Source organism: Stegodyphus dumicola, chromosome X2 (genome assembly GCF_044657685.1).
Source record: "Stegodyphus dumicola isolate Sdum_Otavi_A_Nest chromosome X2, ASM4465768v1".
Classification (NCBI taxonomy): Eukaryota; Metazoa; Arthropoda; class Arachnida; order Araneae; family Eresidae; genus Stegodyphus; species Stegodyphus dumicola.
This window is the reverse complement of record NC_140781.1, coordinates 182,693,495-182,837,673: the sequence shown is the minus strand read 5'-3', so window position 1 is coordinate 182,837,673 and position 144,179 is coordinate 182,693,495. Positions and strand designations below refer to the sequence as shown.

The following is a 144,179-nucleotide window of genomic DNA, read 5'->3' as shown; positions in this document are numbered from 1 at the left end:
TCCTCTTCAGAGCAAGAGCACCTATCATATTTGACAGACAGACAAAGTAGAGAGATGTCTTGTTTTGCACCCGCTAAGTCTCTCTGCACCGATGGGCGAAAAATCAAGCTTAGGTGCGAAGGAAAGGTATATAGAAAGGGGGGCAATTTCGTATTTGAGGAGAGTAAAAAGGAACTTCGTACATTTTGTACGAGTTCGAAAGGCCAGGAAGAAAAGATGGGACAAAATAAAATTTAAAATAAATGGCTCAAAAATAATAGAGGAGAAAAAAGGGCCTATATAAAGAAAAGGAAAAGAAGTAGAAAATATCCTAAAATACGATTGTGTCCATGAGTGCAGTTAAAAGGAGAAGAAGCTGTCTTCATTTACAATAAATAGTGCCTCACAGGTGTGTGTGTGTGTGTAGGGAGTGTGTTTGGTAATGTTGAATAGGTGTGATACTGGGGGGAAGAATATTGACAGTGTTAAAATGCTTCGTATCAAGGTATTTAGCATGGAATACAAAGTAATATGCATGCTTGCATTCTGAGACACAACAGCAAAAGACCCATAACATCAGACAAAAGTATATATTAATTTAACTAATTTAAATTAATATATACTTTTGTATATATTAATTTAAATTTATTCTTATTAATTTAACTAAAGTAACTTATGCTATTTTCGTTCCCAACATTTACATACATTTTTCAAAAAACAGCAGCAGACAAAGAACATAGAACCATATACAATACAAGACCACAACCTCACACACCAAAAAAAAAAATTATATATGTTTTATATCTATATGTGTGTGTGTGTGTAAATTACAGAGTATATGTATTAAAACATAAATTAAACATAGTATTTATTAATTTAACTATCAAAATTTATTACAAGATTAATTATTTTACTATCATAATTTATTACTAGTTAATTAATGCTAGTATAATACAATGAGGCACACTGTTATTTATATATGCTTAAAGTTCTAATAATTTATTTAAGGCAGTGAAGAATAATCCATCCCTTACATATGGACATTTAACAAATAGCAAAGAACAGTATGAGAAAAAAAAATCGGTGAGGTATAATATTATTTAAAGGGGAAAATATATTTAAGCGATGTAAAAAAAAGGTAAACCAAAAGAACCGAGAGGGAAGTAGCGCGATGCCCCGAACCCCCAATTTTCCCTCTCACGAGATTCCTCAAAACAAGATAAGGGGGGCTTTGTAGGTGGTGACAGACGTGAACTGATAACGTAGGCGTCTGTTTGGAATTGTAACCACAAAGGGAGCCAAAAGCAATGAGTAATTTCAAAATAAGCCAAAAGCAATGTTTAATGCTAAAAACTGAGGAAAAATTAAACTTTATTGATTTAAAGGCACTTATTTATGGAAATTTGATTTAGTTTAGATGAAAGAAAGGTACTTATCTTAAAATTCCAGGCTTTCGTAGTATATCCTCACACTGTCCGCTGTTTCATTCTCATCATCATCGCAGCTGAAAATCTTTTGAAAACGTGTAGGTTTTGTAGAAAAAACACTATTTCAAAGTAATTCAATTTACAATCACTAAGGGGAAAGAAATGTTTTACACTTTTTTACAGAGCGCTGCGAACGTGCACGCTTGCTCGGTGATCGCCTCTAATTCCTATCATATTTGAGAACAGTTTTTGAACGTTTTCAAAGGTACGGTGTCAGTGCATCAATTTGGAGGTTACTAAATAGTTCAACTTCCCGATATCCGAAGTGAAATCTTTTTCCGATTCTGACATAAGCCATGTAAGGAAGATCAAGCCATGTCCGTCCGCTGATTAGATCAACTGGCTGTGCATTATCAGGAACAAGGTATATATTTATGCCTTCACCGTTTACATTATCAACTTCAATATCGGCTTTAATCATTTCTATAGAGGTCACTGCAGGCACTCTTTGATTTCCAAAACCGTACAATTCATTCACAGCAGATTCGGGTTTCACTTTAAATTTCTGAGAAACTGAAGTCCTCAAAAGACAAGAAGAACACCCCTTATCAATTAAAGCCCGTACTTCTTCAGAATTATTCAGTTTTGCTTTCTTCAAATATGAATTTCTCTCTTCTGAATTTTTGCCAACTTGCTCAACAGAATAATTTTTATCATTTGATTATTTTCAGCTTTAGTAACACAATTTTTAGTTTTATGACCTGTTTTATTACATTTTCGGCATATTACTATATTATTATGGGGTACACTTTTAGCTTTTAGAAACTATTTATTTACAATCTTAGAATGTATATTCACAGAGAACTGCAATACCAGCATAGTTCTATTTTTTATATCCTTATCCAAAGTGTTGCCAATTACAAGTTACTAAATATTAAATGTTACCATTTACAAATTATTAATTATTACATCTTCCGTTTTTTTAAAGAGTTCAAAAGTTTTAACAGTCTAAAATCAGTCCAAATACCTGGCCGGCTTTCTAATCACTCTCCCACTTTTAGTTCTTAGCTCACCGTTCCTTGTTTCTGAGTTAGCAGAGTTTGGTAGTTGATCTTCTAAACTTTGCCCTTGAGAATATCTGGAATCATATCCTTTTACATCTGTTTTCTGTGTATTAACTCCTTGTTCTCTTCCTCTGATATTCTCTTCAACAGCTGAAATGTTTTCTCTAATATCTTTTCTATTTCTTCTCAATACTGATCCACCTGATCTAAGTATATATGATCTAGGCGTCTTATGCACTTCTTCTACAACTGCTGGTTTCCAGCGATTTTCTTGATATACCCGAACACAATCTCCTTTATTTAGCGATGGTAATGTTTTTGTATGACGATCATAATATGACTTCTGTTTAGTTCTTTCTTGGTTGATTTTTTCTTTTGCATTTTTCACAACTTGAGGTTTAAGTAATTCTTCAGATGTAGGAAGAATTGTGTTTGTTCTCCTACTCATAAGTCGTTGAGCTGGTGATCCTAGCATCACATTAGTTGGAGTGTTCCTATGAGCTAGAGCTAACAATGCTAAATAAGGAACAGCATGATCTGCTTGAGCTTTCTTTAACAATTTCTTCGCCGTTTGTACTTAACGCTCTGCTAATCCGTTCGACTGTGGATGGTATGGACTGCTTGTTATATGTTTAAATTGGTATTTCTTTGCAAATTCTGCAAATTCTTTACTTGCAAACTGAGGTCCATTATCAGATATCACTATTAATGGTATACCGTATCTTGCAAAATGAGATTTCATGTAACTGATCACTGTCTGACTTCGAGTATCCGGTAGTTTGGAGATTTCAAAAAAGTTGGAATAGTAATTTCAATTAATAAATATACATCTTTGTTAATCTCAAATAAATCTGTCGCAACTTTTTACCAAAGTAAATTGGGAATTTCATGTGGTATCATAGGCTCTCTTATGTTTTTGTTCTGGTATTCATTACATATAGAACATTTTGAAATTTTATCTTCTATCTGCTTGTTCATAAGTGGCCAAAACGAAACATCTCTAGCTCTTTTCTTACGTTTTTCTATACCAAAATGACCCTCATGAATTAAATTTAACATTTTCTTTTGCATAGATAAAGGAAAAATTACCCTTCCTCCTTTGAAAAATAAGTCATTTTCCATTGTCAACTCATCTCTGTAGTCCCAAAATACTTTGACTTGAGGTTCTACCTGATGTTTCCTTTCTGGCCAGCCTCTCAGAATATATTTCTTTAAGTACTGTAGTGTAGCATCACATTCACTTTCTTTCTTCAATTCATAAATTTTGTCATCAGATGCTGGAATCAGTGTACCAGTTTCTGTATCTTCATCATTATCTTCTTCTGTTGTATTCAAATATGCTCTACTCAAAGTGTCTGCTATTAATAAGTCTTTCCCCTTTTTGTATCGTACATCTAGATCATATTTTTGTAAATTTAACAGCATTCTTTGCAATCGCTGTGATGCTTTAAAAAGAGGTTTCTTAGTTATGCTTTCTAATGGTCGATGATCAGTTTCAACTGTAATACGTTTGCCATATACATATTGATGAAATTTAGAACATCCAAAAGTAATAGCTAAAAGCTCTTTTTCTATCTGAGCATAATTTTTCTGACTTTTTGTTAGAGCCCTGGTAGCATAAGCAATTGGTTAGTTTTCTTGTAGTAAAACAGCACCTAATCCTTCAGAACTTGCATCTACTAATCCTTATTAACATCACAGAATTTTAATACGGGTGCTTTTGCAATCAATTAAGTGTTTCGAAAGCTTTTTGATGCTTTTTCAGTCCAGTGCCAGAGAACATTTTTCTCAAGTAACTGTCTTAATGGTGCAGTAATAGTAGTTAAGTTAGGAATAAATTTGGTTAAATAATTAATTATTCCCAAAATTCTTTGTAGCGAAGGCACATCTGTAGGTTCTGGCATTTTAACAATTGCTTCCACTTTAGAACTCGTGCCCTATATAATTTACACGATTAACTTTTATTTTACATTTAGCCTTATTAAACTTCAAATTATTTTCTCGTGCTCTCTGGAGTACTTTTTTAAGTCGTAGCTCATGTTCCTTTCCATTAGATCCCCATATTAAGATATTATCTATAATACATTCAACGCCTTCTAGACCTTCTATTATTTGGCTTAATTTTCTTTGGCAAATTTCTGGAGCTGAACATATGCCAAAAGGTAATCTTTTAAATTTGTATCCGCCGAAAGGTGTATTGAATGTACACAAATTACTACTTTCTTCGTTAAGCTGGATTTGCCAAAAATCACTATTAGCATCTAAAAGAGAAAATATTTTTGCGTTACGCATTCTAGTGACAACTTCGTCAATAGTTAACATCGGATAATATTCTTGTTTTATAGCTTTATTTAAATCTCTAGAATCTAAACATATTCTTATTTTGTTCGGTTTGACAACTGTGACCATTGAATTTACCCATTCAGTTGGTTCTCTTACTTTCTCAATAACATTTAAATTTTCCATTCTTTGTAATTCTTTCTTAACTTTATCACGTATAGCTATGGGTATTTTTCTTGGAGGATGAATGACTGGTGTTACATCTTGTTTTAACTGGATTTTATATTCTCCATTCAAACAACCTAAGCCTTCAAATACATCTTTGTATTCCTCCAGTAAGTCTTCAGTGTAAACAGACATTACTTTCTGAATCAAACCTAGTTGCAAAGATGATTTTAATCCTAATATAGAAGGTACTTCTTTGTCAATAACTTGGAATTTCACAACATAATTATTTTTTCCATATTGGCAGTTAAGTACTACTTTTCCTAAAGTATCCATTTTATTCCCAGATAATGTAACTAATCTTTTAATTTCAGACTTCTATATCGGAACATTTAGCAATTTCACTTTGCTTATAGAAATAACATTGCACATTGCTCCAGTATCTAACTGCAAATTTAGTTTACATTTTTATTTACATTAACGTCAACAGTCCATTTCTCTTCCCTGTTATCTGAATTAAGGTTTAATGTGCCAACGTAAAATTCTAACGCTTCCTCAGAGTCATGATTTATTAATTTAATTTGTCTATCTTTTTTGTTTACCTTGTAGGGTTTATATTTATTTTAACTAACATTTATTTTAAGCTATCTTTCCTGTCAAGCCTTTACTTTCCCCTGAAATTGCCAATGCCAGAGTATGTAAATTTTAGTAGAACGCGCAAAGTATTCACATTTTCAGCGGAAGTATTTTTGAGTTAAATAGAAGGGAAACGAGTTCGTAGGTGTGCTTTCTTGATTCACGAGCGTGAAGGTTGCTAGGTAGAAATTCAAACCGCGCGTTTCGGCCTGTGAGCCTACTTCGGCAGTTAGTTGAATCTTTCAACTTCTTATTCAGAAAGTTTGCTGAAATCTCAGCTGTATCTTAGAACGCGGTTAAGTTAGTCACGTTTATAGAGCCTCGTAGGTAGTGACCTTGTTATTTATTCATCCTGATTATTTATTTTTAGTTGTACTTTTCGATTTTTAGTTAACCGCCGGGTCGGCGTAGTTTGTGAGCGTCAATTGAACGCATCTGCAACTTCTAAAGTGGAATAAAAAGGGAGTTAAACCCTTCTTAAGAGTTTGTGTACTTTCCAGTTCATAGCAGGCACTACTATTGTTGCGGGCAAGTTGGGGCCACGCAACACCAAATGGCGCCCGAACACTTTTCGAACTGAAATGGCCGAAAACTGAATGGAAGCTCCTGGACAAGTCCAACAACAAGAAATGGAGAACCAATTGGAAGGATTTGGATACCTGGTCCAGACGATGAGAGCATCAATCAAGCCAAACGTCATTTCGACGGAAAACATTCGATGGCGATATTTCTAGAAGGCCTTGAAAATCACTTCCAGCTCTACCCTGTGCCTGAAAAACAAAAAGTTGCCATCGCCACATCTGCACTAAGAGGACAGGCGTCGCTATGGTGGAGAATATAGGCAGATTTTTATTAGGGGAATTCGGAGGCCAAACATATACCTTTGAAAATTTCAAAAAATCATTATTAAAGGCCTTCCCCATAGTGAAAGACCGAGCAAAGCTAGAAGCCGAACTGTATAGTTTTTATCAACGTAATATAGAAGAGTTGACGGACTTTATTCTGCGAAAAATTAAGCTGACGGATATGCTGTATGGGAAGAAACCCGACGCGGAGATTATTGAAATAATCTTACCAAGATTGCTACCTGCTGTTCAAGATTACTTCGAAATTCAGAACCCAAGCACATTGCAGGAACTCTTCGAGTTGGCGGTCAAGTTCCAAAATCGCAGAATAGCGGAAAAAGCTAGAGGGGCATCGTATTCTCAAGGTCTCCGAAGGCAATCCTCAAATGAACAGACCAGAAACACAAATCGCTCTTATGGGGGAAAGAGCTATCAAGCTAACTCATCGAAGCTCGAAGGTAAAGTCCCAAAAAGGAAATTTGAAAACAACCGTCCGCGTACCCAGAAGGCTGAAGTTGAAAGGAAAGCTTTAAGCGAGTAGAGGTTCCTGTAAAAGCGAGGATCCAGACCCCGGAAGTTTTGAAAAAACCCTCAAGAAGATACCTAAATACGGTTGTGGTAAAGAATTCACAATTACCGATTATACAAGTCCTGGTGGGCGATGTACCAGTAGAAGCCCTCATCGATACAGGGGCAGAAGGTAACTTTATGAGTGATACATTTTTAAGAAGAATTTTAATAGGTTACGATTATTTAAAAATAAAAACCCAGAAATCATAGCAGCGCAAGGACAAACTTGTCAATGTATTGGCAAAATATCATTACAAATACAGGTAAAAAATTAAAGTCTTAAAGTATTAATTTTTGTGGTAAAAAATTAAAGTCTTAAAGTATTAATTTTTGTGGTAAAAAATTTGCAATGTCCACTTATTTTAGGTATGGAGTTTTTAAAAGCCGCGAAGGCCAAATTGAATTTTCAGGAAAATGCTATTATGCTGGAAATGGATTTGAGGGTGGTGGAGCCAGTGGAACAACCGCAAGTCGACCTTAGCCATTTGAATGACCATGAAAGCCAAGCCATCCAGCAAATGGTGAGTACTTTTTCGAACTTGTTTTCAGAATGGCCTGGTAATTGTGAAATTGTTACGCATGATATACAGTTAACTGCCGACAAACCCTGTAGGACTAAACCTTACTGCTATGATAAACAGAAAGAGCAAATCATAGAAGAACACATTCAGGAAATGTTGAAGAACCAGATAATAACGCCCATAAATAGTGAGTACGCGAGACCAGTCGTGCTATGTAGGAAAAAGAATGAGTTCCCTCCTTCGGATAAAAGGGCTTGGAGGTTTGCTATCGATTACAGAAAGCTTAACAGTGTTACTAAGTTCCCAGTTTACCTTTTGCCGGTTATAGAGGAAATTATTAGAAAGATTAAGTCTACGAGATACATGACTACGTTGGACTTAACGTCTGGCTGTTATCAAATAGCTATGAGACCCGAAGACATACATAAAACCGCGTTTATCACAAAATCGGGCACATATGCATTTTACGCATGCCCTTTGGGTTGTGTGGGAATGTGTCAACATTCCAGAGAGCTATGGAAATTGTTCTAAAGCCTGTCCTAGGAAAATCGACTTTAATCTATCTAGATGATATAATTATAACGACTAGTACGTTGGAACAACATATTAAAGACTTGGAAGAGGTTTTTAAATTATTAAAAGAGGCCGGTCTTACAATTAACGCATCAAAATGCAAGTTCGCAAGTAAAGAACTTAAATATCTGGGTTATAAAATTTCCCAAAAGGGTATAGAAACTCAGGATTAAAAAATGAAAGCCATCAAGAATTTCCCACCTCCCAACACCGCCAAGAAACTTTCTTCTTTCATTGGGTTATGTTCTTATTATCGGTCGTTCATAAAAGATTTTGCGAATATTGTTGAAGCCTTGTTAGTAATTAAAAGAAAGAAAAGTAAGTTTACGTGGACAGCAGAAGCAAATACTGGGTTTGAAAGGTTAAAGAAGCACTCATCAATGCCCCTGTTTTGAAATTCCCGGAAGGGGACGAAAACCTGGAAATTTCAGCAGATGCGTCGGACTATGCCGTAGGTGCGGTTCTCATGCAAAATGGCCATCCTTTGGCATTTTTTAGTAAAACTTTAAACCCTACGCAAAGGAATTATACAGCTACAGAGAGAGAAACATTAGCCGTATTAATGGCTGTACACAAATTTGGAGTTTATTTCGGCAAAGCGCCAGTAACAATCTTTTCGGATAGTGCGGATGTTGGTAGACTTTACTCGGAGAAAAACCTAACGCCCAGGTTATAAAGATGGGCTTTAAAACTTCAAGAGTATAACCTAATAATTAAATATAAACCGGGTAACGAAAACAATGTTGCTGAGGCACTATCTCGTATAAAACTGGACGATGAAGGCAATGAACTCAAATGCGCTGTGTTGACTTCAAAAATTTTAGATTCTAGAGAAACAATTATTGCTGAATTGAAAGCTGATCCTGAATTTGGAAGTATCTATGCGCATTTGAAAGACCCCGAAAGCTTTGAACACATAGATATCGATTCACAAAATAAGATTCAATAAGAAGTAGAGCAGAAAACTATGAAATAATAGATAATTTATTATTTTATACAAAAACAACAAACGAAAATTTCGAATATAAACCAGTCATCCCAGCCTCGCTTCGCTTAAGCATTTTGAAGGAGTTACACGACGCGAAAACAGCGGGTCATTTAGGGGTCAGAAAGACTTTAAAAGCGGTACGCGAGGCGGTATATTTCCCGCAATTATACAAAATAGTAACTGCGTATGTCAGGTCCTGCAATCAATGTCAGTTAATAAATGATATTAATTACAGCCCGGCCGGGTACTTAAATAGCATTCGCGCTACATTTCCGAATGAAATTTTAGGCATAGATCTTCTTTGTCCTTTCCCCCAGAGTGAGTTAAATAAAAATCGTTTTCTTTTAGTAATTGTAGATCATTTTTCAAAATGGACAGAAATTGTTCCACTTAAACGCGCGTCAGCCAAAACAGTCGCAGATGCATTCTTACAGAGATACATTTTAAAATACGGTGCACCGATAAAAGTCATTAGCGACAACGGTAAACAATTCGTTAGCCAAATACACTCATGTCCATAAATTAAGGATAATTCGCAGTCACGCGGAAATCGAACTCTAAAATAAATATATCACCTGTAAAATCACTACACACAACTTCAAGAATTATATGAAAATTTCAGGAAGTAAACAAATGACACCGATGGTACGCCACAATGACGAGAGTGTAAGAGAGTGATATATAAGGAATACAGGCAAAGAAGTCAAATTGTTCGCAGGCGCTTTATAAGCATTTCAGTGCAATAACCGAATAGTTATGACACAAAGGATGCATTTGGATGATTTTTGACGTGGTAGAATTATCGGCCGTCTGGAACGTGGGCGTACCCAACTGGAAGTATCAGACGAACTTGTAATTGCCCAGAGTGTCCTCTCCAGGCTTTGGCAACGATTCCAAGTTGATGGTAATGTGAGTAGACGTTACAGCACAGATCTCCCCAGAGTTACAACGCCGAATGAGGACCGGTATTTGGCAGTTACTGCCAAAAGAAACAGGCGAAACACAGCCTCAGACCTGTCTCGTCAACTCTCTTCAGCCACTGGTACGACAATTTCAAGGCAGACCGTGCACAGACGCTTAGGGCAGATTGGTCTATATGCTGGTAGACCTGTCAGATGCGTTCCACTTACTGCAATTCACTGTCGCCTGCGGTTAGTCTGGAGTAGAGAGCATGCATTGTGGAGTACATGCAGTGGGTTGTGTGATGTTTTCGACGAGTCTAGCAACAGTGGGCTTGTGTGATGTTTTCTGACGAGTCTAGGTTTAGCTTGCAGTCTGATTCTCGCCGGACTTTCATATGGAGAGCTCCAGGTACCCGTTACCACCAAGAAAACATCATTGAACGACACCGTTACGGTGGTGCAGGAAAGATCGTTTGGGGTGGAATTATTCTGGGTTCCAGAACTTACCTGCATGTTCAAATTGGAACCATGACACGCTAAATCTATCGGGACGTCATTCTGGAACAACATGTACGTTTGTTTCGGGGGCCATGGGCACACAATTTGTGTTTATGAATGACAACGCCCGTCCTCACCGTGCAAACATCGTAAGCTAATGCCTTCAATCGGAGGTTATCACCCGTATGGACTGGCCAGCATTCTCACCGGACTTGAATCCAGTAGAGCAAGTGTGGGACATGCTTTGCCAACGAGTTGCAGCTCGTCAGCCTCCTCCTACATGTCTACCGGAACTTCGGAGAGCATTGCGTTTTGAGTGGGGTAATATCCCCCAAGATCAGATCGATAATTTGATACTCAGCGTGCCTAGGCGTTGTACGGACTGTAGTGCATCGTCTGGGAGACATACAATGTATTAACAATGATACCAACCATGTAATATTGGTTTATGTAAATAGGTGTTTTTTAATTTGCTTCAGGGAGAAAAAATCGCTAATGTTTTTTAATAATATCAAATATATAGTATCTTTTTTTGCTCTTTACCTTTTGTTTAATAAATAAGCTTTACAATTAAGTCAAATTTGTTTTGCTTCTAACTTTGCCTGATTTTGCATTATCCTTAAATGGACATGAGTGTATTTGAAAACATTTGCACTGGACTTGGCATACGCCATATCAAAATGGTTCCGTATAGACCACAGGCAAACAGCGCAGAAAGAGTTAATAAAAGTATTGTAAAAATAATTTGAAGTTATGTTAGCACACATCACAAGCGCTGGGATGGCTACATAAATGAGTTAGCTTATGCTTTAAGAACAGCAAATCACGATACTACGGGGAAAACTCCAGCAGAATTATTTTTAGGACGGAATTTAATTACGCCACTAGATAAATTATTTTTTGTGCAACAAAGAGAGCAAGAATTTAAACAAAAAGATGTACAAAAACTCATTGATAAGGCGGTTAAAAGTTCGGATACGGCAAGAAATAGACAGAAACTGTACTATGACCGAAAACGCCGTGAAGCAGATTTTAAAGTTGGGGATAATGTGTTGAAGCGGAAATTTTCTTTATCAAGTGCCCCAGACAATTTTACTGCAAAGTTAGCTCCAAAATTTGAAGGCTCCTATGTAATTCAGGAAATCGAGGGAGTCGTATTGTACCTTAAGAACGAGATAGGGGAAATCTGTAAAGCAAGTCCCGACCAGGTGAAAAAATATTATAATCAAAATGATTTTGAAATCCTTAAAAGTTTCTTGCAGGACTCAAGCGCAAAAGAAGTGGAAGGTCCAGAAGTAACGCCACCCGCTCCACCACCCAAGAAGCAGAAAACAGAAGAGGAACCCAGCCCTTCTACAAGTCATGCTACGGTCCTGAAAAGAAGAAAGGAAAATGTTCAGACTGCAGCATTTAAGAAATACAAGAAAGCAAAGCCGCCGTGTAAAGAATCTTTGGTAAAGAGGAAAAGACCAGTTACAACGTCCCGCAGTAGAAATTCTGCGTCGAGGAAACCACTTCCAGGGCCAGATAGTCAGGAGCAAACAAGGCCGCCGTTCACGAGAAAAAAGACAGCAGGAGGAACGAAAAGACCACTACCACAGAAGAAATTCAAGCACGATTCCAGACCGGAGGCCGCCAAGACCAGCCGTTCAGGGGAAAAACGGAAAAGACAGGAACCCGACGACTACCACTCCAAGAGGCCGGCGTACAGATGGCGAAGAAGAAAAATCACCATGGACGAAACTCGAAGAACCCAAAGGAGACGATTGACTTCGATGAATTCCATAACGTGGGATCAATTTTGCCAGAAGAGGATGTCGGAGTTCCAAGCATCGAAAAGTCAAAGATAAGTTAAAATCTCCTATATTTTTTTTTCTTTTGTTCTGAAATGTTATGCGTAAATACGAAGTTCGATGTGTTGACGGAAGTCAATTTGTCTCGGTTGAGACTTAGTTTTGTTTTACTTTATTTAGCTAAGGCAAAAGTATTATTTTCTTTAAGTATAAAATCTAAGAGCAAGCAGTTCCTGTTGGTCGAAGGACTAATTCTGTTATATTAAAGCCAAAATTTGGCCGAAAGTAAAATAACTTCGTATTCTTGTATTAATGAGAAATTTAGTTTCAGTGCCGCCCGCTTGGCGAAGAAAGCGTGAAGTAAAAATTTTATTTTTATCTTATTCATTGTATGGTAAATTGTAAAAATCATATGTATTAGAATTTTGTAAATATACGTAAGTACTTGAAAGTTATGTAAAAGTAGAATTTAGTCTAGAAGCATAAAATTTTAGATGCTAAAAGTAAATACTCAAAAGAAATGAATTCAAATTTAAGTATTAAACTGTAGATAAAATCATGCTTTAGAGCGAAAGCATGCATGTCTAAAGATGAATTAGGGGGAATTTAGAATGAATGCGTTTTCTAGGGTTCTCCACCTCCACTTAAATTTTTAGTATGTTAAATATAGCTCATCGAGTTTTAGTATGTCGATTAAGGTGTGTCTATTTGGTTGTTGAAATTCTAACAAATCATTGTGGTTAGGGGAAGTGTTGTAATACTAAAACACAAATATTCCCGTTTGACACCACACATGGTAGAGACCAGGGTAAAGTTAAATTCATGTTTGAATACTTGAATGAATGTGAATTAAGCGGTAATTAAGGAAAATAAAACGATCAGAAACAAAAACTTTATCCAGTGTTAAGAAAGTGTAAATTATAATGTATTTAGAAGATACTGATACTTATTCCTTCCAGATGCTGGAAGGAAGAGAAAAGATTGATTGCTGAAGTCCAGGAAAGGTTCCTGTAAGAAGAGATGGTAAAATGATGTATCTAGAGAAATTTATTCTAATTTTTGAGAAAACAGTTTGTTTTATGTAAACGAGGCTCTTGAATTTTAGTTCAGAATGTGGAAACATTTCAACAGGTCGTTTCTAGGACCTGCTTCCAAGTTTACTAAATTCTGGCAGCGGCAAATGTAGGGTTTATATTTATTTTAACTAACATTTATTTTAAGTTTAAGCTATCTTTCCTGTCAAGCCTTTACTTTCCCCTGGAATTGCCAATGCCAGAGTATGTAAATTTTAGTAGAACGCGCAAAGTATTCACATTTTCAGAGGAAGTATTTTTGAGTTAAATAGAAGGAAAACGAGTTTGTAGGTGTGCTTTTTTGATTCACGAGCGTGAAGGTTGCTAGGTAGAAATTTAAGAACCGCGCGTTTCGGCCTGTGAGCCTACTTCGGCAGTTAGTTGAATCTTTCAACATCTTATTCAGAAAGTTTACTGAAATCTCAGCTGTATCTTAGAACGTGGTTAAGTTAGTCACGTTTATAGAGCCTCGTAGGTAGTGACCTTGTTATTTATTCATCCTGATTATTTATTTTTAGTTGTACTTTTCGATTTTTAGTTAACCGCCGGGTCGCGTATTTCCAAACCCTACCCCACTTTTCAAATTTTTGACGTCACGGAAATATCGACTTGTTTCACCTGGCAAGACGCCTACCCCAATTTTGACTACTACGGCGCGCTTTCGAAAGAATTGTGCTGCTGAATAGTGTGTTTAGGTGCTAATTGTGAGATTTTCGCAATTTAAATTATTATGAGTGGGAATTTACGCAAAATCTTTAGTGAACGGTTATTGTTTAACGCCGTAGTGTATTTGAGGTAAGAGGAGAATAATTCACTGCTGATGTATACATTGACAGTATGAAAAATCTGGAAGGTGATACTCGGCAATAAATGTGCTGCATTTCATCGCAAAATTCAGCGACGCCAGTAAAATAAACGAAAGTGTTCGAGAAACTTATCGACATCTGAAGCCACTATACAAAAATTGTATGTGTGCCAATACAGCAATTTAAATTTAAAAAAAAAATTGCAGAAAACTTCAGATCAAGGAATAAGAATTGCAGTGCCTCTATGTGCTTAAAAACTAAGAAGCATTCTGCAGACTTTCGTGCCAAAATCAAGTTTGACAAATAGATTAATACATTTTATTGTTTCTTTAGTGTATATATTTTTAAATTATTAAAATAACTTCAACAGTTGTTTAATTGCTTAAAACAGCAATAAAGTTCATTTATAAAGATATACAAGGAACATTATAATTCATTGCTTTGTTGAACAACTGAAATTTAATAAATTATCTAACTTTATAATATTAAATATCTTTGTAACTGTGTTATTATGCTCTGTTTTATAAAAGCTTAACTACTTCTAAAAGCTAACTACTAACTAAAAGCTTAGCTACTTACTATTCATTTGTTATACATTAAAATATTTTCTGATTTATTTACTAAATGCGTAACGAAATTTTGGATAGCCGAGCATATAAAAAATGAAATATTGTAATAAGTGAATGGAAGAATAAACTACTAGTCTAAAATCATAAAAACAGTTCATCTTATTTGTATCAACTTGACTATCGAAAGCCAATATTTAATAGTATGCACGATTTTGAAAAAAAAATGTATGCTGCTGATCTTTGGAATGTGATAATGGGTGATTTTTACAATGGTTGTTATGTGGATTAAGACTGCAAGTTGAGACTTTAAATATGAGCAATAGTAATCTGAAAATTTGAAGTAGTAATTTTATATCCAACAATCTCTGCCAAATAACTTCCATGTTTTAAGTAATTAAAAAAAAATATTTTTAACCACTTATTATTAATTTTATAAAGTACATTCTATAATTTAAATTTTGTTTACTTTCATCTATTTTTAATGTTTACCATTATAAATTTCATACTATGTACTTTTTTAAGATTTCATAGTTGCTAATTAAACTTCCTTTACAATTTATTTAGTTATTCTATATATAGTTCAGTAGTGACCTTCCGCTGCCGTTGTGTGCTGTCCGCTTCACGCGGCAATTAGTGACACATGAGCAAATTTAGAACATACATTTATATTTTATGTAAGAAAGGGATTTATGTGCAACAGATATACAGTGGAAATCATTTAACACAAAACTGAGGGGACTGAAATATTTTTTCGTGTTAAAGAATATTGAAAAGAAAAAAAAAGCACATATTCAACAAAATTAAGCTTATTAGAGTACATTTTATTTACATAGATATGTATATATGCATGTATTTAATAAAAACCAATAAAACAAAAACATCCACAAGAACTTAATGGAATTTAATACAAAATTTTTCAGTTTTTGAAAAACAAAACATTTATTGAGTTTTGGGAAAATAATCTGATATTTTTCTTTGCATTGTCTTTTTTAGCATCAAATTGTTCACTGTCAAACATTTTGTTATTCATTTTACCATTGGAATGTGCGTCTAAATAACTGTCCATACTTTTTATGATATTCCTCATTTCGGATGACATGGGAACAGGAACTGCATTCATTTTATTTTCGTCTCTGCATCAATGATATATTTTTAGCTTTGAACAAACTCCAAAATAACTTTGTCTGCCATAATTGGGGCTGTATACGCATATCATAAACTACTGCAACGAATTCTTCCGATAGTACAGTAGGACAGTTCATTAATACAGAAACTTTCTCAAACATTTCATTAAGTGTCAGCTCAGTTTCAATATCCTACTTCTCCATTTCTTTCGGAGCCAAAGAAACTGATACTTTTGAGAATCGTGTGTAATGAAAATAATTTTCATTCAACCTTGGAGTCGCTGAATTCTATGCAGTGCAACATATGAGCCAAACTCACTAAATTTTATTCACACTGCCATGTACTCATCACTGAATTCCAAAGCTAACTGATGAGAGATGAGATGTTTGTGTGGCGTTTGTAGACGTGGAAGGCGAAAGTCCGTAGATAAACAAAACTGGCTCATGTCACAGGCTATTCCGAGGGTATTTCAAAGTCAAATTAGCCTCTTTTCTACGAAACATGTGAAACCACTTCTCTTTCATTTCACACCCCACTTAAATCTCGTCAGCGATGCCAGTGTTTTCTGTATTTTGTTCATTTCCAGAAAGGATATCTTTTCGTGTTAAGCGATTTTTGTTTCTTGTTAAGAGAAACAAAATGCATGAAATTACATAGTATACATAGTACAATCAAAAGTCGTTAATTCGGACACCCATAATCCGGAATGATCTATAATCCGAACCTCAAAGCTAAAAACTTTCTGCGCATACGCCGCGTTGACACATGCGCATAGACGTTTACTCATGTGCGTAAGACCTTTTACGACTGCGCAAGCGCAGAATACGTTTTCGCGTGCGCGTTTTACATATAACGGACGGTATAAGCTAAAATTATCTAATTATCTATTTCAGTTAATGGTGATGATTGCGTTATTCCTTAATCTTCGAATTGGATCCGGCTTATTATTTTTTGCAGACTGTAAGAGCAATTTTATAAAAGTAAACTTGAACTTTCGATTATGTCAAATAGAATTTCCGATTCTGGGGCTCCCAAAGAATCGTACAAAACGAAAGTATGTTTAGATGTCCATCAAACAAAAAGTGGAATTGCTGCAAAAAATGGATAAAGACAAGAAGAAGGTGACAGAGAGGTTAGTGAAAACAAAAAAATTTCGATTGACAAATTAGTCGGTATTCTCGGCACAGCAATTATAGGACTTGGAACTTTGTAACTGAACAAGAAATTATGTCTGTTTATAGAATTAAAGAGAAAGTATTATCACACAAAACGAAGCAACTTAAACAACTTACATTGAAAGAAATGTTTAATAAAGTAAACAAATAAATATTAAGTTTTTTTTTTTTTTTTTTTTTTTTTTTTTTTTTTTTTTTTTTTTTGTAAATTTTGATACCCTTTAGATCATAATTGTTCTTTATTTCATAAATTACGGTTTCATATTTTTAATTTTAGAATTTCTGAATGCATCTTACGAGATTTAAACTGTTGATCTATAACCCGAAATCGCCGAAGTCCCGAAGAGTCCGGATTAACGACTTTTGACTGTATGTTGTGAAACTGATTAGCTGTATCTAACAAATATTAAAAACAAATCTCTTCATTTTGATGTACGAGACACAGATGGCGTTGGCTGTCATTGAAGTAGGAAGAAAAAAAGGGTTTTCCTCTTTTCGACCTCGTGACGTGAACTGATTAAGTGTAATAACTTTCGGGGCCAGAAAAATTTCCCGACAATTGTTAAAAAATGTATATATTTTGTAGTATAGAGAGAATATAATTAAATAAATCAACATATTAGAGTTTTTATTACAGATTCAATATCACACTACCCAGGTAAGTGAGCAAGTTTTGTCTTTAGTTTTTCTGGATTGCTCGGTATCTGGGATGAGTGAAGGAAGTATTTTTATTTTAATGATATTTAATGATAAGACTATGTTTTAGTAATAACAAAAAGTGGCGTCCCGTGCCAGGACTCTAAGAAATAAACTTTAAAAAAAATTATTTTAATGGTTATAGATAGTTTTTGATGTATTAAAGTATAATTAAGTTTAAATTCGAAACTATTTTTTTGTAAAGCAGTTTGTTTTATTTTGAAAGTTAACTATGGAAGCTTTAAAGGCTCTGAAACTTAAACGGGCAGGTTTACGCACTTCTTTTGCAAAAACTGCTAATATTTTAAAAACGGAATTAGTAAAAGAAGATTTTTCTGTAGATTTAGTACGAGATAAACTTACTAAACTACAAAATGTATATTCTGATATAAAAAATGTAGATGATAAAATTCTTGATTTGTTAGCTGAAGACGGGAAAACTTTAGAGGATGATGTTACTAAAGAAATCGAAAGTCGCGAGGTGTATTCTGATGATTTCATAACACTAACTCGGCAAATTAATGAAAAATTGCAATTTTCAGATGAAATCAATTTAGAAACAAGACCAAATGATGGTGCTGGTATTTGTTGTAGTAAGATTAAACAGTATAGACTTCCGAAAATCGAACTTAAGAAGTTTGATGGGGAATTGATAAATTGGTTACCGTTTTGGTCGCAGTTTGAGAAAATTCACACTGACCCTGATTTATATGAAAGTGACAAATTTTCCTATTTGATTCAGTGTATGAAGCCCGGATCACGTGCTAAAGAATTCATTGAAAGCTATCCGGTGACTTCGGAAAATTATGATAAAGCTGTTTTAGCTTTGAAGGAACGTTTTGGGAAACCTGAATTATTAGTAGAAGTGTATGTTAGGGAACTAATTAAATTAATTGTTTCTAATGTGAAGGCAGATCAAAAGGATAAATTACCTCTTGATAAACTGTATGATAAAATTGAAGCTCAGTTGAGAGCCTTAGAGTCTTTAGGTCTTAAATCGAGCGAAAACACATCGTGGTTATTTCCGATGGTGGAATCGTGTCTCACAGAGGATGTTTTAAAGGCGTGGCAAAGGAGTTCGCTCTTTAACCAGCCTGAAGGAACTGATCTTTCTCGCCTTACCAACTTAATGAAATTTTTAAAGTCTGAAGTATAGGGTGAGGAGAGATTAAAATTGGCGCGTAATGGACTCGATGGTGTTAGTCGTAAAGAAGGATATCATGATAAAGCAAAGAGGGAAACAAAAGGTAAATTTAAATTTAAGAAACAGGGAAATGTTCCCACTGCCACAGGTTTTCTTACAACCAGAGAACATGCATGTATTTTTTGTGGTAAAATGCATGATAGTAAAAATTGTTACTATGCGCGTTCATTATCTCTTGATGAAAGGATTTCTAAAGTTAAGGAGAAAAATGCTGTTTAAAATGCTTGGAACCAAATCATATGGCAAAGTTCTGTAAACAGTTTGTTAGGTGTTTTGCTTGTGGTAAATCACACTCAGTTATTTTGTGTCCGGACATTAATAATGAAACTGAACTTCCTACAGAAAAATCAGAAATAGACAACATACATACGGCTACAGCCAGGCAAACGTGTACCGCTGACGTAGCTTTAATGACTTTACGCGTAAGAGTACTGGCGTCAAAAAGCATAAAGATGTTAGAGTACTCTTAGATTGTGGTTCCCAGAAATCGTATATTTTGAAATCATTAGCCACTGAATTGGGGTTACCAATTATTTCCAAAGAAAATGTTGCTCTTACTTTATTTGGAGGTGCCAGAACAGAGGCAAAGATGCATAACAAATATTTGGTAAAATTATGTTCAGCCAGTCCGCGTAAGTATTCAGATCTAGAATTTGAATTTTTAGATCAAGACATAATATGTGGGGATATACCTCGGGTACCCAAGGGTCCAATATTGAAAGAATTAAAACGAAACAACATTTGGTTGTCGGATCTGGGAGCAGATTGTCCAAAAATAGAAATGCTCATCGGTAGTGATATTTATGGAAAAATTCTCACGGGATCAGTAAAACAATTAAAAGGAGGACTAACAGCAGTTTGTACAAAACTTGGTTGGACAGTTTGTGGTGTATCGGAGGAATTTGTTAATCACAAAGATAAAGATGCTTCCATTTTGTGTGCAAGTTTAGTGGGTCACGACTTTAAAATCTCCGATCTTTGGAGTTTAGAAACGATCGGAATATTAGATGCTCACCAGAATTCAACTAACGCTGATGAGGAAGAAATTGCCCATGAACAATTTTTAAACTCTCTTTCCAGAAACGAAGATGGTCGTTATTGTGTCGGATTACCTTGGTTAGTATATAACGCAGAATTGCCATCAAATCGTCATGTAGCAGAAAAAAGATTGTTCAGTGTCACCCGAAAACTCAAGTCTTTACATAAATATGAAGAATATGATAGAATTTTTAATGAATGGATGGAGGAGGGTGTAATTGAAATAGTACCAGACAATGAACTGAATTGTAAAGGGCACTACGTACCGCATCACCCAGTATTTAAACCAGACAGTGTCTCAACTAAGATAAGACCTGTTTTTGACGCATCATGTAAAGTTAATAGATCGCCCTCCCTTAATGATTACTTAGTAAAAGGACCAAATTTAATAGAAGAAATCCCTTCAATTTTGTTAAGATTTAGAGAAAAATGCATTGGCGTAACCTCTGATATCCGGCGTGCATTTTTACAGATTGAATTACGGAAAGAAGATAGGGAAATTTTAAGATTTTTATGGTGGGAGAAAGATAATGTATTGAAGGTTTTCCGCCATACGAGGGTAGTTTTTGGAGTAAAGTCTAGCCCTTTTCTATTAGGAGCGGTTATTTCAGTTCATTTGGCACAAGTACCAAAGGAACAAAGTTCTATTGCTCAGAAATTAAATAAATCCTTTTATATTGATAATTGTGTGACTTCTGTTGATAACGAAAAGGAGCTTGTGAATTTTGTGAAATCTTCTACTGAAATATTAGCTGAAGCAAAAATGGACTTACGTATGTGGACCTATGGCCCAGTAGAAAAAGATGTGGAACTAACCCAAAGTACTTTGTGCACTGAGTCCACAATGGAGAATTCTGTACCAGTTTTAGGAATTATGAGGGACAGAATAGAAGATAACCTTTATATTGAAATTAAGACTGTATTGGTTTCGGATAATTTGTCTAAAAGAGAGGTTTTGTCAGTAACGCAGACAATGTTTGATCCTTTGGGTTTCTTGACACCTGTTTTATTGCCTGCAAAGTTACTGCTACAGGAAATTTGGGCGATAAAAGCAGACTGGGATACTCCATTACCAGATAATATCAAAAGTAAATTTTCGAGGTGGTATAATAAATTACAAATTTTGAATAAGTTGAGAATACCGCGACGTATAGGTTTTGGAGATAGAAGTTCCTGGACACTTCATGTATTTTGTGATGCTAGCCAGCATGCTTATGCCACGGTAATATTTTTGAGATGCGAAACTAAAGAAGAAACATTAGTCAGTTTTGTAATGGCTAAGTCAAGAGTCGCACCCTTAAAAGAACTTACTATTCCCTGTCTAGAACTTATGGCCTGTCTTTTGGGCGTGCGTCTTTCCAAATATGTGACAGAAGCTCTTACATTGGATGACATCCCGAAATATTTTTGGACCGATTCCACCACGGCCATATCTTGGATTCAAAGAAATGATGCGTGGGGGACTTTTGTGGGCAATCGCGTGAAGGAAATTTGCGCTTTCACTAAAGCAAATCAGTGGTCATATGTACAGGGTCATTCTAACCCAGCTGATTTACCTTCTCGTGGTTGTTCCCCTCTTCAGTTTTTCGAATTAAATTGGTGGAGAGGGCCTGTTTGGCTCAAAGACCCTAGAGATAGCTGGCCAAAATTAGAGGTTAAGCCAAATGAAACTTTAGTTTTTTCAGAGCGCAGGAAAGGCATAAATTTAAATGTAAATCTTAGTATAACTACAAATGCGGATAAAGTTAAGTGGTGTGAGAAGTTCTCTAAATTTTCAAAAATGTTAAGAGTTTTAGGTTGGATAAAGAGATTTATCAAAAATTGTCAAAAGAAAATTGTAAATAAAGAGCCTTTTCTGTCTGCTTCCGAGATAAAGGAATCTAAAATTATACTTCTTTCACTTGTTCAGGGGGAGAGTTTTCCAGAGACTGGAGACTCCATCAATGGTCTTTTGACCGTACGAGATCAGAGTGGCTTAAGAAGAGTAAAAACAAAAATCACCGAACGAGATGATTCTTATGCATTCCGGTACCCGATTTTATTACCTTCTAAGCATTATATTGTTGACTGTTTAATTAGAGATTACCATTTAAAGCATTCTCATGCCGGCGTACAAGCATTGACTGTTATAATTAGAGAAGAATTCTGGATCATTGGTGCAAGACGCCGAATTAGATCGGTGGTGAAACAGTGCGTCCGTTGTAAACGATTTTCAGCAAAACCTCCAACTACTGCACCCATTCAATTACCATTAGACAGAGTTCGAGATGCGTTCGCATTTGAAGTTACCGGCATAGATTTATGTGGCCCTCTGATTCTCAAAAATAAAAACAAAACCTGGGTAGTACTGTTTACGTGTGCTGTATATAGATGTGTACATTTGGAACTAGTGACATCCGTAAGTACCGAATGCTTCATTCAAGCGTTTCGTCGGTTCATGGCCAGAAGAGGTCGGCCATCTACAGTTTATTCAGACAACGGCACAAATTTCGTCGGTACATCTGCATTGCTGAAAAAGGTTGACTGGGTAAAGGTAATTGCTCAGGAAACTTTGCATCCCATCACTTGGAAGTTCATTCCGCCCACTGCTGCTTGGTGGGGCGGATAGTGGGAGCGTCTAATCCGCACAGCCAAGAATTTGATTGTGAGAGTCTTAGGACAAGCTGCAGTCAATTACGAAGAGTTACTCACCGTCATCTGTGATGTGGAAGCCGTAATAAACTGTCGACCACTTACTTATGTGTCAAATGACTCTGAGGATCTTCTACCATTAACGCCTTCCATGTTCTTACAGGACATTAAGGTTTCAGGTACAGCAGATTTGGATGCTTTAGATCGAAATAAACTCTTGGCTCATCAGCGTTTCTGCCAGGAACTTCGAGAACAATTTCGTAGCCGTTTCCGCAAGGAGTACCTTGGACAGTTAGTACAAAAGCATGGACAGACGGACTGTGAATTAAAAGTTGGAGACATCGTGCTAATAGGTTGTGAGAACCTTAAAAGAGTGAACTGGCCAATTGCTCGTGTCCAAGAACTTTGTACAAGCAAAGATGGACGTGTAAGAGTTGTAAAAGTGAAAACTAGAAATGGCATACTGATTCGTCCTGTACGTAAACTGTACCCTCTAGAAGTGTGTTCCTGTACTAAGGATACCATTATTTGATTTTTGATTTTCCTTCTGAAAATCAAAAAGGTGGGAGTGTTGTGAAACTGATTAGCTGTATCTAACAAATATTAAAAACAAATCTCTTCATTTTGATGTACGAGACACAGATGGCGTTGGCTGTCATTGAAGTAGGAAGAAAAAAAGGGTTTTCCTCTTTTCGACCTCGTGACGTGAACTGATTAAGTGTAATAACTTTCGGGGCCAGAAAAATTTCCCGACAATTGTTAAAAAATGTATATATTTTGTAGAATAGAGAGAATATAATTAAATAAATCAACATATTAGAGTTTTTATTACAGATTCAACATCACACTACCCAGGTAAGTGAGCAAGTTTTGTCTTTAGTTTTTCTGGATTGCTCGGTATCTGGGATGAGTGAAGGAAGTATTTTTATTTTAATGATATTTAATGATAAGACTATGTTTTAGTAATAACACTGTAGTTTGTCGGGACCGTTGCATTATTTCGTGTTAACCGATATTTCGCGTTAAACGTATTCCACTGTATACAGATGTATTTGGACTATGTATATACAAATAATTTTTTAAAAGGAAAATTTATAATCCTTCCAAAAATTTTTGTGCATTATGCTGCTAAAAATTGATCAGTAAATATATAAAGAAAGAAATTTAGAACCAATTTTTCAGAAAGAATTCAAATTCAAATTAACTTGATAAAATCCTGTTTAGACTAGTAAAATCTTTTTAAATTGCAAGATATTTTTAATGATTTTACTTCCCTCCCCCCATTTTCCTTTGCTACTGCTGTTTGATAAGAGGTTCTAGTAAAGTTTTGTGTTAAAATTATTTTGAACTTTCAAAGATTTTCCACTGCAGGATTTTAATTTTTTCTACATTTTTAAGGGCATGTTTTCTTTCTTTCTTCTTTTTTTTTTTTTAGATTAGAAAAATATTTTTAAATCGGAAGATATTTTCAATGATTTCCTTCGCTTTGAGGAGGACTAGAATTTTTTGGTGAACTATTAAGATAAAAAATATATTGAAATGGTTCATCAGCTGATTCTGGATACAGAGAAGCAAGGATTTTGTTTTAGAAGGGGAAATGTAATTAAATTCGACATACCTTCTTTTGACGATATTATGTTAAAGTTGGTTGGATTCCTCACCTTTCTTGTTCTTTTATACTACTTTTTTGGTTTTTCTTGTGATGGTTTATTTTAACATGTTGACTGCCGTGGGGGTCACCAGTGACCTGCACTCGACTTGGCTACAGCGCCGTGGGTGCCACTGGCAACGCGACCAATAGTAAAATACATAATTAAAATAAATATTGATACTGATAAATTTTTAAATAGTACCATTGTTACTATAATGGTTTGAAGAATGATAAACCGTAAAAATTTAAATTATAAATCACAAAATGGTCTACAGATGTTTGGAGGTCGCTGGTGACCCCCAGCATGAAGCACAATTATATAACATTATGTTCTGTAGATAATATTTCAACATAATATATATCGCATAATAAAAATTTCAAGTTGGCGTCATGCGCAAATCACGTAAAATGCACGCGGCAGTCAACGTGTTAATTTTTACATTTTAAATTATTCTTGTTCCACATTTATAGGATTTTATGAAGATCATTTGAACTTCAATTTTTTAGTCTTTGTGAAACGTTGTTTCTAAATTTCTTTATATACTATATATAAGAACTACAGTCCTAGAAAAAACTAATTTATATATTTATTTATCCCAAATTTTCATTTTGAAACATTTTAGTACATGCTTTTCCTCAATATTTTAAAAGTTGATTTTTTGTTGAACTGAAATATGTAATATGGAAAAATTCTATCAAAAAACATAACTCAGAATCAAAACAGGAGATAAATAGAGATAGTAATAATGTGGGATATTCGATTCTCTTCCCCTAATAGTCATTTGAAACATTTTAGCGTGTTTTTCCATTCAGCTGAAACAGTAAAAATATAGAAAAATTCCGACAGAAACATAATTCAGCTTAGAAACAAAACAGGCAAAAAAATGGGTTGGTGTCAGGAAACTGATTGTTCTAAAACAGGGCTTCTTAAACTTTTTTTCAGTTGTGACCCTTTTTTATCATAGATTTTTTTCATGACCCCAAAATATTTATGAAAATTTTGTGGGACCCCATAAGCATTGCGAAAATCTGACACACGCGCGAATGAAACAGTCAATTTTTTCACTTGTATTGTAAGATAGTATTGCAGTTTTAGGTCATATCTTTAAATTCTCATTTTAAGACATAGAACAATGTGAAAATTTTAATTAATTAACAGACGAAATGACACCGTGACGTGCAAAGCAAGTAAAGTGAACATTTATATTATAAACAGAATGCGTTGAAACATTTTTGTTTTTCTCTTTGTCTGTATTGTCTTATCTTTATCTATTTTCAGATACATTGTTTAAAAATATTGGGTAATTGTAAAATTATTATATTAAGTTTAAGAAATACCAAAACTACTAAAATTTTTTGCGACCCCCTGCTGTAGATGGGGGTTGCGATCTACAGTTTAAGAAAGTCTGGTCTAAAATAACGTTACAATATTTGATTTTGTTGGAACATTGGATAACTGAGGCCACAGCCAGTGCAGTTATGGCAGGTGTGCAAATTTTGGAATTTACAGAAATATCAAGTAGCAAAATTTTTGGAATTTAGGAGTGGAAAAGTTTTTAGAATTTAGGACCCACAGAGATTGCATAGCATAACAAAATGTACCTGCTGAAGCTAGGAATCCAGTGCATGGTTATATTCTTATAAAGAGTGTATGCCTGAATGCAAAGATGCATTTTGAGTCATCATCGCTAGGTCACTAGCCTACACAGCATTGTGTGATACATCATTCATGTAAATAAGAAATAAAATTTACTGCACTTTAGTTAAATAACCTAACTCCTTCCTTGTAAGTATTATACAAGAGTATTGTAATTGTTTTTTCGAAAACAACCTCATTTTCGAAACAAGTCGCAGCCATTTCTTATCAGATTGTTTCTTTCAATACTGGCATACAACTACATAGAATTTTTACAAGATAATTAAAATTTATGCCCCAAGACCATTCGCGGTAATTAAGACAATTAGACTGCAATCACACCACCCACCCGAAGGCAAAATCAAGGGTTAAATTCATCAATTCTAATGAGAATGCAGTAGCGAAGTAAAGCACTGCGGTTTTACATAATTTCTGAGTAAGCTATTTGTACGAATTGAAATAATTCTTGCATTTAAACTTGTATTCCAAATTAAGATTTAAGTTGAAATTAATGTAGATAATTACTGAGAGAATTAGATTTTTGTAGCGTAGTTTACGTGAGATGAGATCACGTGGTGTTACGTGATACGAACTGGCGAATCAGGATGTTGAACCATGAAAACATAGTAAATTCTTAATGTCTTTTAACAAATTTATTATCTCTATTTATTGGCTTTTTACAAAATTTTAAAAGATATTAAAATGTTTGTGCCTTCGAAATAAAAAGTTCTTAGAACTAACGTCTGTTAACATTTTTTATTTGTATATTGTATGTTGTCGTCAACAAAGTCTGCTTGGCGAGATTTGCGCCAGTGAAACTGAAAAGTACCTCAGAAACTAAACATAAAGATTAAGTAAATAAATCTGAAGAATTTTTTTAAAGAATGAGCTGAGCGCATTTAAAATTAAAATGTGTTTTTGAAAAAATATACAACAGTTCCTGAGAAGGATTTACAGGCATCCTTAAAAGTTTCATATTTAATTGCAAAAAATTTAAAACCTCATACAATTGGAGAATCGCTCATTCTTCCTTCAGTAATTAAAATGACATCATTTATGCATGCAGAAAAATATAGTAACGATTTAAAAACAATAGCATTAAAAAAAGATACTGTTTCTCACCAAATTTTTATCATATCAGGCACTATAGAATACAAAATCCAGTCTTTACTATATAAAACTTGATGAAACTACCGACAGTACTAAAATGTTTCAATTTATCGTTTATGTGAGATATGTTTTTGAAAACGATGCAGTAGAATATTTTTTATGTTGTAATATTTGGGAAGGAAAAGCAACTGAAGAGAAAATATTTGAAATTATTATCAGACATTTTGAAACAATCTTACCTAGACACATTGTGTCACAGTTTTTACTAATGTAAGCTTTTAAAACTAAGCCAATACTTTGGCAAGGAGAATTGAACCAAAAAAAAAAAAAAAAAAAAAAAAAAAAAACAGAAACAGAAACATGCTTTTCCACAATTTACTAAAGAAAATAATACAGATTTCTTGTTTAAAACGACATATGATAAAATTGACAGAAATTTTTTTTGAAAATTTCCAAATAAGGAATTAGGTTGGATCTGTGACTCATTTTGCCTTTGGTATTTTCAATTCCAATGTATCTCTAAATGAAAAAGAACAATTAATTGATATTTTAAGTGACAGAATACTGTGTGTTAAGTTAAGTCTCTAACTTGCCAAAAATTTTAGTTGATTGGAAACTAATATGCCGATTTAAAAAGAATGAAAGTAAATTATTACTTTCTTACATAAAATTGCACAGTAAACCTTTAGCTTCTATTTAAAACTTCTAAAATGCTTATGTTACATTTTTCTGTTATGTAAGCATTGAAAGTGGATATCTCACTGAAATAGAAATAATTTTGCTATTGAATTAACATGGAGAACTTTTTTATTGAAATATTTTCTTCTCTGTAACATTAGTTGCATCTACTACAAAATAAAGATTAAAGAACTGTTTTTAAAACATTTTGAATTCATTGTCATATTGATCTATGAAGCACTAGATTAGTGAGTTTTTATTACATTATTGACAAATATAGTTTTTAAACAATCAAAAAATTTTCAGCGGAGATAATTATTTGTTAAATATGAATGTGTTTCCAAAGAGGAAATAAATAATAAGTGATAAAAAGATAATTCAGTTAGAACATTCACATCTCTAACAAAGTAATTTGCTTTGATTTAATCTTTATAATACAATATATTTTAAACTGATAAGGCAAAATCCAATGTGAAAGGTTATGCGACGATTACGATAGTACCTAGAGTATTCAGCATTTCGTATAATCCTATAACCAGATAATAATAATAATATTAAAATAAATTTTATCTGAATGAAGTTTTCTTATTACAGAAACAGTAAAATTATGCAATTACATAAACGAATACACTTTCAGACAATATATTTAATACTGTTTACAAGTGCAAGCCAAAGTTGTGTTTATGTTACTTCTCGCCCTTCAGCGCATGCTCAAGAATTACCATCCAGGCGAAACTAGTCGATTTGTCCATGACGTCAAAAATTCGAAAAGTGGGGTAGGGTTTGCAAATACGCCTCCGGGTCGGCGTAGTTTGTGAGCATCAAGTGAACGCATCTGTAACTTCTAAAGTGGAATAAAAAGGGAGTTAAACCCATCTTAAGAGTTTGTGTACTTCCCAGTTCATAGCAGTCACTACTATTGTTGCGGGCCAGTTGGGGCCAAGCAACACCACAACCTTCACTGCTTCATTTTTTATTATATAGCTTTTACACTAATTCGCGAAATGATTTGCCTTTTTACCTTTATGACAGATTTTTCCATATTGTTTACGTACCTCGTATTAGAATGGCGCCGACATGGATGACGCAGTTTCGACTTTAAACATACTTAATAAATTCAGTCGACTCTTGGTCTATTTCAACCAAACTGAAGACATTTAATGATATAACATTCACACGTAAACATTTAGTAATAATTCAGGAGTACAGATAAGCATAAAATAAGAATTACAACAGTTACAGGCCAGCTACGCTTTTAGCGACCGAATCCAACGAACGACAAATCTCAAAAGCGTGTTGCCAACGCAGGGCAACGAAAAGGTAGAAATTAATTCGACAGGCGTGGAAGTGAACATACTCCCACCCTACCAGGTTTAGTCCTGATACACAGGCAACGGTGAAAGTTTATTAATTCCTCTTTTGAAAACACCAGTTTTAGTTTTGACAGTGGCTACGCGAGCTAAGCCGTCCTTGCCCGGATGGACATCGATGATCCGCCCTATAGGCCAAGCTAGCGGTGGAGATCAATCTTGGATGATCTGGGTGTCTGGAAAGGAAGTTAAAGTATCACCTGTAATGAAATGAGAAGGGGTTAAAACATTAATACAGTCAATATCAGTATCGTTCACGTAAGTAGTGGACGTGAATTCAAAATAGCCTCGATCTGGGTAAGTAGCGTTGACAACTCTTCGTAGGTTAAAATAGTCTCTTTCAATACTCTTCTCAGATGAAATTTCGCTGAGCGAATGCCGGCTTCCCATATTCCTCCGAAGTGGGGCGAAGCAGGCGGTATAAAATGCCATTCAATTGATGACTTAGTTCTCGGGAAACCGATTTCGTTGCATACAAGGAAGACCAAATCTGATTTAGTTCTTGTAGTTTTCGGCATGCTCCCACAAAATTGGTACTGTTGTCACTGTAAATGTGCCGTGGTGCACCGCGACGTGAAATGAAACGTCTAAGTGCAGCGATAAACGAGTCTGCCGTCAGGTCACTGACTGCTTCTATATGCACAGCTTTAGTCGACAAGCAAACAAACAGAGCTATATAGCCTTTCGTTGTTTTAGAGCCACGACCCTTATTAAATTTCATGGTAATAGGACCAGCGTAATCCACACCAGATGCGTAAAAAGGTCGTTCCAAAGTCACACGATGTTCAGGTAAGTCACCCATCAATTGCGGATTTGAAGCAGCTTTAAATCGATGATATATTAAGCAATGGTTGACACAACTGCGTATCAGTTTCTTTCCTCGAATTATCCAGTAAGATTGTCTGATGAGGTGTGATAATAAAAAAGGACCAGCATGAAGGTAAGTAATATGAAGTTCTTTTACTAGTAATTCGCTAAATTTATGTCGAGAAGGAAGTATGACAGGATGTTTGATGTTAAATGCTAAAGATGAATTTCGAAGATGTCCTCACACCCGTAAGAGACCATCTTTATCTACGAATGGATACAAAGAACGTAGTTGGCTCTTCTTGGGTAAAGGTTTCTCTTCTTTAATACATTGTAAATCATCTTTGAAATGATGATTCTGAATCCAACGAGTAATGAAATTTTCTGCTACTCGAATCTCTAGAAATGTTAGCGGCATAAGGCAGCTGGAGTTAATGCCACTACGTGAAATGTTCTGAGTAACATGATGCTTCTTGCAATTAGTAATAAATCTTTGGCAGTAAGCCAGAATGCGAACAATTTTACAATGCGAAGAATAACGCTCGAACAAATTAGCTAATAAATCATTCGATTCACGTATATGAGAAATAAAAATAGGATCAGATCTTTGTTCGGCCTTTACTTCAGTATCATCTTCAGATTTTAATTCATATTCAGGCCATTTTTCCTCTTTCTGACGCAACCATGATGGATCATTCCACCATAAAGTACAATTTGGTAGGAGTTGAGGTCCAATACCACGAGAAGCAATGTCTGCAGGATTCTGTTTAGAGGGAACATGATTCCAATGTTTAATAGATATCACTTCTATGATTTGAGATGTTCTGTTTGCCACAAAAGTTTTCCACTTACGTGGATGAGCTGATAGCCAAGACCGAACTACCTTGGAATCCGTCCACGCAAAGATTTCAAAATCAAACTTCTTTAAAATGTTCAATAGAGATCGCATTAATCTGGTCAACAAATACGCAGCACAGAGTTCTAATCGAGGAATGGATACTTGCTTTATAGGCGCGACTTTAGTCTTTGATACCAAAAGATTAACCTTAACCGTACCATTGCACCTTTGGCGACAGTAAATGGCTGCTGCATAAGCCTGCGAAGATGCATCAGAAAATCCATGTAGTTGGATAACACTGTCCGTTGTAAGTATGACACATCTCGGAATTTCACAATTATTGATTTGACTGAATGTCTCTTGAAATTTAAACCAATCATCTGAGATATGCTGGGGAACAACTGAATCCCAGTCGCCTTTAACTAACCATAGTTTTTGATAGAATATTTTAATCAATATAGTGCAAGGAGATAAGAGACCTAAAGGATCGAAAATGCGAGCAGATTCTGCTAATATGCGTCTTTTGTTATAGGTGCGTTGATGTGCAGTGTAGCTTTAAAACTGAAGGTATCAGTAGTTGAATTCCAAAAAAGTCCTAAGACTTTCGAACTCGAATTAGGAGATATCTCAAAATCAGAATTCAATGAACAATGTTCCTTAAATTCAGTTAAGAATTCTACAGAATTTGAATTCCACTTCCTCAAATCAAAACCACGTGCATGTAAAATTGAAGATATTTTCTTGCAGACAAATACTGCATCATCAACTGTATTTGCACCCGACAATAAGTCGTCCATATACATATCCTCTTGCAATATACGAGATACATCTGATTCCTCTTTAGACTCTAAAGCTACCTGCTTCAGAAATCGAGTTGCTAAAAATGAAGCAGAGGAAAGACCATAAGTAACTGTTTTCAACTTGTACGTGCGCATTTTATCACTGGAATTGTATCGCCAAAGTATCAATTGATAATTCTGATCTTCAGGGGCTACCATCACCTGACGATACATCTTCTCCACATCGGCTGTGAAAACAATTTTAGGAAATCGAAAATTAATCAAAATCTCAAAAATATCTCTTTGTAATTTCGGACCTACCCCTAAAAGAGAATTCAATGATATACCATTTTCAGATTTGCAGGATGCATCAAAAACTACTCTTAATTTTGTCGTTGTGCTAGAAGGTTTCATTACCGCATGATGAGGAAGATAAAACTTTTCTGTATCCGATCTGTTAGATAAATCATCATTAATCACAGTCATATGTCCTAACTGTTCATATTCATGTATGAAATCTTTATACTGTTTTTCAAATTCCGGATTATCTTTGAATTTTCGTTCCATGGAACGCAACCTAGAAATTGCTGCCGGTTTTGAATCACCCAACTTCAAATGCGATTTATAAAATGGAAGTTTTACAACAAATCGCCCATCTGAATTAACAGCATGAGTGTTTCGAAAATGTGATTCACAAAATTGTTCCTCAAGTGTCAGAAATTCCTTCTTCCCAACATCGACAATATCCTCCATTTCCCAGAAACGTTTAAGTTCGTAATCAATATTTATATTATCTTCTAACTTTATGAAGTGTGCATTTGCAGTTTTTGGGCCTTCCATATTATTTCCGACCTTCCCAGCAATCACCCAACCGAAAATTGTATTTTGAGCTACAGGTTAATTTTTGGAACCATATATTTGGCCACATCTTAAAACGGAGAAAAAATAATCAACTCCTAAAATCAAATCAATTTCTTTGGGTTGAGCAAAATTTGGATCCGCTTACGAAATAGATTTAATGTATTCTATATGCTTTACATTAATCACTTGTTCCGGCAATGGCAAAGTTAACCTATCCAAAATGTATGCGTTAACATCAATTACTTGATTATTTAACTTTGACCGAACTTTAAAATCAACAGAACCACGAGTTTTGGAAGCTGGCACTCCGCCAATTCCAAGCAAAAGTAACCCTTGATTTGTTCATTTTAACCTAATCTTCGAACAGCTCGTTCAGAAATAAACGAACTTTCACTTCCGGAATCCAATAATAATTTCATTTCGATAGTTTCGCACTGGATGAAAATGCGAGTGCGAGAACTGTAGGCAAAATCGCCGAGTTGCAATTTTGAATCGTATTACTGACAACTACCTGACCTTGACCCTCGCATGATTCATTCGAAATTCTCTCTGGAGTGCTTTCGTTTTCATTTGGCGCTTTTAAAAGCTGTACGTTGTTAGCTTTAATATCTTCATGCAACAAACTATTATGTGTTTATGAATTACACAAATTACACTTTAATTGTGAATTACAGTTTTTGATTAGATGTGAATTTAAACATAAAAAACACAATCCTCGTTTTTTCACAAAGTTCTTTCTAGCAGTAACATCCAAATTCTTAAATTTAACACATTTATATAAGGCATGAAGTCCGTTACATTTCGAACATTTAGTATTACTAAATTTAGAATTCTGTAATGTTTTAGAACTAACATTACTACTTTTATCAACAACTTTAGCTTCCGCTTCTTTATTTATGATAATTTCGAGAGAAAAACAACTTAAATTTGAAAATTCAAAAAATGATTCCAATGTACGTAGGAAAATCATCTTCCGCTGTTTTCTGTGCCCATAACTTTCGAGTTTCTGAATCTACCTTTTGAAGCAACATAAATATTAACCATGGATCCCTAGAAGTTGCTTCATCACCAAGAGCTTTTAAACCTCTGATAACTTTGCCGGAAGTATCAGCTAATTGCCGTAAATTAACATTATCAACCTGTGAAATACATTTTTTATCCATAAATGTTTTAATTAACGATTGTACGATTTGTTTCTTTTTATCGTACCTAGCGAGCAATTTTGCCTATGCTTCTTCATAAGAATTATTTGATAACGTAATATGTTTAATTATAGAAGCTGGTTCATCAGCAAGTGATCCAATTAAATACTGAAATTTCTGTATATTTGATAAAGAAGTATTATGCACTGTTGCAACAAACAAATCTTTAAAATTCATCCAGTCATTAAAGTTACCCGAAAAAATAGGAATATTCAACTTAGGTAACTTAAAGTTACTAATATTAGAATTTCCTGTAACATTTGGCACATTAGCCGCATTTAATACATCTAATAAATTTTGATACTAAAGTTTCAAACTAAAATACTTCGATTCAAAATCTTCAATTTCTGACTGTTCTTCTGGTAATTGGGCATCAAATTTATCAAAATCTGAATAAATCCTTTCTAAGTGCTCCAGATGCAAAATTACTTCATTTTTAGATAAATCGGAAGAAATAGTATTCTGAAGCCTTGTGAAGGCCGCTTTTGCCCTACCACGCAATCTAATGACAGTAGCTTGATCCATAATAAGTAATCGAAGTATTCAAGTTCAAAATCAAAATCAATACAAAATAGATATAAAACTTCAAGAATCAAATTTAGATGCAAATCGAACTAAAACATCACTTATCTGTACTTGAACTGCTGACGAATTCTTGATCTGATCTCGCCGGTGTGCCTCCAAATGTTGTTTACGTACCTCGTATTAGAATGGCGCCGACATGGATGACGCAGTTTCGACTTTAAACATACTTAATAAATTCAGTCGACTCTTGGTCTATTTCAACCAAACTGAAGACATTTAATGATATAACATTCACACGTAAACATTTAGTAATAATTCAGGAGTACAGATAAGCATAAAATAAGAATTACAACAGTTACAGGCCAGCTACGCTTTTAGCGACCGAATCCTACGAACGACAAATCTCAAAAGCGTGTTGCCTACGCAGAGCAACGAAAAGGTAGAAATTAATTCGACAGGCGTGGAAGTGAACACATATGCTGGACACATTCGATACTCATGAGATGTTCCACATTTAGAACAAACTTTTTTTTAATCGTTATTTACCTCTTTGTAAGTATTCTTATTATGTTTACTTAGTTTCTTTTTCACTAAGTTAACAGCAGTTTCCTCATCTTTTATGATTTTCATTTGATGTGCACTTATTTCAGCAGATCTGCATATATCAAAAGCTTTTTCTAATGTTAATTCTGTTTCATGTAACAATCTTGCTCTCACTACATCATCTTTAATACCACAAACAATTTTATCCTTTATTAAACTATCCTTTAATTGTGCAAACTCGCATGTTCTAGCTTTATTTCGAAGGTCAGTTACGAATTCATCTATGGTTTCTGACGCTGTTTGATTTCTAGTAAAGAATAAATGTCTTTCATATAATATTTTTCTTAGGAATACAATATTCCGTAAATTTTGTTTTAATTTCACTTAATTTAATTTCTTTACCCTCTTCTATAGGAAATGTATTATATATTTCAAGACCACGAATTCCTATTACATGAAGAAAAGTATTAACTCTTTTTCAGAAATTTTTCAGAAATAAGTATTTTTTAGCAAAACATTATTTCCCTAAGCGAGCGTTCATCGCTACTTCTGCCGCCATTAATTTTTGGTGACTACACCTGATTGCTTCTTTTTTACCACGTGACCCCAACGCATCCGCAGACATACGGATAGAAGTTGAACATTGTGTAACTCCATACGTACGTCATCCGTCACCGCACATCGACCGGATTGCAGATGTCAATCAAAGGGAATTCGCTCGCTGATTGGAGAAACTCATACGCACCGTAACGCATACGCAGCAGTGGAAACGCGGCTTTACTTCTTCAAACCCATGAGAATTGTCAGAAGCGTAGAAGCAGGAGTCCGAATTCCGCTTAACATAGATTACGGCACCTCCGCCTCTATGTCTGATCCTATCGCAGCGATAACTGCAATAGTTAGCAATACTAAGGGAGTGTGCTGGCATAGCGTGTGTCTCAGTGATTAGTGCAATGTCAATGTTGTAGTGTGCGAGAAAGTCCTGCAGTTCGCTAATCTTGGTAATAATGTTCTGCGCATTCCATGTCATGATCGTCACTGGGGTCATTTTTACTAAGGACCTACGATTCATAATTTATCTCAGTTTCGGGCCTCACTGTATTTTGCTTTTCAGCCATGGTAGTTCTATTGTGTAGAAGCGCTATATGATCAGCGAGGTTATTCATGACCTGCTGAGTGTCCGCTACAGCTTTCTGAAGTTTCCCAGCGAAAATATCAGATTGAACAGCCGGGGCGTAGGATTTATTGATAATGACCCTTTCATCAAACTTGGGGGCATTGGGTTTCTGCTTTGGGAAGGCCTCACAACCCCTCCAGTTGCTGGTATGCTTCCTGAGACTGTTTCAACAGGTTCCGGGCAATTATGGCTTTCATGTGGGCCTGCACATTTACAACAGCGAGGCGGGTGGTGACACGCCGCCGCCTCCGCATGATGGTAACTTTGACATCGAACGCATTGTGTCGGCCCACGCCAACCACGATATCTTTCGACTTTAATGTGCAAGTACATTAGATATTTCAGATGGTATATCTCATTGTTCCTAGGGTTCTTAGGGAGAGTGACCAGAAATAGAGGCATTTTAACCCTATCTTTTCCTCTGCCCTTCATCAGTTACTCCACTTTGAGCGCAGTGAAATCCTTTTCATGGAGCTTCTCCTGAATGTCCGTGGGTTTCGCATTGAGGGGAAAACTTCTTATCAAAACTTTGAGGTTCTCCTCAAGGAGAAGGAACGAGTGATAAGAAAGTTCTTTTTTGTCAAAAAGGGCAGTCATGCTTTGGAAAGTGTCCGAATTTTTTGTGTGTATCTCTTAGTTGCCTTCAACTTTCTTTTTTGCCGTGAAATCGGTCAGTTGTTCCTTTTCGAACAGTCCAGTGAAATATTTCCAGTTGTACTTGCATTCTCGAATGAAAATTGGCGGCATTTTCGCCATTCTGTGCGGGAAAGAGAACTGACCCTCAGTTCGGGTTGCTCCAGTCTGAGTTTCATGAGCATCACTCTCCATTGGCCCAGGCGGGCAAGTGACCAAAATGCTGATTGGCCGAGTTCGTTTTCTGCTAAGAACATACACACGTAAGCTGAATTTTCAGCGGCCTCAACAGATGGCGCTACATTATCATGACTACTTGCAGCAACCTCGTGTGTCTGAGTGTTAGGGTTACCTGTCTCTGAATTCTGTGTTGAGCAAACAAACTTTTTTGCACTCCTCGCTTTTGGTTCGCTAGCTTCATAATCATGAGCATCACTTATTAGCCCAGCCGGGCACGTGACCTCATCTAAAGTACCGATAGGCCGCACCATGCTTTCCGTCTGAGATGTACTTGCAGCCGGCTTCTCGTTGATCTTACAAGATGGCGCCACATTAGCGTGGCTACTGGGCACTACTTTGGTGAGGGCTTTAGATTTCTGAGGCCCAATCGAGAATACATCCTTAGGAATTGTAGTGAATTTCTTCTTTTTGGATGTTTTAGCAGCGGTTTCCGGTTTATTTGATTTAATGGGGTTTTCCTCAGCATTTTCCGTGGAGGGATCAGCATCCACAGGGAGAGCAGCAAATCTATTGTTACATTCCGTAGTTGGAGAGGCCGAATCTCGTCGTCGCTTATTTCTAACTGCTTGGAAACCTTGGAAATCCATTTATTTGGGGTTCTCATCTGGAACTACTGAAGCAGAGCAATGGTAGGCTTGTGGGCTAACTCAGGGAACATAACACTGAAGTTTGGCAAATCCTTCGCTAGAAGATTAACGAACTTCACGGTCAGTTCATATAGAAAGGTATCACATGAATACAGGGGGGTCATTTTCCTTACCGCTCTTAAGTTCCTCGTAATCAATTGCGAGTTGCTTTAAGAATGCCATAGTCCGTAATCCAGTCGGTCGTTTTTCGAAAAATTCAGAGAGAAGAAAGTGCAATCACACAGAAAAAATAGCAGATACACTTTAAAAGTGCATCACACACAGGGCACTTAAGGCCGTTTTACAGTACCCAGAACGAAAGGTTCAACGGGACTAACCTTCTATTAACGCCAACAAATGCAGAAATATAACACAGTATCAATTCAAAGTCAGAGCGAGGGCAAAGCGCACCTCCACGCTCGAAAGCTAACAGTCGAATGAGACAGACTAGAGCTACTAGAGATGCCCTTTATAACAGACTGGCCTTAAGACAGACTGCTTGCTATGCAATAAACATCACTTCCGCACGGAATTTCCACTTCATTTTCCGCCGACGGCATTTAGGGGTCTAGTCTGGACATCGGTTGAGATCGATATCGGAAAACCAGTCGGGCTTCTCTTTCCACTCAACAGCAGACAGGAGAGCTAGTCTGACTCCTACAAATTCCGTCCGCGGCACAGCCGACTGTATCATGGCATTGAAGCGAAATCAGTTTCGGAAGGTCACGTGATCGAAATAGTCGATCTCTTTCTCTTTACCATAATCCCGGAGTTAAACTTTACCGAAAATAATAGTTTGTCTTAAAATAAATATAAATTAATAAACGTGAGTAGGTCGTATGATTTACATTAAATTTTTCATACTGCAATATTTTTAAAGGCGGTAAAAATGTATATCTTCAATAATTTTTAAAACAATTTGTACTTCGTTTATGTAACTAAAAATATCATTGAGAATCACCACATGCGAACTTTATTTATGTAATTTTGATAAAAATGAAATCCATTTATGTAATCTGAATCAAATTTATTGTCAAAATAATATAAAATCCACATAAGGGTATCAGGTTCAATGTTTCTTCTAACCTTCTTCGGAAACATACAATGACCTGACTAGAACAGAGAGCTTACTAAAGCTATGTTCACTAATTGTAGTAAGTAGACAGGATACAGACGAAGGGTATACAAAACCCTTTATTTTTTTCTTTATATACAATGACTTCCGTACTTCGGAATACAATGACCCTCCACTCGGGGTCTAACTTAAAAGATATCAAAATAAAACTAAACTCTAATTTAACTTTAGAATAAGATTGGCCTTATAATAACAGGAAGCGTATGTAGCACAGAGACTGTGAACACTACAATACGTTTAATTTATCAAGAGGATTAAAACCTCTGGCCTGGAAGGCAAAGTAGCAACTGCGTAACTTCTAAGGTAAGCGGCCTGCTTCGAACTCACGGCTTCCTCTCTTCTGCTTGGCAAAAAGGCCACACTTAAATACTTGGCGTTCGCCAGACAACTTTGCATAAACTCCTTCACGCTTATAATTCTGGCCGGAAGTAGAAAATAAGAAGTGATAGTAAAGATTTAAAATAAAATAAACGTTAGTAAAACTTAAGATCCTTACATACTTCCCGCCAGAGTTAATTAGTTTGAAACTGAGGTCTAAAACGACCTTGTTGAAAACTTTTAGCTCTAGAAACTAACGCGAGGCCAAACTTTTACAATCATAACTTAGCTAGAAACTAGAAAATTTTAAAAGAAAGAAATTTGTTACAATAGCAGCTCCCGGAATATACAACAATCTTTTTTCTTTTTCATCTGTACTGCATCAAAACAGGAGCTTTATTCAATTCTGGTTCCTTCCAGAGGTCTGGAAGGAAAACTAGTTTAATGAAATGTTACAGAATGACATTGCAAATAACATATAGAATATACTTTTCTTAACATTCTTATTTCATTCATGACTATTTTAATTATCTCTCCCCGTGCTCTCTGACATGTGTTGTAAAAACACCAAACACGAATGTGTTTCTGTCTATGTGTTCAACACTTCCTCCTACAATCAAAACACTAACGTGTTAAAATTCAACATACGAGACCTCTTAACACACCCTAATTTCAACTCTAGACCCTGAGGTACTATTCTGAAAGTGGCTAACTCTAAAGTGTAGCGTCAGAGAGCCTAACTACATCATTCAACCTTTAACACATATTCACCATGATTTAATGTTTACAGTCACACGAATAACAAATTTTTTAACATTACTTTCACTTTTACCATATCACGTTATTTCTAAACATTCAAAATAACAGTTCACATGTATACAAGAACATATCAAGATGCCGTTAATTTTACACATTTGAAAACATACATTAGTAGTACATTGTTAACTTCTATTCTTTTCAAAGCAAGTGCCAATTCTTTCTACATTGAAATAATACTACATTTCAAAAAGTCTTTCAGACTAAAACTTCTTTCTTGTTAGAATGTTTTAAATAAAATTTATACAATAACTTTTTACAATATTTAAGTCTTTATACAACGCTATTATACATCAACTTTAGTTTTACGCGCGAGTAATTGAAAAACATAATAAGAAAATCGGTCACAACTCATTTCTCGCCCTTTTGGCGATAAAGGTAGACCTCGCATGAGGTAAAACTTCTTGAAATCTGCCACTTGCAGTAAGAATGAAAGATTAACTTAAGTTTGTAAAGTAACATAAAATTTTACTTATCTTTGTAATATTCAGACATCCTTTTCTGGGCCCAGTCTTTAAAGGTGCTGCAGACCGTAGCTTGGTTGATCCTCCTTCTTGTACGGGCTCGCCCTTCAGTGCTTTCCTCTGGAAGCTTCCGTTTTTCACCACTACGGCCACCCTTGAACCTCTTCCTTTTGTGCTCTGCTTGTGGTCTTGGCCGTTTGAAGGCAGCTGGTCTTGGTGGAACCGGGAAACTTCTGTCGTGATCCTGCTTGGACCTCGTTGTTGGCCGTTCAAATTTTTCTTGTACTTTTTCCTCCGCCGCTGATGGCCCTTCCGCAGTTCGGCGACTTTTGCTGCGGAGAGTTCTGTCGGATGAGTCAATCTTCCGTTTCACAGCCGGGTTATAGTTGCCGTCCTTTCTCCCGGTCTTTTCCACATACGTCGTCCTTCTCCCTTCTTCATTCTGGGGGTGTTCGTGAACTCTGTTTTTTGGACGGTGGAACGGCTTCTTTTTCTTTGTACCTTCAATTTTTCCGCGGGGCAATTTTCTTTTCACTTGCTTCTGTCTCTCATTGGCTTGCCCTTGTACTTGTCGTTTTCCCACCTCTGGAACTTGTACCTGCGGTGTCTGCCGTACCGGATCCTGCAAAAGATCTGAAAAGATTTGCATTTTATTACGGTCATAGAATGGTTTTATCTGGTCAATGTTTGCGGAACAGGTTTCACCATTTCTTGCCTTTAACACTACAACAGCGTGAGTTATTTTTTCTATAACATATGGTCCTTCAAAGCGTGGAAAAAATTTGGCAGTTTTATCTTCTGGTGCTGAAGAAAGTGAATGCTTAATTTTTAGTACTTCATCCCCTACTTTATAAGTTACTCCCCGTCGTTTCAAGTCATAATACAATTTTTGTTTTCTTTGTGCTACTTCCGTATTCTTTTTTGCTTCTTTTATTAGTTTTTCTATATCACCCATTTTAAATTCTGGGGCTCTTTGTTGCACATAAAATAGTTTATCTAACGGTGTTATAACCTTTCTGCCTAGAAATAACTCAGCAGGAGTTTTGCCCGTTGTATCATGTTTTGCGGTCCTAAGGGCGAAAGCAAATTCATTGACATAGTTATCCCAGCTTTTATGAAAATTTTTAACATAACTACGGATAATTTTCACTATATTTCTGTTGACCCGTTCCGCTATATTTGATTGCGGCCGATACGGGACCATTTTTAAATGACGTATGCCCAGTTTTTGGCACATGTCTTCAAATATATTACTTACAAATTGAGGACCATTATCCGATATAACTTTTAGGGGCGCCCCGTATTTTAAAATATATTTATTTAAAATAGAATCGGTAACTAATTTCGCGGAGGCTCGTTTTAAGGGAACAATTTCGGTCCATTTACTAAAATGATCAACTATAACAAGGAGATAGCGACTTTTGTTTAACTGACTTTTTGGGAAAGGGCCCAATAAATCGATGCCGATTATTTCATTTGGAAATTCGGATTTAATACTATTTAGAAACCCAGCCGGGCGGAAATTAATATAATTAACGGCTTGACATGTTGGGCAGGACTGGACATACGCCCTTGTTAACTTTTGCAGTTCAGGAAAGTAGACTGCCTCGCGTACGCGTTGAGTAGTTTTTCGAATACCAGCATGAGAAGCTAAAGGGCTGTCATGGAGCTCTTGCAGGATATTTAATCTAAGACTAGCTGGGATAACAGGTCGAAATTCGTTGTTGGAATTCGTAGTTTTTGTATAAAATAATAGACCATCTATTAGTTCGTAATGGGCCGCCCTATTTCTTATCGCCACGATATCTTGGTGGCTAAAATTTTCAGGATCCTTCAAATACTCATAAATACTTCCAAACTCAGGATCCTTACCCAGTTCGGTTATTACAGTTTCTCGGGAATTTATTGTACACGCTGTCAGCATTGCAACTTTTACGGTATTACCCTGTTCGTCTAATTTAATTCGTGACAGGGCATCTGCTACGATATTTTCCTTTCCGGGGGTATGCTTGATTACCAGATTATATTCTTGCAGCTTGAGTGCCCATCTTATTAACCTTGGGGATAAATTTTTTCCAGAGTACAATCTAGTTACCGCCGCATGATCAGAATATACTGTTATCGGCGCCTTTCCAAAATAGACTCGGAATTTTTGCACTGCGAACAGAACTGCAAGTGCCTCTCTCTCGGTCGCAGAATAGTTTCTTTGTGTTTGATTTAAAGTTCGGCTAAAAAATGCCACTGGCTGCTGATTTTGCGAAAGTACCGCTCCTACCGCATAATCCGAAGCATCCGCTGAAATTTCTAAATTTTCATCCTTTTCAGGAAATTTCAACACAGGGGCTTGCGTTAATGCTTGTTTTAATTTTTTGAAAGCACTATTGGCTTCGGCCGTCCACGAGAATCTTGCCTTTTTCCTTTTTAATTTTAACAATGGCTCAGCGATAGCCGCAAAATCTTTTATAAAGGACCTATAATATGAACAAAGTCCTAGAAAAGAAGAGAGCTTCTTTGCCGTGTTTGGAGTCGGATACTTTTGTACAGCGATTATTTTTGATTCATCTGTCTCGATCCCTTTTTGCGATATTTTGTAACCTAAATATTTTAATTCAGGGGCTGCAAATTTGCATTTTTCGACATTAACTTTTAGACCGGCCTCATTTAATATAGAAAACACCTGTCTTAAATCCTGTACATGTTGGTCTAGATTATCACTAGTAATAATGATATCGTCTAAATAGATAAATGTGGACTTTCCGAGAACAGGTCTTAACACAATGTCCATGCATCGCTGAAATGTTGCTGGGGCGCCTGAAAGGCCAAACGGCATTCGCAAAAATGCATAAGTGCCAGACTTGGTTATAAAAGCAGTCTTAGGCACGTCCTCAGGCCTGATCCCTATTTGAAAATAACCACTCGTTAAGTCTAAAGTTGTCATAAATTTGGTTGATTTTATGTTCCTTAAAATTTCTTCTATAATCGGTAACGGATATACCGGATATTTCGTTATGGAATTTAATTTACGGTAATCAATAGCGAATCTCCACCTTTTTGGATGCTCCAAAGGATAATCATTATTTTTCTTACATAAAACCACCGGACTAGCATAACTACTTGAGATAGGCGTTACGATCTTTTTACGTAGCATATCGGTAATATGCCATTCTATAATTTTTTCCTTATTCTTATCATACCGGTATGGTTTTTGACGAACCGGCAATGCATCTCCGGTGTCAATACTATGGTTAGTAACCTGGGTAAATCCTGGAATATCACTAAATAAGGAAGCAAATTCACTTACCACTTGTCGGATTCTATCTTGCTCGTCATTAGGCAGGTGGTCGAGATTTAACCTTGGCGGTTCAACCTTTTCTACACGCACTGGTTTCATCGTCAGCTTAAGAGACGCTTCATTAAAATCCAGTGTAGCTTGTGCGTCTGAATGAAAGTCTATTCCTAGTATTAAGTGTGCTTGCAAATTCTTTACTATAAAAAACATCACCTTTACTTGTTCGTCCTTGATACGGATGTACAAAGGTACTTTACCTACGCACTTACATTGTTCTCCTTGCGCCGCTAATACTGTTGTATTATCCGCATTATATATGCGGTATTTGCGAAAATACTTTCTAAAAAAGACTTCTGCCACACAGGAACACTGCGCGCCGGTATCCAGGAGTGCGGTGGCCGGGATATTATTTACCAAGACTTCAGTCTTCGGAAGAGTTAAATTTTTCACCATTACTGTATTTAACTTGTAGGAAGAGGGGTTTTCGTGGCCTTCGGATTTCCGCACCCTCTCGTCAGCAGAAATCCGTTTTAGTTTAAATTATTTTTCCTTTCGGTGCTTTCCTTCTTTCTCCACTGGCCTTGAGACTTTTTTCCTGGGTTGCTATTGAACTGTCGACGTTCGCCGGCTGTTTTTGAATGCTCGGGTTTCCTTGCCCACTGATTCGCTTTTTCTCCGTAGCCATGTGCTTGAGTTTGCTGTAGTCTTGGCGTACCAAATTGGTTTCGCTGTTGATATTGGCGTCTTCTTTCGACGTCCGCCGTTCTTCTACTTTCAAACTGGATTGCTAGCTCAAATAATTTTTCCAGTGTAGTCGGATTTCTCAATTCAATAAAGTCTTGCACTTGGGGTAGTAACCTCGGCAAAATCACTTGAATTATTTCAGGATCCGGACGGTTTAAATACAAGAGCTTGAAAACGTGAATTTTTCTTAAAATAAAACTCGAGATGTTTTCCATTCTTTGTTGATATATACTGAAAAGTTCTGTTTCTAATTTCGCACGATCCCTTACAACAGGGAAGGCTTTTAGTAGGGCAGTCTTGAAATTTTCGTAGGTATAGGTGGGACTTCCTGCTTGACCCAAGAGACTTCTGCCGATACATTTGAACCAGTTAAGCGCTTGGCCCCTCAAAGCGCTGGTAGCTAAGGTAACTTTTTGAAACTCGTGCACGGGGTAGAGCATGAAGTGGTCATCCAATTTTTCCAAAAAACTGGTTACCTGTGAGTTTCCATTAAACGTTGCTTCTGGTTTCATCGAAGCGCGCATGGTCTGGACAATATACCCAAATCCTTCCAGGGCGGCAGCTGGCATTTCTGGATTCTGAGCTGTTTCTGCAGGCAGCACAGGTTCTTCTTGAAACTCGGCCATGGTTATTCTTCGTCGGGCGCCACTATCAGGTTCAATGTTTCTTCTAACCTTCTTCGGAAACATACAATGACCTGACTAGAACAGAGAGCTTACTAAAGCTATGTTCACTAATTGTAGTAAGTAGACAGGATACAGACGAAGGGTATACAAAACCCTTTATTTTTTTTCTTTATATACAATGACTTCCGTACTTCGGAATACAATGACCCTCCACTCGGGGTCTAACTTAAAAGATATCAAAATAAAACTAAACTCTAATTTAACTTTAGAATAAGATTGGCCTTATAATAACAGGAAGCGTATGTAGCACAGAGACTGTGAACACTACAATACGTTTAATTTATCAAGAGGATTAAATCCTCTGGCCTGGAAGGCAAAGTAGCAACTGCGTAACTTCTAAGGTAAGCGGCCTGCTTCGAACTCACGGCTTCCTCTCTTCTGCTTGGCAAAAAGGCCACACTTAAATACTTGGCGTTCGCCAGACAACTTTGCATAAACTCCTTCACGCTTATAATTTTGGCCGGAAGTAGAAAATAAGAAGTGATAGTAAAGATTTAAAATAAAATAAACGTTAGTAAAACTTAAGATCCTTACAAGGGGGGGATTTCAATAGATTTATGAATGTGAATTTTAGATTTTCATCCTAGTAAAATAAATATTAAGGGAAGAATTATTTTGTAAAACTCCATGCCGCTACCATCGCATCAGCTATATAAATTTTTAACGTCATCTCCATAGTAATCTCTCTTCTATTATCTATCCATAGTCATCTCTCTTCACTCCATTCACTAATAAAATCTGCATATCTCAATTTTATCAAAACAAGGAAATGAATTAAAATTCCTTAAATGCTAGAAAATTTTAATATAAAGATGAACTTACATGCTTGTTGTACTATAAATAAATCTTTCAAGATAATATCAAAGAACTAAATGCTAACTGCATTCATAAAAAAGGACAGCCATCTATTTGTACTAGTTCCAATTTTATGTTGAATCACTTTTTCCAAACCATCCAAGAGGTAAGTGACTAGGTTTGGTTTTTTTTAAAGTGATTTCTCCAAATTACAGGTCTATTCCACTATTAAAAATAAATTCATAAAACTTGGAGCTGTACCATATACATACATGCTACATATTATACATAATCTATGCAGAAACAAAGCATAAATCAAAATAAACAATTGAGTTATTAACTGAAATTAATTACATTTTTTAAAATTTTTATATGAACATTTTATATTGATTTTGTCATTTTTATATTTTGTATAATTATTTAACATTATTTTACAAGTTATCAAACATATTTTCTAACCGAGTTTGTAAAGTCATTCCACAAGTGCAAGAATCTGTTAAATTAAAGTAACTGTATGGTGTACTAACTGTATGCAAGATAACTTATATAAAATATCCCTTTGCTTTATGGAAAATTTTTAATTCCCCCCCTTATCTAATTCTTTAAGAAACCAAATATATCATCTGCTGTATCTACTGAGTGAATACTTTGCAACCAGTCCTGTCAAATATTGCATTTTATCACCCTTAATTTTTTCATGGCATCATAACCTGAAACATAAATTAGCACTGCTAAAATATCAGAAGAAACATTTTCTATAAAAAAATCATTAATTAGTAAATTTGAATAATCAATTAATATTCGCAAAAGTAAAGATAGAATCCTTATCATAATCTGGTAAAAGTGACATTCATATTTGATGATGAAATTATAATATTGTTTTTAAAACGAAGCTTCTTCTCATTCTCTAATAATTTTAGGTCATTTATTTAATAATCTGAACCTGACATTTGCCGATACATTTCAAAACGTGATTCAGGAGCATAGAAATTTTCTTAACAAATGTATTCAGCTTCATACTTTTGAAACAAACATGGAATCAATTGAATGCATCTGTAGTTGTTATTAATGCCTGAAATGTTTGTGGTGATAAAGTTTCTTTTATTGGGACAGAATGTCAAATATGCTATTAGAAAGAAATAATCAAAACAAGGAATTCCTAATGTACTATTCCAAACAAATATTCAAAACAACACTACGCGAAACGTCTAAACTAAGGTATTCGATGTTATGTTAAAAAGGAATACTTGAATAGGATTGAGAACAGCTACAAATTTTCCCAAATAAATCTAAAAATTAAAAAAGTATAAAACGAAGTACAGATAAAAATAATATGTACCTTAGCATAAGTGATTTATAATCACTTAATAGCAAAATACACATCCAAAAAAGCCACGACCACGGATTCACAACCACACACTACCACAAAAATACATCGACCATCTTGATCACGTGACTTTTGCGCTTCAAGGTCATTATAGAGTTGGCTGTGGTCCGCGGAAAATGAAGTGGAAATTCCGTCCGGAAGTTACGTTTATTGCATAGCAAACCAGTCTGTTTCACCTCTAAATTGCTCGAGGCTCAGGGAAAGGGGATAGTTTGTTGTCAAAAGGGCTGTTTCGCACGTGAATATCCTGGCGGTACACGATGGTGGTAGCAAAAAAAAAAAAAAAAAAAAAAAAAAAAAAAAAAAAATTATCAACCTGTTCGAGTAAATTGTGAAATTTTTCGAAAAATTACGCTGCTGTTAAGCGGTAAACTGGATAGCACATTTAGTAAAGAGCATAGAAAACAGAAATGGGGAGAGTTAATAGATATTTTAAACGCAAAACAAATGGCCTTTCCACAACTTCAGGTATGTGAAGAAACGTAAGCATAATTTCACTTATGATCTTATGCCAAATGGAAACTTTCTAAAACGTTACATGTTTCTAAACTATTTGTTACCAGGAATTTTACAATTAACTTTTTTGTCTTTAAAAGATATGCAACAATGTCATAAATCAAATTATTGCGTCAAATTATGCAACAATGTCATAAATATATCGCGCAAGCATGTTTGATATTCCTACTCAATTTGAATCAAAAATTTTTTACGTTTTTAGCAACTCATGATTATATCAATAATTTTATTTATTCATGACTTGTACCTATCACGTAATATATATATATTAATGTAACAAATATCCTCTCATTCGTATAAAGCTAATTTTCATAATTTAAATTTAAATCAGCTTTATACGAAGGCGAGAATATTTGTTAAATTCAAATTTCATTCCTTGCAGCAAAGGCGCAAAAGAACTAATTAAATTTAATTTAACTTCACTATTTGTTCTTATATATATATATGTGATGTATCAGCTTTAGTCGTAGCTTAAATAATCAGAGGATAATTTTAAAATCAGGATCTATTTATTATTATTCAGGAGAAATAGCAGTTACAAAAATCAGATATCCGGAGTAAATAAAAAGAATTGCTAATAACCTTTTTGTATGAAGTTTACTGCATCGTGACATTTAGGAAAAAAGACCCGATATTCTTTAGCGAGTCTTTTTATAGCCTCTGGAAAGGCGGAGCTTCCAAGAAATGACGTCAGCCTCGTCAGCCAACCAGTCCTCTTTAAATACTTCCAGAACATTCTAAAACTGTACGTGTAGAAAAGGCGGGAAAAACAACTTGACTGCGGGGCTGTGGATTTAATTCCATGTAATTCAAATAATAGAACATTGCCATTAAATATGAAAAGAACATACAGTTAGAATTTTAAGTGTATTCTTGACTATGGAAATTTTATTATTACATATATATATATATATATATTATTATTAAGAAATAAGACATATATATGAGATAAGATATATTTTGAGAGGATGTTACGGCATATAAGAGATTAAAAAAATTGTATGCAGGATTTTTAAACGGGCCGGATAAAGTAAGCAAAAGGGACGGTTTTTGCCCACCTCTGCCGTAAGGTGCTGATAGGTAGTCTGAGGTGTCTGGTACCAAGTGCTCACCAACTGATCTTGCAGTTATCGCACATTGGGTATATATAAAATTGTAAATAATATACCTTAATATATTGACATTTATAGAAAATAAAGAAAAATAACATTATGCATGCTGTATTGGGAAAACATTTCTCGAGAACAGTTTCAGTTCTGGATCCAGGTCTTTAGAGATTGCTGCAAAACATTAGAGCAGTTCTTATTTTACAAATCTTTCATTTCCAGTTCGCCGTGGCTTTAATACTAAAAATTTCTATTTGAGGTGAGGTATTCCTCTATTTTTTCTTCATATCATTGACAATTTCAATACTTGACTAATTTCTTAGCATTTCCTTTTGACTTTTAGTTTGTTTACAGTATTTTATTTTGACTACTTATTCATATAAAACACTTATTTTGATAATAATCATTTTACACAATAATTTTACTCGCATTTTACCTTTTACTATCGATAATGACAATTATGTCATATACTGCATTGTCGTTCAACACAACTTTCAACTTCAATAGTATTTTATAATTACCATTAATGTCGTTGCCAAAAAGAATTGACACATAAATACAAAATAAATACAAAGATACAAAACTACACACCAAAAATTTACAACACAGAAAATTAGACATTAAATAATTAGAGGTGCTCTAATTACCTTTAGTAGCAACCCCAGTTGAGCGTTTACCAAAAGGTGTTCTACTTATTGGAGATGTAGTTTAAAATTTTCTGGGTCTTGGTAGTGTCGTAGTCTGGAAACATGGACAATATCAGTAGGTTTCTTTGTATGGTAATTCTTTCTATCAATTTCATAATTAACCTCCGATAATTTTTTGACAATTTGGTATGGTCCAGAATAGGGAGCTGTCAATTTACGTGTATTCGGATATTCAAATTCATCAAATAAAACTAGATCACCAGGTTGAAAACCTACATCTGCAAATTTTGTGTCATAACGACTTTTATTCCTTTTATGATATTCAATAGTTCTCTCTTTAGCTAATTTTCTCGCTTTGTGAACCGGAGGGTAAGTATTTTGATCTAGGCGAGAATCGAAAGGAAGTTTTCCGAGTAAAAGATATGCAGGGGTGAATTTAGTTACCGAATGAGGAGAATTATTATATTCACTAATAACTTGATCCAAAATTTTCGTCCAAGGAATTTTCGATGATGTAGAATTTACTTTACATCTTAAACAAGTTACTAGGGTTTGGTTCACATGCTCTACTTTCCCATTTGTCTGGGGGTGATGGGCAGTAGTTAGAAGTTGTTTTATATTATAATTTCTAAGAAATTTTTTGAATCTATTGCAGGTGAATGCGGCATTGCGGTCACTAAGGATTTTTTCGGGGACTTGAATTTGGAAAATTTGTTTCAAAATATTAGCATAAGTTTCTGTAGTTGCACTTTTAGATGGAAAAGCCCAGACATATCTTGTGGCATGATCGATCACAACATGTAAATATTTTTTGTAGAATTATAATAATTAAAACTGCCGACTGTATCAATAGAAAGATATTCAAAAGGTTTATCAGTTGGAGGTACTTCTTGCATAAGTCCAAAATTTTTGGTTTTTTTTTCTTTTTATTAATTTGACAAACATGGCAATGTTTCCAATATCTTTACTAATGTAGGGCCAATAATATTGTGGGGTGATTAAATTTAAGAAAGCATGAATACCTGGGTGTCCGAATTTTTCATGAGTTTCAGTTAATAGTTTTAATCATAACGATTTTGGTGCCACAATTTTATAACCTTTTTTCTTCTTAATTACCATCAGATCATTTAGTTCTACATAGTTTTTATCACACACATTGTCACTTTTTCGCTGTTGTATAATTTCATCACGATTAAGTAAATACACAGAATGTTGGAGTTGGGGAGAAACAGGTTGTCTAGAAAGCATATCAGCTTCAACGTTTGTAGAGCCTTTTTGATAATTAACTTCGTAATCAAACATACTGAGTCGGAGTGACCAACGGAATAATCTGCCTCTTAAATTCTTAACATTTTTAAGCCAAACAAGGGCTGAATGATCGATATGGTGTAAATATTTGACCGTGAAGATAGTAATAAAATTTATCTAATGCATCAACAATGGCTAAACATTCAAGTTCTGTAATTGCATCATTTTTTTCGTAATCTTTTAAAGCTCTAGAATGGTAGGAAACTGGGTGTAATACATTACTTTCATCTGGCTGCTTCAAAACAGCTCCCACAGCAATCTGTGATGCATCAACAAAAACATGACAAGGTTTATTTGGATCATACAATTGTAAGACTGGTTTTGAAATAAGAATATTTTTCAGTTCGTCGAAAGCAGTTTGACATTGATCATCCCAATGCCATGATACATCTTTTTTCAATAATTTATTTAGAGGAGATCTTAATTTAGCATAATTAGGTATGAATCTATGATAAACATTTACACTGCCTAACACTCTTTGTAGTTCTTTTACTTTACTTGGATATTTCAAATTTTTAATACTTTCAATATTTTGGTTATCTGGGGTAACTTTACCCTTTCTAATTTCATAACCTAGAAAATTGCTTTTATCTTTGGCAAAGACACATTTACTCTGGTTCAACCTAATACCTTCTTGAATAAATATTTCAAATAATTCACTCAAATGCTTTAGATGTTGTTCTTTGGAAGAAGAGTAAACAATTATGTCATCAAAATAACTACAAGCAAATTGGATTTTATTTTTAATGAGGATGCGTTTAATAACTCTGTTAAAGATAGCCGGTGCATTTTTGAAGTCAAAAGGGAGTATTAGCCATTCATACAGTCCAAAATTTGTAATAAAAGCCAATTTTTCGGTATCATCAGGATGATTAGGAATGTGCTAAAACCCTGATCTTATATCTATTGTAGAAAAAACATTTGCATTACTTAACTTGTCTAATAAAAGTCTATCCGGGGCAAGGGATGAGCATCAGTCTTTTCTAAAGCATTCAACTTACGATAATCAATACACATTCTAGTTTTTTTGCCCTCATCGCGTTTTAATACTTAAGTTACTGGTGTTGCATAAGGACTACTGCTTTCTTTAATAATTCCATTTTTTAATAATTGATCAATTTGTCGTCTAATTTCTTCCTCTTCCTTAGGGGAAGTTCGATAAGGTCTTAAAGTGACAGGCAAATCAGAAGTCAAGTTAATTCGTTGTGGTTCAATGTTAATTTTACCTACATCATATTTATTTTTGGAAAACACATTCTTACATTTATTTAACAATTTAATTAATTCAAGGTTTTCTTCCTCCATACTCTCTGAATCTGTTGTTATTTCACTACTTTGTTTTTTCACATCACTTTTTTGAATTTTTAGTTTTACATTACTTTCATTATTTACATTAACTATTGTTACCTTAGATATCTTATCATCATTAAACTTCATAATATTAGACTTATAACCTTCATTAACTATTATACCTTTAGACACATTATTTTCATTAGATATATTACTTTCATCAACACTTATTACCTAAGAGATATTACTTCTAGTTTTTAGTCTTAACTGATGGCATTACATTACTGTTTTTTTTTTTTTTTTTTTTTTTCAAGTACTTGATCAAGTTGTACATGCAAAGAAACTCTGTTATTTACATTTACAGAATTTGAAATGTTTTCATTTCTTTGAGTTACCACTAAATTACTACAATCAATTTTAATTCAAATAATTTACATTCATTTAAACCCAAAAGAACATAATCTAAATTAGTACCTAACACTAACAAGTTAATTAATTTAATAATATTTCCAATTTTCATTTGTAATCTACACATTTTATTAATAAAAAAAATTTCTTTAGTTTGTCTTATTTTAATACCTTTTACCTTTTGAATTTTTAACTGTAACTTGTTTGCAGATTTTTCTGAGGTGATAGACAATGTCGCGCCAGTGTCCACGACACAGTCGACAGATCTGCCATGGGATAAAAATCCCTTAATTCTTAGGTGTCAAATTCCCGAAGAATCAGACCCCGAATTTTTGTTTTCCACATTAGAATTAGTTTCAGTTTTGTTGTTCTCATTTCGGAATGGGCAGATTTGAGCCCAGTGATAACAATTTGGTATTCCTTTTTTGGTACATATTCTACAAGGTGATGGGGCTATACCGTCAAAATTACTATTAGTATGGTGACTTACAACTTTCTTTCCGTTTTTGATATTGCTGTTAGATTTATTTCCAATTTGTCGAAAACAGTGAGGTTTGTAATTAGATGTATTGGGTCGATTATCAACAAACTGGCGATTATTATTTCGGAAATTAGCTTGTCTGAATTGTTCATTATTCCTATCTCTGTTATAATTTTGTGAATTTTCATCTTTAAATTCATGAATTTGTCGAAGTTTGTAGGCTTGTTCTAGCCAAGTTATCGGATCAGCGGGACTTTGAACAATCATCAAAGACTTTAAGTTCGTTGGCAAACCATCTGTCAAACCTTCTAAAATCATTGATTTATCCAAATTAAACCGCTTACCCACTTCCATTTTCTTTCGAAAGTAATTTGTGATGTCTTCTCTGGCGTTATATTTTAAATTAGCGAAGTCGCCGAAAGTAGTTAAGGTGGGATCAATAAAGTTTTCTTTTAATATTTGTTCAAATTCTGAGTAAGTTTTTATCTCATTAAAATTTTTAATATACAGCCAGAGGGCTTTTCCCTTAATGTAACGAGAAATATTTTGAAGTTTCCAATTTTCGTCCTTATTTTGGCAGACTTTGTTAAAATAACCTAACCAAGAAATTATGTCACTGTCTTTAGAATCTTCAAATGGAATAATATGTAAATCTATTGTATCTTGATTCACGTTCAGTGAATCGTCAAGATTAACGGGTTCCTGATTTGTCGACATTGTAACTGAAACTTTTAAAACTTTCTTGAGAATAAAAATGTGCACTTTTCTCAAAATATTTTTACAATAGTTAAAACATTTTTTTAAACCAAAAACTTTTCAGAGTATTATCAACACTTCATAGAATAATAGATTTAAATAAAAATTTTGTATTCTCAAATTTTATGATTATCACTACACATTTCAGGATAATATCAAATCTTACTTAGAATACTATTAATTAGAATAAGACTTGAAATTTAAATAAACTCGTAATTACTTAAACATAATATATTTAAATCAACTTAGTTCATTTAAACTTAGTTCAACTTCGTAGCAACTTAGTTCACACACTGAGAAAAAATAATTTCTTAAAATACAGTGTCTCAGAAAAGTGATGGGACACTTGTGCTTTCCAAAAAAAAATTGTAATAAAATAAATTTAAAAAAAACATGTAAAAATTTTTGTGGGTGTGTTTCATACTTAAATTTAGTAGCAATTATTACATAACATACATTTTCTCAAAATATTAAAATATTAATTTAATAAAAATACAACAAATGGAGCAAAAAATGGCTCACATAAGTGATGGGACACCATTAGATACTACTACGTACTACAATAAAAATATTTTTTTGGGTTTTTATTTTTACTTAAAATAATTGGCAATAATTTATAAAATCCTCCAGTTTGTTTTGGAATTTTTGTGTTTTTTAGCTCTGTGCAGCCATGAATGCTAAACGAAAAGAAACTTTGCCTGAAATTCGAAAATTAGTTATTAATTTGCATATTGAGTTATGGAAAATCTATTAAAGAAACTGCTGAAACAGTTAACTTGAGTCATTCAACAGTTTTCAATATCATTAAACGATATAAAATGAATCATATGATTCAGGATAAAAGAAGACCTGGCCGACCATCAAAGCTATCCAATAGAATAAAGCGAATTATCATTCGAAATATTAAAAAAAAAATCTAAAAATGAGTGCTCCTAAAGTTGCTGCTGATTTACAAGCATTATATGGAATAATTGTTAATCCTGAGACTATTAGAAGAGTAATTCGATCTGCTGGATATCACGGTAGAGCAGGCAGGAAAAAATTCTTCGTAAGTGAAAAGAATAGAAACTCAGACTGGCTTTCGCAATCCAACATAAATATGAATTCTGATTACTGGAATGAAGTTATATTTGCTGATGAGAGCAAATTTAGTATGTTTGGTTCTGACGGTAGAATCTTGGTGTGGAGAAAACCCAGGGAAGAATTTCGCAAACAGAATTTGGTGCCAACAGTAAAACATGGTGCAGGAGGAGTTATGGTATGGGGGTGTATGTCATTTGCTGGAGTTGGTAATCTTGTTTTTATTTACAGTATAATGGATCAGTACAAGTATATTGACATTTTAAATCAAAATTTGAAATCTGCAGCACAAAAATTGAACCTTCATAACGATTTCAAATTCTACCAGGACAATGACCACAAGCATACTGCTTTGAACGTTAGACTCTGCCTGCTGTATAACTGTCCTTAAACAATAAAAACACCACCACAATCTGCAGATTTAAATCCCATAGAGAATATTTGGAAAGAATTGGAATCAAGAATTCGCAAACACACCATTTCTTCAAAACAACAATTAAAATCGGTGCTTCAAGAAGAATGGGGTAAAATCACTCCAGAAATCACAAAAAAATTAGTCGAATCCATCCCAAGAAGATTAAATCATGTTTTAAAAGTAAAAGGAAATCCAACAAAATATTAAAACCTTTTAAAAGTAAAATTTGGGGATAAATATTTGATGGAAAAGTAAGTGTTCCATCACTTATGTGAGGCGTTTTTTGCTCCGTTCTAAACAATTGTATTTTTATTAAATTAATATTTTAATATTTTGAGAAAATGTATGTTATGTAATAATTGTCACTAAATTTAAGTATGAAACACACCCACAATAAATTTTTACATGTTTTTTAAATTTATTTTACTACAGTTTCCTTTTATAAAGGACAAGTGTCCCATCACTTTTGTGAGACACTGTATGTTCTTACTTGGCTATTGAGTACACTATTTAATCTTGCTCGTTTGCGTGCTGTTAAAAAAAACACAGCATAAAAAATTTAAATTCTTCAGCTTTTTTCCAGCAGACGATATCCAAATCATGCGGTTCTAACTATGAGACGCGCTCAAAATTCGAAGACAAAGCTGTATCACAATTCACAATTCTTCAGTTGTAAAAAACAGACACAACTTGCACTTAAAAAGTTCTTTCTCTTCCATTGGAATTATTTTCCTTTTGGGTACACTCATCCTGCCGACTCCTTGTGATGTATCAGCTTTAGTCGTAGCTTAAATAATCAGACGATAAGTTTAAAAAATAGGATCCATTTATTATTATTCAGGAGAAATTGCAGTTACAAAAATCAGATATCCGGAGTAAATAAAAAGAATTGCTAATAACTTTTTGTATGAAGTTTACTGCATCGTGACATTTAAGAAAAAAAGCCCCGATATTCTTTAGCGAGTCTTTTTATAGCCTCTGGAAAGGCGGAGCTTCCAAGAAATGACGTCAGCCTCGTCAGCCAACCAGTTCTCTTTAAATATTTCCAGAACATTCTAAAACTGTACGTGTAGAAAAGGCGGGAAAAACAACTTGACTACGGGGCTGTGGATTTAATTCCACGTACTTTCAAATAAGAGAACATCGCCATTAAAAATGAAAAGAACATACAGTTAGAATTTTAAGTGTATTCGTGACTATGGAATTTTATTATTACACATATATATATATATATAAAATCAGGAATATGTACCAGGAAATCCAAACTTTCAATTGAATCGTAATTTGATTTTATTTTGTTGAAAACTCCTTACCGTAAATTTTATCCATATGGTGAAAATACCAGAACAAATAGCATCTGAAACTTCTCAAATAAGGCAACTGATATATATCTGGCTCAGCCCTATATAACTGTCGTTAACACATATCTCTGATAACTTCAAGAAGCATAAAAGTTTAAGGCAAACGAAACCTGTTTGAAATAAATAAATAACTATACACATATATATGTAAAAACTGTATTTTAATTATATTAACATATGCACTGAAATAAATTGCAGTACATATTCCTATTGATACCTTTTTAAATCTACCCGACTAGTGGCCCAGCGGTTAATTCACTGAACACTGGTAGTTTGGTCCGAGGTTCGAATCCTGCGAACGACCTGGTTGCATGGGCGTCATTGCCAATATAACTGTCATTACCAACATATCTTTCGTAACTTCCAGAAGCAAAAATGTTTAAGGCACACAAAACCTCTTTTAAACAATTAAATAACTAAATACATATAAAACTGTATTATAAATACATTAATATATGCAGTGAAAGAACTTGTAGTACATATTAACATATCCAGTGAAATTGCAGATCGATTTAGAAAGGGTATAAATATTAATATTTATCCCGATCCCACCAGCAGCCGGGCGGTAAAATCGCTGAATAATGGTGGTTCGGTACGAGGTTCGAATCCCGCGAATGGTGTGGCTGCATAGGCGCTTTCTTGATTTTCTCCATGTGTAACGTTTATACGAGGTAGTTTCCTTAGAAATTCCACCACGAAGACAAACTTTACCTTAAGCAGATAACCCTCGAGACTTTGCCTTAATAACATAAAACCAAAACCAAACACCTTTTTAAATCTGAATAAAAAATACACAACACAGATATATCATCTAAAAGCAGATCACATAAAAAAATCTGGTAAATTATTGTAAATCGTTCATTAATATATTTACGAGAGTTTAATTTAACTGAAAATTATACAGGAATTTAACTTGAATTATACAGGAGATTCTAAAAGCTATTGGAAATTGACATTCATATCGGTACAGTTATCAGGTTCAATGTTCCGTCTTACTTTCTTCGGGAACATGCAAGGACCTGACTCGGAACAGAGAGCTTACTAAAGCTATGTTCAATAACTGTGGGAAGTAGACAGGATACACAAGAAGGGTATACAAAACCCTTTATTTTTCTCTATTTACAATAACTTCCGTACTTCGGAATACAAAGACCCACTATTTGTGGTCTAAACGTAAAAATATAAAAATAAAACTAAACTCTAATTTAACTTTAAAATAATAAACATGGAAGATTGGCCTTAATTAACAGGAAGCCGTATGTAGTACAGAGAACTGTGAACACTACAATACGTTTAAAGTTATCAAGAGGATTAAACCTCTGGCCTGGAAGGCAACCAGCAACTGAGTAAAACTTCTAAGGTAAGCGGCCTGCTTCGACTAACTGCTTCCTCTCTCTCGCTTGGCAAAAAGCCACAACTTAAATACTTGGCGTTCGCCAGACAAACTTTGCATAAATACGTTAACGCTTATAATTCTGGCCGGAAGTAGAAAATAAGAAGTGATAGTAAAGATTTAAAATAAAATAAACGTTAGTAAAACTTAAGATCCTTACACAGTTAAAACTACTTAAATAATTTTTTTAACTCAAAGCAAATTAACATGAATGTTGAATTTAGGATGTGCATAATTTGAATACATACTGCATATTTATTAATGCATTTGTCAATGTATTAAATTTTTATACCCTACAAATTAAAATAAAAGTAGAGGCAAATACATTACAATCTAAAACATAAAATTTCAAAATTACTCATCAAAACATGAAATTAAGTACATTAATATATACATTAGTTTAAAAATTACAATTTAAATTAAAAGTAAGCAGTCCTTATTTATATGTGAATAAGAAAACACCAAATATATAATTTTCAGTAAAATTGAATTAAAAATTGTTTATCTGATAGCCAGAAGCCTATATGAAAACAAGCGAATTATTCCTTACCTTTAATCCAGACGTTATTGCAGTCTTTGATGTGGATGCTCTGGTAAAATATGGCCTAATTTATTGATAAGGGTCTACGCTATAGGTTTGGTAATTCGAAATAATCCAATAAAAATAGAATCGTTAGATATAGATATATGACATTGAATCTTAAGAAATTAAAATATCCATTACCCACACTTCCAAAAATTATCCGTGATCTCCGCCGCCTTGAGTTTAGCTCAAAAACGACAGTCAGAAAGTTAAACGGCAGCTACAAAGCTGATGGAAAAATTTCCGACGCATCGATCTTTGCAATGATCGAGACGATGACACCAGCCTCGCTCACTGTCGAGTAGATCGCAAAAACGACCCGTTCTTCCATCTCGACGGTGTCCCGACTAGGGCCCTTGAAGAGGTCAGACTTGGAGCCGTATCCTCCTACCGTGCGACGAGATCTCGATACGAGAGTGACGTAGCAAGCGATTCCTTCTCGTTCGATTGCTACTAACGATTGAGAGAAAACTGGTATCCTCAAGCGCCTCTACCGTGAGAAAAGTTAAGGCTTTCGCCGATCGAAAGAGGTATTAGCTCCTCCTTTCGCACCGCCCACATTTTGACGTCAAACGATAGTACAAAAACCAATGAGAAGACTTGTTGAAAAACAATCGTAACTTTAATTTTTTTTTTTTTAACAGATATCTAAACAACATATCTTTTTCCATTTCTGTTTAGAATAAGCCGTCATCCCGGATAACTTCTCGATAACTAATTTTCACCATGACTTTTCTTTCAAGAAATTTAGGATCATTAAATAACTAAATTTTGTGTAATCTTGTTCATTTGAAGTTCTTTAGGCAGTTTTTTAATGTAAGATGTACAAAATTTGTTTATTATTATTATTATTATTATTATTTTACAGTTTATCATTTAAGGGAAAAATCTGCCTGAGTCATACACAAACTTTTAGTTTAGGTCAGTGAATTTAGATCAGGTTTATACACTTTTTGGTTACTTAAAAATATCTACATATTTTTAAACAGATCTCAGAATAGAAATTCGATTATTTATAGTTTTCATTAACAGCAATATCTTGCAGCACAATCTGAAGATATATTCCAATAATTTATGTATAATTTGAATGACTAAAAAAATTGAGGCTAAAAATATATAATTTAATTATGAATTCCTAAATTGAAATGTAAGTTTTACATGTAAGGCAACGTTAATAACTCTGTTGTAGGTTGTTTGCTTGATTGCTAGAGACTCTGAATATATTTGTGTTCAACAGAATGATTCATGTGTTTGGACAAAACAGAAGCAGATGTTCAAGTAATAATGTTATTGGAATTTGCAAATGTGAAAAAGATGATGTTAAATGAAAATATACTGAGGAAACAAGAAAATATTAAATACTGAAGAAATAAAAAATTAGAGGAAGTGTTAGAAGATAAAGTATGTTTTTAAAGACTTATTTCATTTACATATATCTCATTAATACGTTAAGAATATAGCTTAAGTAAGTTTCATGTGCATATGGAAAGGAGGGGAGAAAAGGCCTCAAATTAAAGCTTGTTTTAATGCAATATGTAAATAAATAAAATACACTGGTTCTATTAACACCTCAAAAAAGTACTGTTATGTACTCTAAAAACAAATCCCAAATATCGCATCATGATACATAAAACTCTTACCCCCCCAAAAAAAAGAAAGAAAGAAAAAGAATAGAAATATGTAAAGAAATTCTTCTTTAAAAGAATATGATTCTTTAAAAGAAGAAATATGCGATTAGGAATATGTTCTTTTCATTTATTTGATAACAAAGAAGAGTAAAATATATGCAACATCACATTATGAATAATCTTGCAAGTCATTACAATACGATAAGACATTGATTATCAAGGTAAACATCAGGTGAACATTCTTTTACAGTAGCAATAAATTTTTTATTCAAAATTCTTAATACGCTGTAGAAACTATAATGCACCAGATGGCGCTGTGTGCGCTTGAATTCTTTGGACTAGTGCAGAACCTTGATGATTGCGAAAGATAAAACACCATCGCGAAACATTAAGTTTATATGTGCCTCCCTTTCTTGTAAATGGATTTAATTGTGTCGTAAATAAAATATAGAGAAAATGATAAAAGGCGAGAATGCGTCTGACCGGTAAGTGAGATTTCTTTATATTTTGATTTGAATTGAGTTTTAGCGACAAAGAATGTATATGCGTATTTACAAATCTTTTTGGTGCCGATAATCCGGGAGAGACCTTTAGATAAAGTAAATTGCGAATTGAATACTGAAAAACGTATTTAGCGAATTGAATAATTTAAATTGTTATGATGGATATTGAAGCTTTAAAAAAGATTAGAGCACCTGTCAGACGCGCGGGAACTGACACTATGAAACTGTTAGAAACTGAAATAAATAAACAGGAAAGATCAGTTGATTTAATTTGTAGAGTTGCGCGCCTCCAACCTGCACGCAACCAAGAGGTGACTGTTGAAACTGGAAAATAGACAGAGTCTTGCTAAGGGTTTAAGTCCCTTTTTATTCAACTTAAGAAATTACAATTGCGTGCTCTTGACGCTCACAAACTACGCCGACCCAGCGGTAAAATAAAAATAAGAACCTGAAAAAAATATTAACTAGACTCTAACTACGAGGCTCTCTAAAAGTAACTAACCTCACCGCGTTTTACAATACCGCTGCTAATTCAGCAAACTTTGAATATCACGTTGAACGAATAACAATTCTCCGAGGCAAGCACACAGGCCGAAACGCGTGGTTCTTCAATTTCTGGCTAACTATCTCCGCGCTCGTGAAGTAAGAACAGCACATCTCGAACTCGTTTCCTTTCTATTTAACTCAGAATACTTCCGCTGATAATTTGAATCCTTGCGCGTTCTACTAAAATTTACATACTCTGGCATTGGCAGTTCCAGGGGAAAGTAAGGCTTGACAGGAAAGATAGTTTAAACTTAAAATAAATGTTAGTTAAAATAAATATAAACCCTACATTTGCCGCTGCCAGAATTTGGAAAACTTGGAAGCAGGTCCTACAAACGACCTGTTGTAAAGTTTCTATAATTCTGAACTAACTCTCAAGAGCTTCGTTTACACACAAAAAAAAAAAATCTTATGTAACAAAAGTCTACTAAATTTCTGTCGATACTTATATAAATCTCTCTTCTTACAGCAACTTTTCCTGGACTTCATCAATCAATCTTGTTCTTTTCCTTCCAGCATCTGGAAGGAATAAGTATCAGTATCTTTCTAAGTACATTATAATTTACACTTTCTTGACACTGAATAAATTTTTGTTTTTAAACGATTCGTTTTCCTTAGTTATTGCTTAATTCACATTCATTCAATTTTTCAAGCATTAATTTAACTTTACCCTGGCTCTCCACCATGTGTGGTGTCAAACGGAAATATTCGTGTTTTAGTCTTACAACACTTCCCCTAACCACCATGATTTGTTACAATTCAACGACCAAATAGACACACCTCACTCGACATTCTACAACTCGATGAGCTACTTTAACATTCTTAAAAAGGTGGAGAACCCTACAAAACACATTCATTCTAACTTCCCCCTCATTCATCTTTAGACATGCAGGCTTTCGCTCTAAAGCATGATTTTATCTACAGTTTAATACTTAAATTCGAATTCATTGCTTTTAAGCATTTACTTTTAGCATCTAAAATTTTATGCTTCTAGACTAAATTCTACTTTTACATAACATTCAAGTATTTACGTACATTTACAAAATTTTAATACATATGATTTTTACAATTTACCATAAAATGAATAAGAGAAAATAAATATTTTTTTTACTCATTCTTCGCCAAGCTGGCGGCACTGAAACTAAAATTCTTATTAATACAAGAATACGAAGTTATTTTTATCTTCGGCCAAATTTTGGCTTTAACATAACAGAATTAGTCTTTCGACCAACAGAAAATGCTTGTTCTTAGATTTTGTACTTGAAGAAAATAATACTTTTGCCTTAGCTAAATAAAGTAAAACAAAACTAAGTCTCAACCGAGACATATTGACTTTCGTCAAAACATAGAACTTCGTACTTATGCATAACATTTCGGAACAAAAGAGAAAAAAAATTTTATAGAAGATTTTAACTTATCTTTGAGTTTTCGATGATTGAAACTCCGTCATTCTTTTCTGGCAAAATTGTTCCCACGTTATAGGTTTCATGGACGTCAATCTTCTCCTTACTGACCTCCGAGTGTCGTCCACATTAGTTTTTCTCTTGCGTCCTCTGCATGCTGGCCTCTTGGCGGAGTAATCGTCGGGTTACTGTCTTTTTCGTTTTTCTCTTGGACGGCTGGTCTTGACGTCCTCCAGTCTGGAGTCCTTCTTGAATTTCTTCTGCTGTTCCTAATATTTTCGTTCCTCCTGCTGTCTTTTCAGTTTCCGGAACGGCGGCCTTGCTTGCACCTGACTCTCTGGCCCTGGGAGCGTTCTCCTTGATGTATAATTTCTACTGCGATACGTTGTAGGTGGTGTTTTCCTCTTTACCAAGGTTTCTTTACGCGGCGTCTTTTCATTCTTGTTTTTCTTAAATGCTGGAGTCTGAAAGTTTTCACTTTTTCTTTTTGGTACCATCGTCTGGGTTGTAGAAGGGCTAGGTCTCTCTTCAGTTCTCTGCTTCTTGGGTGGTGGAACAGTTGTCGTTATTTCTGGACCTTCTACTTCTTTTAGACTTGAGTCCTGCAAGAAACTTTTAAGGATTTCAAAATCATTTGGATTATAGTATTTTTTCACCTGGTCGGGACTTGCTTTACAGATCTCCCCTCTCTCGTTCTTAAGGTACAATACGACTCCTTTAATTTCCTGAATTACATAGGGGCCTTCAGATTTTGGAGCTAACTTTGCAGTAAAATTGTCTGGGGCACTTGATAAAGAAAATTTCCGCTTCAATACTTTATCCCCAACTTTAAAATCTGCTTCACGGCGTTTTCTATCGTAATACACTTTTTGCTTATTTCTTGCCGTATCCGAGCTTTTAAGCGCCTGATCAATAAGTTTTTGCACATCTTTCTGTTTAAACTCTTGCTCTCCTTGTTGCACAAAGAATAATTTATCTAAAGGCGTAATTAACTTTCGGCCTAAAAATAATTCTGCTGGAGTTTTTCCCGTAGTATCATGATTTGCCGTTCTTAAAGCATAAGCTAATTCATTTATGTAGCCATCCCAGCGCTTGTGATGTGTGCTAACGTAACTGCGAATTATTTTTACAATGTTTTTATTCACTCTTTCTGCTATGTTTGCCTGTGGTCTATACGGAACCATTTTGATATGGCGTATGCCAAGTCCAGTGCATATGTTTTCAAATATTTGACTAATGAATTGTTTTCCGTTATCGCTAATGACTTTTATCGGTGCACCGTATTTTAAAATGTATCTGTGTAAGAATGCATCTGCGACTGTTTTGGCTGACGCGCGTTTAAGTGGAACAATTTCTGTCCATTTTGAAAAATGATCTACAATTACTAAAAGAAAACGATTTTTATTTAACTCGCTCTGGGGGAAAGGACAAAGAAGATCTATGCCTAAAATTTCATTCGGAAATGTAGCGCGAATGCTATTTAAGTACCCGGCCGGGCTGTAATTAATATCATTTATTAACTGACATTGATTGCAGGACCTGACATACGCAGTTACTATTTTGTATAATTGCGGGAAATATACCGCCTCGCGTACCGCTTTTATAGTCTTTCTGACCCCTAAATGACCCGCTGTTTTCGCGTCGTGTAATTCCTCAAAATGCTTAATCGAAGCGAGGCTGGGATGACTGGTTTGTACTCGAGATTTTCGTTTGTTGTTTTCGTATAAAATAATAAATTATCTATTATTTCATAGTTTTCTGCTCTATTTCTTATCGCATCGATATCTGTGTGCTCAAAGCTTTCGGGGTCTTTCAAATATGCATAGATATTTCCAAATTCAGGATCAGCTTTCAGTTCAGTGATAATCGTATCTCTAGAATCTAAAATTTTTGAAGTCAACACAGCGCACTTAAGTTCATTTCCTTCATCGTCCAGTTTTATACGAGAAAGTGCGTCAGCTACATTGTTTTCGTTACCCGGTTTATATTTTATTATTAGATTATATTCTTGGAGTTTTAAAGCCCATCTTATTAACCTGGGCGTTAGGTTTTTCCCCGAGTAAAGTCTACCAACAGCCGCATGATCCGAAAAGACTGTTACTGGCGCTTTGCCGAAATAAACTCGAAATTTGTGTACAGCTATTAATACGGCTAATGTTTCTCTCTCTGTAGCTGTATAATTCCTTTGTGTCTGATTCAACGTTTTAGTAAAAAATGCCAGAGGATGGCTATTTTGCATAAGAACCGCACCCACCGCATAGTCCGACGCATCTGCTGCAATTTCCAGGTTTTCGTCCCCCTCCGGGAATTTCAAAACAGGGGCATTGATGAGCGCTTCTTTTAATCTTTCGAAAGCGGTATTTGCTTCCGCTGTCCACGTAAATTTACTTCTGTTTCTTTTAATTACTATGAGTGGTTCAACAATATTAGCGAAATCTTTTATGAAAGACCGATAGTAAGAACATAACCCAAGGAAAGAAGAAAGTTTCTTGGCGGTGTTGGGAGGTGGGAAATTCTTGATTGCTTTTATTTTTGAATCTTGCGTTTCTATACCCTTTTGCGAAACTTTATAACCGAGATATTTAAGTTCTTTAGTTGCGAACTTGCATTTTGAGGCGTTACTTGTAAGACCGGCCTCTTTTAATAATTTAAAAACTTTTTCTAGATCTTTAATGTGTTGTTCCAACGTACTACTCGTTATAATTATATCATCTAGATAGATTAAAGTCGATTTTTCTAGGACAGGCTTTAGAACAATGTCCATAGCTCTCTGAAATGTTGATGGGGCCCCACACAACCCAAAGGGCATGCGTAAAAATGCATAAGTGCCCGATTTTGTTATAAACGCGGTTTTATGTATGTCTTCGGGTCTCATAGCTATTTGATAGTAGCCAGACGTTAAGTCCAAAGCAGGCATGTATCTTGTAGATTTGATCTTTCTAATAATTTCCTCTATAACCGGCAAAGGGTAAACTGGGAATTTAGTAATACTATTTAGTTTTCTGTAATCGATAGCAAACCTCCAAACCCTTTTATCCGAAGGAGGAAACTCGTTCTTTTTCCTACATAGTACGACTGGACTCGCGTACTCACTATTTATGGACGTTATTATTTTATTCTTTAACATCTCCTGAACATGTTCTTTGATGATTACGTCTTTTTGTTTGTCATAACGATATGGTTTGGTCCTACAAGGTTTTTCGGCAGTTAATTGTATCTGATGCGTAACTATTTGACAACTACCAGGCTTTTCTGAAAACAAGTTAGAAAAATTACTCACCACTTGCTGGATGGCTTGACTTTCATGGTCATTCAGATGGCTAAGGTCAACTTGCGGTTGTTCCACAGGTTCCACCACCCTCTGGTCCATCTCCAGCACCACGGAACTGTCTTGAAAATTCAATTTGGCCCTCGCGGCCCTTAAAAACTCCATACCTAAAATAAGAGGATTTTGCAGATTCTCCACTACAAAAATTAATACTTTAAGGCTTTCCTCTTTTACCTGTATGTTTAATGATAATTTCCCGATGCAGTGACAGGTTTTTCCTTGCGCCGCTATAATTTCGGTATTTTTGGTTTTAAATAATCGTACCCTATAAAAATTCTTTTTGAAGAATGTTTCGCTCATAAAATTTCCTTCTGCTCCTGTATCGATGAGGGCTTCTACATGTACATCGCCAACCAGGACTTGTATAATTGGTAGATGTGAGTTTTTTACGATGACCGTATTTAAATGTCTTTTTGAGGGTTTTTTAAAAACTTCCGGTGTCTGGACCCTCGCTTTCACAGGCCTCTCTACTCGTTTAAAGCTTTCCATTCAATTTCTGCCTTCTGGGTACGCGGATGTTTGTTTTCGAATTTTCTTTTTGGGCCTTGACCTTCGAGGTTCGATGAGTTAGCTTGATAGCTCTTTCCCCCATAAGAGCGGTTTGCATTTCTGGTTTGCTCATTTGAAGATTTCCTTCGGGTACTTTGAGAATACGATGCCCCTCTAGCTTTTTCCGCTATTCTGCGATTTTGAAACTTCACCGCCAATTCAAAGAGCTCCTGCAATGTGCTTGGGTTTCTAATTTCGAAGTAGTCTTGAACAGCAGGTGACAATCTTGGTAAGATTATTTCAATAATCTCCGCGTCGGGTTTCTTCCCATACAGCATATCCGTCAGCTTAGCTTTTCGCAAAATAAAGTCCGTCAACTCTTCTATATCCCGTTGATAGAAACTATTGAGTTCGGCTTCCAGCCTTGCTCGATCTTTCACTATGGGGAAGGCCTTTACTAACAATTTTTTTGAAATTTTCAAATGTATATGTCTGGCTTCCAAATTCCCCTAATAAAAATTTGCCTATATTCTTCCACCATAGCGCGGCCTGTCCTCTTTGTGCAGATGTGGCGATGGCAACTTTTTGTCTTTCAGGCACAGGGTAGAGCTGAAAGTGATTTTCTAGACCTTCTAGAAATATCGCGACCGAATTTTTTCCGTCGAAATTGACGTTTGGCTTGATTGACGCTCTCAAAGTCTAGACCAGGTATCCAAATCCTTCCAATTGGCTTGCCATTTCTTGGTGTTGTCCCGCGGCTTCCATCCGACTTTCGGCCATTTCAGTTCGATAAGTGTTCGGGCACCAATGTAGAGTTGCTCGCCTCCAACCTGCACGCAACCAAGAGGTGACTGTTGAAACTGGAAAATAGACAGAGTCTTGCTAAGGGTTTAAGTCCCTTTTTATTCAACTTAAGAAATTACAATTGCGTGCTCTTGACGCTCACAAACTACGCCGACCCAGCGGTAAAATAAAAATAAGAACCTGAAAAAAATATTAACTAGACTCTAACTACGAGGCTCTCTAAAAGTAACTAACCTCACCGCGTTTTACCATACCGCTGCTAATTCAGCAAACTTTGAATATCACGTTGAACGATTAACCATTCTCCGAGGCAAGCACACAGGCCGAAACGCGGGGTTCTTCAATTTCTGGCTAACAACCTCCGCGCTCGTGAAGTAAGAACAGCACATCTCGAACTCGTTTCCTTTCTATTTAACTCAGAATACTTCCGCTGATAATTTGAATCCTTGCGCGTTCTACTAAAATTTACATACTCTGGCATTGGCAGTTCCAGGGGAAAGTAAGGCTTGACAGGAAAGATAGTTTAAACTTAAAATAAATGTTAGTTAAAATAAATATAAACCCTACAAATTGATGAACTTTTAGATAAGGAAGCTAATTTAAAGTATCTTAACGAGGAAATTCTAAAACTGTGCAAAACGGAAGAAATAGAAAAGGAAATTGAAAAACAGCAAGAATATAAAGATAATATTATTACTTGGAAAATTCGCGCGAATTGAATCCTGAAAATGAAAGAAAGCGAAGTTGTTCGCGAAACTGAAAGAACGAATGTTGTAGAAACCAGAAGTGAGCAGCAGAATACAGTAAAACTTCCTCGCTTGCAGATACCTCAATACGATGGCAATATATTAAGGTTTAACGAATTTTATTCTCAGTTTGAAGTAGCTATCCATAAAAATGTGAATCTTAGTAATGTAGAGAAGTTTAGTTATTTAAAATGGTACTTAACAGACGAAGCTGAGGTATCTCTACGTGGTTTAGAATTAAGCTCTGAAAACTATGAAATTGCCTTGAACATATTAAAAGAACGCTTTGGCCGAAAAGACATTATTATCGATGCGCATATGGCAAGACATTTAAACTTAAGTCCAGTACGAAAATCATGTGACATTGTAGCGTTGCGTGGACTTTACTCAGAATGCGAAACACATATTCGAGGATTAGAAAATAACGGAATTAATCCTAATAGTTACAGTTGTCTATTGTATCCAGTGTTGTTAAAATCGATACCCAAAGATTTGTCCTTAGAATTTTCTCGTAAAATACATTCAGAAGATGAAAACAAAATATCTGATTTATTGGAATTTTTAAAGATTGAAATTCAGTGTCGTGAACGTAACGAGTACTTAAGTAGAGACTTTAAACACTTCAGATTCGTGATTGGAAACTAAATTTAATCCTTTACAAAAACCTAATCAAAAGTATGGGCGATTTATTAAAACCAAGGTTGATTATAGCGGGAAAAATAAATTAAATTCGAACATTCCTACTACTTCTGCATTTATTGTTGATGTGAAAAAATGCATATTTTGTACAAAACCGAAAATAGAGCACGATTCTACCTCTTGTCCCTTATCGGTAGAATAGAGAAATTTAATTCTTAGAAAATATGGTATATGTTACGCTTGCTTTTCGAAGGGGCACGTACATAAGCAGTGTCAAAAGAAATCTATTTGTGGAATTTGTAAACGTTTTATGCATCACGAATTGATTTGCGATCAACCCAATGTTTATTCTTCTTCCCCCGCTCTGGAGTCTTGTCAGACCGTCGACGCGATTAAATTAAATGTTGTGTCTTCCGTAGCATGTGTGAATGAATCCGATGATTGCGACATACTACTTGAAACTTGCTCGGCAGTATTAATAGGCAGTAATAAAAGCAAAGAGATTAATATTTTGTTAGACAATGCGTCACAGAGAATTTTTTTTTTTGTTTTTTTTTTTTTTTTGTTTTGAGAAAAGAAGTAGCCGTAGAAATGAAACTACCCATAATTAGACAAGAAAGTCTAGCTGTTTACACTTTCGGCTCTAGAGTGCCAATACAAAAAACGTATGACGTAGTTCGGTTTTCACTTTGTAATTTATGTGATTCGGACAAGAAAATAACGATTGAAACACTTTTGACTGACTGTATTTCTGGATCGCAGTTTAAAGTATCACATAACAAATTAATGCAAATACTTTCGAGGAAGAACATTCAGTTGTCAAACTTAAGTAAATCGTCAGGAAATGAATTGTCTCTCCTTATTGGAGCACAGTATTTTTGGGATATTCATACGCGAGAAAAACAGCGATTAAATAAATCTTTGTATTTGATTGATACTCTGTTTGGAAGGGTTGTTCAAGATCTAATCCCTCCATCAGATTTAAATGTGAATCGGGATATTTCTATTATGAAAATTGAATGTTGCGCCGCATTAAATGAAAAACTAACGCAGTTTTGGCAGTTAGATTCAATGGGGATAAATGATACTCACAGTGGAGATTTTAAATTTAAAGAGGAATTTATTTCTGAATTCGAAAGTAATTTAAAATATGAAAATGGAATGTATACAACTAAATTATTCTGGGACGGTAAACCAGAAAACTTGTCTAACAATTTCGCGGCAGCAAAACGAAAATTTCGTAACTTAAGTGTAAAAATAAAAGAAAATGATTGGGTTTATAATGAATATAAGAATATAGTTAAGGAGCAATTAAAACTGAATATCGTTGCAGAATGTCCTTTCGGCTTAGAAGAGAATTCTTATTATATGCCTCATTCAGCTGTAGTAAGATCGGATAGGGACACTACGAAAGTCAGATTGGTTTTCGATGCAACGTCAAAAGGTAATGGGTGCAAATCTCTTAATGAATGCTTAAATCTTGGGCCACCGTTGAATCCCAGAATTTTGGATGTAATCTTGCGATTTCGCGAATATGAATATGCATTCAGCTGTGATATTCAGGGAACATTTTTGATCATAGGAATAGCGGAAGAGGATAGAGACTATTTACGTTTTTTCTGGTTTCCAGATGAAAGTGATTCAAAAACTTACAAAATTTTACGAATGACTCGCGTTGCCTTTGGAGTGACATCAAGCCCATTTATCCTTGCTGAGACTATTAAATACCACATTAGAAAATATAAACTTGAACAAAGCGAAACTTGAGAAATGCTTGACTCGGCACTTTATGTAGATGATCTTTTTTACGGAGCAAATACAATAGAGAAAACTTTAGAACTTTCACAGAGCGCTGTAAAGATTATTAAAGATATGCGATAAAATTATGCGAACATGAATTTAAGAAAATTTAATACTAATTCAGATGAGTTGAGAAATTTATGGAGTGAACGAGGTTTGTCTGATTTGACAGAAACTAAAGAACGTCCTTTGAAGGTTTTAGGCATAATATGGAACACCGAAGAAGATACTTTTAAGTTAGATATAAAACATCTACTGGACATGACCTGTGATAGGAAGAATTCAAAACGTAGTGTGCTTCAGACAGCTTCGAAGTTATTTGATCCTATGGGAATTGCATCACCTTTTATTGTTCTCATAAAATTATTAATGCAAGAAATATGGGAACTTCGTTTAGGATGGGATGATGAGCTATCAACTGACTTGAAGAAAAAATGGGATAATTGGTGCTCTCAGATTTATCTTTTGAAAGATTTGACAATCGAAAGAAAATATTTCTCCATACCATGGAAGTTGGTGAAAGAATTAGAACTATACATATTTTCTGACGCTTCTCCTAAAGCTTTGCGTATTTCCATTACGTGTCATTTACGACATCGTTCCGTTACGTTTTCCGTTACGTCATCGTTTGCATATTTCCGTTACGTATCAAGTGGTGATTGTATTTATACAAGTTTTATCACTGCGAAATCTAGAATCGCACTGCTTAAAAGGTTGACATTACCGAGGCTTGAACTTATAAGAGCTGTTATTTCTTTAGACTTTTCCAATATTTGAAAACAAATTTTAAATTTCCTGTGCCTAGGGTATATATGTGGACAGACTCTTTAATCGCTCTTCATTGGATTAAAGAGAAAGCTTCAAAATGGAAACCTTTTGGAACCGTGTATCCGAAATCCAGTCTAGAACTGATCCTGCTGATTATAATCGCTGTAGTGGGCAGGATAATCCTGCAGATTTCATATCTCGAGGAGCTACCGTGGAAAAGTTTATGTCCAGTTCGATTTGGATGCAAAGTCCAGAATGGCTTCGGTTGAAGAAAAGGGATTGGCCAAAAAGCTCTAATTATGAAATTTGTCCAGAGATTTCTCCAGAAGTATATTGCGAAAAATGAAGTAAACTGGAAGAAGTATAGTCTTTTGTGTGGGAAGTGCAATCGAATTTGACACATTTAATGGATTTGAATAGATATAGTAGTTTAAAAAAATTATACCGTGTTACAAGTTGGATACTATGATTTATATACAACCTTAAATTTAAGACTAAACGATGTGGTGAACTAAGCACTGAAGAACTTAACGAGGCTGAAATTATCTGGACAAAAACTGTTCAAAGTGAAGCTTTTGCGGAAAAGCTGTCTTCTTTGAGACAGGGTAAAACAATTTCTAAGACTTCCTCTATTCTAGAACTGAATCCCTTTCTTAATAATGACGGAATAATGCATGTTGGTGGAAGACTTCAGAAGTCAAGACTTTCTTACCTTCAAAGACACCCAATTATTATGCCCTCAAAACATCACTTTGTGAATTTATTAGTGTGGGATGCACACAGCAAAGTGTTTCACGGTGGAATTTCTGAAACTTTGATAGAAATACGCGGAAGATACTGGATAATTAAAGGAAGACAAACTGTTAAAAATATCTTAATAAAATGTATTCTGTGTAAACGATTTAATTCTTCTCCTGGTGTGCAAGTTACTGCTCCTTTACCAGTAAATAGAACAGAAGAATTAACTCCTTTTTCTCTAGTAGGTATAGATTTCGGTGGACCACTTTATACCAAAGAAATTGAGAAAAACTACATCGTGTTGTTTACTTGTGGAATAACGCGAGCTCTTCATTTAGAGTTTGTTGGTAGCATGACCACAGAAACATTTCTTCTTGCTTTTCGACGATTCATTGCTCGTCGAGGTCTATGTTCTCAAGTTTTGACGGACAATGCCAAAACTTTCAAACGATCAGAACTTGAACTTAAAAATTTGTGGACTGTCATTAGTCATCCAACAGTAAAAGACTTTTACGCCTCCCACAAAATCCAATGGTGCTACATCGCTGAGAAAACTGCGTGGTGGGGTGGCTTCTATGAAAGACTACTTAAATCTGTAAAACTTGCTTTTCGAAAAACTCTCAGAAAAACTACTTTATCTCGAGACAAGTTACAAACTTTAATTATTGAAATTGAAGGTGTTCTTAACTCTCGTCCTTTAACTTATGTTTATTCTGAATTACAGGAACCTATGCCTCTAACTCCAGCTCATATGCTATTGGGGCGCAGGATGAATAGTTTGCCTCCTGCCAGGCTTCATTTTGATTCTAATTTAGTTAATAGGAAAATGCTAATTAAAAGATTTAATTATCGAGAAAGATTGGTAAGTATGTTTTGGAATAAATGGAAAAATGAATACCTATTAATGCTGAGATCTGTTCATTGTGTTAAACCTTCAGATAAAATTACTGAATTTAAAGTTAATGATATTGTATTAATTCAGGATGAAAAGCTACCTAGACATTTTTGGAAATTAGGAAGAGTTGTAACAGTATTTCCTAGCAGAGATGTAAAAGTAAGGTCTTGTGAAATTAAAACAGGTACATCAGTTATTAAAAGACCTGTGCAGCTTTTATATAATCTTGAAATAAATGAATAAATTTAATTGTTTATTATATGTTTATTAATCTGTATAATTGTTACTGGACTATTCCAGATATGTTATGAAAGTTTTAATGTATGTACTGGTGTTACGTTGCCAGCTTATTATCTTTATTATACTTTAATGCAAGTAACTTTACAAATTGTTCAAAGATGAATGATTTCTTTATATAGTAAATAAGTGTAGTTTCTTTAATATGTGAATTGATTGAACTTTACATTGTAAAAGTTTCTTTTGTTAAATTTGTATTAATGTAAGTGTTTGAATGAACTCCTGGTCATTCGGGGGGCAGTCTGTAGAAACTATAAAGCACCAGATGGCGCTGTGTGCGCTTGAATTCTTCGGACTAGTGCAGAATCTTGATGATTGCGAAAGATAAAACACCATCGCGAAACATTAAGTTTATATGTGCCTCCCTTTCTTGTAAATGGATTTAATTGTGTCGTAAATAAAATATAGAGAAAATGATAAAAGGCGAGAATGCGTCTGACACGTAAGTGAGATTTCTTTATATTTTGATTTAAATTGAGTTTTAGCGACAAAGAATGTATATGCGTATTTACATACCCCAAAACAAATTTACGATCGGTGCCTCAGATGTAAGGTCACACAAAAGTAAATTTGATTTAGCAGACCATGAGAAATTTATGAACTATGACATTTATGAACAAATTGACTCTCTTCAAAATGTACTAGCAAATTTAACAAAAGTATGCATGAAATTTAACATTAACATTCAAAGCACTAGTATTTAATTACAGTTACAGGTATTAAATGAATTTAATCACGCTTTTAAGAATGCAATTTTCTGGTAAATTTTAATTTTTATATGAAAATAGAACAAAATTAAGAAAAAGTAAGTTTGTAAAGCTACTTAAAACTTACTTCCACACAATGAAAACACATTGAAAATAAATTTAAAGTAACTATAGTTAAAAATACAACATGAAGATTTACAACTAGATCAAGCATGATAATGGGATTAAAATGATTTGTCAAATATTTAAATTAATATTTAACTTCTTCAAAATACCTTAAAAATACAGAATATATTTATCTTACTATAAAGAAAAAGCAAAATCATTTATAATTTAGATCATACTATCCAGTTTTTAACATTGGCACCAACTAACAGATTTGGGGACAATACATCATAATCAAAACATAGAATGTTACTTTAAATCACCAATCATACAGTAGAATTAAATGATAATAATAGAAAAAATAACATCACTTTCCTATGTGCTGTTTACAAAAATAGCAATTTTACAAACACTATAAACTATTCGTGATAATAAAAGGAACAATAACATCACAAACAATATTAGCAATATTTTACTGCACAAACACACACACCATAATTGATTTTGTATTTATAAAAATCAGATGATCATCAATAAGTGGCAGTTAAATGAAAACATACATTTTGAAGAATTACAAAGAGTAATTTTTCTAACATTCTATGGAAAATTACCAAGCTGAACTTGCCTCACAAATACATGCTTCTGGAGCTCGACAAGAATTAATTATCCATTTTCTTCGTCTTTCTTTATTTCTCGGAAAACGAAATATCCTTATGCTATTTTTAGAATGACTGGAACAATTTGGTGCAGCACATCCACCCATGTTTCTCAAAATTAGGTCGGAATCAATCAACAAACATGTCAACATAACAATGCTGATCCAATGGAGCATAGCAACAAGTGTGCTTTGTTGGCTACAAAATGGACTATGAGTCAGCTCCCTTTTATAGAAGCTCCTTTAGAGTGTTGGGCTGTACATCAACACTCTGTGATGATGTAGGCAACGAAACCTTGATTTATGTACACCACTGTATCTTTCCACACAGTTCCTTGCTACTGCATGCTTTTGGTTATAATTTTCTTCGGCTAATCTTTGGAATATGGTAACAGGTAGTTTGGCGACATTTTGCTAAGGCGATAAAGGTTACTAGCTAGGAGTTTAGCAGTGTACATGGATAAAGTCAAGAGTGTGCGCAATTCCATTTTTGTGCAATTCTGAGATGTTTTTTTAAGTGAAAATAGGTCGACGTGTACATAGAAGATACCGTGCATGTGCAGTTCTTAAAAACGCGGCAAGCAGTTTACGATTCTGCACTTTCTCCCAATTTCGCACCTAATCTTCGTCATGATTAAGCACTTTTGTTCCATAAAAGTTCTAGCATAAGCGTAATTCGGCTAGCAGATTGTTGGAAAAAAATGTTGAGTAAAAGAAAAAAAAAAAACATGCCTTTACTTCGTGAAAACAAAATGGCGTCCAAACAAAAACTAATAGGTTGCTGTAGTAAGGTTGGTCGCCAAACAATCGCCAAGTTACCCTAATCCAAAGATTAACCTTTTCTTCTATATATGAAGAGGGATTTATATGTATGGTGTCAAAAGCCAAAGTTCCAACGGATAACCTTTATCACTTGAAATACTAAAAAATAAATATATCGAAATAAAAATTCCTTGTACAGTTGGAGAAATCTAATGTCAGATTTCAAAAAGAAAAAAAAATGTCACCCATTACATTGCAAAATCATTTTAAACTCATTAATCCGAAAGAAAAAATGCATAATTTTTAAGTACAACAATTTTTTAACTTGCATGTGTATCTAAATGCATATAAATTAGGTACATTTCCTGTTTAATAAAATTTAGTAATCTATTTCTTTCACATTCCACCAATATTTTAATTACTACTTACTGAAAAAAAGGGTATGGGTAAATACTACTAAAGATTTAAAAATGAAATCATACTTTTATTAGCATATATCCACTCTCATATTGATTACTGATAATATAATACTTAGTATAAGATACTGTATAAAAATACTAGCACATAAAAAATTATATTTATTTATTGTTTCTATAACAAGATATAAATAATCCATCTATAATTTGAAAGAATAATATTATAACAATAATATCAAATACATTCTTAATACAGACAAAATTAATCAAAACTTGCTACAGACTGAAAAACTGGTACTCTGTTATCGGGACTGGATTAAGGAATGTATATATCTATGCATGTATGTATGTGCCTATATGCGTACACATATACATATGTATGTACATATCATATACATATACATTCATTTCTGAATCCAGTTCCGATAACAGAAGACTACCGAAAACTCTTATTTCAGGATTACAAGAATTGAGGAAGTATTGATAACTGACATTCAGTTTCTTTCCCTGTTCTTGAAAAATACTTATTTGTGCTTCATTTAATTTCTCAGAATTCAAATATGTTTGACAAAATGTGCTTATTTCCTTCCTTAAATAATTTTATTATAAAATTTTGGGCACATATCTATAAGCCAGTAATCAAAATCGTAAAAACAACCTTGTATTTAGCGTAGGTATAATGAAACACTCAATCGATTTCGAGGGCAGCTAAAGGTCCCTCCTCATCAGGAGAAGGAAATACCTAGAAAGAAGAAAATAAAGGAGAAGGAGTCACAGAAACACGTGGTCCTTATCAGCACTGCACGTGGTTATAACTAGATTTTTAATCAGAGTTGCACTGGCCGCCTACTTTTACTGCGCCAGGCTATCTGTTCAAGCATAAAGGACAAGAAAAATTAGCGAACTTAAAATAGGGAGCGAGGGGCAAATGCACCTTACGCTCAAAATCTGAACTTCAAATAATGGAAAGCAACCACTGAACGGATTTTTATACCCTCTGGTAGTACCAAACGCGAGGAGGTAACGCCATCTATCGGCAAAAATAACTGAATTAAGATAGTAGAATTTTAAAGGCATTAAGAAGGACTGGATTGGACTTCAAATCATTAACAAAACCTGCTAAATCTTTGTGAATGTGAAAAGCCTCAAGAAAATCCAATTCACCTATGGAAGAAGCCTTCTGGATAATTTTTGCAGACCCAAAATCAAAATTATGGTTAAAAGTCCAACTATGATACGCTATTGAAGACTTGTTAATTTCGCCTTTTCCTGACATAAGATTCATGTTCCTTGATACGAAACTTCAACGCTCTTTTTGTTTGGCCAATATATCTTAAACCACATTGACACGATATACTATAAATTCCCCAAGAATTCAAGACAGAAACGCAATCTTTTAGAATCGAAGGGTGAATTTTATTAATAGGGGAGAAACCGACTTGAAAATTGAATTTCTGGAGAATCCGTGCAATTTTATAGCTAACAGAAGGATCAAATGGAAGCACGACAAGGTCATTAATATTATTTCTAACAGTGGAATGTCTTCTTTGATGGGAATCTGAAAATGTTTTAACGGCTTTATCAATAATCACGGGAGAAAATCCACGGTCAATCGCAACTGCTCTCAAATAATTAAGTTCATTGGTAAGCAAAGATTCAGAGGAACAAACTTTAAGCGCGCGGAATACATAATAGTAAAAAGAAGCCATTTTTTTGCTTAACAGGGTGGCATGACTTGGCATGGGCTGGTAAACAAACTGCAAAGGGTTTACGGTACACAGTGATGCTAAAATCAGTTTCATTGCGGATTATAAGAATATAGAGGAAGGGGAGGGAATTGTTGGATTCAATTTCAAGAGTGAATTGGATGGCTGGATCAATTGAATTCATAATAGATAGAATCTCGGATAAATCCTCTTTATAACCGTCAAAAAGTGCGAAAGTGTCGTCAACATACCGAATCCAAAGACGAAAAGATAGTTTATCAAATAATTTCATCTCAAAATAGTGCATATAAATGTCAGCAAGTACTGCACAGAAAGGATTACCCATAGCCAATCCTTCAACTTGACGAAAATATGCATTTTGGAAAACAACGTGGGTTTGACTTGAGGAACTTTAGTAAGCGAAACTAACTCATTAATTTCAGACCAACTCACTAATAACCAACTCATTTTCTGTCTTGAATTATTGGGGAATTTATAGTATATCGTGTCAGTGTGGTTTAAGATATATTGGCCAAACAAAAAGAACGTTGAAGTTTCGTATCAAGGAACATGAATCTTATGTCAGAAAAGGCGAAATTAACAAGTCTGCAATAGCGTATCATAGTTGGACTTTTAACCATAATTTTGATTTTGGGTCTGCAAACATTATCCAGAAGGCTTCTTCCATAGGTGAATTGGATTTTCTTGAGGCTTTTCACAATCACAAAGATTTAGCAGGTTTAGTTAATGATTTGAAGTCCAATCCAGTCCTTCCTAATGCCTTTAAAATTCTACTATCTTAATTCAGTTACTTTTGCCGATAGATGGCGTTACCTCCTCGCGTTTGGTACTACCAGAGGGTATAAAAATCCGTTCAGTGGTTGCTTTCCTTTATTTGAAGTTCAGATTTTGAGCTTAAGGTGCATTTGCCCTTCGCTCCCTATTTTAAGTTCGCTCATTTTTCTTGTCCTTTATGCTTGATCAGATAGCCTGGCTCAGTAAAAGTAGGCGGCCAGTGCAACTGATTAAAAATCTAGTTATAACCACGCGCAGTGCTGATAAGGACCACGTGTTTCTGTGACTCCTTCTCCTTTATTTTCTTCTTTCTAGGTATTTCTTTCTCCTGATGAGGAGTGACCTTTAGCTGCCCTCGAAATCGATTGAGTGTTTCATTATACCTACGCTAAATACAAGGTTGTTTTTACGATTTTGATTGTCACATTAGCGTGTTTCTCTTCTAGTCTATAAGCCAATAGTTTGTCCCTCCCTGCAGTGCCTAGAAGTCATGAACTGCACTGTCTCCATATGAACGTGTCATGAACACAAGAACATTTTGCATTTATTGCCAAGATCTTCATATTATGATCAGAAACCTGCAAAATATTACTGTCGTACATAAAGTTCTTATCTAAAGGCTTAAACAAGAATATAGGAACTATATGCTATCAATAACAGGAAATATAATGTTTATCGAGATTATAGAAATACATATGTTTGATAAATTTCAAATGCTTTGAAACTTATTAGCTAAATGATAATAATCTACTTAATATGAAATAATATTCTACAATATAAAATTATTGAGGAGTGTTAATTAAAATCCTTGGGTTTACTAAGAAAATAAATTACATAAGCATTATTCAAATCTCATTTCAAATTTATGGAAAGATACATGTTTATAACATTATGAAAGCTGAGCTATTATTCAAAACTAATCTTACTTCAGAAAATTCTCAATACACAGTTTTATAGTTTTACATATATGTAACAATTATGAGTACAATCTCATAAAATTAACATAACCTTCTCATTTGTGGTTTCCAAAATCAAGATCCGAAAGAGATTAAAATGACCTACTGACACCTACTTACTAATTGTTTTTATAAACTGTATTAATTTATCACAGGAGAAACTTGCAATATTTTCACATGATGCTTCTAAAATAGCATAATAATATACTGGTAAAGTAAAATGGAGAAAAGAATACTCTTATTTCAAACAATTTCATAACAACATATCCTTCATAAGAAGAAACAGGGTATTTTACATCAATAGGTAAAAAATTACAATCCCTTTTCACATGAATTTTTAAGCACTATAATTAGATAAAATATTAACAGATGACTTCAAGAATAATATCAAAATCTAAAATCCCAACAAACACTGTAATTCGTTTTTAAATAATACTGCAAATGAATCCAACTAGTTATCTTTTTCCAGATCCTGATTTTTGACAACAAAACACAAATGAGAATGTTATGCACCAAAGATGTAATTTATTATGAAAACCAGAGAGAAATTTAACTAACATATTCTTCTCTGTTTACTATTATATAATTCAGAACTTAATTCCAATTAAATTTTTCGAATATTTCAGGTGATACATAAAAAATATTAAGCAGAAAATTATTTGTTAAGTATAGACGAATTCATAAAAAATGTTTCTACAACTGAAATTGATCAGAAAACCAGAAATCACGACACATGTAGAATATATAAACATAAATTATAGAATAATTGATTATGTTATTTACAATTTTAAACTGAAATTTCAATATTTCAAATAAGTTACTTACTCTTAGCTCAGGCGGCAATCCAGTAAAATGAAATAAGAGTCTTCGAACAAAAGCTGTTAGTTCAGAACAGAATACAATTGTTTATCTCCCCTAAATAACTTTATAAACTGCTTAACAGAGAATGCAAACGTATCCAGTCTGCTTCGGAACATTCTTCTTTGAATTGAATTACGATGATGTATTCAGTTTAAAAGATACATCGCTAAACATTCATCCGACGCCATTACTTTTCGATCGCAAGATTTTTAAATGGTTGCACATAAGCAGCCGAAAACCAGACGATCGCTACGCCGCACGAAATGGTTTCGATCGGTGCTCGAGGATTGCAAATTGTCGCTACGCACGAAAAACCCGTCATATGTGACGTCACTCTTGTATCGAGATCTCATCGCCCGCAAGGAAGATACGGCCCTCGCTCTCCCGTCTGGTGTCGAGTGAGAAGGAAATCCAGACTGGTTTATCGACATCGATCTCGACCAGTGTCCAGACTAGACCCCTAAATAAAATAAAACGAAGTAAGCAAGTAAAGGAATATAGTGAAGCAAATCTTTAAACGTCATCAAAATGCAAAAATGGTATAAAAAAAAAATACGATAATGTTTCAGTGTACAATCACTTTTGTGGCGTGTTTTCTATATACCTCCTTACATTTTTCAGTTTTCGAAAAGGAAAATGAGTCAGTATTAAAAAAAATTTAGTTTTATTGAAAGCAGCATGGAGATGATACAAAAACATATTGGACTTTATATTCGAATTTAGTACAGGGCTACAGCGCCAACACTTTTGGGGTACAATAAAGTGTACCAACACTTTTGGGAGCAACTGTATTCTTTTACTTTTCGATCAGTTTCAAACCGACCATTTCCTTTCCAGTGAAATTGATTCTTTATCAAATAGTGAAACATTTGTTAATTTTAAATTGTTCTCCTGTTTGAAATTTTTGCTTCTTTCCTGTGAGCGTTAGAATTCAAATAGTATAATTTGGATAAATTTTAAAGATAGGAAATGTATGGACCTATAATTTGGAAGGAATTGAATTAAGTAGAAAATAAAATTACTATGTTAGAGTGAGAAGTCTCCGAAATTAGCTATGAGTAATAATGTCAGGAAGACTAAGAAAATGAATAGAATATATGTGCCATTTGAAAAAAATTCAACAGCATTAAAATTTCAAAACATTTTCGAAAAGTTAAATTTTTTGTTGAAATTTCACGGAGAGCTGTTTTATTTATTTTTTAAACAAAAAAATTTACTGACTATGATCAATCATTAACAAGAGTTTTATGAGATAGCTACCGAAGAATAATTGTGTAGTATTTGTGTAGCTTTTGTAAAATATTTATTTTTTTTAAATTCGTGTAGGTGTCGCGCGAAACTGCTTTCTCCGCAAAGCCCACGTGTGGTGTAAGTATCGGCATTCTTAGGCGCCCAATCGTGTGATTTGGTAATTCGGCCATTTGCTGGAGTTGGAGGTTGCTTCGTATTTGTTCCAAATATTAATTAATCAAACAAACGTAAGTACTTAGTTTGAAATACATTATAAAGTTTAATTCAGTATGTTTTTGTTATAATTAAGTAATTGATTTATATAGTATTTTGTTGGTTGTTGAATCTTTCGAAAAAAAGAAATGGCTTCTTTGGTCTGAGATGTATGCGGAATGCATGGGTGATCTTTGCCATTTCCCGTACGATGTCTCTGTTCGTTAATGTAGTATCATAATTTACTAAAAAATTTAAAAGCAGTTTTTCATAAGATCCAATCTGCTAGCAGCTGCATCTATGAGTTTAATGGTTTAAGACTTTTTTTTTTTTTTTTTCCCCACTTTCGGTTCCCCGGTAAGTAATCTACTGTTTCATAGTGATCCCACGTTATTTGATGGTGTGTCTTTATAACATGTTTTATAATTTACGGTGAAAACTTTATTGTGTTATTTTCAACGATCTTTTTAAAGTGATTAACAATTAACAAAAGTAATAAAATGTTGCAGTTTTTTCGAAGTCAAATATTTTCAGCTTTCAAAAATGAATTTCTAGGAAATCCTAAATCTGATTAGTTAAAAAAATAAGTAAAACGCAGAACAAAACAAATATTTCTTTTATTTTGCTGGTGAAGAAATAGAAATGGTAGCTAGTTGATTAAGTATCATTCGTATGCTTTGTGGGATCTTATCAGTAAGAATCAATGTTCGTGAGATTAACGATTGTTTCAAATGACCTGTTATATTTTTCTATGGATAATTTTTGGGGCCTATTTAGTAATAGCCATGTGTTGGTAAAATTCTGTAAACATCTTTCTACAAGGTATATGAAATAGAATAGTAGGAAATGATTTTCTTTGGTCCGCAATAATGCTGCTGTTACATAATTTTGAGTAGTCTTCGGAAGTGGAGAGTTTGGAAAATATTCATTTTATATCCTAATCTAGTTCTTTGTGTAAAGATCTGAACTTGTAATCCGTATTTTGTTTCTTATCAACCATGTTGTAATCTCAATTCGATCATTCATTCAGTATTCACCAACTAAACTTTCTCACTTCCCTCGAGTGTTATGAATTTTATTTTAGAATAGTTTTAATACATATAAAATTTTTTGGAAGTTTTTTAAAAATTAAATACAGTGTGTGCCTCAGCAGCATAAAATAATGCACTTAAAGCATATCATAGTGTAAATGTTAGTGCAATAATTAAATTGTGTTTCTGTTAATTTTAAATATTTTCTAATTTTACTGTTAATAAGAGAAGTATTAAAACTGATCATTTGATGTATGGAAATTAATCCTCTAGCATGTGTATGTTCTAGAATACTTTTTGTCACGTTTCCAAGTCATTTTATGAATGCATCTTGAACTGTGCCCGAGATGTTGCAGCATTACATTAAAAGAAAAAAGGCATACTGGGGGCATTTTTAGTATTATCATTAAAAAGTTTTTCTCTTGTGAGGCTTGGGAAATTTGGGGCTGAGAGTCAAATCCTTCGCTAGTTACAAGTTAATAAGTAGTTTATAGTTATAGTTTGGAAAATGTAATTCTTCAAAAAACTGTGTTAAAAAAGTCATAAGTGCTTTTACTGATGCATTTGTATTCTGCAAACATTATCAATTAAAAAATTGTTTCTGATTTCAAAAACTGCAAATTAGGTAGGTGTGCATAGATAGAAAAATATTTTGATTTCATTTCAGGCATTTGATGCTATTTTAAAAGATTTTGAATGCTTGTTCTAAATGAATCCTTTGCTATGCTTTCTGTATGCTAGCTTCACATGATGCTTTAAAATAGATGTTGCGATGTGTCTTCAGAGTGTAGGAACATAGCTATATTTCTAAACATAGCTTGTTATAAATCACATCAATTTGAATTTTGGTTACTCTTATATTTTTGAACTGTTGGTTTTTACTTATCAAAGTTTAGTTTTATGTGCTATGATCCGTTACAAAATTAAAAAAAAAAATTGTTCATCATTAGCTAAGTATTGTTGATCTTCAGAGAACCTGCCCTATATTAATGTTTATAATTGTGCTGTAACCAGGATTATATTTACCACATGTAGATGACCAGGAAAAAATCTGCATGATAAAACCCCTAGCTTTTTATTAAATAAAAGCTTTTTATTGCTCACAGGATAAACACCTGTGCTAATATATAAATATGGTACGCTGAACAAGATAATTTTCCCAGTATTTTCTGTTTATATAAAGCAGATTTTTATTGCTAAGTTTTTGTCACATTCTGTATTTCAAAATGGAAATACATAAGTTATGTGTTTTATTTCAACAAGCTTAAGAAATTTATTAATTTTAAAATTTATTCCAAAGATTAACCTAACTTGCTTCTTAGAGAACTTGTTGGCAGTTCTACAGTGTTCCTTAGCAGCATTTCAGTTTTTGCTAGCCAAGGCATCGACAGCTGTAGTCAGAAAAAAGTTTTTCTAGTCTGAAATAGGTTTTGAGATTTTAAAAATTATTATTGAAAAACAGAATGAAATGAATGGTATTGCCAAAAAATATACTGTACTCTTCCATTATTCATTGAACCCTCTCCCTAAGTCTCCAGCATTGGCGGCTTTTCGACTCTGGTGAATTTTTACCTAACCTAGCATGTGGAAAAACTGTAGCCATCTTGAAAAAATGTTGCAGTGTTGACTATTACATTAAACAACAATGACGTAACAAAGCTGAAAACTCGAGGAGCATGAATAAAGAAGCACTAAAAATGAGAACAAACATCCATAACAAAACACTTTAAATTACATGAAATGGTAACAAATTAACACAATTAAAAATGGTACTATTCTGTTTTGAGGACCATAAAGAAATTGCAGCAAAAATGTATGCGCAAAAGCGCCAAATCTAGCAAACGCACACATTAAACAGTGCGCCATTTCTAGCGTATGCGTTGATTTCAGATTGCGTAAGTTTATATAGTTCTATATTTCTTAAGACGACGTTGAAATACTAGTTTAATTTTTAAATTCTTTTTTGATATCCTATGGATTTAACAATTTGGGAATTGCCCATGACGAAAAGTGTGCAATAGAATTTTAGGTAAAGTGCAGAATGACCCACTGCTTGACGGGTTTTTAAGAATTGCACATACTTGCGATCCATGTACACATCGACCTATTTTCACTTAAAAAAAAAAAAACCCCAGAATTGTACAAAAATGGCACTGTGCACACCCTTGACTTTATCTATGTACACATCACCCCATTTTCACTTAAAAAGTAAAAGAAAATTGACAAAAATCCAATTGTTTATCTTTGTAAAAAGCGGCAAACAAATGCGTGGGAAATTCACTTTGCCGAGAATTTTTTCAAACAAGAATGGCTAATCTTTAGAATATGGTAACAGGTAGTTTGGTCCCATTTTGGTAAGGCGATAAAGGTTACTAGCTAGGACTTTAGCAATAATCTGAGATTTACGCAGTTTGAATCGCAGATTATTTTGTCTCAGAGGAATGAGAGATCATGAGACATGTGATGTGACATTTTCTGGAAAATTCTGATTGTCATTTTAGCTAATAAGCACAACTTCGCTGCTAAAGTGCAGAATCGCCAACTTATTTGTTTGGCTCTTTTTACAAAAGTAAGTAGAATCGGATTTTTGTCAATTTTCTTTAACTTTTTAAGTGAAAATAGGTCAATGTGTACATAGATAAAGTCAAGAGTGTGCACAATGCCATTTTTGTGCAATTCTGGGGTTTTTTTTTAAGTGAAAATAGGTCGACGTGTATGTGGATACCGTGTATTTGCAATTCTTAAAAACGCGGCAAGCAGCTTTCGATTCTGCACTTTGTCCCAATTTCGCACTTAATCTTCGCCATGATTAAGCATTTTTGTTCCATAAAAGTTCTAGTATAAGCGTAATTCGGCTAGCAGATTGTTGGATAAAATGTTGAGTAAAAAAAAAGAAAAATGCCTTTACTTTGTGAAAACAAAATGGCGTCCAAAACAAAACTAGCAGGGTTCGTCGCCAAATTTGCGCAAAAAAATCATCAAGTTACCATAATGTAAAGATTCACCAAAGGAATAAAAATTATAAAAAATTATGTTTGAACAATCGAGATGAAATTAAACGATAACTCGGTAGCGAAATAGCTATGCGGGCATCCATTCAGTTATGTTTAGCAATTTTTATATAAATTATAATAATGATCTGAAATAGTTTACTCTTATGCTTCCATTGTCATGTTTAGCCTTTTTCATATAAATTATAATAATAAAAAGTATTATATGAAATTAACTTTTCATCTAAATTAAAACATCAATCTTAGTTATTTACTATTATACTTCCTTTCTTGCGTTAGGATTGCCACAATTATTTCTGGCAGCACTGGCAACAATAGTTTGGCAATTTTTTACGGCCCTCAAAACCGAATAGTACCTTAAAAACCATATAAACATCTATAGTAAAGCACTTCCTTTTCTCCTGGTATTTTGTCTATGGCACAGGAATGTTTTAACTTAAAAAAGGCTGGGAATTGCTGAAGTCTTGACGTTAGTTTTTGTTCAGTGATTCTTGTCAGACTTAGGTGGATTATACACTATACCAAATATATTTTTAAATTTTAATGTTACATTCGTAGAAGTTACTAATATTCTATTGAAATAAAATCTTATGTTTATAATTCAGCTCAGGGTATTAAATAAAAACAAAAATAAGATATACTATTGCCAAATGTGATTGCTTGAAAATTAGTTTTTTATTCTTTTTAATTTTAAAGCTTTAATCTGTGCAGTGGTAGATAAAGAATTCGTGCACTTGATAGAATTGCTATGACATATGGAAAACCTTTTATTAGATTACCATGGCACTTTTTTGCCATTTTGTCAGGATCTAAATTTTTTGCTGGTTGTCTATAGTATTTACCCTATTTATATAATTTGACATGAATGTCACTGGAAACCTCGAATGTAATCATTTACAAAATTTAAGAATTCTTGAGTCTACTTTATAGGTTGTTGTTTTCATTTAATATTTGAAGTTTATCAAATGGCCACCACTTCTGGGCTTAGTATTGGCCAATGCTGTTATAGGCAAGTGCCTGCAAGAGGGGGAAAAAGTTTTATCACGTAAGTGTTTTGTCGTTAAGTTGCTTTTGGCTATTCATCATTCGCAGTACAATAGTTGGTGAACCCTCTGCAGTTTCATTTATTCCCACGTAGAGTGAAGGAATTGGTTAAAGTTCTTGTCCGATTGGTTTAACCCTATTTTAAGCCTAGAAAAAAGCAGGTTATTGCGTTGTGCTTTTACCTGTATTTGCTTTTATGCACCTACCCTTAGATGGTTGATCAATGGTAGTGAACCTGTAGTCTTTAACAGGAATTTATTTAATAGAAATGTTATTTAATAGAAAATAAGAGTAATAAAATTTTGTCTGTAATTGTAGTAAAAGCCGTTTTTCATGCCTTTCATATATTTTTTAATTGTATTATCTCAAGAATTAGCTTAAATTTAAGATATTTTATATGTGTTCTGCTGAAAAATAAAAAAATTCTGAAGGTGATTGGAAAATTTTTGTAACCATTTTTAAGTGATAATGCGTAAGTTAGATTTAACCCTTTCAGGACAGCGTGCGTTTGTTTAAGACGTTCCCATGGAACGGAGGGAAGTTGAAAGGAATCTTACAGGATGGGGCGGTTTGCATCACTAAATCTAACTTCAGAGGGGGAAAAGTGAAAAAAAAGTCCCTAATATCATAATTTTTGGTGCATTTTAGATTATTACTTAAGCTGTCATACATTAAAATTAGCATATAATAATCGCTAGTCTACATAAAAACATTTAAAAAATTGCTTACCTTGCAAAATAATATTCAGAAGCGCTATTCAAATTATTCCGAAGTTTTAATAAGCAATATTCATTAATAAACATTAAAATCAATAAAAAATTCATTAAAGACTATTTACAAGAAGTAGCAAAATATAAATGACTGGTATAATCTTGAAGCACAGAGAAACGCCAAGTCCTGCATAGCCTAATCTGCAAGCATGTCTTTTCCCCCTTGTTTTAGCCCTGTTTCTAACCAAATTGTGCAGCTTTCATTTTTTGTTTTGTTTTGTTTTTGTTTATATGGTGGATAGGAAAATGCCCACGAGACAATCGTATAGATGCTGGTGCAGATCTGACTGTAAACTGGGTTAATCTTTACAATATGGTAACTGGTAGTTTGGCGACATTTTGGAGGCGATAAAGGTTACTACCTGGCACTTTGGTAATAATGTGAGCAGTACTCAGTTCCGATTATGCATTATTTCGTGTGAGGGAAATGAGAGATCATGGGATATGTCATGTGATATTAATGGACGAATTACGGTTCTTTAATCGGAAAAGGGGGGAAATCGGGAAAAAATCTGGAAATTTTGTATTTGGCTTTATTCTGTGTTGTGTGAAACAGTGTTCGTGAATTTTTGGATCCCATGGCCGTAACTAAAGTGAATTCGAAATGGGTATTTATGTATGTATTAATTTAATGTATGTGCTCATTTATATTTTAAGTAGTGTTTTTGAATTTAATTATATTTTAATTAAATGATAGTTATTTTGTGAATTTTATGTTTGTAGGAATTTGGTATACGTTTAAGTTGAAGTAAACGTGCATGGAAATAATTTAAATATTTGATACTAAGTATTTGTAATGCTTGCGGTATGAATTCGTTGGTGACATGTATAATGTAATAGATGATTTAGAGGTAAAAGGTTTTGGATATTTTATTTTATATGTGGAAATGTTCATATTTGGAAAGGGTAAATACTTTTTCGCGATCAGGTAATTTCATATATGTTCTTTTTACCGGGTTTAAAGATTGAGAAAATTGTCATGTATTTTCGTGAAATTTTTCTAATTTATGAGAAAAAAGCAGTGTACATGGATATAGTGAAGAGTGTGCGCAATGCCATTTTTGTGTAATTCTGGGATTTTTTTTAAGTAAAAATAAGTCGTCGTGTACATGGTTTATGTGTATGTGTGATTTTGAAAAATGCGTAAGGAGTATGGTATTGTGCACTTTTTACCAATTTTGCAGTGCATATTTGTCATGATTTAGTAGTTTTGTTAGATAAAATTTCTAGCATAAGTGTAATTCGGCTAGTAGATTGTTGGAAGAAGTGTTGGTACTTTTCAGTTTTGTTGGCGCAAATGATAAAGTCGCCAATAATGGTACAACTGAAGCCAAACGGAATACCTTCGCTGGCAAACTTTTACGCTTCATTTTCAAAACAAGTTGCAGCCATTCTTTCAATACTGGCATACAATTACATAGAATTTTTACAAGATGGTTCAATTTTATGCCCTAAGGCTATTCCCGGTAATTAAGTCAATTAGGATGCAATCACACCGCTCATCGGAAGGAGGAAATATAGAAAAGGCAAATTCAAGGGTTAAATTCATCCATTCTAATGAGAATGCACTAGCGAAGTAAAGCACTGCGGTTTTACATAATTTCTGAGTAAGCTATTCGTACGAATTGAAATAATTCTTGTATTTAAACTAAGTTGTATTCCAAACCAAGATTTAACTTGAAATTAATGTAAATCATTAATGGTAGAATTAGATTTTTGTAGCGTAGTTTACGTGAGATGAGATCACTTGGGGGGTCACGTGATAAGAACTGGCGAATCGGGATGTTGAACCATGAAAGCATAGTAAATTCTTAAATTAATGTCTTACGAATTTATTGGCTTTTTAAAATATTTTAAACCATATTAAAATGTTTATGCCTTCAAAATAACAAATTCTTAGAACTAACATTTGTTAACATTTTTTATGTGTATACTGTATGTTGTCGCCAACAAAGTCTGCTTGGCGAGATGTGCGTCGGCGAAACGGAAAAGTACCGAAGTGTTCAGTAGATAAAAAGAAAAGAAACATGTCTTTACTTCGTGAAGACAAAATGGCGGCGGGGAAAAAAAATAGAGGGTTGCTGTAGGAGAGTTGGTCGCCAAAAAAACGCCAAGTTACCATAATGTAAAGATCAACCGTAAACTGCTTTTCTTCCCGATAATTTATGTACTCAAATTTGTTCAGTTGGTTTCATTTTAAATTGCAGAAATGGCATTTTAATGCCACGTTTCTTTTGTTAAAAAAGAAAATTAAGTGTTGTTATATGCATCAGCCCAAAAAAGTTTTTTTTTTTACTATTTCGCCGATTTTCGAAAACATGCATTAACATGTCATTACTGTTCTCCTACGTCTACACTACCCGCCTTTTTTTTGTAATCTATAATACATTTAGGTTTTAAAATATCCTTTCCAGTAACTTATCCTTTCTGCCAGATTTAGCCATTTCTGGTCCATGTATGCTTGTCAGCATAAAAATGTCTTTTTTTTTTTTTTTCTTTTGAAGGCAGTGACAGAGTTACTAATTTAGGCAGGGGACTCGATTATCAATCATACTCCCACTGTGATTTATAACATATGTTCCTGATTTTCTGCGATTGTTACCATATCATGATTTGTTGTTTTTTTAAATTAAGTGAACCGCACAGTTGCAGTATCGGAAATCTTCCCGTTTGCCCTGCTCCCAAGAAGTAGGAACGTTCTACCAAATTCTACCTCCAGATCAGAGAAACAGTTAATGCTTGTTCGCTGTGTGAGTGGGACACGTTGGAAGAACCACTTTTTGCTACCGGTCTAATCTGTTCTTAATGAACAGGGCTATTATGACAAATTCATTTAAAGTTCACCAATCATTATGTCCAAACATGCCTGATGGGATAAAATACAATTTTTTTTAATGGTCTCAATGCCACATAAATTCACTGAGTGGTGTCATGCTGGTTTGCAGTCTTTTATTGTGCTGTTTTGACTTGTTCAGTGGAGGTAGGAGATCCTCATACGAGTGTTGCCTGTAAATGTGGGACCATAGGAGTAGAAAGACATATTTATTACATCAATAAATCTGTAGTAAATATTGAGTTTTGCATTTCAAATGCTATGTTACATGTATACGAAGTATCCGAGTATTAGAAAATAATTTTAACTCGAATGGCTTTCAAATTTTTCACATCTAAAAGAACTGTTTTTCAGTTACATTGTTATTGTTGCTTTTTGGTTAATTTTCTAATGTCATGTAAACATTAAATTGTTTTTAATTTGAGACTTATTAATAAAATAACGCAAACTAGAACTGCAGAAAGTTCTTCAGAATGAAGTTAATACTGAAGAATACAATTATTGATGCACTTTTTAGTTTTATATGTAGTAAATATAGAATCCTTAAATTATATATATCTGTGTATAGGTATATACAAATGGAACAGAATGTAGAACAAGGTATAAAATATCAAAGAAAAATATATACATATCTTTATATTTTAATTTACAAATGTTCACGAATACAGAGTTGCCAACTCTCCCAATTTAGGCGGGAGACTCCCGATTTTCGACTGCTCTCCCGCCAACCCGATTTACAATATATTTCTCCCGACTTTTTCTTATTCTTAAAATTTCTCATGATTTTTATGGAACTTGGCCTAATACTTTGCTATATGAACCAAAAAAAAAAAAAAAAGATTTTGGATGTCTGAAAGCAATTGAATTTTCTCTAGATTATATCTGAAACAAAACCTTGCGAATCAGATAACTGCTTTGTGAGTGAGAGTAGATACGTATCCAGAAACATCATTCTCCAGTTCTCCAATGGGCATCGTGCTCCACTGCGTGTCATGTGGCATATATTAGCCAATGAGGACAAAGCAAGCTGTTATTTGGATGTTCTCTAGTTATTTCGGTCATTTTGTCCTGAGTTGTGTGAGTACATGTGCCTTCGGAAAATATTTAAAAAAAATTATCTTTTGTTATGTCTGTGAGAAAGGCGGAATACTCGTGTACGTTTCAAAAATCGTACACAGTTGACTTTCCTTCCATTATTTCCTCAAGGAAATGTAATAAATTTGCGATGTGTACTGCCTGTCTTTGCGATTTTTCGATTTCGCATGGAGGAATGGCGGATGTTCTCAAACGTGTGCATACACAGAAACACAAGAACAACATGAGTTGTTTTGAAGAAAACGAAAAATTAAATTTTTCTTCGGAAACAAAGGACCAAAAAGTTATTAATGCAGAATGTCTGTTCTCTGCCTTTTTACTGGAGCACAACCTGCCACTGAATGCATGGGATCACACTGCAGCTTTATTTAGAAAAATGTTTCCAGATAGTGAAATCGCTAAGAAATACTCAATTGCAAGGACCAACAAAACAGGTGCAACTGTTATAGAGATGGGTTTGAAAGATAAATCTTCAGTTATTGATTGCATTAAAACAGCTCTGTTCTGTCTCTCTACGAATGCAAGCAATAATACCGATTCAAAACTGTATCCAATTGTTGTTTCTTTTTTTTAATCCAGAGTCTTCAGAAATTGAGTGCAATTTACTTTCTGTCCCCACTTCAGAGCAGGGTTCGTATCGGTCCTTGTAAGTGCTTCTAAGTCCTTATATTTGAAAATAAAATATAAAGGCCCTTATAGGTGCTTACTTTTTCTTTAAAGCCTGTACTTTTTTGTTTTTAGTGCTTATTTTTTTGCTTTTAGTGCTTTTTTTTAATGAACGTGCTATTTTTCCGTGTACCAAAGCCGAAACTAAATAAACAACTTTTCTTCCTAATATGAAATGTCAGATGGTGAATCATACTCCCGGCCCGGAAATAGCTTTTCCCCCTTTCTCTGCATTAACATAACCTTTGGTGTGCACGAAGAGTACAGACAGGTACCCGTCGTTCTATTGGTCAAAGAATTGCGAAAGCAGTAGAAAGTTCCGGTACATTCGGCATTCTTTTCCTCCCACCCAAATACTACACACATTTGAATTTCTATCAAGATCTTAATAATTTGCATTCTCGTTCCGCTTGGTCAGTTCATATTCATGTTTATTGTGATCATTATGCTTATATTATGAGCATATGTATGAATGTTTATAATAACATAGTTGCAGTAACTGCTGAAGTATAGTAAACTTCCAAAAATGGTTGTGTTTTGACACAGATTAGCTTTCCAAGCAATAATATTCGGAATGGCTTAAGTAAAGGGAAAGTAATCGAATAGTCAAAATAATTTCATTTTTTTGGCCAATACATTATACAGTACGAAGATTGGGAGGTTCCCCTTTTCTCTGCAAAATCTCGAATATTGAAACTGTTACAGTTCGCTGCGAAACAAGCAACGGACCTCTTTTTTTTTGTTTTGTTGTTGTTGTCACTTTCCAATCTGGATTAAATAGGACTAAAAGTTCTGCGGTCTACCAACCCAAGCGAAGAATGATTCTAATCTGGAAATTTAACGCCGTCTGTTGAAAATTAGAATGAAAAACACCCCAGTTATTTAGTTCTTTATTCTCCCAATACCGGCAGCTGTTGATTCCGATTGCGTAATATCACGTAGGGAAGAATTACGGCACACGTATTGCGATATTTTGCAGAGATAATTAATTTGCATGTTCTGTCCGAGATTTGTTTATGAACACTTAAAAAGAGTTTTACTGTGCTTGCTAAGCAGAATATTTTTCAGTTCCATTGGTTTACTTTTATATGATGCACATATCGAAATGTCAAAAGCATTTATTTAGCGGAAAAATCTAGAGTGGCTACTGTCTACCCCCCTCCGCTCCTCTTTTTCAAGTTACGCTCGACTGTCCGAATATTCGCCAGTTTCTGGTATGCTGGTTAGTTAAGCTTTTACTGTTAAAGGATGACTGTATGAAGCAAATTTCTGTCTTCCGATTTCAGAAATGTTCTTCTTTTTTACTTAAATTACTTTGCTTGCAATATCTGAAAACTGATATACAATGAAAATTTAGAAAATGTTCAGAAATTAGATTTAAATTATTTAAATATCAATATGAGTAGAAAAATAAATTGTATTTATTATTATTAAGTTCCAAGCGAATACAATAAATTATTATTATTTATTTTCTCTATTTTGAACTGAAATTTCATCATTAAATCTTGTGATATAGTTTAGTTCTGCATAGTTTTTTTTTCCCTCTCATTGTAAACTAATTCTGTAAATTGAACTGTCATTTAAAATTAAAAAAAAGTTAATTATTTTCCATGGTTGAGGTAATGCTTATTCTCTTAAATACTGCATTTCTCATATTTTAAATTACAAGTCTAATTTTTAAGGTTATGCAGTTGTGTATAATGTAATTAGACAGGTGCTTATTTTTTTTAACTAAAATGTGGCTATGAACCCTGTCGGAAGGACATTTGACAGGCTTTAATATAGCACAGCTAATTGTTAAAACTTAAAAGAAAATGCAGTCCCTCTGGATAATTGCTTAGCACTTGGTGCCAATAATGCACCAGTATTGGTAGGCTTGGAAGACAGGTGTTGCAGGCATTTTAACCGTTTTGTCTGGGGCGCGCTTCATTTGTCGTATGCCAAAAATATGGCGCAGCGCGATAGCGCTTGTCTTGTTTCGTATCGAGAATGCAAAGACGCTGCTGTTAGTTAGTATACTTGAAAAAGAAAATTATTGAAATATTCAATTAGTTTCGCATCAGGAGGAAGGGGCATGCTTTGGTCCAGGTACTTCAAAAAAATATTCGATTCGTTTGAAAAAATTGTATCTACGGATAAAAACTCATCAGTAATATCGCCATCGGAGGTTCTTGCAGTTACTTCATCATCATCACTGCTATCACTAATAACTCCTAATCTCTTAGAGCGAATGATGATGTCACTTCCACTATCACTTTTAAGGTCATTACTATACTCTTCATTATCACTTCTCATAACAGTCACTTTCAAATGAATCAGAACTTGACATGGGTTATTTCGTAATTATCAGTATAACACTTTGTAAAAAATGAAAACAATTTCCAATTCCTATAAAACAACTGCTACTGCTCTCAATAATTGCGTATAGTATACTAACCAACAGCTGCGTATTCGCATTTTCGATACAAAACAAGAGAAGCGCTGTCGCCCCGTGCCGTACTTTTGGCATATGGCAAGTGAAGCGCGATAGCGCTTCTCCGGACTCAAAACGGTTAAGAAATGAAAATTCTGATTTGCAGATTATGAGGTGCACCTGCCACCTCTTAAATTTGGCAGCTGAAAAAGGGGCAGCTTCTTTACCAATAAATGTGGATGAACACATTGTTGATATTTATTATTATCTTGAAAGGAGTTCTAAAAGGAAGGGAAAATTTAAACAGTTCTAACAGCTGCATAACAGCAGTTTACAATTCTAAAACTTAAATGAAGTTATAAAATCAGCTGGGATTGACACCCTGTGGAGTTTAAATGGAAAACTGAATGTTGATGAAATTTTAAAATATAGTAAACTGTCTACAATTATGTTGGCCATCTTTACATTTTCCCATAGTAATGCAGAGTATAAGAGGTTTTTCAGTGTTGTTGGGAAAACAAGGACTAAATTTAGATCTAATATTAGTGATGATGCATTAGAAAAACTTTTATTAGCAAAAGCAGGCATACGTGGCAATTGCTATGAACAAAATTATGAAGATTTCTCTCTTAAAGAAAGCAAAATCTGCCACTGTTTATAACATTTGTACGAAAACTGATTAAAGTGTTTTTTCCCCTTAAAATATGCAAGTAATAAGTGTTTTTTTATGTGTAAGGTATTTTTGTGTTGTTTGCATTTAAGAAATAGTTACTATTTAAAGTTAATTCATTATTAGAAACTATTTTCATCATTTAAAAAGTCTTTAACGTGAAAAATCTCCTGATTCTTGAGTGTCGTAGGTTGGCAAGTATGTGAATATATTTATGCAGTATCAAATATAAATGTTTAGTTAGGTTTTAAATAGGTTCAAAATGGTTAGTTTCTATACATATTCTATCTAAGGTTTAGTTCCTTGCAGTAAATTAGTGAAAGATGAGTGCTTGACTAGGGAAGACTTTATTTTATTATTATGTAAGTGGATTAGATCACTCAAATATCAATTACGTAGCAGAAGATGCCGGGAGCTTTTGAAGAATCGCAAAAATCACTTGATATTCCAAATATATCTTTACTGCATTTTGCTCTTCATAGTGGAGTGTCACGCTCTACATATATCCATACTATTCCGTTTTGAGGATCGTAAAAAATCACCAAGCTATTGTTGATGGCAGTATTGCCAAAAATAATTGCGGCAACCCTAAAAATTTATAAAAAATTGAATGGATTCCTGCATTGCAGTTTCGCTATCGAGTTATCACTAAAGCGTAATTTCATCTCGTTGGTTGTTCAAACATAATTTTCTATAATGAATGATGCCCTTTCTTTGAAAAAATTCTAATGCAGACTTTTCGTCATGGGCAATTCCCAAATCGTTATATCCATAGGATATCAAAAAAGGATTTAAAAATTAAACTAGTATTTTTAATGCCGTCTTAAGAAATATAGAACTATCTACACTTACGCAGTTTGAAATCAGCGCATACCATGGAGGTAGGAAAGGGAGGAGGGGCCAACCCGCGCTAAAAGTGAAGCACTGCTTTGAAGCTTGGGTCACCAGATGGGGTGTTCTTTGTTTACATTCAGAAGCTCGCTTGACAAGATTCTGATAGTATATCGACACACGACAGTTCCATAGAAATAAAAAAAGGGACACTTTCGCATGAAAGAAACATTCATAGTGTGATGGATAATAGCAATTTGTATAGTTTAGTGACATTTACGCAAAAATCACATCTTGGTTATTTTTTGATAACTAACAACAGCGATTTTGATTATGAATTTGTTTTATAAAATTCTAAGCTGTTGCACTAAAAAAATATAGATTTAAAAAAAAATATGCTTAAAGAATGAAAAATACCTTATGGTACATTTAAAATTGTATACGTCTTTCGATACCCTTGATAGAGTATTCACTACTTTTATTTTATTTTCCAAACGTCAAAATGTTTTAAATAAAACAAATTTTTTTTCACATCCTTATATTATTGTAACATGTACCTTTTAAAATTGTTTAGAGGAGAGGCTTTACTGCCGCTCATTTTAAACCCATCGTTCTAATTTTATATATCTGAAAAATAATCACTTTGGGCTTACACGTTTTATAAATATAAAATTATGTATGTTAAAATATTTGTAATTAGGCACATAGGTCAGATTAAGTTTTTATTAAATAGAGTAACGCATGCAAGGGCTATCTGCCTAAAGAGAGAGATGCCATCGTGGAGGAATTTTGAAGAAAAACTGACCTTTGAGTGGGTATTAAAAACAATACTTATAATTTTCATTCACATTATATTCATATATATTTTTTATGTAAAACTTTCGGGTGTATGCTAAATTAGTGTAAATTACACGAAAAATATAGTGAATGCACAGAAATTAAAGATTTGCACATGCCGGAAATAAAAAATAGGAAATATGTATGGGTATTTATGCATGTGCTTGCAAAAAGCATGTATCTGCCTTTGACAAAATACTTAAATATTCATTAAATTATTTATAAATGTATTTGAAATGAAGAATTTATTCACTTATAAACAACTGTGAAAGTACTGTGAAAAAATCTAATGATTAAATGTATCTAATTTATAATGATTATAAATGTTATCTAAATATATAATAACCTTAATATTGAATTGTAAACATAAATTGAAATCCTGTTGACAAATACGTTATAAAACTATTTAAGCAAGAATTGTTCGTATTGGAAAGCAATCTGTTAAAAGGTATTGTAAAGCAAATGCTATGAGATGCGCACTTAAGAACGTAATAAAGAGTTTTGGAATATGTATTGTTGAAATGAAGGGTTAAAAAAAAAAATCTGATAAGTATAATTAAAAGAATTATTCCCTTTTCGCTAATTCCAGCATCGGAAATTTTATTTGACATAATCGAAAGTTCAAGTTTACTTTTATAAAATTGCTCTTACAGTCTGCAAAAAATAATAAGCGGGATCCAATTTGAAGATTAAGGAACAATGCAATCATTAACTGAAATAGATAATTAGATAATTTTAGCTTACACTGTCCGTTATACATTAAATCCGCAGGCGAAAACGTATTCTGCACTTGCGCACATGCATATGCGCAGTAGTCAAGGTCTTATGCGCACGCATAAAACGCCTGTGCGCATGTGCCAACGCGGCGCATGTGCAGAAAGTTTTTAGCTTTGAGGTCCGGATTATAGATCATTCCGGATTATGGGTGTCCGAATTAACGACTTTTGACTGTATAGCATTTTATAAGTTATATATAAAATATAGCAGTTTTAAGCGACTTATATATATATATATATAGTGTTTGGTCTGGTTTGATTAGCAAAGAACTCAACAGTTATTTGCCTAGGGTAAGGATGCCTTGGTGGAGGACTTTCTAAGCAAAACTGACACGTATACACATTGCACATGGGAAAATTATAACACCCCTTTTCAGCGGGATTCGAACCCCCGGATCGACCTACCAGTGTTCAACGACTTCACCGCTTAGTTACTAGTGAGCCACACATCCACGTTAAATTACATTTGCATGTCGTTTATAAAGTCAGTGCAATTTAATCATAAAGTTATAAAATATTCTGCAGAATTACTTCTCTTTGTAGACTTTTTAAGCTTCATCATATTTCTTAAAGAGAATATCAATGCTATTTCCAAACCAAGAAGAGAATTACCGTTTTTGACGGCATATAAGACACACTGGCATATAAACGCACCCTTATTTGGAAGGCCACACAGAAGGAAAAAAAAGTTTAAATAGTCTGCGCGATATCGCGGTACCATAATAACTTAAAATGTGTTTTCTTTTAGTTCTCACGTTTCGTAAAAGCCAAATAAACAATCATTGAATGCAATTACCAAACACATTTTTATTAAGGAAAATTAACAAACGGCAAGCTATTTTGAACATGACATGTAAATTTCAATAATGAATAAATAAATGAATGAACGGCAAGCAAAACAGAACAGATAATACAAAACAAAACAGATTCAAGGAAAATGTTGCCTATCATGAAATTAGACTTTAATCACTTTCAAAACCATAAAAATCCTTTCCACTATCATCATCATTGAAAACGAGAATATCATCATCATTACTGTTTCTGTCATCGCTAGTATCACCTTCGAATAATGCATCGTCTTCAGTTCCATCAAGAGTATTACTGATTCCGCACTTCTTAAACGACTTAACCTATTTGACCAAGCTCAAAAGAAGTTTTCTTGTGTGCATTTATAACAAAACCTATGAAATGCTAGTATTTTTTCTTCATAATTTGCTGGCATTTTCTGTGCAATAGTTGTTTTTGTGCACATTGATAAGCCTTGCCTTTTCAAGAATCTGTAGCACCAGCCCTCAGACCCTGAAAAGTTCTGATTCCCATGTTTTTCTGCAAATCCTTTGGCCTCATTGATTATCATTTTGGTTGAAATACTTTCCCAGATTTCTTGTAATCTATCACCCGCATTTTTATGGCATTTTCAAGTTCAGGCCAAGATGGAGCTGGGCATCGAAGGTATGTTTTTGTTTTTTAGCAGTCTTCAGTTGATCTTCCTGCAGTCACCAAGTATGTATTATTTTTTCGGTAGGTGGTGGACCGAAATGCCTTGCTGCTGCTCTGTTTCCATGCACTTTAGCGTAGTTTAACACTCCTAGTTTATACTGAATTGTATAGCTTAATCTCTTGCTTCCTGTAGTCATATTTTCCAGGGTATTTTTTAAAACAAATAGCTTTAAGCACCGATACCGACACGTGTGTCGGCTGAGTCAAAGAAAGTCTATGTAAAGAAGGAAAGGCTCCATAGACGTAAAGTGACTGTCGAACCTGTTCGAACTTCGACATCAGCTTCGAGCTTTGGCGCTTTTTGGCGACAGATATTTCACACATGTGCAAAATAATTATGGCAGATGTAGAAAAAGTTATGTGTGTCTAGACCTTTATCCGGGCTAAAAACAACAGCCTTCAGTATTGAAAGTTAACCTGTGCCCTTCACGTATAAGACGCAGGTAACTTTTTTGAGACCAAATTCATAAAAAGAAAAGTGTGTCTTATATGCCGTCAAATACGGTAAGTCCCTTTCTAATTGTTCTTCCAACATTAAAATTTTTTAAAAAAAGGCACATTAATGCAAATCGCTGAACTTAAGTGCTGGATAGAGGACAGATTAATTAGCTAACAGATTTAAATTTTCATTGAGTGAAAATGAATTCATCTGCATTCTGTAAGACAGCAAATATTCCAAAATTTTTTTTTCTATTCTTGCAGTCATAATATTTTTCTTAAATATTCAGCTAAATCCGTATTGAAATATTCCAGTCCATTATAATTAGGCTTGCCAGATATCTGAAATGTTTAACCAGGACACCGAAGAACTGACTGATCTTTATCGCAAGCGGCTGGCACCGACGTGGGCGACTCCAATGTTATTACACTCGAGGGGTTGTAGTGTGTAGCAGTCTCTTCTGGCGGTAAAGCTACACCTCCAGTGGCGTAGCTAGGGGGGGACATCAGTCCCCAGGTGCAGCATTCAGGGGAGCCAGATTGATGTTAGGAAATTTTATAATTAAATGTTTTCTATTTTTGGCAAGAAGGAAGGAGCTTGAAATCTTTAGTTGCCCCAGGGTGCTGCAAACCCTAACTACACCTCTTAATGCCCAATATTGGCCCCGCCGTGACAGCCTCTTGCATAGCGCATGGTCATGATTGGCGAGACAAGACGATACGGTGACAGTATTATTTATTAGTGTACCATCACTCTGCTATAGTTTTTACTTTTCATACAGTACAGAAATAAATGACAAAGTAATTATCCTATATAATCCTGTATAGTTAATTATTTTTAGACTTTTTTTCGTCATCTGTTAAACCAAATTTAATTTTTACTGGGACGTGAAGTAAACCGTCTGGGACACTGGGATTTTATCTGAAAACCGGGACTGGCAAGTGCAATTATAATTAATAATAAATCAATATAGTAAATAAATAATTTAAAAAAATTTAATGGAATTTTGACATTTCCCTTTAACCCTCTAAGCGGCAAGGGCGTGTATATACGGCCTAGAATATTTTTTCTGATATCTGTAAGAACGTATATATACGTGCATATTAAAATATGTCAAAGAAATTAAGGCAATGTATCAAAAGGAAACAAATCCGGGTATGAAATACCAGGTGAGATTTTACATTAAAATCAAAAAAAATAATTTGTTCTCAGTAGTTTTGCGAAATTTGTGCTTTCTTAGTGAAAACCCTGGCTGCTCAGAGGGTTAATAAACCCTTCCTCAGAGTTCAGTAGCAGTCGATTAGCTTTTGTCCGAGTTCATTTGAACCCGAGATGTCATCATTTGTTGATAAGAATAGATGCCGACATAGCATTACAAAATTTGGCCCTGTTCTTAAAAAATATTAAAAAAAAACTTTATTAGAAACAGTTTTTTTTTAAACATGAAATACTGCACATTATACATTTAAATTGGCATTGTGCACTTAAGCTGCAGTGAAATCATGGCAATACAAGAATTCTTGAGGATATTAAAATAGTTTCCAACTTCAATGTAGAGCTTGCCAAGTAATTGATTTATGATTAAATTGATTTACGATTAAATTACTCAGGCTTGTAACAGAGAGAGCTACAGGAAATTTTATTCCTTTTGTTGTAGTAATTAAAAGGTTTCCCCATTTCTGTATATGACAGTTAAGCACTAATTTATTCATAGATTAACCAAGAAAAATTGTAAATTGAAACTTATAGCCAGCTGAAAATTGATTTGTCATGGAATGTTTTTCATCACTGGCTTTTATAGATCACCAGTTTTGAGCCTAGCCTTGACTAAGGGAAATGTTTCTGAACTCTTTAGAATATTTTTTTTTTAAATATTACATCATTAATGTATTCATTTTCCATTTGTTATATTGTTTCATTCAATTTTTAACATTTATTAATCTTTTATTTATTTTAAACTCTCATTTCTTTCACAGTTCCTAGCAACTTTAAAGCTCTGAACTTTTAAAGTTAGAACTGTGAAAGTGATTTTTTTAATGCATGTTCAGAGTGCAGAATCGTAATATGTGTAAAATAATTATGTATTCGCTCATTTCCAAAATTTTGGTCCTGCGAATTGGGTTTTTATAAAAGTAAGAATATTCTGTTTTCAAGGGATTTACAGATAAGACATTTTAATTAGGATATTATTTTTTATGCTTATTAAGAATCCAATTTATAGTAGATTTTTTTCATGCAGTTTGAATCCGTTTATTTTAATATAAGAGAGATTTACTTTCAATAAATTATTTGCTCTGAGAGAGGAGTATCAATAGAAATTAATTGAAATTAACAGAAATAAAGGGGAACTGATCTAAATATCGTTTCGAACCGTCTTTTATTTGATCAGATTCGTAAAAATTACTTTATTTTTAATGCTAGAACTTGAGCTGAGTTGCAACAATCCTTGTTAATTCATGTTGACTGTCTGAATATTGATAACGAAAGATTGAAGTTCTGTGATGCGCAGCGATATCTTCCTGATGACGTTGAAATGACCTTCGTCGTACTGCTGCAATGTTTAGACAGGGTCTACGCATGAACGGCGCTGCAACCGTAACTTTCAGCCTATGTGATACTGGGATTTTTGCGATGTGCGTTTCTCTAAAACTTGGTATTCATTTATTTATTGCTTTTCGGAATTTTAAGTGTTTGTTTCAGGTTTATTATTGTTGAATGTTCTACATAATGTGTGAACTTTATATTAAGATGCAAATTCAACTTTTAGCTTTTGGCTCTCCAGGTATTTTGGGGAAAAATTACTTCTCCCTCATGTGGCGTTTAATTAAGCTAGTGAGTTGTAATTTTATTAGAGAAATTAGGAAACATTATGAGAATTCATTATGGTTTTAAATTCTATTTCACTTGAAAGCTTTAGACATGCGAGATTATTCATCATTTAACGCTTCGGATCAGTCGAACCTGATGACATGTACTGATGTAGCGATTGATGTACATGTTTGTATCAGCTCTCTCACGTACGAAGCCAAAGCGACCTATGTACTTCCTTATCCACAAGACTACGCGGCTTAATTTTCGCTGGCTTTGATTGTAGGCACCAAAATTTTTTAAATGGCGCTGATATCCATGTTTTAGCATTTTTTAAAAATTGAGAAATTAACCATTTTATACGATTTTACGGTCCCAGTATTTGTGTTAAGGAAAACTCAAGTATAAAATTTTTTCTATGTATACGGGAAAGCTATAAAAATTTCATTTTAACTTGAATGATTTTGCAACTGAGAACCTGGAACTTGCCAAAAAATCTTTATTTTGTCATGCCCGACTTCTTCAAAATGCAGAATTGCCCGTAGCTGCCAAAAAAATAATAATTTTAAAGCATATGAAATGTGATATTAAGGGAGATAAGGGCAAAGCTGGTGTTACAACTTTTTCGAAATACGTAGAAATGAGATGTATAGTCATCCCTCGCAGAAATGCAAACTTTGCAACCATCTTTCATGCTGTGTGTAATACTGACCGGGAGTTCCTGCGGCAAGAAATTGCATTCACGATGAATAGAATCTTGAAGCTCCTGGAAAGAGTGCTAAGCGGCGGCTGCAATGATGCGAATCAACGTTCCATACGTTGTTGAATTTTAATTCGGAGAATACGTGTACCGCTCCATTTGCTAGTTCTTCCCTCATCGCCAGAGCAACGTGATTGCGAAGGTCTGTAAAATTCTGCAGCCATGTTTGTACCGGCTTTTTCTTTAACGATATATCTGGATAGTCTAGTTTGTAGCTGAACGAATTCCCGTGCAATCTGATGCAATTTTATTTCTTTTAGCTGTCATTACCATACAGCAGCTCTGAGAGTTGTGGGCAGGTTTTCGTCCTTGACCTGATTATCTGCATACATCATCAGTATCATTTAAACCGTTTCTAGATTCTTGTCCTGACGGTTTTTTCTGCTCTTTACATCTCTTCACACCTATGCCAGTGTCAGTCCTGCTTCCATTTTCGCAATCCGTCATATGTCTGAACGATATGCTCCGTCTTGCACACGCGAAAATTTTATCCAGCTACTCGTGTAAGTCTGGTGGTTCGATCTGATACCGAGTGCTGGCTGGCCGCATGGTTGGATTTTGTTGTTTTCTCCATGTGTAACGATTTGTCTGGCGCAGATAACCTTGACAGGTTCTGTGCCCAATTACAATAATCCAATTCAATCCAACCATGTGTAACGTGGATACGAACCTGTTTCCCTTAGAAAGGCTCCCCGAAGGTATCCCTTCCCGTAGGCAGATAGCCTAAGCGTTTGCTTTGCCTTAATCAGTTAACCTAACCTAATCGTATAGTCTTTGAAATTAGAATTTGAAGCACTCCTCTCCACTCGTAGCGAAAGAAAGAGTGAAAGCATTTGCATCTTTTTGCGTAGCGAAGATGAATCCCATTTGATTATGAGATAATGTTGACCGTGAGCTATCAGACGCCTGCCTGTGCTTGGATTCCACGTAAAAAAAATATCATTTCTTATTTTTGTTCCTTTAATTTTTCAGCCATGTGTATATTAGAGACGGGGAGCCGTTTAAGGAGATTTCATACAATATTTGCGTCATTTCAAAAAACTCGCGAAGTATATGTCTGCGACCAACTGTTGCGAAAATAATGGCCGTGCTAAGTAGTTTTTTGGACACTGTACATAAATATGTTCAAGTCTCAGTTTGAATTTTCTTCCACCGAAACGACAGTAAAATCAGCGTAAGGCAACCATAACGCAAAATATTAATCTTCGGTTAATGTAGTCATCTTGGAGAATATAAGAATCTTTGGCGATTTTCGATTTGTATTTAAGGAATATTATGTTGAAGGCTGTTGGCATAAAAGGTAAGTACTCGACAAAAAGTATCGGCGTAGCGTTTGCGTGTCGTGATCTTTAGGGTTAAGTAGAGAGGTGACAAAGCAGCCTTCTCATGAATAATTGAGATGACAATTTAAGCAACTATCACATTTCTAGCTCATAATTGCCGTTATTTTTGTGAACGTTTCTAACGAATTACAAACCGGTGATACAACACAATTTCCTTATTCCTACCAGGTTTCATTTCAGGAATGGCATTAAGCTCCTTTCTTTAAACAGGTGTGGGAATGCAATGCACCTGCTTCCTTTCATTTTTAGAGTGCTGTTTGTTCGCAAGATAAGTGTCACGTATTTAATTCGAGCTTGGGAGAAGACGTTATTTGAATTAAATTTGAAAATTTTTTCCTTAAAATATGGCCGTAGAAAACAGAAAATTGCCTGGGAGGCGGAAATAATTTCGCAAAGCCCTGACGTTTGGGGAAAATGATTTTTATTAATTAAAAGTCTAATTTTGGCTAAAACGTACGCAGATTTGGCACACGCTACTTAATTTTGTCAATTTGACATTTTTGTTCCTCATGTGTTAACTGAAATTGTGAGTGAGAAATATAATTTGACTGTAGCTTTGAAACAGGCATGCTACCAGTTGGTTTTTACCTGAGTTGGTTTTACCTCTAGGCTTTTAGGCATAGAGCAAAGGCCGCCGTAATCGGCGAAAACATTAAAATCTGGCAAATTACTGTGTCTACCATAGCATTTTATTTGATTCTGTTGCAGAAGTAGATGGTAGTCTAAGCTCATGAGAACAGTTTTCTGACAGGCAGATAGGAGATTTATTATGTATTAACTAGTGGCTGTAGGAAGTATGAAATGGAAAGGTAAAATTCCTTGAAGTCTGAAGTGCACTGCAAAGGGACAGTGGAATGAAAATACAAATGAAGTGTAATACAACTTTGATACTAAAAAAGAAGATGCATAAAAATACGCAATTGCAATCACAATGCAGATTAACATGCAGCATTGTGTTCAATAGTGAGTGGACGTTGAAAGGTGTGTTTTCAGTAGTAGGATTGTAGCACTGAGTAGCAGCTAAGCAATATGGACTACTCTGTGAGGTCATAATTTTACTCAATGAGTTATGAGAACTTTCAAGAATATAATCTTGTGCGTGCAAAAATTGAAGATCTCGGAGGAGTCGTTGATTTCGCCCAAACCACGCGCCGCGCACTCTCAACATTTTATTTTGAAATATTACGATTTTCTTTTTGTAAGTCCTGAGCGCACCTGTCCACGCGGAGACGGCGTACAATAAAACAACGCGATCTAGAATGATGTGTAATCTCGCAAGTCTAAGTTTGATTTTCTACTTGTGAGACTTAAGCCCATATCACACGGCGTTTGTTTCACACGAACAACTGTTTCGGACAATTTTTCTGCCTGATTTACTATTGAAAAAAAGACGCGCGACTTTTTCCTTTCTTTCCAAAAATGTTGCAAGTTGTTCGTTTTCAACCTATCAGCTTCGAATACTATCAGCTTGTTTGTAATGGGGAACCAGTTTCCCCTGCGTTAACCCCAAAGCGATCTGTGGTGATTGGCTGTTGTGACAAAGCAGAAAAATTGTTCCAAACAGTTGTTCTTCCGAAACAAACCGACGTGTGATAGCAGCCTTTATCACATTTGGCTACTGCTAGACGGGACTTTTCTGAGAAACGAGATTCTGGTAGCACTGGTTTAAACGGGAGGATTCCTAGGAAAAAGAGCCCCGCTTGAAGCGAAGTCCCCGCCTAGCTATGGACACCATGTTGCGGCTATGCGGGATTTTTTTCAAACCTCACCGAAAATGTCTCGGCTGGACCTCTGTCCCTGGTAGAGGCAACCAATCAGACGAAGATTCTGCTTCTGAAGCATCACGTGATCCTAATCTGAGCGATAATCGATTACTGTTTGGCATTCAAGTCTTTGTAGTAAGGGGAAATGGAAACCTAGCTACGTGCGTTTCGTGGAATTATGCGCGTTCTGAGAGTTGTCCCTTTCGACGTCAAGTACTACGTAGCCGAAGCATAATGTGATTGAGGTTTAAGTCGTCATTTAAAGCAGCGTTGCCTTTGTGTAAGCCATATATTACGTGCTCGTTGAAATTAAGTTTAAAACATTGACTAAATATTTTTTAGAATGTACAACTGGGAGAGTTTGATTATTAATCTCGATGTTTAGATGTAATATCCAACAAGATGACGCAGTAAGTGTAAATTTTCATTGCTCGATGAATAATCCTTTTACTTATCTTACTTTCATTTGAAAAGTTTGATATTTCAGGTATGACCTGAAGGTTTGACCGTTGCAGTTAGTAAATATATTTTTACAAGTTTGTAAAGGCGATTTTCGTGCCATGTACGGTCGAAGGCCATTTCCCTATCAAGGAAGCAGGTTGTATGCATCCTTTCTAAACGAATGCGTAATATGCGATCTGCACAACATTCAGAATTTGAAAGTTGTGGAATGTGCCCTAGCTTGAATCTGATTTGATTATGCCATTGATTTCAGGGGTTTTTCGTCAATCTTCTGTGAATGATTTCGTTTAAAAGTCTTCCCAAAGCAGGGAAGGTGGATAATCGGATGATAACTGAAAGGTTGCCTTTTTTCCCCACAGATTTTTAGGAATGTAATAATCACTATTCTTTCTACTGCTGCGGAAAGTATGCGGGTAAGCATTCATAACGATGGTCTTCCTCCTTAATAGCTGAAAATTAAATATCATCGAAACCTTTGCCTTTTTTTACGTTTAATTCATCGATGTAATTTTAATTTCCTCATGCTGAATTAGTTAAATTCGGGGTGAAAGTCTGCAAAGATTAGCGAAAACTGCCTCTAGAGTCTAGCTCGCTTTTCGCCATCTGATTCCCGTGTATTAGGGTATATATTTGGTTCATGCGCTTGGTTCTTAATGAGCGAGTAATTTGTCAGGTGCTATCTCGTTCGATAGCCGTGTTATTTAACAGCTAATCCCATTTTTCGGAACTACTCTAAAATGTTTTCGTTGATTTCTGTTATATTATTAGACTGATTTTCAGGTTTTGATAACGTGATATTTTCATTGTTTCCTCATATGGTTTTTCAGTTTAATTTAGAACGCTGTCTACGAATTTATTACGGTTGTCTTCTAGGATAACTTTGCTTGAGTCTAATCAGGCGTTTTTAAAGTGTTGAGTCTAGGTCTAGATCGTATTGAGGTGCGGTACTGAGTTCAGCGCACATCCGAATTTTTCCCAATTGGTTAGTTTCCGAAATTTTGTTACTGGTAGGTACAGTCCGTAAAAAATAAAGTTAACTAGAAGGTGATCCGAGCTAAGCTCTTCTATCACTTCCATCTGAGGCGTATATTGAATTCCTTTTAAGTTTGTTTTATTGAGATTACGGCAAAGCACTTTAGGGCTATCTGCCTAAGGGGAGGTTGCCTTCGCGGACGACTCTGTAAGGGAAAGTGGGTCATAAACACGTTACACATGGAGTTTATATGATTACCGCAAAGCTCAAGAGAGCTATCTCCCTAAGAGAAGGGATGCCTTCGTGGAGGACATTGTAATGGAAACTGGCTCTTAGCACGGGACATAGGGAAAACCACAAAAACGCGCATGCAGCCAGCCCGTTCGCGGACGAAACTACTAGCGACTTCACCGCTCGCCCGCTGGTGGGCTTGTTACACATGGGGAAAACCGCAAAGACGCGCTTGCGCTGATAATCGAACCTAGTTCGGAACGACCAGTGTTGTGCGACTTCACTTTCCATTAAACTTTATTTGTTACGGAAGTTACGCACGGCCGATGGTTGGTGAATTCATTTTAAGAGAATATTTGTGACTGCTAGGTCCTACTTTCTTTATATGTTTTGGTCAACAAAACAACGCAGGAGTCTGCCGTTGGTTTGTATCTGGGGTGAAAGATTGGACTATGATAAAATCTCCCGTAATTATGATCTGTACTGACACCATAGTAGTAAGATTGTGAAGGTCTTGATTCGAAATCACGTGGTTAGACTGATTTATGCAGAGATAGATCAAAATGCTTACTTGGTGGCACTAAAAATAAGAACTGCAGTGGCTTTAATTTGTAAGGGAGTCTGTAATAAATAACGCCTGTAAAGATGATTTTTAGTGATGCCGCCACCTCGGTTATGGTTTCTGTTTATGCGAAGTATGTTGAACCTGTGTAATTTGATTCTCTTGCATGGTCTCACAATTGCTTTTAATTGACGTTCGCGTTAAAAAATGAAATCTTAACGTAGCAGTTTCCTGCCGAAGTGCTGTGTAGTTCAATTCTTATTAGTTGCAGTCATATTCGAATTTGTTTAAAAATTTTTGCAATCTCAATGCTGAGCTGCAATTTTTCTGTGCTAGAATTTTTTTCCTTTGTTAATGTTTTTTAGCCTTGTTTAAAACTAGTGTGTTTTCACAGAAGTAGGGACCCCTCATTTGGATTTGTTTCGATATTTTTATTCTGGCTTTGAATTTTTTTCCATGCTAGGTTCAATTTTGTGGCCTTGGCAGAATAAGTTTTGGAAAATCATTAACAGTTTTCGCGTTTGAATGGAGGTTTTTTATTATTATTATTATTTTTAGGAATCTCTGGACATCAGAGATATGGCACAGGAATAGGTTTTGAGCGGTAAGGCTTATCCAACTCTCATTGATGGAAAATGTATGAGTTAGTAGTAGATATTTCTGCCTTCCACTGTTTTGGGACTTTTCTTCAGGATTCTTTATTTTGTTACTTTGTAAAAGGGAAAGTTTTTCAGCTCGTCTTCAATGTCAGAAATTGCAGTGTTTGGCAACAGTTTAATTACTACCATGAGAGTCTTTTCGAACTTTGTATGAATGGAACGGCATTCCGCTATTTTTCTGATGTTTGGTTGTCTTCCAATAATGATCTGCATCATGAAATTTAATGTGGAATGAATCACCTTTAATATCTATAACTTTCTTTGTACAAAAGAGTACATTTTTTTCCAATTTATATGCCTTTTCGGTATAATAATCGGCGTAATTTTATTCGCTCTTTTGTGAAGAGTGGCAAAGTGGCCAGTATCAAGTTTCCTCGTTGGCTGTGGAAAGAGAGTTGTCTGGAAGCAGCTTCAGGATTGGTCGGTTCTTAGTCTTCATTGTTTAAGGGCTTGAGCGATTTTTTGTATCTCTGATGGGCGTTTGTTTGATTTCTTTTTGAGATGGTCCTGTATCATTCGGATTAATTGCGGCATTTTCCGGATTTGGTTGCGTCGATTTCAGTGACGCGTTTTTTACCAGTTGTCTTTTTCTCTTCCATTTTTGGTTTATTTTTCTGAGGGTTATTTATGCAAACGCAGACCTTTTTCTGTATAAACGATTATATAGTTTTTAAATTTTCGTAATTTATTGTCCATCTAGCAAGTTTCGATGGTTTTATTCTAAAGTGTATTAATTTATAAGTTTATACGGGCGAAGCTCCGTAAAGACAAGGGACATTTCTCAGAACTCGCAGACTTCCACGAAACCTACGTAGCTAGGTTGCCATTTTCACTTACACAGACTTGAACGTCAAACAGTAAACGATTATCGCTCAGATAAGGACTGCAGGATCCTTCAGAAGCAGAATTTTCGTCTGATTGGTTGATCTCTACCCGGGACAGAGCTGCAGACGGAATATTTTCGGCGAAGTTTATCTCGAAAATATCTCGCGTAAGCGGGACATCGTTTCCGTAGCTGGGCGGGACTTTGGTCCGTCTAGCGGGGACCTTGTGACACCTTACACAAACGTTTCGCGGAAGGTATTCTACTGATTATTTCTTTGTATAATATAGAATTAAACCGCCGGGGGGTGTTAGAGATCAGCCTTGTAAACAGCAAGAAAATTTTTGGGATGGCTGTTTTATTTTTTACTTAATCTTTCAAAAGAGGTGTTATCAATGAGACTGTTGTCTGTCTGCATAAAAAAAAAGTTCTTAGATTTTGACCTTGAACATAACTATATCAAGAAGATCAAGACTTGATTTCCGCAGATCACCTTCCATCCCCTATTTTCAGGAATTTCTCCGAGGAATTGACAAAGGACATGAATAGGGCGCTTGAAAAAGGGGGGAAGCTGTTTGAGGGATGATTTAGGTTATCATTTGAATTCGTTTTTCTATATTGCATGAAAAAGTCCTTTTGTCATTTTTGAAACATAACAAGAGTTGGAATAACATGCCATAGGCAGCTGAAAATGGTTCTGTATTTAAACCATCAAAACTAGTCTTGCAAAATTTACAAACATTAAGCTGATTCTTGTGGTTTAATTTCTTCAATAATTAATTATTTTTGTTTTTGGCGACTTTTCAACATTTTGGCAATTTTAAGATCAGTTTGTGTACATAATTTTTTTTGGAGGTTTCCAAGTTTTATGACAATTTTTTTGGCAGGTGTAACAGCATATTTAAAGTATCATTAAAATAAATAGAATATTTTTGCATTTCAATGTGTAGCTTTCGTTTTGATGATTTATAAAATTCTTGATTCAGAGAAATAAACCTAGTAAAATAATGTTAATAGTCTCTTGCCCCAAAAAATCTTCTGCAGTTATTTAAGAAATAACTTCGTGTATTTTTACATATGCTTTATCATAAGAGTTATTTCCCCTGTAATTGTTTCAAGTTATTAAGGTATGTGGCCATCTTTTTGGTAAAGTTTACTTTATTTTTTTCTCTGAATTTTTCTTTTCATAATAATTTTGATGTTTCTCTGTTACAAAGTTTGGATATATGACAATGGCTTGGCTGTTCAGGTAGTTTTTCTTTTCTTTTCTTTCTTTCTTTCTTTTTTTTTTTTTTTTTTTTTTGCCTGCATATTTCAAAAGGTTCTAGTGCAGTGGTTCTCAACTAGTGGGAAATTTTGGGATGTGGTCAATCTTGTTAAATCTCAAGTATTTTAGTATAAAAATATATATAAAGCTATTTTTATACAAGTTTTATTGTTGATCAATATTTTTTGTACTCTTTTGTGGTATAATTTATATAAAAACATTAAAAAATAAACTAAAATGTATATGTATTTTTTGAGTTTTGGAAAGGGGTGGGGGAATAATCCTCTAGCAGTAGTGAAAGGTGGCATGGGGCAAAACGATTAAGAACCTCTGTTCTAGAATAGCCAGACTCATCATTATTATAAAATGAGGTCATGTTTATTAATGCAGATTTCTTTTATTTCTTAGAGAAAATCAGCTAAGCCAGTTATTCTTCTTCATAATGTAAATAATCTCAATTCATATTATTCAGAGTTCTTTCTTTTTACACTATTCTCTCTATTTTCTGTTTTTTGTTTTTACTTTTCAGTGTGGACAAGCAAGAAAAAAGTAATTACATATTTTTACACACACAGGCATTTGTAAGCACCATCTATCATATTTCAGTTTCATTGTTGGTATTTGTAGCAATTCCTTCTGCATATTCTAAACAAAAGTCTAACTAAATCTGAAATGTCGAAGATTAAGAGAAAAATTACATGCAAATAGAGCATAAAGTTTTTGATTGCCATTAAAGTCTTCCTTTTCTTTATTTTTGTAATAGTTTGAAATAGAATATTTGTGTAATAGTTTGAAAATATTTATATAGGTATCTATAATCCAACATTTCTTTGTAAAATTTGCTGTATCCTTTTTCTGATTTTTCACTCTCAAGAGGTTGACATACTGTATAATGTTAATATTAAATATTCAAATTCTGTTTGAGTAGGTCGATTAAAAGTAGATATCAAAAATAAATTTCTTAAATGGAAAATTCACTCTCAACTTTGGCAGAGCAAATGTATGGGCTTTGCAAAATTTTAAGGGCAATGGGTGTTAATTTTGGAATGCTCTAAGTAGGCACTTAAGGAAGTCTTTTTATGTATACGTATAAGAATGTGTTAGTGTGATTTAAAATGTTAGATGTAACCTTGTATTTAAAAGAATTGAAGATGATATTTGCATATCTTAATTAAACTAATTAATAATTAACCAAAAAAAACTTGTTTTTGTTAGAATGGTCCTATAATTTTATGTACTTTTTCTTAAATGTAGTTTCCATAAAAATTTCAAATTCTTTTAGATAAATATGAATTCCAGTGAATGTTACAAATGTCATAAAACTGGCCATTTTGCCCGGGATTGTACTTTGAGTGATGGACGCAGTGGTGGTTATCGTGGTGGACGAGGTGGAGGTGGAGGTTACCGTGGTGGACGAGGGAGTGATTCACGCTCTTCTCCCAGAGGTAAATAATTTTAAATGTTTTTATTCGGTTCATCTCTAATTTTTATATCGTGTTTTATATCTGTAGTTTTTTAAGAGTGAACATTTAGAAACAAGATTTTTGATCATGTTTTATTTAGTCATATTTTTAGAAGATGCGAATATCAGGGAAAATGATTAACATCAGATATTTTATTCTGTGCTTAATCTGCACAATAATTTAACTATGGAAATTTAGTAGGCTATAAATAACTAGAAAAAGTTTTTTCATAAAATAAACATACAGTATTTCTGTTGGAATTTGATTATATTATACATATTCTGTTAAAGTTTGTTTGATTTGGATATTGTTTCTTTTATTGATTTATTATATAGTTGTATGCTGTGTTTGAGTAAAAGTTATTTTTCTTGAAGCCTCCTGTTACAACTGTGGACGAAGTGGACATTTTGCCAGAGAATGCCGTGAATCTGATAAGACATGTTACACCTGTGGAAAATCTGGTCACATAAGCAGGGAATGTGATAATGAAGATCGTAAAATAACTGTAAGTTGGTATTTAGCTTGCAGCTAAAATATTTTGTAAATAATCTCAATTCATATTCACTGAACTACATTTTAAGGTTTGTGGATAATGGTTATAAATTTAAAGACCACAGTGGTCATTTTGATGCATGGGACTGTTCATTATATGGAATTTTGCATGAAAAAAGGCCTGTTATGAAAATTTTGCAAAGTACCATTCGGTTTCATATCACTGAAGAAGTCTCATTATTAATTAATTTTAAGGTGGTATTGTCATTCCGTCTTAAAATTTGGTTTAAAAAAATAATATATTATAAATATCAGCCTCAGATTAAAGAAATGTTCATGTTTTTATAGTATATTCCTGCATTATTGGATTTTTGATTAAAATTTTATCTCTTTCCAGTAAACTCCAAATTGTGGTTAATTTTTTAATGTAAAGTTGCCTAGCTTGTCAGTAAAACCCCTTTTCATCTCATCTCCCTGTAAATCTCCAAATTTCCCTCTTAATGTATCTGAATTAAAATAAAGTCTGAGAGAAAACACTCATTTCTGCCAAACATGCAAAAATTCGTTTGCAGTGGTGTCAGGAAAAAACACTGGACATCAGAGGACTGGAAAACAGGTGTTGTGGTCAGCTGAATCAAAGCCCATTTCCACTGCTGCATATGCGTTTCTCCAATTAGCGAGCAAATTTACTTTGATTGTCATCTGCAATCCGGCCGATGTGCGGTGACGGATGACATACAGATGGAGATCAACAAGGTTCAATTTCTATCTGTATGTCGGCGGATGTGTTAGTCACATGGTAAAAAAGGAGCAATCGGGTGTTGTCATCAAAAATTAATGGCGGCAGAAGTAGTGATGAACACTGGCTTAGGTAAAGAATGTTTTGCTAAAAAATACTTATTTCTGAATTAACATTATAGCAAGAAATCTGTGTACTGAAAAAGACAGCAACCAGCTGAATTTAGTTTTAAAAAAAGATAAGAAAAACAAGATAACTGCAACTACAGTACTAGCTCACATAGAAAATCAGGCGATGAAGAAATTCAGTTCAAGAAAATCAGGTGCAAAAAATATAATTTCAAGTCCATGAAATAGCAAAATTTGTCCTGACAATTATTTCCTAGTTCTGCATACACACTTACCTTTAATGAAACTGAACTATATCAAACTGCTGTAGCAAATCAGATATGGCATTAAAAGAGTTATTTTTTCTTTAGAAACAGGTAAAAACTAAAAACGTTAATTAAAAATTAAATTTGATAGCCTTTCAATATTCCACTGCATCAGAGTATGTTAAATATGTATTTCTCTATTAATAAATATACCTTTTTGGCTAACATATATTTGTAAGCATATGGAATATATTTGGAGTAGCCCGTTTAACTTCAATCGTAACGCAACTTTAAAAGATGTTTTTTGTAAGGAATGTACTAGAAGCTGAAGAACAAACTCTGGTGAATTTTTTAGATGATAGCACACTGAAATAGGACCAAAAAATTGATTTCATAACAGGCCAAAAATTTAAAAAATTAATTTACTTGATGATGTATATAAGCGAAATATGCATATCATTCCTGTGTGATGCTAGCTTAGTGGCAAATCTGAACGGTAACAAGGATTAACTTTTGGGGTTGTGAGTTCGAATCCTATACGCTTTTTCCACCCTGTCTGCAACTTTCTTAGCTTCTTGTTCCAATTTGATCTATATTCGTGTTTTATAATTCATTTCTATTATATGCATTAAATATGATGTTTTATTTATGGTCTTATTTATTTAAATTTTCCCCTCAAAAAAATTTGAAAACTATATAATACAAATTTAAAGCATATCCTGTACACATATACGTGTATGTATTTTGGTTTCACTTTTATGTGAATAAACATACGTGTACTCAGACATTGGGATTGTTTCATTACCAATTAACAGACAGTATTAATGTCCTAAACATTTTTTTAACAAAAAATTACTATAATAATTGGTTTTAAATTCATTCCTCTCCAGCAAAAGCATCGGAATTAATTAATTAAATATTTCCATTTTCTTTACCTAATGTGTGTGTATATATATATGAAGGGAAAAAGCTTATTTTTATAACTTCTATAAAAAGAGATATGAATTAAAAATGTTTAAATTAAATATAATATTTTATAGATTATGCATAAAATATAACTGCCCATAGTGCATTTTAAAGCAAGCGATATTTCTGACAAATTATCCAGCTACGATCCTGAAGAAATTGATGCTAAAATTTTATATGTTACCTGTTTTCTCCTTAAATTTGGGCATATTTTAAAAATAAACAATCTCACATGGCCGTCAGTGGTATACAAGCACAGCAAATTTTGTGTAAATATTGTGAACCTTTCTTTACAGTTGCTCTGTATATTTAAAGTACCAACTATTTTTTAGTTTGTTTAACTTTTTTATTTTATTCATTTATTTATTTTTTCAGTAACATTACATTTTAGTTTTAATAATATCTATATTATTTCATTAATATTTAAGGCTTCTAGAAATGCAAAGAAATTTTTAAAATTTACTTCAGCTTCTATGCAATTAGTGATGTTCATAATATGCATTATAACATTACTTATCTAAAAATTGCTAGCGTACTTTCACAATTCATAAGCAGAAATAAAAATTTCCAATAACATGGAACATGTAAACAAAACTTTTCTATGTTTTACGTCAGGATCCATATCAAATCCAAAACAAACAGTAGTTGCTTAAGCGGGAAAAATTCAAATATTCAGTGTTGTAACTTGCAAGCAAAAATATTACAGTGACATCTAGCAGCAGAAAATGAAAATAATCTATGGATACGCGGCAGTGGAAACGCTGGTACGGATGCCGTAGCCATGTCTTCAGTTGATGCAGCGCAGTAGTGGAAATGGGCCTTTGTGCTACACTTTATTGCACTGATGGAAAACGACGTATTTGAGAACTCCATGAAGCCATCTAGCCTTTACTTGCACTGCACAAAGGTTGGGTGAGAGTGTCATGATATGGGGCATGTTCAGCTGTCATGGAAATGGTGCCCTGGTGTTCCTTGAGGGTAAACAGTTATGATGTACCTAGATATACTGGCAGCTTAAAGTGCACCCTTCACTGTTGCATTTTTATACTGAAGGCGACTGGTAGATACTTCATAGACGATAATCTAACTAGACATCGTGCGGAAGTGTTCAAAATTGGTTTGCTGAACGTCAGGCTGACTTCCAACACGTTCCTTAGCTGCCACATGGCCCAGATCTTTAACACCCATAGAAAATGTGTGGGATATAATGGAAAGATGCATCAGACAGCACTCTCCTATTCCATCTAATTTACAAGATCTAAAAAGCTACACAACCAATGCATATTCTCTGGATGTTAATGCACTTATAATTTTACTAGCTAATCTCATTTATCAACAGGGATAATGGAATATTATTTACTTTACTGTTATTTTACCTTTACCTCAAAGCAGTAACTTTGATTGGAATAAACTGAAATACGACCATTATCTTTTCCAACATGCTTCCTCTGTGTCTGTAGTCATATCTTCTAGTAAAGTCATAGTTTCTTTTAGAATAGGCCGTAGTTAGCAACTTATCAGAGAGAATTCTAGTATATGAAATCTTTCTCTTAGATATTTCTCTGCCTTCTAATCAAATAACTGAAATATTTCATTTCAAGCAGCTTCTGGGAGATTGCTTTTATTCAAACAACCACCCAAAACAGCAAAAATTACATTGTCTTCTCTCCTTCCCTAAGATGTGTAGCCCTTAAGGACTGCACACCTTATCCCTAAAAGGATTTATTTGTGGTTTGGTATCTAAAAAGATAAGAAATGCAACAAATAATTTGTTGGGAAGGATGTCATTTGAAATCTTCATGTCTTTTTGTATTGCATCCATCAATACAAAAATTGCTGAGAAAGGCATTTCGGGTGCTTCATTATTTTAAGCATTAGCGATAGAGCAAAGAGTTATACAGGTTAGCAAAAGCTTCATTTTTCTAAGAGTTAAGAAGCCTGTTTCAAACAGACCTATATCAAGAATGTAGGTCTGTTTTTATATACCTAATTCTGTGTGAACTTGAATTCAAACTTGCTTATATAACAGTAAAAACATTAAAATCATAATTTTTTTCAGCATATTGAAAGGGTGTGTGTTCTACTTTTTTATGTACAATGATTTATATTTAGAAATTAGGAATGATTTTATAGCAGAGTATTGGGGAATGATTTGGGTAAATTTGCAGGAAATGAGCTTCAGATTTGCTTACGATCTTTAAAAAAAAAAAAGTGAATTACCTCTTTCACAGGAAAAAAATCAATTATTTCTTATTCATTTTATCAAGGATGTCATTGTAACTTATTTTGAGGTAAGTTGATGTGTTACACTGAGAGGAAATGTGGATGACAGAGTGATTTCTTACAGGAAAGGTCATATGCAAATTGATTGTACTTTGATCTACTTTCTGTTTTTTACATTTCAGACCCTGAAAGTAAATAGATTTATTTAGCTGTAATAACAAATTTTTGTTTTTGCAAATATATTAACACAAATTGTAAATTTACAGGTATACACAATGATTGACCACTAGTCCACATATTTTAATGTTCTTGGTTAATTATATCACCATGAGCTGTAAATTAATCTTGTTAGCGTCAGAACATTCCTTTATGTTTGAATGCTTTTTAAATAAGAGGCTTATTTAAACCTTTGTCTGATTGTAGTTTCAGACATAATTTTCTTCACGTCTGTCGGGATGTTTTAGACTATTTAACTTTTACCAGATCAAGTAAACCGTCATAGGTACATTGTGAAGAGGTTGAAAGTTATGTGATAAAGCACATAAAAACTAGGGAGAACACTAGGTTTGTGTATTGAGACAAATTTCTGATTGTTAGTAAAGATGCTTATAGAGAAGTAAATCGATATAAATTAACCAAATTGTCTGGGAAGGCTTCAAATTAAAAAGATGCATAAATATTTTGTTGAATGTTTGTTACAAAACATAAGTGCTTTGTAGCATTTAATGTGTAATTATCCTAATATCGTTTAAGAATCAATGTCATAAATTACATGTATTTTAAACTGAGAAATTTTATCAGATTGTGAATTTAATAGGGCTTTAACAAATAAATAAAATTTAATAGTGGCCATGTAAATCCATAAAGTTATCGAACTACTTAATTTAATTATTTATAACTAACTGCTTAAACTTAAAAATTATCTCTACCTATTAAAGCGAGTTATTGAATTTCATTAACCCTTAATATGGTTACAAGATAACTGTGTCAGAGTCCAACTAACTTTCAAAACTTACCAATCGTGCTTACATGAGGCCTTTCAGGTTTCTTCCAATCAGCAAGTCCTCTCTGTAGGCAATCAACAACGGTAACAACATCCAGTCTTTCGTTATGAATCATGTTGATTATGATTTTACTTCTCGTTTTAACCTATGCCGCTTGACATAAAATCTACCTGCTATTTACTAAACCTCTAGAGACTGAGCAACTGTGTGACAAAATAAGGCATTTAAAAACATAAAGCTAACTTTTAGTAAAACGTAAATAAAATGTCACTTATCTTTTCAAATATTTCCAACTATTATGAGTGTAAAATGTTTAATGCTACTTGATAAATTTTGTAAAGTTTATCTTATTCTCAAACTTATCAATAATTATGTTAATTCATGTTTAATAATAATGCATCCTACTTAACGGATCTGTTTTATTTTTAGAATGGTATTACCAGTGTAGGATTTATGTATAAGCTATACACAAGTTGTTGCCCCCAAAAAAATAAAACATAGTATAACAGACTCATAAATGGTCCCATATCTCAAATAGCTCAGGCCCTTATCAAGTCTAAATCTGGCTCTGGTTATCACAGTAGTGAAGTTCAGGCATAGATAATAATTTTGATTTCATTAAATTCCCATTTGCTCATAGGTCCTTAATTTTTTTCATTAATGGTCCTTAAAAGTACTTAATTTCCGTGTGCAGAAATGTGTACGAACCCTGTAATGCCTGTAGCAATATCGAGAGTCGCTCAACACTTGCTAATTTGATAGGGTTTGTAGCGGTTCTTATAAAATATAAAGGCCCTTATAGGTGCTTACTTTTTCTTTAAAGCCCTTATTTTTTTGTTTTTAGTGCTTATTTTTTGCTCTTTTTTTTTTTTTTTTTTTTTTTTTTTTTGTAATGAACACACTCTTTTTCCCGGTACCAAAGCCAAAACTAAATAAACAACAACTTTCCTATGGAAAAACAACTTTCCTTCTATGGAATGTCAGATGGTGAATCTTACTCCCGGAAATAGCTTTTCCCCTTTCTCTGCATTAACATAACCTTTGGTGTGCACAAAGAGTACAGACAGGTGCCCGTCGTTCTATTGGTCAAAGAATTGCGAAAGCAGTAGAAAATTCCGGTATATTCGACATTTTTTTTCCTCCCACCCAAATACTACACACGTTTGAATTTCTATCAAGATCTTAATAATTTGCATTCTCGTTCCGCTTGGTCAGTTCACATTCGTGTTTATTATGATCGTTATGCTTATGTTATGAGCATATGTATGAATGTTTATAATAACATAGTTGCAGTAACTGCTGAAGTATAGAAAACTTTCAAAATGGTTGTGTTTTAACACAGAAATCCTTTCTAAGGAATAATATTCGGAATGGCTTAAATAAAGGGAAAGTTATCAAATAGTCAAAATAATTTTTTTTTTTGGCCAATACATTATACAGTACAAAGATTGGGAAGTTCTCCCCTTTCTTCGCAAAATCTCGAATATTGAAACTGTAACAGTTTGCTGCAAAACAACCGAAGGATTTTTTTTTTTTTTTGTCTCTTTCCAATCTGGATTGAATAGGACTAAAAGTTCTGCAGTCTACCAACCCAAGCGAAGAATGATTCTATTCCGGAAATTTAACGCCGTCTGTTGAAAATTAGAATGACAAACACCCCAGTTATTTAGTTCTTTATTCTCCCAATACCGGCAGCTGTTGATTCCGATCGCATAATATCACGTAAGGAAGAATTACGGCACACCTATTGCGCAATAACGCTTGTGGTATTTTGCAGAGATAATTAATTTTGATGTTCTGTACGAGATTTGTCTATGAACACTTAAAACGAGTTTTACTGTGCTTGCTAAGCAGAATATTTTTCAGTTCCATTGGTTTATTTTTGTATGATGTGCATATCGAAATGTCAAAAGCATTTATTTAGCGGAAAAATTTAAAGAGCGGCTACAGCCCCCCCCCCCCCCCCCGCTCTTCTTTTTCAAGTTACGCTCGACTTGTTCAAATATTCGCCAATTTCCAAGTATGCGGGTTAGTTAAGCTTTACTTTAACTTTACTTTTACTGTTTAAGGATGACTGCATGAAGCAAATTTCTGTCTTCTGATTTCAGAAATGTTCCTCTTTTTTACTTAAATTACTTTGTGTGCAATATCTGTTAAAGGAAAACTGATATACAATGAAAATTTAGAATATGTTCAGAATTTAGATTTAAATTATTTAAATATCAATATGAGTGGAAAAATAAATTGTATTTATTATTAGGTTCTTAGTGAGTACAATAAATATGCCTTATTATTATTTATTTTCTCTATTTTGAACTGAAATTTCATCATTAAATCTTGTAATATACAGTAGAAGTCCGATAATCCGGGACCGGCTCGGTGCCGGACTACCGAAAATTCCGGTCTATCGGGCGGTAATTATAAGAACAATTAGGTTAATAATTAAACTAAAAATACAGTATGCAAATACATACAACAAAGTTTATTTTACATTTCATATAATGTATGTACATGTACTGTAAAACATTTTCACTTAGATTTAAAAAAGTCACGAATGTCTTTTTGTTTCCTTGACTTTTGGCGTTTAGTATAAAATTTATTTCTAATGATATGGAAATCAATAATTTCTGAAGCACTGTAGCTATTACTAGCCTCGGCAAAAGAGATAAACTTATTTAGTTATTCTGCAGCTTCTGCCCAGCTGATTTTTTCCTTTTCTTCCGTTTCGGCATCTGAGTCATTTTCTTCAAGATTTTGAGTAGGCTGAGGGTTTATTACAATGTTGATAATGTCCTCATCGGTTAGTTCTTCAGGCTTATTCTCGTCGATTAAAAGCCACTCCTCTACCTCATCTTCAGGCAGGTTTTTCAAGGGATTGTCAGTACTTCTAACGACAACCAAAACTTTGGTCAGAGCGTCTTGATAGTTTTCTTCCTCATCAGCCTGTAGAGTTAGGTCAGATGCAGGGTTTGCAGCTGGCCAAAGTTTTCTCCACGATTTTTGGAGTGTTGTATTTTTTACCTGGTTCCAAGACTGTGCAATAGCATAGACGGCATCTTTTACTGTAAACTTTTTTTGAAAATCAGTCACGTCACAGTCGGCATTTAACAGGCCTTGAATAAAAGACCTTCTATAAAAGCATTTAAAATTTTGAATAACCCCTTGGTTCATGGGTTGAATCAAAGATGTTACGTTAGGTGGGAGCAGAGTAGCAACAATATTTCCAGAAACTAACTCATCTACTGGCGGATGGGCTTTGCAATTGTGCAAAAGAAGGATGGCTTTAGTATCTTCTGGTAGACCAAGGCTTTTGAAGGATTCCTTGACCTCAGGCACAAAGTGGTGAAAAAACCAGTCTTTAAAGAGGGTGGCAGTTATCCACGCATTTGATTGAGCATCGTATTGGACAAGCAAGTGTGTAACATTCTTAAAAGCCCTGGGTTTTGCAGATTTACCTATCACAAAAGGGGTCACTCGGTGGTTTCCAGACGCATTAGCACATAGCAAAACGGTTAATCTGTCTTTGTTTTTTTTAAAACCCTTGGCTGCTTTTTCTCCTCCCCCAGCTAGTGTAGATGTTGGTAAACATCGCCACAATAGCCCTGTTTCATCAGCATTGTAAATCTGTTCAGGTGTTAAATCATTATCAGCCACGATTTTCTCAAACTCGTCTTTGTATTTTTCTGCAGAGTTTTGGTTTGCTGAAAGGAGTTACATCAAGTCTTCGAATTCCATGCCGAAACTTAAAAAAGTTTCTGAGCCAACCATCAGAATAATTACATTCACTTTCAGCAACTCCTAAATCTTGGCCAAATTTCTTTGCCTTTTCAACAATCATTGGACCTGTTACCGGCTTTCCTTCAGAACGTACTGCACTAAACCATTTGAACAATACACTATCTAGCTGTTCCAGTTTTGGTATTTTTAATGTTTGTCTAGAAGCCAATTTTTCAGTTGTTACTGATTGAGAAGCAAACTTCATTAGTTCATCTTTTTGTTTTTTAATGTCATAAATAGTTGATGAGCCAATATTAAACTCATTCATTAAAACATTTCTATTCTCGCCTTTCTCTAGCCGTTTGATGATTTCTAGAGTCTGATTGAGAGTCAGTGTTACGTGTTTTCGTTTCTTTCCTTTTGAACTCGAAGGCTTAGGTTTTGAAAACATGGTCACTGTACAGTTAGAACGAAAACCACTTTTTTTATAAACAGTTTCAAAAGTTACGTTTACTGTGATGTGAAAGGACACAAAAAAATGGCGAAGACGCTTCGTGATTGATTAATGGAGCTGCACTGCACCTGAATTTGTTGTGACAGCTGAGACTAGCCAGCCGCTAATTGTTTCTGAACAATACCGAGCGCTTCCGGATGATCTCGGAACTACCCCGAAAACTTCCGAATAGCTCTCGAGCGGTTTTATTTGCTTTAAAAAGACACACTTTTGGAGAAAACCAAAATTTTAACAATTTTCCGGAGCGATGCCGGACTATCGGGCATTCCGGGCTGTTGGATGCCGAACTAATGGACTTCTACTGTAGTTTAGTCCTGCATAGTTGTTTTTTTCCTCTCATTGTAACTAGTTCTGTAAATTGAACTGTTATTTAAAATTTAAAAAAAAAAAGTAATTATTTTCCATGGTTGAGGTAATGCTTATTCTCTCCTAATATGCATTTCTCATATTTTAAATTACAATTTTTAAGGTTATGCAGTTGTGTATAATGTAATTAGACAGGTGCTAATTTTTTTCTTAAAATGTGCTTGAAAAGTGCTTATAGGTGCTTATTTTTTTAACGAAAACTTGGCTATGAACCCTGTTTGAGAGAGTTGGAATTCTTGAACCTAGTGCACAGGAGTTCTTTTGTGCTAGTGAATTTGACTTGCATGTAAAGACCCAGGATTGAATCCCCGGGTATAATCTTCGCAAAACTCAAGAACTGCTGCACTTCTCAGTGGTGCTAATAGATGGCACACAAGCAAACAACATACCAAGAGAAGCATACCACCATGTGGTTGCTGCATACCAATCTTCAGTTAGTGTGTTGTTCGTGTCATTGATATAAACTGTGGCTTGAAACGTTTTTTTTTATTAGTTAAAAAATCAGTTTACCAAAGCAGCCAGTGCTTAGCTTATAGGGACCTTTAAAGTATGCTGTTACACAGCAGCTAAATTTTATTATTTAAATAAGGCAGTACCAAAATTTAAAAAATCTGCATTTGGATAGCATTTATGTATTGTTATAAATTGTAAGAAATTTATACAGTAAGTATTCTTTTTTAGTGCTATCAGTGTGGAAAACCTGGACACGTATCTCGTGAATGCCCTGGAGCTGATAGGGAAAGGGATGATCGTAAATGTTACACATGTGGTGATACTGGCCACATTAGTCGTGACTGCCCTGAGGGTGGAAATTCTGCTGAAGTTGATGATACAGTTTGCTATCGGTATGTATATCAGTAGCTCCTTCACTTAATATATTAAAAAATTTCTTTAAACTGTATTTTTTCTCTATTAACATTTTGGTCCTTTTAAGGCTGATAGTTTGGTTTCTTGACTCTTCTATTGTTTTGAAATATATTTTATGATCTGATTAATTTTGTAATTTAATGTTATGAAAGGAAAAATAAGATTTTATAACATGTGATTTATATATCAAATTTTTAAACATTTTAACCATAAAAGTGAGTTTTTTTTGGGGGGGGAGGTAATTTTTAGGTTAATGTTTGAGTGTTTATTTTATGTGAATTAGTGCTTTGAAGACAGTATACATTTTGTGCAGTGAATTTTTATTGTCTTTCAGACTGTTGCATGTACTTTTAAAGTGTATAAAATTGTTAAACATTAACTGAATATGCATGCAGTAATATTTGCCGTTTAAAAATAAGTATGAATTAATAATGGTTACTTTTCCTCTTTGGTTACTTTTTAAGATTGTAACATATGCATTGGAAAAAATAATTTTTGATGTAATTTATGTGGTGGTGCAACTTTTTTTTTTATTTTTTCCCAATATCCATATATAACACTGAGTGGGCCATTGTCTGCATTCCTTAACTTTGGCTTTTGCTAAATAACAACATATTCTTTAACTCTTTTGCTACATTATTAAGTAAGGAGCTATGTGAGAATAAGTTATTTGCACTTTTTGGTTTGGGTGAAAAGCAGGTACTTGGCTGTTTGGATAGGGGTTGGCTTGTAGCGAAAGAGTTGAATTGAGCTGTGAACCTCTGCATTTTGCTTATTTTCTATTTGTGCTTTCTAATTAAAATTGCTTACTCTACTAATATTGATTCTTTTCACTTATATACTTTCTTGTGCTTAAATCATTTGCTTTTTATTACTAATAAAATGTGATTTATACTACTTCTTTTCTAAATGTTTGTAATAATAGCAGTGCAAGGTTCCCCTAAAAATACTGTTTCTCAAACTTAATATTTATTTCCACAAAAGCATAAAATATGTTATTTATAGTATTATTATTAATGTGCAACATTTATACAAAATGTAAATTAGTGCCTTATCGCAGGTTGAGGCCTATACTATATGCATTTGAGTTCATTTCATATGATTTTCATATAGGAACGTTCGGAATTCTGGGGTGGGGAAATGAAAATTTAAATGATTAGATCTGTGATTAAGTACAGTTTTAGCATAGCTTCTTCAGGTTAGTTTTGAAGGAAAAAATCATAGAAAAGTAAGCTGTAACTTTTGGGAGGGTTGTGCCACATCTGAATTTTTATACAAATCAGTTTTAATTAGTATTTTTTTTTTTTTTTTTTTTTTTTTTTTTTTTTTTTTTTTTTTGCTGCTAAGTATAGCCCTGTATCTGTTCTAGTGGATTATACTGAAACTGGAGAATGTTAAACCTTCATTCTGTTGCAGTATTTTGTTTCAAAATGAAAGTGGAAATCATGCAGATGAAGGCTGGCTTTTAACTGCATCAGCTGATGGGTGTTCTTGACGTGACTGAATAATTTTATTTAATTTTTTTTGGTAATTTGGTGATATATATCCTATTGTTTAATATTTCTCTTGAAGTTTGGCTAGCATTGAGGAAAACATTTTCTTATTTCAAATGACAAGGAAAATTTTAAGACAAGTTTTTAAATGATTTCTGACGACTGCTTGAGTGTTCCTCTCATAAGGTACCAAAAATTGGAACAGCTGAACTGCAAATTTTGTTTTTGCGATTTTTTTGTTGAAAGTTGTAGTAACATAATTTTCCCATTTAACAGCGTTTCCTGTGAGTGCGCCATCCCACAAGATCGGTTTGTTCACTGAGGTGCCCATTGTAAAAGGGTTAAAGTAGTTAAAATAACATGAAAGTAAATGAATAATTTGAGTGAAGGGCATTTTAAGGAATACTGCTTAAAGCAAGAATTGATTAAACTATGCTAGATTCATAATAATTATGAACTTTGTAACATTGCTAGTCAGTACACAGTCCATTTGGTATTCAACAATTAAAGTGAAGGTTTAACTTCAGTGGAACTGATTCCACAAAATTGATCTGCATCAGAGTTGTCTGAAGAAGTCCATTGTAGAACGAGGGCTTACAGTGTAAATAGTTAGTGGGAACCTTGTACATGCATTTTTCTTAATTACTGTTGACTGTCACTTTTTCTTACTGTTCATGTTAATATTTTTATCTGTCTTAATAAAGTCTAACTTAAAATTTGTAAAGATATTTGCAAGCACATCCTTAAATTTCAAATTTAAATTACCTGTTCTCTACGCAGGTGCAATGAAAGAGGGCACATTGCTCGTAACTGCCGCTCGAGCCGACCTAGTAAGTGCTACCATTGTGGAGAGGTTGGCCACATTGCTCGTGAGTGTGAAATGAAGGCATAAGCCTCCCACCTGCCCACGTTGCAGCCTCTGGTGTCTTTGAGAAATTGGTCCACACAATTTGGTGAGAGTGGGGAAATAAGCTGCTCCTGTGTTTATCTTGACGGCCTAGTTTTGGCTTGTAAGCCTTTCCCTGCAGATGTCTTTGATTCAAGTATGTGCCGTCATATATCTGGAGAGCAGAAAGCATTGCTTTTTGGGTTCAGAAAGAATGCACTCAGATCCAGAACTAGACAGAATGATGTACTTTTTCTTGTTTAGGTATCCTCTGGTCTCTGCCTGCATTATAGATGGTTAATTACATCATCATTTTGTTAAAAGGACTGTTTTGTGGAATAAATTCAAGGTTGTCATCGTGGGGAGGGATAGCATTCTGTTTAAACGATTTTGCTTTATTATGTTTTTTTTTTCTTTGAGTTTGACAATTGTATAAACTGTCAATTTTTAGCTCTTAAAATTACACTAAGTGTGAAACTGGGCATGATGACTGCACACTTTATGTAGGTAATGATTTTATGGGATGCTGTCCATCTTATGTTTTCACACTGTTATAGAGAGTGCATCTCAGCTTTCATTATATCTGTAGGTGTTATATATTGATTGATAAGATGGTATTATTCAGACTTAATGAATTGAGCCTTATTTTTGTATTGTTGACTATACATATTGTCTCAAAATTATGCACTTGTTACTTAAAAACTGCCTTTCACATGTATATAAATCAACTTCAAGCAAAATGTTACTGCTTTTTAAATAAATGTTTTCTTTTGACCATTTATGATAGAATTGTCTTTAATAAGGATCATTATATGGAGCAAATGATCGTAAATTATGCCCAATTATAATTGTATTTTTATTTTTATTTCTTCATTGTTTTTCAGATAAAATGAAAATCTTGGTGGTGCTTACCATGAATATGCATGCTACTCTTGTCTGGTGACAATTTATAAAATTAAACTTAGTTTATCTTTCAACTCTTATGCTTAGTGTCTCAGAAAACATCCATGGGGTGTATTTTTAATTGTATTTTTTAATAATAGGTAAAAAGTAAATCACAAAATTTTGGATTATATAGTTTTTTCTTAACTTTTTTTAAATGCACACATATGAAAAACCACAGATTTCAGTTTGAAAGTGATAAGCCTTTTGTGGCTCTGCCAGTCATCTGTTCCTTTAGCTCTGGTAAGAGAACCGGAGGTATTCCATATTGTAACTTCATAAGTGGTAAAATATGAGCAGTTTTGTACCAAAGTCTCAAGCTTGGTGCTTGTTTTAACAAATGCTACTGGGAAGTGAAGAGTACAGTTGTTTTGATAGTGGGGAATTTTATACTTGTAAATGAAGATCTTTGCAGTGTTTAGGAAATTATAAAGTCTCTGTTGTCATACTAATGAATTAATTTCTGTAAATTTGCATGATGAGCTGTTACTTTTGATGGGAAGAAAATATTTTTTTCATGAAGGGTGTACATGTCAACACATTATTCTCTCATCTGAATGGTAAACAAGCATCTGTTGTGCTTGTTGCTGAATTTTTTATTCATAAAATGCCTTATAGGTTTAGTGGTGTTTGATTAATACTGAAATATATGCCCTGTTTATCACGAGAGCATTGATCTAAAATAATGAATTAATATTTAATCAAATTGTTGAGAAGCTTTGTGGGTATTTTAGTGAAGTTTTTTATATATAATCATGAATTGAGTGATGACAAATTATGTAATCCATATGTTGTAATCATATTTGTGAAAGGTAATTTTAATGAATTTTTTGCATGTATAATACTCAAACTCCATATACAACAGAGTACTTATATTTGTTAAAGTTCTCTGTTGAAATGAATTGTAGAGTTGAAGCAATGTTAGGTATTTAATTCATACATCAGACATTAGTATTGTGCAACTTGGATTTTGTTCATTATTATGTGCCATGATCATGGAAAATAATAAAAAAAATTGTAAGTCATGTTTTGTTTATTTATTTCTCTTATTGAGTAGCTTTGAATATTCTGATGATCAAGTGTCAAAATAAAATCGGTATTTTCATTTCAAGTTAACAAACATGCAAACACCGTATGAAGGTTAACAATTTACCTCTATTTAGTAAAAAAGATAAAAATACTGAATGTAGAAATAATTCTTATAAGTTAACCTTTTGAGGCTGGGGCTTTGGTAGCAGTAAAAGCTATCAAAGGATGGGGAATCTTGAACCGAATGTTTCCCCCCTTTAAAAAAACACCTCCTGTTTGCAACAAAGATTCTTGTGTGTAGTTTAATGGATTCTCAGAGGGGTGCGTCTATGTCGCAAAAAGAAGGCATTTGAAAGAGATAGTGGTTAAAACCCCAGGGACGTCGAATTTGACATTACACCCCACTTTTCAGCCTGGAAAATGGGAAAAGACATGGCCACTAAAGTGGACAACCCCGTATTTTCAAAGAGAGGACTCTATGGCCACTATAATGGCCATCCCGTCTTCAAAAGGTTAAATTGAGAAAGATTAAAAAGTATTAAGGTTAAAGAACATCCATTATGAATAAAAAAAAAAAATTATCCTTTGCTAGACCTAGGCATAACTGCCATTAGTCTGACGGGCAGCCCAATACAGTTCGGAAACATTAAAAAGTGTACAGTAATTTTTGACATCATTTAGCCATTGTCACATCAGTAAGTCTATAAATGTCTAAATGGTCACTGCACATGTCATCAGTATCACATTAGGGGCAAGATGGAGAGAGTGATTAACAAAATCTGTACAAGTGTCATGAAGTAGTCATGTCCAGTTTTTCATCTAAAGTTAATGACACCAACAGGTCTAAATTGTTCAGCAGGAGTAGGATTATTCATTAAGGAACTCCACATCTGGCTCCAGTAATTCCTCTTAGCACTATGATTACATACAGATGCATTGGGTTGAGAAAGGATAGATCCAGCCTTGGCCCAGAATGTCAGCAAACTCATTACCCATGATTCTACAATGTCTTCGGATCTGCTGCACAGTAACATTGGGACTAGATCACAAGCTGACAATTTAGAACAGGCCCATTGGTTGGAAGTATGACATGAAGAAATTGCTTTAATAGTGAATTAATAAATACCACAATGTTCAGATCATCTCTTACTCATTTCAGTCAGACATTTGGACAGCATCACAGTTGGTACAATTTAAAGCAACAGCCCATCTTAAGTTAAAGTGTGGAGAGTGAAGCTTTGCACCAGCATTATAATTAGCAGGAATAGCAGAACCATTGGTGTACGGATGCAACTGGTGCATTGTTGGGAATCTTTTCAATAGTGGCCAAAGCAGCCATCCTTAATTCTATGTCGGTAGAATATTTTACAGGCCCTTAGAACAGTTTAAATTTTAATTTGCCTAGTTCAAATGTCTTAGAAACACACCAGTCTCAGGCTGTCTGTTAGAAGAAATCATATTAAAAAATCATTTCATTTGTGATATGTAAAAAGGTAGGTTAGGATTTTAACTTATGTTCTGAATCGTCGAGAAATTATCCGGGACTTACTTTCCTTCAGCGAGTCCTGTGATGATTCTCAGGATGTTATTTTGAGTAGTTTCGACTCTGTTCTGTATTGACTCAGAAGCAGATATGAGAAGCTCACTACCATATTCGACAGCAGGCCCAATATAAGATTTATAAGTAGTACAGAGGAGATGTTGGGTGGTACCCCCACTATACACGGTAAGCCTTTTAACCCTTAACTTCCCACTGTTGCATTTCTGCAACATATGATTTATTTTAACAGACTCAATATTTTTTAAAATTACCTACAAATCACATATCTGAGAAAAAACGATTACTGCAACGAAATACATGCTTTGTCACTAGACAGCAGCACATTTTTTCCAGAAATCACAACAATTATAAAAATCTCTGATGCCGCAAGAGCTGTGTTTTTGCTATAAAAAGACTCCATTATATTTTATGCTTCCTCTTGTTTATTGATGAAAAAAATTAGAGGTAAAAAATTTAAACATTTTATGTTCATTTGAAAGTAATTTTGATTTTCTAATGGAAAAAGTTTGAAAGAAATTTGATTTTAATTATATGTTGCAGGTCTGCAACATTGGTCTTTGGTTACCATTTTGACATAGCCAAAAAGCGTATACTAACCCAAGACGAAATTGCTAGATATATGAATAATTTGGACAAATTAAGTGATTTAAGTGAGAATGGTCTTTAATATTCTGTTGATGATGTTAATTTTTTACCTGATTGTGTGTCATCTAATGATTATTCGGATAGCGACTGTGAAAATAAAATTTCACAAAATACAGTTCAGAATATAAAAAAAACTGATCATGATGATAAATTTGATAGAAATATTTCGGTCAGTGTGTACGTGTGTGTGATTATAGCAAAGCCTCGAGAGCTATCTGCCTACGAGAAGGGATGCCTTCGTGGAGGATTTTCTAAGGGAACTGGCTTGTATAAAAGTTACACATGGGGAAAACCACAAAAACAACCATGCAGCCAGCCCCGTTTGCGGGATTCGAACCTCGGACCGAACTACCAGTGTTCAGCGACTTTACCGCTCGGCCGCTGGTATATTTCAGTCAGCGAACCTTTTTTAAATTTAACTGTTAAGAATAATAAAACATTGTCAAAGAATATTTTATGGAAAAATCAAAACATTTCATTGATTGAAGAAATAAAATTCCATGAAGATGACACTCTCCCAAGAGAAATTATGGATTTGTACACTACGTACCAATTTTTTAAATATTTATGGACGGAAGAAATCATAAGTAACATTTATGAACACAGCAAACAATATGCTTATTCAAAAGAATCCAAGTAATCCTTGGACTATATCAGAGAATGAAATAAATCAATATTTGGGTATTTGCATTTATGCATCTCTAGTTCACCTGCGAAAAGCATACTGGTCAGAAGAGCTTGGATTTGATCGAATTAAAGAAACAATGTCTTTTAAAAAATTTGAAACTATTAGATAGTATCTCCATTTTAATGATAATGATGAACATCTACCAAGAGATCATCTTAACCATGATAGGCTATATAGAATTAGATTCAGGCCAAGAAAATAATGAAAAGTATAGGCTGAAGTGTGAACCAGATTTAGGTGCTAGTGCAAATGTCGTAATATGATTAGCAAGAATTATACGTCGTAATAAAAATTACACTCTACTTTGATAATTATTATACTTCTATTTCACTTTTAGCATATTTATCTAAAGAAGGGAGGAACCGAATTCCTAATTCCAAAATTCCTACTGAAAACGTTTTCAATAAAATGGAACGAGGACATTCAATGGAATTTGTTGAGAATTATAATGATGTAGAAATCTCTGTGACAGTATGGAAAGACAATAAAACTAATAATGGCCTCAACATTTGTTGGTGAAAAGCCACTTCGAAAAGTATACAGACATGACAAGAAAACTAAAGATCATGTAGAAATTATTAGGCCTCATGCCATTGAAGAATATAACAAACATATGGGAAGTGTTGACTTACTCGGTAGTATAATAGCTCAACACAAAATATTAATGAGAAGCAAGAAATGGTATATGAGAATTTTTCTTTCATTTGTTAGATCTAGTTATCGTAAATGCATGGTTACTATACAAGAATGTGGAAACTGATAAGAAATCTGAAAATAAAAAAAATCTAATGAATTTACAAAAATTCAAATCATAAGTTGCATCATGCTTATGCAAAATGGGGTATGATCGAAATGCTAAAAGAGGAAGACCTAGTAATACTTCAATAGAACAAATGTCTCAGACTAAATGATGCAGAGGGACTGTCCAGTCTGTTCCATGTAAGGACATTCTTAGAGATGTTATAAATCATTGGCCAATATGATGAGAAAAGAATACGGTGCAAGTTTCCAAACTGCAAGAGCTACACTCAAACTGGGTGTGAATAGTGTAAAGTAGGGGACTTTTTACAACAAAAATTAAAGTAAATTTATGAGAAATTCACAATTTTTATATGATTAACATAGTTGCATATAAATGTGAATAAATAAATCTCATATCCCTTGCTTCGTGTTCTGAAAATTTAATTCTAAGAAAATATAAATTTTTAAATCTTGTACTGAGCATTCTTCCTTCGGGTAGAAAAACCAAATGTTTTCTAATTTCATTTATCCCCCTTCTGTTCCTAATTATTAATGTTTGATTTTAGTAAACGTGAACTGAAATTGGAAGTGTATACCAATGTTAACAAATTTGATTTAAGGGAATTCTAAATCATTTAAAAATAAAGGTCAAGTGCTCTCTTTTTTTTTTCCTCATAAGCAGTCTTTTCGAGAATAAATTAACTAATACAGGTCAACATGCATTACAGAGAAATTGTTCTTTAAGAAAGAAAAATTATTTAAAAACAATTTATTAATTACTTCAGGTTTTTGCATAAGAAGTAATTTTGTTTTTCCACGCAGTTAATGTAAGAATCAGCATACTGAGATCAAATCTAACTTGTGAGTAACTGAATTAATTCATAAGACAAGAAATAGACTATATAAATTAAACTCCTTTTATGTTGATACATTCGAGTCATCAGATCTCGGGAATCTTCAGAAAGATTTTAATTTCCAAACATTGGATTTTAGAACTTTGTTCATCACTTGAATCTTTTGAATCCTAAGAAATTTTTTGCGAGTCGTTCAAATTACTTAAAAGTATGTGTTGACTAGTCCCAATAACTCTGGACATAGATAGCATTTTTATAATAAATAGCAGTTCATGCTGTTTGATATAAATGGTTCGTGAAGCACATAGTCTGTCTACTAATCTAACGTTTAACCGTAGCTGTTGAATTTTGAGCTATTTTTCAAATACAAGGCAAATCAAAACTAATGGTACAGAAAAGAAAACGTACCTGTGATTAGTATAATCTATTTATTTCACAAATGCAGATGTATAGTAAGTGAAGAACTCTATATTTCTGTGGACATGCACAGATGTTCAATGTGCTCTGCTTGACAGTTTTGTTCGGGAGTTCTTGCCAAACAGGTATACGTATCCACTTTATTCTATTATCTATTGGACCCATAAAAGCGGTCAAATGACTTACCGCCACGTCTTCAATTTCTAAATTGGATAACTCAGAAGAAAATTTTCAATAAAGATTTCCTTATTTTATTGTTAGCCTAATGTTTACACAACCTGTGTACAGAAAATAATTCTAAAATGGAGTATGTAGACATATAACAGGGTTGCCACACTACCTGGATAAAGTTGGAGAATTAGAAAATTGATTAAAAAATTCAGGAAATATAAATATTTTAGGGAAAGTCTCAAAATTTCATACGGTGATCCCTCCAAAAAACAGTTTTACGCTGACGTTGGAAGTGATCACTTTCTTGGTGAATTGTGTATCACATTAGTGTCATTTGGGCTGCTGGCATAGAACCAATTGTCTTTTAGGAAGGCAAAGCAAGTTTCCAGTAACTCGAGAATCGCATGTGCATGTTGAGCTAAACAAAATACTTATTCTCGTATAAAACAAAAGCGGTTTAATCCTAGTATATGGTACTATGGAAGTGAAAGAATATGTAGTATTTAAGAAGGAAAACTTCGCTGCAACAGGAGTGGCTCTGTTCCAACATAGGGGGAAACAGCTGCTCATGCGCAAAATTTCTATCGTCAAAGGTGACTTTATCAAGAGTTTATAAAATGAATATCGTTTAAAATTTCTTTAAATTTTAAAGGAAAAGAAGATATTTTTTCGTGCAAGTAAATTAATTAACCCGCGAGCACATGCACCGATCCGACGAACACGCGCCGGGTATGTCATACCCGAATAAAAAGTTTGTAATTAAAAATTTGCTGAATAAAATTAATCGTTCTTTAAAAGAAATTAAAATGTAAAACCAAGTTAATACTTCATTTTAGACAAAATATGAAAGAATAAGGAGAGGTAAAATTATTTACTTACAATTTTTTTAACATTGTTTACAAAATGAGGTCACATGTTCTATACATATACTTTTGCTTTAATTTTCACAAATGAATCTAGTCTTTCTATCTTTTTTCTTGGGGCACTCTGTACACCTCTTGTAAATAATTTTAGGTTTTTTGGGGGGAGGTGGTTCATTGTTAACACGTTCATCGGTGGTCAGTGTTTGTCTAGAATCAGGAACTACAGATGCTCGTCTCGTTCATTTTGAACACTTTCTATTAGCTGCATCCCTAAGGTTTTGAGAAAAGTACGTCTGGTACGGTATTCCGTTGGTAGTTCCTTCTTTGATAGTAGAATTATTCTTGCATTAATGGCAGCCACGTTTAACACTGAAAAGAAAATCATCATAAGCCATCAACGTGCTACTCTTGCTGTAGAATACGCAGCTGCCATCTCATCTACAACATCGACTGCTCCTTTTGTCATGTTATAGAATGTAATGATTTCAGGCTTTCCAGTAGATTCATCGTATACGAAGATTTGATCGCCGGAATGCATTGTGAAAAACAGGATCACACTCTTATTTTTTCTCGGCACATAAGATATAAGTGTTGCTTCTTTCTGAAAACCTAAAATTGAAGAATATACTTCTCTTTCCTTTGCCAGAAACTCAGGTGGGATTTCTCTCTTATTTTTACGCATTGTACCTACTATCGTAATTTTCTTCTTTAGGAGATCTTGAGATCACATATACCAATTATCAACTGTTAAATTTCGACCAGAGTTGTATAAGGGCCTTATTAAACGTTTGACAACTTCGCTTGCACCATTTTCAACTTGAAATGGCCCATCTGGTTGTTTATCAGCATAAATTTCCATACTCCAGGTATAAAATACCCTTGCGTCTACAAGAGCAAATATTTTTATGCCATACTTTGCTGGCTTGTTGGGCATATATTGTTTGAAGGAACAAAGACCTCTGAATGATTCCAATTTCTCATCAATGGTCGCATACTCTCCTACAGTATCTGCCTTTTGGCAATTTGTGGCAAAATTTCCGAAAAATTCTCTGATTGGAGCTAATTTATCAACGTCTCTTCTACTGGGACGATCTGTAATGTCATCAAAACGGAGGCATCGTAAAAGAAAGAGGAATTGGTTCACTGACATTGTTTCTCGAAATATGTCCATTCCCGTTCCGTCTGTTGCCCACAAATCTCTTACGTTCACATGGGATGATTTATAAACTCCACATAAATACAGCAATCCAATTAAAGCTTTGATTTCGCATCCCGTTCACGAGTGAAATTTCCACGTACTGAATCAATATAAATATTTGTATTGTCGACTACATGTTTTAACATAGCTCTTGATAAGCAGTGACCAGGAATCTAAAGGTGTTGAGACGTCTTTAGAATACTTCGTATTTCCAGGGAGTTTAGTTATAATATTTTTGGCGCCAATTCTAACATTAGTCCGGAATTTATTTTTGTTCCATTTTACTCCATTTTTTCCAACATAAAACTCACTGCTACATTCCAAAGTTTCATGTTCTGTTTCTGTATCTGAATCACTACTCTCTATGGATGAATCGTGATTACTATTATATTCTTCGTCATCAACATCTTCAGCGTCTTCACTAAATGAATCCTCATCAGAAGAAACTGTTTCAAGAAGATTTCTCAATCTTTTCATCTCTTCATCATAAGGAATATACGGCGCCGTGCTTACAACTCAAGAAACCTATACTAAAAGCTTGAAAACAAGAAGTGCGAAGCGACTCACTGAGAAACGCGAGTACACGCGCGGGTATGACATGCCCGAACAATGCTGTTGCTAAAAAGCCGTTGCACCTGTCACCTCAAGAATTTCCCCCATTTAAGTATGTGACCTTGAACTCAGCTACACCAAGTTTCGTCCTTTTATGAAAGAATGGGTGAGAAATATACAAAAAGAAAAATGCACATGGGTATGACATACCTGTTGTGTGTGCTCGCGGGTTAATGGATTAGTTATTCTGAGCCAAATTAAAAATACGAAAATCAGGGTTTAAATTATTGTGAAAAATCAAAGAAGAAACCTTTGTCAAAGCATGTTACTTCTTAACATGTGGTTCTCAATTTCCTGTACTCATCGCGGAGAGAGAAATTCTATTTGCCAGATGCCACGGCGAATTTTCCCTCCGCTTTCTAGCGGTGTAATAGCATCACGTCTATGGAACATTTCCTTCTTTACATTGAAGTTCTTTGGTTATAATAACCTTCATGTACAGTACACACGGGATTTGGCGATATTATGATAAGCAGTAGTGTCTAACCACACTAGCGAGAGCAGTTTGGCTGAGATGGGTCAGTTTAACTGAAGGGTGTGGGTGAAAATCTTGGGATATTTTTTCCTCACCGAGGTCGGGGTTTATTTAGGACTTTCTTACAATACTGCACTCACCCCTACATCACTGGTGGATATGCCCACTTCCGCCTCAAGCCGGATGTTTACATAAATCTGGAATACATGGTCGGACAGTAACCGGGCAATTTGGTGTTGGCGACAATTTTCAAAATTGTGTCAAGGCCTCGCTGTATACTAGGATTTTACCTTTTAATAAATGCCTTATTTGTCATTTTGGAGTAAAATAAAAAATTAGTAATCAGTAAACTAGACTAACCAGTTAATATAACTATATTCGCTAAAATATCATTGATTATTCTAAATTCAATTGTTAAGTAATTATTTTTATGTTATTCGTATCATTTGATGTTGCTTCTTCCCTCTAAATTTATTTATTATTTGTAAATAATACTTTAGGAAATCTTCTCTGGCATAAATCCTGAAATTCTAGCAGTATGATTACATACCATCACGAAATTTAATGCACATATTTTTTGCTTATGTATGCTGCTAAATAAATATAAAATACCTGAATTTAAAAATATCACTGAATAGATTTCTTTCTTTCATTTATCTGCAAAATGTCTGCAGAAAAGACATTTTCTAATCCAGATTGTGCAGATTCTAATCTCAATCTTCAGTGGAGAAAAGAACTATTATAGTTATAATAGTAATGCTTGGGGATTATATATATAAGTCATATGTAATTGGCAAATTTTTGTGTTTTCTAGTAATACCATAATTAATTTATCTCTTAGCACAGCCAACGGGGATTACGTGGATAGACTAGAATTTTCTTAAAACACACCTGAAAAAGTCAGGGAATTTGATTCTCCTGCCTGAGTGTCAACACTAATATGAGGGTTCTTTAGAAAATAGAAGATGACTTTAAAAAATAAACATATACTAGGCTAAAGTCCAGCAAAGTTATACATTATTGCATTAAATTTGTAGTGATCAGGCAGTGGAACGTACTAGTACAACTTTCTTTTGGCTACTAGACATCCACGAAATAGTATCAGACGTACGTGATGATTGAAAATTAGGTAGACAAAAATTATCAACAGATTAAAGAAGTTTATTGTTGGCCATATTTTGACAGAAACTTTGGAGAAAAGAGACTTTTGTGTTCAGTTGATTCCTCATTGCTTAATGCTGTGTTATGCTGTGAAGATTCGGTGATGAAGGTGAAAGAGTTCTATCTTGAATAACATCAATTGATAAAATGGGAATTAAAAATTTTGATTAGAACTGAAATGGCTGTTAATCTAGTGATTTCCCGCTCGAACCTAAATGTTTCAGCGTGTATGATCGTTGGTGAAATAAATTATTATCTCTACGTAGGATTACCAATGAATTATTATGAAAGATAAAGTTTCATGTAGGAAAGTATTCATTGCAGCATATTACCATCCATGGTTGCAAAAACTATAAAGAAATTTCACAAAAATGACCTACATTGCTTAAAAGTTAGGGAGTAAATTTTGAACGACACCTGCAGAAAGTTGAGACAAGTCTCCTAAGTACGAGGAATAGGGTTCACCTCGCCAAAAATAAAATTCTTACCCAGATTGAAATACCAGACTGCAAGCTGAAAGATTTCTTCAGCAGTTATTGAAGGATTAAAAAAAAGTGGTACCCAGCAATGAATAGTAAATCTTCCAACTGTTGTGAATAAAGGGGATCACACAGGAATGTAGGCAGAAACAGCCTCAAATAAAAGATAAAAAATATTAGAGTATTCCTTTTCAGAGGAACTTAGTGTTTTTTTTTTTTTTTTTTTTTCTATTTTAATGACTATACCTGCTCAAAAAAGAAATGAAAGGAATTTCAGAAATGGAATTATTTGCAGTTTTGTTACTTTGAGGATAAGCCTGGGTGGACAGTTGAAAATCAATCAAATTTTGGCATATATATTTCTTATATTTTACATAAAAATATAAGAAATTAGTGATTAATAAAGGAATGTGCCATTGCATAGTTTCAGTTTCAAATTCCATTTATATTAAAAAAAATTACTATTTATTTAAAAGTTGCATTTCAGAGGGCAAAGGGCCGCTGTTTGGCCATGCCTCATGTATGATGCTGCTGAGCTCCTGTAGTGTTTTAAATTGTACATGTGGTAATATTGTTTATATCAGCAACCAAGAATGCCCCTGACTACTTAATGAAAATACTGCCAAATAAATGAGATCACTTGGTCATTATAAAATGGCATTATTACCACATCTATTCTTTCATACATTCTTTAATGGCCTAATGATATGTTGTATACTTTTTGCACCCTATGGGGCCATCTTTAAGCATGAGGAGAGTGCATAATGTTATAAAATTCACAGAGTGATAGCTAATTGAATTTTTGGACTTTATTAACAAAAAAAGTAAAGAGAACTTACGTACGTCTTATTGTTTACATGAAAACTTTTAGAATGACGAAAACAATAGTGATGCCAGATGCATAAAACAATGATGCAACTGAAACTGCACATAATATTAATTAAATGCTCGATTCTCAACAGCCTCCTTCGAGCATGAAAATAGTCATTGTTCATATAGATTAGTCTTTACTTTAACCCATACGTTTTGGCCACAATCATCTTGACAAGCAAACACACTGCACTGAGTATTTTCAAAGAAGGTCTCTTTTTCGCCATTCGTCGTGGTTTGCATGCTAGGGAAAAGTGGGCAAAATTTACCAATGTGCCCAGATTTATTACAATGAAAACAAGATGCCATTGAAACCTTTCACATCACTGGTCTTACTGAGTCTTTTCATCGTTTTGGCATTATTTGTTGTCAAGAGTTAGGTTTCTTGCCATCCTTCTTCAATTTCTTTCCACTATGTTTTGTACTATAATTAGCATTTGCTGCAAAGGTTTTCGTACTTTTGTTTCGAAGCTTTCGATTTCTTATTTGCAGTCGCATGTTGATCTGTTCGATCAGTTTTTCAGGTGACTTTTATATCTTTGGCATTAAGTTCCACTGTGATTTGAACTGGTTATATTCATCATCAGGAAGAATAGATAAGATTTGCGGTGCTAACAAATTCTGCGGCAACTTTCCTTCGGTGAGCCGAGTGGTAAAGTCGTTGAACACTGGTAGTTCGGTCTGAGGTTCGAATCCGATGAACGGGCTGGCTGCATGGGTGTTTTCGTGGTTTTCCCCGTGTGTAACGTGTATACGAGCCAGTTTCCCTTAGAAAGTCCTCCACGAAGGCATCCCTTCCCTTAGGCAGATAGCCCTAGTGTGCTTCGCCATAATTAAATATACAACTACACCAATCCTTCCACTGCTCAACTCTTGCTCACGTTGAAGATCCACCCACAGTGTACGTAAACATGCGAGTGATTGCATTACACTTTCATCTTTCTCAATGCGAAAAGTGAAAAACTGTTGCAGAAGAGTGTCCAATTCCATGCTTGACACCTTCTCAAAATTACTTAATAACTCATTCAATATCGCTGGTGGAGAATTACCACATGGATCAAATTAAACAAATTCGGTGATACATTTGTACAAATGGTCACAGGAGCTTTAGCATTCACCTTTGCATACGCTTTTGCAGCTTCCTTGTACTTGTGTATCTTTTCATTCGCACCTTCTGCCGGAGCTTTTGGCTGGATAAGGGAATTATCAAAGATGCCCGCACAAATAAAGAGTTTGTTTCAAATTTCCAATCAGTCCAGTTGGATAAACCTTCCAATTTGATACACTGAGCAAAATTTTTAGCTTCCATATTACTTTATCATTAACCAGGAAATATGCAGCAAAAAAAAAAAAAAAAAAAAAGCTGTTGGTACACTGTAGTGTCTAAGTAGTGTACACACTGTTCAGGTGGAAGTGTTGAAATCAAAAACGAAAGTAAAACAAATACATCAACATAGCCATTGTTAATGTATTTGCGCAGTTAAACGTCACTATAACCCACAGCCTGTTATAAAATTAACAGAGTGATGGCTAATTGAATTTTTGGACTTTATTAACAAAAAAAGTAAAGAGAACTTACGTACGTCTTATTGTTTACATGACAACTTTTAGAATGACGAAAATAATAGTGATGCCAGATGCATAAAACAATGATACCACTGAAACTGCACATAATATTAAATGCTCGTTTCTCAACACAATATCCTTCGTTGGTGTGCTGTCTCCAGTGAAGCGTATATGCAAAGCATGAAAGTCATCTTGCAGTATATGGGAACCTGAATAGCAAATATGAGGTTCTGAATAAAAGTTAGCTCAACCAAATTGTATCTGTTACTGACTACACTTCTGGGGAGTTATATAAAATGCAAAAGTGGCTGAATACGTATATTATTTAGCATACATATATAAGCAGAAAGCCTTGTATGTTTTAACCCTTTCCGGCACACTACCTTTTAAAGATAGAATGTCGACAAAAAAAGGTAGGCAGTCTAATCTGGCCTTGGTGTGTGTATTTAATTACGGCAAAGCACACTAGGGCTATCTGCCTAAGGGGAGGGATGCCTTCGTGGAGGACTTTCTAAGGGAAACTGGTTCGTATACACGATACACATGGGGAAAACCACGAAAACACCCATGCAGCCAACCCGTTCACGGGACTCGAACCTCGGACCGAACTACCAGTGTTCAGCGACTTTACCGCTTGGCCGCTGGTGGGCCTAATCTGGCCTTGAGTACACAGGTAAAAATTTTGTAAAGATACCACTTACCGGAGTGCTGAAGCAAGCATTGCTGGGAAGTGCGTAATTTTGCCTAGATGTAGCCAAGAAAATAACAGAGAAATTTCTTTTCAAACGATTCCTTTTATATACTAAAAAAAAATAAATCTGGAAGATTTCTTTGAAGAATGTAGGTCTTTAAAAACTAAACATGGCTAAAATATATACGAACTGGTTTGTGTTGTGCTGCCATCTAGTATAAATAAAAAAGATTCAGAGTAACCTATAAATCCTTTTTCATTCAATTTTTCTGTGTATACAGAGAGAAATTTTTAGGTGTTTTCAGACTGGGCATACCGTGCCGCAAAGTGTTAAAAAAATAAATGTATTGCTTCATGTATGGTATAAAATGTAACGTAACATACATTGGTGATAATCAAATTCATAATAAAGCATCATTAAGTACACGAAAAACACATTTTATTGCTTTATAAATAACAAAAATCTTATTTTTATGACTCATGAATCATCAGCATAAAAATGTAATTAATATTTTACATATAAAATTATTGTGTTGCATGTTGAAATTTCAATTTTTATGCGATTTAAACTTGCCAACTCTCCATTTCTGACCGTTATCCCGATTTACAACATGAATTTCTCTTATTCTTAACATTTATGACTAGCTTGGCTTAATACTTCGTTATTCGCAATTAAAAAAAAAACAAGGTTTTGGGTGTCAAAGAGCACTTGGTTTTCCTCATCAGTGAGAAATTATGACGCGCTTCTGCTTTGTGAGTGAGAGCACATGTGTTCAAATTTTTCCCATAATAATAAAATCAATAAATTTGTTATCTATGTATAGAAACAAATTCTTTAATCAGGGCAAGTAGTATGACTTACTGCATGTACATTTTGATGTTTTTTATCACTTCAGTGAACGACAGTGTAATTGTAGGGTTGTATTTTTTTTATTATTATTATTATTTTTTTATTTACTAGTGCCCATCTCATTAGTCGTGCATTTACTCACATTACCTTTGAGCCAAACTAGGGGATTATGATCGGTCACATGATGAGGAATTTGGTATGCCCATCTAAATAACATTGCAGTTTCTTTACACTGAATATTATTGCAGTGCATTCCTTTTCTGTGGTAGAATATTTTTCTTCAGTTTCTGTAAACTTCTTACTGAGGTATAATTGAATTGGATTATTTAATTATGGCAAAGCACACGAGGGCTATCTGCCTAAAGGGAGGGAGGATTTTCTAAGGGAAACTGGCCCGTATGCACGTTACACATAGGGAAAACCACGTAAACGCCTATGCAGGCAGCCCGTCCGCGGGATTCGGACTGAACTACCAGTGTTCAGCGTCTTTATCGCTCGGCCGCTGGTGGGCCACTGAGGTATAATACTGGATGTTCATCATTTCGTTCTTCTTTCTGAGCTAAAATAACACCCATACCAGAGTTTGAAGCATCTGTTTGCAAAAACCTGATTGCTTTTTGAAATCAGGTGCATGTAGTATAGACTTTTCCTTTAGCTTTTCAGATGCTTTTATGAACTCTTCTGTGCAATTTATTTTCCCTTTCTTTCAGTTAAAAGTGCTGCTATAGATGAGAACATGGGAATGTAATAATTATAATATCCGGCTAATCCTAAAAATGTTCTGACTTGACTTTTTTGTGGATGGCATTGGAAAATCAAGAATAGCTTTTACTTCACTTGGCATTCTTATACCATGACCTACAATATGTCCTAGATATTTTACTCTATCTTGAGCAAATTTACATTTTATAGGTTTAATGGTTGAACCAGTGTTCTTTATTTTTGTCAAAATGGCTTTCAGATGACTTAGATATTCTTCCCAGGTGTTTGAAAAGATTGCCACGTCATCTAAATATGGAACAGCAAAGTGTTCACAACCGTGAGGGATTTCGGCCATCATTTTGCTAAATGAAAATGGTGCGTTTTTAAGTCCGTAGAGGTCTAAATCTGCCAAAACTTGTATCAGAAGTGGCTAATTTTTGGGCATCCGTTATTGCTTCAGTTAACGGTATTTGCCAGTATCCCTTTGTTAAATCCAAAAGAGTTATATATTTTGTCCCTGCTACAGTTTCTACTCGTTCGATATTAGACAAGGGGAAGAATTGTGTTTTAGTCAATTTATTCAATTTCCTACAGGCGATACAAGATCTCTCCCTGCTTCTTTCACTAAAATCATAGAAGTGTAATCTGAATCCTATTTCAATTATTTTATGTTGAAGCATTTTATCAATTTCTGTTTTTAATATAGCTCTTTGGGAAAAATTCTGTATGGTTTACAGTGGATCAGGTGTTTTCTGTCAACTGAATATCTTGCATTATTAAATGAGTTTTTCCAGGCTTATTAGAAAATATTTTTGAAAACTTGAATAGCAGATCTTGAATTGGTTTTTCATTTAGCTTATCATATAAGGAACTGTTTTCTTTAATTTTCTCAATCGAACAATGTTGGTTCAGAGTCAATTGTTAGGAAATTTTCCTCCATATCATCAGTTTAAGATTGATCTTCTGTAATCATAAGGTTAACCGATTCTGCTCCCCTATGATAAGGTTTTAGCATGTTAACATGGTAGACTTGATTAAAGTCTTTTTTTCCTTGGAAACTCGCAACATATTTAGTTTCGGATAATTATTTTTCAACCTTTCCTTTCAACTGCTAGTCTGTTTGGTTTACTCATTGATACAACTAATTCTAAATCTCCTTCAGAGAACTCTCTTTTGATAGCTTTACGATCGTATCACACTTTTTTTTTTTTTTTTTTTTTTTTTTTTTTGCATTTCCAGCATTTTATCTGTAGCATTTATCTCTTTGCATCTTTTTAACCGAGTTATCAGTTTGAAAACGTATTCAACAACATTATTTCCTTCGTCTTCAGGATTCATCCATTGTTCATATAATAATGTTACAGGTGTTCTAAGATGTTGGCCATATACTAATTCTGCAAGTGTAAATCCCGTACTCTCATGTGTTATTGTTCTTAAAGCAAATAGAGCTGCAGAAACTTGCTTCTCCCACTCGGGTTGCTTCGATACATAAGACTTTTAAAATTCTTTTCATTTTTCGATGAAATCTTTCAACAGGGTTGCTTTGTGGATTGTGTACTGAGCTTCTAGTTACCTTTATTTCAAATTTTTCTACAAGTTCAATGGCTTAAACAGGATTATTTAAAATTAATTGTTAAATTAATTAACATTAATTAATTAATGTTAAATTGCTTAAACAGGAAGTACCTTTTTTTACCTTTTTTTTAAGTTTGTATTTCTTTCGGAAAACCCATTCTACTAAATATTTGCAACATTGCTTCAATTACTGACGTTGTGCCAATATTAGGAACAG

At 34.2% G+C, this 144,179-nt stretch overlaps 1 protein-coding gene across 2 annotated transcripts; it reads left to right on the top strand.

The window, feature by feature from the left end:
* Nucleotides 1–81,085: 81,085 nt before the first annotated feature.
* On the top strand, nt 81,086–127,839 carry LOC118191573 (uncharacterized). Of its 2 annotated transcripts, none has more exons than XM_035362392.2 (5): nt 81,086–81,237; nt 112,052–112,214; nt 112,607–112,737; nt 123,308–123,471; nt 126,757–127,839. In XM_035362392.2, the coding sequence occupies exons 2-5, from the start codon at nt 112,058–112,060 to the stop codon at nt 126,758–126,760; spliced, it is 456 nt and encodes a 151-aa protein (XP_035218283.1). In that variant the 5' UTR covers nt 81,086–81,237; nt 112,052–112,057; the 3' UTR covers nt 126,761–127,839. The 2 variants fall into 2 exon arrangements, with proteins under 2 accessions (XP_035218283.1, XP_035218274.1); XM_035362383.2 differs by having other exon boundaries at nt 125,767–126,849.
* The last annotated feature ends 16,340 nt before the right edge of the window (nt 127,840–144,179 follow it).

Excerpts from the sequence above, each read along its gene's own strand:
- LOC118191573 (XM_035362383.2), top strand. The coding sequence starts at position 112,058 with ATGAATTCCAGTGAATGTTACAAATGTCATAAAACTGGCCATTTTGCC. Across the intron at positions 112,215-112,606 it reads TTCACGCTCTTCTCCCAGAG|CCTCCTGTTACAACTGTGGA; the intron begins GTAAATAATTTT and ends TTTTTCTTGAAG. Across the intron at positions 123,472-125,766 it reads GATGATACAGTTTGCTATCG|GTGCAATGAAAGAGGGCACA; the intron begins GTATGTATATCA and ends TTCTCTACGCAG.